The sequence below is a fragment of the Apus apus genome, chromosome 1, assembly GCF_020740795.1.
Source record: "Apus apus isolate bApuApu2 chromosome 1, bApuApu2.pri.cur, whole genome shotgun sequence".
Taxonomy (NCBI): Eukaryota; Metazoa; Chordata; class Aves; order Apodiformes; family Apodidae; genus Apus; species Apus apus.
This window is the reverse complement of record NC_067282.1, coordinates 20254887-20376782: the sequence shown is the minus strand read 5'-3', so window position 1 is coordinate 20376782 and position 121896 is coordinate 20254887. Positions and strand designations below refer to the sequence as shown.

Below are 121896 nucleotides of genomic sequence, written 5' to 3'. Positions count from 1 at the left end.
AAAACATAAAAATGAAACCCACCAAGCCATATACTAATAAAAGTGTTGAAACAGACTGTTGTCCTCTCCTGTTGTGAAGTGCTAGACACCTCAGCACATCTGCTCTGCCATGGCTGACCTTGCCTGCCCTGCCAACTTTCTGCTTCCAGCCCTACTCCTTCGCCCCTCCTGGACATCAGGAAGCTGTGGCGTTTGGCACATGCTCTGTACAGACTGACCAGGGCTGTTTTTCCCAGACTGTTCTCTCATATTTATTTGAGCTGTAAACATGTAAAGCTGACAAGGCCCAATTTCCTACCCGTGCCCTTTCTGCCCTGTTCCAGCCTTCCACCCACTTGGCTTTGCAGAGCAGCATCACCAGCACTGGAGGGCACAAACAATAGGGAAGCCAAGTGGCCTCGGCCCAGACTGAGTTATGCCCCCTGGCACAACAGGGGGTCATTTTTTTGTCTTACTTAGGGAGACAAGTGAGAGGCACGTCCCTGTGCAGAGGGAAGTGGGAACAGCACAGTCACTTACTCGGAGTTAAGTGCTCAAAATGCTTAGTTGGTAACCCCGAATTGCACTGAATCCAAAATCCTCTGAAAATAATGCATCGGCTGCAGAGTATTTGGCATCATTTGGGAAGGGGGAGCTTGATGGGGCCATAGCTTCTGCCTATCCTGCTGCTGCTCCCCAACCATCCCTGCAGCTGCTGAGAGGTGAGGGATCCCCAACTCACCTGGTAGCTGCCCTCTCCCTGCTCCCCCTCCCTCTAAACAAAACCCATTCAGACATGCCCCAAGGGGGCACAGTGTCAGCCATTTAAGTTGTTGTTTCTACTGTTATTCTTTAAAAACATGGCCAAAAATCCTAACTTTGCTTTTTGCCAGGGCCTGGAGAGCTCAGCTGGTCAGATGTGCTCTTGTAGACAGTGGACAGTAAAGCAGTCACTGAAGAAAAAAAATATGTAACAAAGCAAAAAAAAAGTCACACCATAAAGTATTTATTAAGAAACAAAGGGGCCTTTTTTCTTCATTTGTAAGAAACACTTTAAAGCAGGTGCCCTTTTGGGGATTCAAAAGCTATATCAAATGGTAACATTGGTTTTACATTATTGTACATGACATTAAAAAAACCAAACACATGACATCTCACAAGCTTCCTTTTATTACAACTCAGGTTTCTCTGCCTTCAGTTGTAAATTATTTTCTACAGACTTAAATTTAACTTACTCATTTTTATTATTTTTTTTAAACAAGTAAACAATATACAAAGAGATTCACCTGAATTTCATAGGTCAGAGGAGGTGTCCTTGCCAGGGCACACGCAAGGCAGGCAGCGCGCACTGGCAGAGCATGAGAGCTGACTTGGTTCACAGCTGGGAAAGATGACGAGCACATGGATAGACTTGTCTGGTCGCACAACAGGCCAGGTCTTACTGGGGGTCAAACACCTTCAGCTCCTGCCAAAGCCACCAGCAGCTGAAGGCATCTGAGCCCCTGTGCCTGATGCCAACTCAGCTTTGGAAGGCTAGTGTGACCAAGCTGAAACGTGAGCAGGTAGAGAACTAAATCTCCATGCTACCCAAGCACACGTTGGGTCCTCCAAAAGCCTGGCAGCACCCAGCTCTGGTGCACATGCTGCCTTTGAAGGTGCCCCGAGCTGTGTGAGCAGAGCAGACTTGTCACCCGCTGCCTCCAGCAGCTGGCTGCTGCCATCCCAAAGCCACCCAGCCTGGCTGGAGAGGAAGCTGGGTCTCCTAAGCCAATCTTTCTGTCCAGGTCCTACAGGCTGAAAGGGCAATCACAGCCAGGAACAGCAGCCCTGGGATAAATCACCTATTCATTTCACCATGTCAGTGGTCCAACAACTTCTGCCCGCTGCAGACTGCCTGTGTGTGGCATGTTGATGAGTAAACCATAGGATTTGGCAATGCTTCCACACATACACGTAGTTTAAAAACAGACATACAAAAAATAGTAGTATCACAGTTATTGCTACATACTGATACAGTATCAGACAATAAGAAAGGGTTCATCAGCTCTGGTCTGGTCACAGTAATTGCCTGATTTTGGTATGTGCCCTCAGTCCTCTGTTGGGGTGTTTTGGCTGAAGAACAAATGGATGGAAATGCAGACTATGTCTTTTAAGTGCCCAAACCAGCCTTAAATGGTTTGTTTCATCCAGGGTCATGTATTACAATTAGCACAGTCTGATTATTCCCAGTACGCTGTTGCCTCTTCAACCTGGAGAGGTATTTTTCCCCAGATGCAGCAAAGCCAGAAGGAGCCAGCAGCTCCAGTGCACAGTGTGCCCCCTACATTCCACCTCCTCCCTGAGCCCCCAGCATCACAGGGAGCCACAACCACCTCCATCCTTTGGTTGGGCCCTGATGTTTTTTAATATAGCTGTGCCTTCCTAGTCCTCTGCCTCACAAGTAAAGAAGGGGATGGGTTTCAAACCCCCGCCAGCCCCTCCACATCCATGTTGGGGCAGCTTTATGTAACACATGCCCCCTCAGTGGGGCAGGATCAGGGACTCAGGGTGGGCTGGTGGGGGGACAAAGCCCATTCTCCTACAGCCAGACTGAATCACAAGCAGGGCTTGGGGCTGACAACTTGGTGTGTGTTCACACGGGTTTCCTGTTTCATGGGAAGTGAGGTTAAATCAGGCATGTTTGGAGTCACAGTACGACCCTTCTCTGCAAAGGCAGCTTCAGCTCAGACACTGCTAGCTGTGCTGAAAGCTTTGCTGAGCACCAGGAACAGCAAGCACCTTGTACCCTGTTTTTGGTTAAAAAGTTCACAAAGTCTGCACAAACCACTACTGGGTCCTGATCTTGAGGCAAAACCAAATCAAGAAGGGTTTCAAACGCACTGGAAGAGCCAAGTAATTCACACACTTCTAACTCCTACATAAATACCAAGGAGAAGGAAAATTAATCTTTGAAAGCCTAAGCCTTTTGTGGCATTTCACCCCAAACCCGGGGTACATGGGAAGCCATGAGGGCCGGTACCAGCACCTGGCCCGCAGGGACTGCCCGGCTCGGAGGTTCAGCTCTTGCTTGTGATTGTCTGTGAAGCAACAGGAAGCGTCATTAAGGAGCTGGGCGAGGAGAAAGGAGGTTTCTTAAGTACTGCGGTCTTGTACAGTGTAACAAAACTCTTTCTACGAATTAATTAGGCAAATACTTCCGACCATGTCATACCTGAAGGGCACTTAATGGCTCCAGGATTTATCTCACGAGCACAGGGATCTGAAATCCACATGCATCCTCAGCGTAATCCTTTGACGCTGTAAATCATGTGCTGGAATGGGAGCGTATCTGGCAACGTTCGCTCAGAGATATCATCCTACAGTTTCTGGCAACGGACCCCGATGAAAATAAATGGTTTATAAACACTGTCTGACATGCATGAGTCTTTCAAAATTATTTACAAGTGATGTTCTGGGAGCTGCTTTCCGAGGAAGTATTTCTCCTTCATTCAGTTTAGATGCTAAAAATCTGTTGGGCGGGGAGGGTGAGAAGGCGCCAGCACTACACAGTCACAGCTGGATACATCTTCTGCTCGCTGTTGGTGTGCGGGTAGGGAGACTGGATCTGCCTGTAGCCACTCTGCAGTCCGTCGAGGAAGGGGGGCACTGGGGTCAGCGGCATCGAGTCGTGCTGCACAGTGTAGCCCACGTACTGGGGGTGCAGGTACTGCCCCTGGTGAGGCACAATCTGTGTCGCCTGCTGGCAGTTCAGCACCGAGAAGTTCGTGGGCATGTTGACGTAGACGTTGTTCATGGTCCCTTCTGGCAAACAGCAGTTGGTCTGGGACCTGGTTGGGGGGGCTCTGGCCCCCGAGTTGGCACTGGAGCTGGAGCTGGCAGCGGTGCTCGACTGGCGGGAGGAGGAGCCCCGGGAGGTGCTGGCACTTGGGATCATGGGGATTGTCTCCATCAGGCGGGTGCCCCCAGGGGCTCGGCTCTGCTGGGGTTCCTGCTTGGGCCGCAGGCACCTGCAGCAGCAGGCTGCCACCAGAGACCCCAAGATGATGAAGGCGACAAATACAGACCCAACAATGAGGAACGGCACGTAGATGGGCACTGCAACAACAAGGAAAACATCGTCACTGGGGGACAAGGACAAACCTCAGCAGCTCCGGCAGAAGGTTCCTCCCACCCAAGCCGAGTCCACCTCCCCCCAGCACAGGTCAATGCAGGGTGAGCACTAAAAGCCGCATGCGCAGCAGAGCGTTTCACCCAGGGATGATGAAAAGGGCTGCTAAAAACAATGGCTGGACTTTCCAAAATCATCTTTAAACTTCTTACTAAGGAGCACAAGCCACAGCTCACACTTTGAGGGAGGACATCTCACTCCTGCTGCAGGCGGCCTAGTACACACCAACCACCACTTCGCATCTCACCAGGTCTTGTCTCTGCTCCATCCCTGCCACCCTACAGCCACAGGGACAAGGGTCCAGAGGATCTCGACTTCAGCCCCGAGTTTGGGGAGAAACCTCAGGGTGGGTGGTGAGGTGATAGCAACATGCTCCAAAGTTTCCCTACCAGCTTCCCTTATTGTGAGGCTTAAAGAACGGACATCAGGGCAGGAGGAGTGAGGGTGGGTGAGCAGTGGGAGCAGGAAGTACAGGCGATGCCTCAGCAGTGGAGTCAGAAGCCCAGCAAGGCAGATGCTGAACACCATCCTTGGAAGGACATGGGCTCCAGCTTCTCTGCACTGGCTGTTTCCTCTGCCTCAGTGAGAAAACTGCACGGATTAACAGCGAGTAACGAGGGGAAGGTGCCTCCCTTCAGTGGCTGTAAACGCTCCCAACAACATGCCTGGGCTCTCCATAATTTCCACTAAAACTTGGCAGCCTGAGACCCAGGCAGGGCTGTAGACCCCTGCCTGACCCAGGCTACTGCAGCTGCTGCCAACGACCTGCCCTGGACACAGGGGAAACAACTGCCCCCTCTGCAAGTTGACCAGCGCCAGCGATGGCAGGGGATGGCTCCCAAAGCTGCCAAATACTCATCAGTGCTAAATACTCATTGTTAAGAAAAATGCCTCGTTCTCAGAACGGCAGCAGGGGCTACCTGCCTGCTGAAATCGAGCACATCCTCGAGTGGCTGATCATGAGGACAGAGGAGTTAACCAAAAGGCCACATTTATCCCATTTCTCCTATAATTTTTGCACTTTCAAAACAAATGGATTGCAACAAATTGTCTCTACTTCTATGCTTGGCACTACTGTAGCTCTTGAGTAGGTGCACACACTTGCTACAGACAGCAGCACGTAGTTCTTCCAAGTAAATCTCTCCTAATTATAACATCACTTCAGGCTACTTCTGGTGTGTTCAGCACGCAGGGATGGCAGCAAGGGTGCTGGGAACCCACCGAGGCGTTTTTTAAACAGCAGCAGAAAGGCTTCAGTTTATCCTTGTAATTCAATCTTGCAGAAAACATTCCTAAGAAGGAGTATCTGAGCTACAAGAACATATATTACTAGAACAGGGAACAGCCAGAAGTCATTTTGAAATGTCATGTTATTTTTGTTGTTGATACGCGTTTGGGTTTTTTTCTTCCCTTTTTAATTGCAAGCACAGACGTGGCTGAGGAGCCAACTGAGAGCGGTGGCAGAGCCGCACACGACAAACAGCGTGTCCAAGGCTGTCGGAGAGCGGTGTCACCGGCTTTTAAAGAAGACAGAGCTGGACTTTCATATCATAGGGAGGGAAAAAGAAGTATCTAAGCGCGGACAGTCTCCCATGCTTAACAGAAGCAGAAGCTCTCGGCCGGCCCCACCTCCGTTCATTTCACTCCACGACTCGTCGGTGGAGGCTGGAGCCATGGGGACAAGGGGAAGGAGCGAGCGAGAAGTTCGCCGCAAACCCGCGCCGGCTCCCCCGGAGCCCCCAAGCCGCGGGGACCCCCGGGGCCGTGCGGGGGTCGCCTCACCTGCCGCGCCGTCAGGGCCGTCCTTGCCGGGGCGGCCGGGCTCGCCGCCGCCCTGCCGCCGGTCGTTGTCGCAGACGCCCTGGTCGAGGCGCGCCTCGGCGCTGGAGCAGCAGTAGCGGAGGGCGCAGCTGCCGCAGCAGATGGTGGCGTCGCCGCCGTCGAAGCGCTCGGGGCACTGGAAGCCGTCCCGCCAGCCGCCCTGCCCGTCCAGCCAGCCGTGACAGTACTCGCCGCTGGCCGCGGCCCCCGCCGGCAGCAGCCAGCCCAGCGCCGCCAGCAGCAGCCAGCACCGCCCGCCGCGCATGGCGAGGGGCCGAGGGGCCGGCGGGCGGGCCGTCAGAGCCCCCCCGCGCCGGGGCAGCGCTGCCCGGCGCCCCGGGACATGCAGCCGCCGCGCTGCGGGGAGTCTCGCCGCCGATCCTGCCGCCGCCGCATGCCCGGGGCTGGCCCGCGGGATGCGGAGCCGCCGCCGGGAAGGACCGCCCGAGCGCAGCGGAGCGGCACGGCCGCCGCTACTCGCTACTCGCCCCCCCGCCGCCGCCGCCGCGGCCCGACCCGCGGCCAGCGCCGCGCCCATGGGCGAAGGCGGGCGGAGCGAGCCCCGGGGCGCTGCTGCCCCCGCTCCGCCGTGCGCCCCGTCCGGCCGCGCCGCGGGGCTGGGGGGCCCGCCCCGCCCTTATAGGCAGCGGGGCTCCGAGTGCGCATGCGCCTGCCCCGCCCCCGCCCGACGGGGCGGCCCCGCGCCCCCCGCGGGGAAGGGGAAGACCGGGGGCTGCGGCGCTCCCGGAGCCCTGGTGGGACCGCGTCCTCCCTGTTGGGCGGGGCGACCGAAGCCAGCCCCCTCCCCCCGTCTACCCCCCAAAAAAAAGCAGCCGTCCGACCCCCGCGACCTGCGGGTCCGCCCCACCGCGGGGGCAACCGGTGCCGCCCCGAATACACGCCGTGGTTTTTCCCTGCCCAATTTAGCAGCAGCTCAAGGAAAGGGGCAGGGATGCTCCTTCAAACCCGTCCGAGCTACTGAAGTGTCAATGAAGTTTGACTTTCGTAGGGAGAGAAAAACAAGTCGCACGTTGCCAGCCAGAGCTTTTGATCACAAGGCATTAGATCGAGTACCAAATACTTCCAATACTGCCAAATACTTCCAATACTACCAAAAAGGCAGAGAATGGGGTAGCTCTGATAACTGTTGCTGTTTTTAAATCCTGCTGCTAAGACATTTCACTGCAAGGAAGATGACTGCAAAATTAAGCTTATTTGTCTCGTTCTTTCAAGCTTTTCTTCTTCAATAAAATTACTGCCTTTCACTAATAACATACCAGTCCTTCCCCCTCAATTTTCATCTCTTTTGCTCGTGCTCCTCTCAGCCTCTCCCAGCCCACTGCAGGCTTTCACAGAGGTATTAGTGGGGACCAGCAGATTCTGGTCAAATTACAGCCCAGGTAATTGCATTTGGGCCTCTCGGCTTCACTGCTCTGCCCAGGGAGTTATTTCCCAGCTCAGCCCACAGCCAGAGCCAGGCTGCTGCAAGGGCAGGGTGCAGAGGTGATTCACACACACCTTGTGCCTTATCCTGGAGAGGATTAGTAACCTGGAGGAGCCAACCTTTGGAAAAGCTTGTAGTTATCAAGATGGAAAGTGGGATTGCAGCAGGACAGGTTCTGCATTGCCTGTATCAACCCAGCTGGACGAACAAGAAACTTGCAGGGATTTGAATGATGGAGTTTGAGATGATCCATCTCAAAACCCGATTAGCAGCTATCCAGAGCATCAGCTCCAGCACGATGGGTTTGGGGTGAGCAGCACACCATGGATGGTTGTGAGAGATGAAGGATGTCACATGATGGGCTCACATGGCCCAGAGAACCCAGTGTCCAGGACACCCCCGTGCTGTGGGTCCATGTTGAGGCACGGCATGGGAAGAGGAGCGTCTGGGGAAGGAGCTGAAAACTACAGAGCTCCTGTCAGGGACCTGTTGGGGCATCTGACAGCTCCCAGTGACAGCATAGCAGCTGTTAAATGCCTTCATTCACAGAGGTCTCCCTACAATATTTTATTTAAACAGGGTTGGACTGACGTTGTCATAATAGGAAAAAGCAGCTTCTTCATTCTTTGATTTGTAGCAAGCAAAATACTTTCCCAGACCCAGCCTTAGAGTCAATGGTTCCACTGATACTCAGTAAGGTGGATCTCTCCCAATAGCAGTAACAGCCTGTAGGAAGATAGTCTGCTTTTTACCTACCTAGCCCATAGGTATTCCCAGCTGAGAGCCTTTCTCACACCAGCACCAGATCCCTTGCAGAGATTATCTGTTAACAGGTGCTTTATATATCTAAGCTCAGAATTTGTCTCAACTTGTCTGGGTAAAACCAGAGATAATAGTGCACCTCATTATGCTTGTGTAAAATTAAAACATTTGGCACTTTGCAAAGTGCTGTAGAATTGTATTTAGCAACAGACTAGTTGAGAAAGATATATTTTTTCTAGCTGTCTTTACAAGCTGACCAGGTAATATTTGTGTGGTTTGAAGTACACAAAAACACACCAACCCCAAAATACATTAAACTACATAAGTAGAGCAACAGTCTTTTCTACTTGGCAACGTTTTCACTCACTTCCCTGTGTCTAGCAATTTCATGACATTAGTGCAATTTCATTAATTCCGTTACTAAGGCCCCAGGTCCTGTAGGACACCAAACACACTGGGTCCCATCAAACTGGGCATCTTGCAGCTTTTACATATAATTGAAACGTCACATATATGTTAGAGTGGACAAAGATTATTAAAGCCTAGAGATACTCAACATTGGTCACATAGGCTATAGACTTCAAGTTTATTTGTTTTTGAAAGTCTGAATGTTTGCTACTAATACCAGCTGCAGTTTTCTAAGGCCTCTGGCTCAGTAGAAACGGTCTTTGCCCTTCTCAAGTCAAAAGCATGATGGTGGGAAAGCAAATACAATGTTTTATTTCAGTCATTTGAAAGAACTCAAAAGCTGTTCTGATATTCCTAAAAAATCTTCTCACTTAGAGCAGAGAAAATAAGAGTTAAAAGGACTTTTGTTAGTTGTCTGAAACTGATAAAGTGCATTTTTTGTGTATCTTTTTCGACACCCTGGCCTGCAAACCACCTGTACAGCAGCACAGAGGATAAGTACATTTAAAGCACGTTACAGCTTTTACAGGAGCCAGTGCCCAGCCGCCTTGCTGGCCGCACAGGAGCCATACCCAGGTACCAGGGATGCAGCTCTCTGCACCCATGCTGGCCTGGGATGCTGATCCTTGCAGGCAAAGCTGCTGTGGAATAATCACCACCACATGCTTAAGTGACTGTGAAAGACCAGTATCTTCTTACCTTGTAAATTCATTCAGACACTGCATTGACAGAGTGTGCCCTTATTATAAAAAAGGCCTGTTTTTCTGTTTTACTACCACAGTCCCTCTACAGATGGGAACTTTTCAAAAGTATTTTTCTGCTTCCAGAGCACAGGCCTCATTTGGTAAAGCTCCCTGCAAATACAACTGCTTCCATGTTAAATTAACAAAAAAGAAGACACAGAAACAGGAAAGGAATGAAAAGAGGGATAATACAAAAGCCTGTTTTTTGTTCTTAACAGCTCCCACTTCAACAGGGGGAAAAACGAAGACACCCCACCTGGAGTCTGAGCTGCTGCACAGTCACAGTGAGGTACTGCAAATGTTTGTTAGGGCTGGCTGTGCCCTTGTGCATTGGACAGGAAGGAAAGAAGAGAAAGGACAAATTCGAGAAAGCTGTAATAATAAGTAGTAAGAAACAGCAGTCTCCCTCCCTTGGATGTCCATCTTACAAATTCTCCAAGATAAAGCAGGAACACAGACCTGTCACCTTATTCTGTATCTCTATTTTGGTTGGAACCTCTTTAGAGCTCGGAAAAGGAAAACCCTGCAACACAACTCTCCAAGCTGCCTTGAGCTTCTGTGGGTGTGTGTCTCCTGCAGTTAGGGATGTTTTGCTTCCCCTATTGTATTTCCAACCCATGGGCTGCAACTTGCCACATTCCCGCAGTGGTAAAAGAGACACAAAACTGGCAGCAACTCCTATCCCCTGTTCAGCCCCCCACAGGAGATAAATTTTAAATCGTGGATGGGTGCTCTCTTCTCTTTCTTTTTGGGATGTTTGGGTTGATTTTAGTAGCCTAATAAAATAAATTGATTTTATCCACTTGGGTACGAGTTAGATTACCTTCTTTTCATTGTCCAGCCCTGGCACCCCAGCAGGCATTTTTGTGGCTTTCTCATTGTATTTAGCTACCTTATCTACCTTTACTTAGCTTGTCTACCTTATTTAGCTTATCTACCTCCTCTAGCTTATCTGCATCATTACTTTTAAACAATTTTGCAACCTCATCAGAAACCTTGAAAAGCTGGATTCAGGAGTTACTTCAGCTCTACAGTTGTGTCCACAAAGTCGCAAATCAGGATTGCAAGTTAAAACTCATAACCTGAAGTCTTCTCCCTCCTTCTCAGAGAAAAGCTAGAATTCATCATCACGGTACTACCATTTAGATCACTCGGCATGTAAAAGCCTGGCCACGCATACCTTGGTTTTATTGCAGTTTGAACACTTACATATTGCAGCTTGACACTTAATCTGGAGAGATTTCTCTTCCTGGTAATATAAAAAGATGGAGTCAGTTGCCATCTGAAAGCCAAGGATGTAGGGGTTTAGTCACTTAAAAAAAAAAAAAAAAAAAAAAAAAGTTTGTTTCGTAGTTTTTTTTTTTGTTGTTGTTTTTTTTTTTTAAACATACAAACAAATCACCCTGGAGTCAGAAATCCTGGCAAAGCCGCTCCTCGGGTAAAGCCAGGTTTCCCTGTGGTCCCCGCTGCCTTGCTGCCCCCGTGTGAAGGGAGTGGGAAGGGCAGCGCTGCTGAAGCCGCGGGATTTGCGGGGAGAGCCGTTGTCATCAAGAGCGCAGTCCTTACCGGTGGGTTATACTAATGTCATTCCCAGGTTAGGACAGTTAGCAGAATATGGGACCTTAACTTAGTAGGGTTTCCTTCTCTTCCTGCCCTGGTTATTAGCTACCTTTACAGTGCTGTAGCTATACCTGTGCTGAGCATTATTGAAACGCCACCAGGATATTTAAAGGCTACTCTGATTGTGGAATTACTTGCATAACCTGGACTGGTTTTATTTCTACTTAGGGAACATATTTAATATCTACATTTTAAAATACACGTGTAGTCATAACAGAAAGGATTTGTTTTATTGGCCCTCATTTCCTGGAGAATAATTAGAACAAGATGACCCAAGGCAAAAAAAACCCAACAAAACCAAAACCAAACCAACCAAAACTCACCAAAAAAGCCAGAGGTCTGTGAAAATAACGTTGAATGAAATGACAGGCAGCTCGCACGCTCCTCAAGGGCTGGGCTGTGACTCCGCAGCGGCGGCAGCAGCACCGAGCACAGCAGCACACAAGGCTCGGCGGCTGCTGCCGGGCCCGGGGCCGGGGCCCGCAGCAGGGCCCGGCGGCACCGGCGCTGGCACCGCCTGCTCACAGCCCGCGGACGCCTCGGTACCGACCGCTGGCTCCGCAGCGGGGCTGCGGGAGGCAAGGGAGGTGAGCGGGTAGCAGCCTCTGTGGGCGCTGGGGGACATCTCCCTCCGAATTCATGGTGGCGAGATTGCAACAAGGAAAGGAGTCACAGTCATCAGGGTTGGAAGGGACCTCGAAAGATCATCTAGTGCAACCCACCTGCTACAGCAGATCAGTACAGAAGATCACGCAGGAACGTGTCCAAACGGGTTTTGAGTGTCTCCAAAGAGACTCCACAACCTCCCTGGGCAGCCTGTTCCAGTGCTCTCTTACCCTCACGGTAAAGCTTTTCCGTATGTTTCCCTTGAAGCTCCTATGCTGCAGCTCGTGCCCATTGCCCCTTTTCCTGTCACTAGGGACTGCGGAAAAGAGAGTGGACCTGTTCTCCTGACACCCACCCTTATTTATAAGCACTGATAAGATACCCCTCAGGCAGGAGGAGGATGTTTCTCAGAAAACATCCCCCACTTTCAAACAGATCACACCGGGGCTTTTGGGATTTGTTGATGTTGCCCAACTACCCAGGCATGATCAATGTGACTGCCATGTTCTTCTGCTGGGAGTCTCAGTACACTGGTTTTTGGAGCTCCCACTTACTGCAGACACAATGGATTGCTCTTATAATATATTTAAGCCTGGACACAAAGCTGATGTGCACATCTTCACACTGAAAGGGGTGCTGTTTCCTTAGGAAATTATTTCCACCCTAACCAACCGCTACCAAAAGGAAATAATTTTAGCTTTCTTTTTCCCCTCATGGGACAAAAATAAAGGAATAATTACTTCCTGTGGACTAAACCCATCTTCCCACAGCCTCCCCTCCCAGTAAGACTAGCCAATTTGACAAGGCACCATTATTATAAAGTTATGCCTATTAAAAAACAAACAACCCAAAGTACAGATTCCACATTCACACTCCAGTTTATGCCACACAGAGCATAAAGCGTGAGCTTTTTATCAAATGCAGGAAGAGAGAACTAATCCCCTTTGCCCCAGTTTTTCTCAGCAGCTCTGGCAAGGCCCGTTGCCAACACAGTGTGAGCATCACCATGACAGAGGAACAACTAACAACTGTACTGGCTGCTGTGGCACTGGGAATAAAACACAGGGAGAGCTGATGAGGAAGGTGACACTTCTCAAGCATAAAATGACAAATTACTCAGAGAAGCATTTCTTGCTAAATATTGTTACTAATCAAGTATACATTTAAGATAGCAGGCATTTGTATTAAACCTTCACTAGATCTAGAGGATGTAGAGAAGTGCCATGAAGGTCATGAATGGACTAGAAAGTCTGCTCTGCAAGGAAGAGGCTACAAAGAATATGGAGACTCCCATTTTGCAAGAAGTCATGTGGAATAGAGTACAGGTAATGGATGCAAATTACTCCTGGGCAGATTCTGATTGCACACAAGTGGAAAATTTTTCATGAGGCAATCTGCCATTGGAATAATCTCCCCAGGGAAGTGGTGGATTCCCCACCATTGGACACTTTTTAAGGTTCAGCTAGACAGGGTGCTAAGCCATCTTGTCTAGACTGTACTTTTGCCAGAAGTTGGACCAGATGATTCCTGATGTTACTTGCACTCTTCTATTCTGTGATTCTATGATTCTACACCTTTAGCATAGCGATTCTTGCTCTGCACAGGGCGACCTGGACAAACTGTCTCAGCCTCCCTGCGGCCCATTCACTTCTGCACATCTCTGCTACCAGCAGGATGTTGCCATTGGCACTGAGAGAGCATTACTGTGCCCAATGCCAACATAAACAATGTTAAAAGCTTTCCCTCTTTACTCTCAGAGCAGTGCTCAGCAGCAACTTCACTTTGCTACCTGGGGGATTGTTTGACCCTGCAGCCTGTACTGCACAAGCTTAGCCGAAAGCCACATCAGGTCTTGCCCTCTCCAGGGACAAGGTTTGCTTCTGGTCTGGCTGCTGGAGGTATGCAAACACCTCCCTGATCACTGAAAGCCATTCTTATAGAGTAAGCATGATACTGCTACCGTGGAGGTAAGCAGTAGTGATGTTAGCTGCAGGGAGCTCCTTCAAACAGCCACTAGTTTCCTTAGTAAGCAGCCAAAATAAAAGGTAGAAGGAAAGAGGGTGGAGCTTCACTCCTATGAAGACAGGCTGAGAGAGCTGGGGTTCAGCCTGGAGAAGAGAAGGCTCTGGGGAGGTGTTATGGTGGCCTTCTAGTACCCAAAGGGGGCCTACAGAAAAGCTGCAGACAGACTTTTTGCAAGGGCTTGTAGAGGTAGGATGAGTGGAACAGTTTCAAACTGAAAGAGGGCAGACTTAGATTTTATACTACGAAGAAATTCTTTGAGGGTGGTGAGACTCTCCTGGGTGTTGGCCTCTTCTCCCAGTAATGGCAGGACTAGAGGAAATGGCCTTAAGTTGTGGCAGGGAAGGTTCAGATTAGATATTAAGAAGAATTTCTATACTGAAAGAGTATATTTCTATACTGAAAAGGTAAATTTCTATACTGAAAAGTCAGGCACTGGAACAGCCTGCCCAGGGAGGTGGTAAGAGTAACCATCTTTGGAGGTATTCAATAAATGTGTAGGTGTGGCACTTCAGGGTTTGCTCTAGTAGTTGAGGTTGCAGGGATTTTTGCAGGTGTTTTTTGGTGGAGTGTGTGAAATTGTGTTTGGGATTTTTTTTTGTGTTGATGGTTGGACTCTGATCTCAGAGGTCCTTTCCAATCATGACAATTCTGTGAGACACTGGAACAGCTTGCCCTGGGAAGTTGTGGAGGCTCCCTTCCTGGAAGCATTCAAGGCCAGGTTGGATGGGACTTTCAGCAACCTGGTCTAGTGTGAGGTGTCCCTGTCCATGGCAGGGGGTTGGAACTAGATGAGCTTTAAGGTCCTTTCCAACCCAACCCATCCTTTGATTCTATGGGGAGGGGAAGATAGTTCCTATTTGAAACTGATACAACATGCATTGCCAAGACTCATTTCATAGAAATACTGAATGATCTGGTTTGGAAGTGACCTTAAAGATCATTTAGATCCAACCTCCCTGCATTGGTAGGGAGACCTCCCACTAGATGATGCTGCTCAGAGCCCCATCCAACCTGGCTTGAACACTTTCACAGCCTCCCTGGGCAACCTGCTCAAGTGTCTCACCACCTCCATAGTGAAGAATTACCTCCCAATGTCCTGTCAGTTGATTTTTCCCAGCCTGATACTACATGAACCTGGGCTAAATTAGAACCATCCTAGCTGCCTTCAGCATTGCTGTTAAGGGTACAGCAGACAACAGACTGGGGAGCTGCACTGAGCACAGCTACACAACACAATGAAGGCTGGTATGATACACCATGACTTCAACACCCACCTCCAGCAGAGGAGATGAGGCCCACACTGCTGGCAGAACTGCTCACTGTCAGTTGGACCAATCCATTCCAAGCCTTTTTTTGAAAAATGGACTTTCCCCTCCCAGAAAGGACCCCTGTACTTTACCTTATCCTGGACAGAACAACAGCAAAAGCGTTTATGCCCAAAGATTTAATTCCTTTACACGTTTGTTGATAAATAAAGGTGGTACAAACAGCCACGAAATGGTAACTGTTTTCAGGACTAAAGATTTTTTATGCTTTTCAATGTAGAGTAGCTTCTACTTAGGTACCTAATAATGGATTAGTTTTAGCTCCCCAACTGTATGTTGTGCTGTTTGTTTCTCCCAGGTTTTACTCAACTGAAAGTCTACTCAAGCTGCCTGTCACAATTTCCCCCCCCCCATGAGAACTCATCCACTTTTTTCTTCTTAAGAGTACCTGATATTTTTCAAAATGTCAAGTTTAATATCATGAAGTTTGATTTTAAATACTTGATTTTGAATATTTGTCAAGTCTGTGTTTCTTTCCCTTTTTTCTACACCACAGTGTCTGATCAAAACCTCACCATCCTAGTTTGCCTTTGTGACTGGGATCACCCTCTGCAGCACTGTTACCACAATATGCTGTATGAAATACACAGAGTCAGCAAGGAATTTATTGCCTGGGAGGTATAAACCAGCCTCTAATCAGAATCGGAATTTGGAAGCAATTATGTAACTTTTTTCTAGAAAGCTGCTGTTCTGCTCCTGCCCAAGCACGTGCCGCACAGTGACATCTGCATTGAAGGGAAACAAAACAGAACAGGAAAATCCCATGAGTTTGTGAGACATTAGCTGAACAAAGAAGTATCTCTCACCTGCTTGGCTATGGATCTGTTTAGGACAGGAGTACAGAATTCTAAGTTTTCCATGCAAGTGTTACTGACCAGATATCCCGGTAGGGGTAGATCTATACCCAAACACAAAATCTACCCAGAAGCTTTTCTAGAAGTTTGCAGAAGTTTCTAAACATAATGATAACCTGTTTTCATAGTAAGCTAGAATTGTCTTCTAAAAGGTGAGAAAACAAGGAGCAACCCATTATTTGGAAGTTATTAAAGCTAAAGTGAACACATAACATACTCACCTCCTCACTGTGGTGCTTCAACTGCAGTGACGGGCCATAAAGATTAAATTCCTGAGGCTGAGTAAAAAAGCATTAAGTAGCAAACCTCATAACAGAAGTCTAGTGGATCAGAAGGATCATTAAAATATTGAAGTTTAGCAAAATCCTGATACCTTTAAAAGTGTAAGAAAATGGAAATGACCTGGAAACAAAAGGTGACATACAGTGTGACAACTATGCCTGCAAGGGCTTTGTAGTGGCAGTATATAACTGGCAGACTCCTGCCACCTGGTGAAAGCAACATTCTCCAACAGAGCTATTGGAAGGAATCATGATAGGAATTCCTTGACTTCGTTGTTGTTGTTTTTTAATTCCACTTGCTCTGGAATTACTTTATAATGTTTTTCCCATGAGTAAAAAATGTCACTACGTAAAAAATGAAACTGCTACAATAATCTACTTCTACCTATTAAACACATTATCATTGTTGTCAAAGAAGAGGAAAAAAGGCCACTAAACCTGTAAATCCTGAACTTTGTTTTCATTTTTAAAATTATGCTCTAATAGCTACAGAGGTTCAAAGTGCAGTTATGTTATACATATGTAGACAGAGCAGTATAGCTGGAATTGGATTTCCTGTGGTGAGGAAGATGCATAAATTCTGTCCAACTCTACCTTATTTCAACCTTCTCCCTCCAAACCTCCAAGAAAGCAGTAAGCAAGTGTAGTAGTGTCTAGCTAGCCAACTTGTCAGGAAGAGAGACAACTGTGAGCATAAAGAAACTTCTGAGATGCTGGACCAGGAAAAGGAAGCAAGCAATCTAAGGCATAACACTGTCTCATCACCTGTTACATTCATTGTAGGGAGAACAGCAAGGAAATAACAAGTTACCTCTAGCAAAAGAAGGGGGCACAAAAGTTTACATCACAGTTGTACAAGATGCAAACTAATAGAGAAACACACTCTACATATGACTTCAACCTTCCTCCAGTATGTATTTTTCTTTCTCTACAGAACAAATAATCCAGACTTGATTTCATTTCATGGTGTTTAAGTACAGGTCAGCTTCCTAACCTGCCTTGTAGAACACCGAGCCACACCTTCAATGTGGCACTCTATTTTGCACTCTGTTACATGTCATTAGTTTGAAACAGTGTACACAGGGCTGATCCCAGAAAATCACGTCTAAATTCAACCACCCAAGTGATCTTCTGGGAATAGAATTACTTCAAATCCCATTTTATCTTTAGCTTGTACTCCAGCATGTGCTTATTCTATTACATAATCACTTTTCACTTAGGCTAAATTAACTGTTGCCTTAACATGGAAAGAAACAGAACACAGGTACCCGGGAGGTTCAGACTGCTTTCAGATTTACAAAGCTATGCCCAGCACTGTGCTGCCTTACAGCACAATCCAGGTTTCTACAGAACACTGTGAGGAGGCTCTAGACAAACCCATCATACAGCATCTCCCTTCACCCCCACTTTCAATCTAGAGATCAAGGCCCTAACTTCAGCGAGAACAATTTTGCACTACATAAATTCCAAGGAAAACAATTCTACATATTAGGTGATGACATTTTAGTGTCTCCTATAACATAGGAGAACAACAGGAAATTGTATTTCAAATAGGTAAATATGTATTACAAGGATCACAGCATTATTGTTTTATTGTTTGAACAATGGTAAGTTGCACATATGGACAAACAGTACACATTTAGAATTATTTTCACAAATTAATACATTACAAGAGAGTCCAGTGGTTTAACATATTAACTATTAAAAAAAGCAGTAACAAAGGAATATGAACATTACGGTTTTGACTGCAGCCCAAGAAAAGTTTAAAAAAAGGTTGAAATAAAAATAAACCGTAAGCTTTATTTTTCCGAGACATAAAAAAACACATTATATCCCTTCATAAGAGACTGCTCACAAAGATGCAATAACATACAAGTACAAAAGTGAAGAATTCTGTGCTCAGTTTCCCTTAAGTTTATCAGATCAAGTGACAAACTGAACATTTGTCAAAGAGCAATCGCTGCTGAATGCAGGTATCACTTCTGAACATATAAAATGGTAATAAGACTTGAACAATAGAAAGCAAATGACCTGGTACTAGAAAAATCTTATGCACTGTAACTTGTACAAAAAAAGGTGCTTTTGTGAAAATGATTGTGAGTATTCACTTGATGCATGTTATATACAAAACATCTACATAAAAAGCAACTAAGCTCCAAAGTTCTACGTTCACACTTCAACCTGTATCTTATTTGCAAAGACTCAATTAATCTATTATTTCCACCTTAAGATGTCTTCCCAGCTATTTCCTGTGCACACCAAACTGGAGATGCAGCACAAGCTATGATGTTGTACGATATACATGATTCATACACTACTGTTCCATCCTTTAGCAGCAACATATTGTACTATACCTCATATTGAAAGCAGATAAGCAACTGCTTTTAAGTCAGTGCTAGTAGTGCTGATGAGAAGCTAGTGAATCAATTCCATTTTGTAACAGCTAACTTGGGTTTTCCTTAGTATAGCATATCCTGCCTCCTCCAATTGCAGGGAAAAGCTCATCCAGCCTGACAACTCTCTGCCTGCACACAGACCTTGTGGTGCTTTAAGCTAAAACCCTGCAATGCCCTACTGTTCAGCTTGGGAGAAAAAACAAAACAGAGCAGTATGGGAACATTACCTATGAAACGCCTATGTCAAATCCTTCTTTTGAGTTGGCTGCTAAATGGGTCGAGAAAAGGATTGAAAAAAACCCAACCACTTAGATTAAAAACTAACTACTATTTACCAAACTTTATGCAATAGTAAACATTGTATTTCAGCTGGTCTTAAAGGACAAAACACAAGAAGCAATGATGACAGAGCCTGGGACCCACTATTTGAAACTCCTAGGAACATCAAAATTCGGAACCACAGGGCAACATGGAGAAGCACAGACAAAGAAAAGGAGACCTGTCTATGGGGCAAGGTTTGCACATCTGTATTTTATACATATATATACACATACATACACACAGATGTGTGCACTGTACTGTATATATTTACATCCATATACACAGAAACACCCTGAAGTAGATTTAAAGGCCATATCCAGGAACAGAAGATATGAACTCTAGTATTTGTACTAGAATATATTTTATCTGTACAAAAACCAAATATGCATATATTCATATGGTATAAAGCTTATTAACAAAAAATATTCTGCTACTAACATCATAGATGGTTTTACAAGATTCTTTAATAATAATGCAGTATAGAACAGTTCTAAAACCAGGGCCAAAAATAAAAATACATAAACGCATTTCTATTCACAAGAAAATAGCTGTTCAATATGATTTCATTTTGTATTTCAGACTAGGGAAAAGTAGCAAAATTTTTATAAATCTCCTGGGATGCAATTTAATTAATGCATCAATCTAGAAAAATAGACTTCTCAGATGAACAAAGTTGATTCACTTCCCCTTCCCTAAAAGGGGTGCCTATCTCTTCCCTCGCTTGTTTCCAGCTGGAGGTTTCTTCAGCTGAAGAAGTTGCCCTCCTGTCCCAAAGCCTGCAGATGCAGGATTAGACACCCCGAACGTCAGGCCAGCTGATGCTGTGATGCCAGGATTGCTGAAGTTAAACCCAGATGTAGTCGAGCTGCCAAAGCCTTATGAAGGAGGGAAAAATTTTTTAAAAGGTAAGTTATAAAAGAATTGCAAGTTTGTTCTCCTTGGAATTATGAGCACCAGCCACTTTGTTACCAACACTTGTAATACTTTATACTAACATGGATCTAAACAGTATGCGGCATTGCCAACATGCTTGGACTTGCTAGGACAAAGTGGGTACAACAGCACTAATACAATTTACTTCAGTGATTGTAAACAATTATATCGTAGATTGCAAGTCTATTATACAATATCCATACAACAGCAGAGCCCAAAACCACCACAGAAATGGTAAAATTAAAGAACCGTAAGTCAAATTCTCAGTCTAAACACAATGTGTACGTAAGGTAGGAGGGAAAACAGAAGTTCACGTGGACCTTGGCCTGCTGACTTCACTCACAGCAGGTAAATGGCAAAGCTGGAGTTCCCAGCCTTGTGCCCATCTATAAGGTAAATAAATTGAACTTTTGCTTCAGCTACAGAATAACCTCAGATGAAGAAAATCTGCCTACAGGTTTTTTTCAGAAATTAGTTAATAAAAAACAGAACTTAACAACTCTGCTTTTTGTTCTCTCAGGAGACAGAAAAAGGTAACCAATCATACAAAAATAAAATATTAACTTGCTCAAGTGATACTTGTTAAATAGTTTAATACAAATTGCACATGGTAACCTGCAAAAGTCCCACATAAGAAAAAGTGGAACTGGTTCACAATAAAAAAACAAGAGTATATTCTCAATACACACCACTTAAGACAGGTCATTATCACTCAAACAGCTACAGCAAGCCTTTGGTCACATCAGTACCTTCAGCTCAATATCTGAATATTTTTAAAGCACAGAAATAAAAACGCAACTGGCTGTTTAACCAGCATCCCGAAGCAGCTCTCACAAGCCTGAAGTCTTCTATTCTTTTACCTGTTACTGATACTTTGGATCACAAACTACTTCAAAACATCCAACTCTTCCTCCTGCAACATCTGGACCTGGGTTATACACATGGTCTTGTCAAGAAAACCCCCATTCTCTACATTCCAGCTACTGCAATCCTTCAGCCTGCAGGTGCCTGTGCAGAACTCATTGTCAATGCAACAAGTGTGCAGATCTGGAACATGACTAAAGATACTGTTCATTCATGTCTTGTCTAAATTTTGTGGACTAACTTTTCTCTTCCTAGGGCAGATGCAACTATTCCTCTATTTCCCTGCTAATTCTGAATCCCAAGTAAGATTGTTAGAAAGATAGATCTGTTCTACTTCAGGGAGTCACATGAATGAACAAAATCTTCAATAACCAAACCTTATTCTTGGTAAGTTAACTTTTTACTTCAAGTATGTATCTGAGATAAGAGGTAAGCATTGCTTCCTACAGAAAACATTGCAAATAACAAATGAATATAATAAATATTAATAAAGTTGTATGTAATCTGTAGTGTCAGGAGTTCAGCAGATCAGGGTAAAGTGTTCATTAAATACCTCCACCTAGCTGCTTCTAGATGCAGGGATTATTTTGAAGCATGCAGGGAAGGCAGTCTAACATTTGAGCAATGTTAGAATAAGAAAGAGATTAATAAACTTTGTGATAGAAGACTGAGAACATGCTTGCTTAGACATAGCCTGGAAAGTAGTAGCTATTATGTTAGAAGGGCCATTTAGGGCAGGAACAAGTGTCCCAAGGCAGAAAGGAAATCCACCTAAATGGCCTTGTCCTGTCATGGCAGCATAACAAGGTCATGGTATGAAGTTCTTTTGTAAAAGTAAACCAAAATTAAAGCCGAAGACTCAAATGAAAAATCTTCAGGAAAAGTCTTTGAATGAGGTATATGTTCAGTCTTATTTCTGTTGCAAGGAAAGGGAATCAGTCATGGAATTGCTCAGTTCTAGAGGGAAGAGTCACAGTCTTGAACCACAGTGTGATCAACTATTTCTTTGTGGAGATGAATATTCCTTTTGTGTAAACAATTCAGAAAGTAAACAACTTGGCCTTTGAGGACAAAGGCTTAAGCATGTCCCTGAAGGACCTTAGAGTACACCTTATCCATTGGGCTTTTGCATCTCTGCTTCAGTCAGCACTTCAGATGTGTAACCAAACATGAGATACACACCTCCCCATAACGGTATTTTTTCATATTAACCCTACAGAGATAAACAGCAGTTCAGCAGATCTCAAAGGCAAACTATTCCCTCCCCCAAGCCCCTCGCCACAATAGGTGCTCTGAATCAGAGGTATTCCGGCACAGCTTTGATGATTTACTATAGCCTCTGTATCTAAAAGCCACCCATCATTACACAAGGACCTTGTTCAGGATGAGTATGTCCAGCCATGATCCCACTTGACTATCTCAGTTAAAAAAAAAAAAAAAAGTGTGTTACACCCCCCAGCCCTGTCTCTATAAATTCAATTATTTTTTTCCTTTTCCCATCACTTCGGGAGTCATAAGGCTCTTTACAACATCTGACTCAAAACAGCCTATTTGGCTGACAACAAATGAGTAACAGGAAGTGGGACTTCATTTGGGGATCTATAATTTTCACTCTAAACTAAGAACAAACTGATGGAAAATGTGGAAGAGACCTGAGATAACTGAAAACAATTTTATTGGGGCCAACGCCCATGCTGCTAAAGAGAGTCTGGGGGCACTGCCACTACGACAAAGCCTGAATTGAGCACTACAGTGAAATGACACCTACACTGTCTGCACACCACCAACACAGCTAAGACAGACTTCCTATGTACTTTGGTTTGATACCTCATTAGCGGTGGTGGCCAACCAATCCAGTTGTCCAACTCGATACAACTAGTTTTTTACTTATATTTTAAAATATACTAAAAACTAAATGATGTGCTTCGTCGTTTAGCAGCCTGAAATGCTGCAATACTTCTATAAATTTTAATAATAGGTAATGTAATAATTCAGGCTCAGGAAAAATAAGCTACAAGATAAAAACATACACAGCCTAAGTTCCCCATTTGTTTCTGATTAAAACTAATTAAGCAAAAGAAGGCTGATGCTTAGACACTGCATATTGCAAAATTAGAGATATTCTATCAAGAATTTACTAGGGTGTTACACATTCAGGATTGTTACACAGCCAGTTTAGTGAGCTATTTCCACCTTGTAATTCAAAGCTTAACGTACTTTACTGGCCTAATTTGACAGTGTAACTCATCACTAAACAAGGGAAAAACAAAACTACAAGTATGGCAACTAACAAGACACTGGTCCAGGCTAATGTATTGGGCACTTACTAATAAATAACAGCCTCTTGTATGTTTGTATTGACAGCAGTTTAAAAAAAAAAAATCAAGACAAAGCAACAACCCAAAAAAACATTTTAAAAAAGAATCATGCTACCAAAAGCCAGTCCCAAGAGACATGATACTCCTTCACTCTGACCTTGAAGAAAGACTCCAGGACAGACTATAGTAAGCCATTTGCCTCACAAACTCCTAAACAGAGATGCAAGCTTAGAAGTGGCTAAGATTTCAGACATCTGAGTTGACAGGCAACAGCATCCAGATTTTCATTTTCTCATCACCAACAAAATTAAATAAAAAAACATGAAATGACTTCAGAGTAGTTAAATTGCCACAGAAATGTTTTCAAACTAGTTAATACAATGAATTATGGACACATTCAGAGATACAATACCTGTAACTTACTAAACAAATAGAAAGGATAAGCAAGTAAACAGTTTTAAGGAAACCTTCTGGGCTCCTAAAAAGAATTTTAACACTACTTGTAACTACAGGAAGCCAAATTACTGGTATGTGTGTTGCAAATTCTTACACTAATTTAACTAGCTCAGTAACTGTATAGTCTATACATCCCAGTAATAACTGCATTTCTCTCTGCCTCAGACTGCATCTGATCCCTTCTGATGTATCTAATCTCCTGCTTCCACTCTTAAGTAGACAGATACTATCAAATGAAAAAACATTAATGCTGACTCAATACTGTCTACCTAGGAGACTTTTAATTGAACCTAAAAATTGCTCTGAAATGTGTATTTAGCAAGCAGTTACTTTAATGGTTATATACACATGCAACTTTAAGTACATTTGTTTCAGTAATTTTCTTGGACTGAGTGACACAGTTTAATTATAACACTTGCTGCAAGACAAACTTGAAGTCAAGAGAAACAAACCAACCTGCACTTAGACTTCCAGATGGTTTAGTTGTAGCTCCAAACCCAAATGATGATGCTCCTGTGGCACTACTTCCAAAGGCAGAGCTTCCAAATCCTAATAGAATAACAGTAAAGACATATAACAAAAAAATTACAGACACAGCAATTAAAGACATACAAGTTTTTGGTCTTATTCCTAAGATTATTGCATCGTGAGTATTTTCTTCTCAACACAGCACTGTATTAAGAGAACAGTGCAAACAAGGAAGCACTGGAGAAAAATACTTCCTTCAAAATACAAAACTGAGTAAAGGAAAAGCTTTATACAAGGTCAAGTAAACTACCAGACTTGATGAAATTGCTATTGAATTGCTGTTAAATTGACAAGAAAATGGTAAACAAATGGGCCAAAAATCAGAAGACTCAGACACAAGTGATATTGCTTCTATCACAGAAAGCTGCAATCTTCATCCAAAGTTTAACAGAAAAATTCGCTATGCTTAAAACAGAGGAAACATTTTCTAAAGTTTATATTTGGCTTATTTTAGAGTTCTCTCCCCACCAGGTTAGTTGGGACCAGCTTTATCTAGGAGACCACAAAACAGGTTAAAAAACAGAACAGAATTTCATTAATATTTAATTGGAAAAATAAACACAAAGGTTAGCCATAAACATATAGCAGTAATAAAATTACATTCTGTTAACTTTGTAATTGACATTTAAAATATTTATATTATGACATTTTAAGACTTCAAAATCTGCGGTTAATGTAAGATTATGTCAAAGGTAAAGCTGATATTGGCAATTTGAGATAGAGGCCAGACAAAAGGAACCAAAAGAGAAACATATTCTGTGACTTTGGCTGTCTTGAGAGGCTTTCAAGAAGAACAGTATTTGTATTTGAGGAAATTATGTCCCGATCTTAAGTTTCAAGAGTCAGGGAAAATACTTGTGCTTTACTTCAAATTGAGCCTTTACCATTCCTGTAGAGAAATAATTTTTAGATTTTAAAACTAGTAATGATTGAACACACACACAATGAAGCAGTGCTCTCTAGTCTTCTGTAATTTTTAAACTGAGTAAGTTTTAAGAGCATATAATGGCAAATATAATTCAAATGTACAGTAGTTTAAGTAATAGAATATTTTGTCCTGTCTAGTTTGAAATAAATTACCAGTGGTCAGGCAAGGTGTCTGCAAATATTTAATGAAGCATAGGATCTATATGCTACTTATCTTAAACAAATGCAAAAGTCTCTATGTTTATCACAGATAAAATTCACAGAATATTTATCATAGAAAGAGCACAAATTTCCCTGATTAAAATGGTTTTTCAAGAGTACAACATTTAAGTTATCCTGTAAAAAAAATAAATAAAAAAAATCGTCAGTATTAATTTTGCTAATTTGTTTCCAAGGGCACACCTGCAGGATATTTTGCACGTGTTCCTTTATTATTCTACACTTGCTTCTCTCCAGGAGTCTCCTTGAGTTGTTGAAAGACAAAAAAATTTCCAATTAATGCAGAATAGATTAAATGTAAGCAAATGCCTTCTTAAGCAGAGAACTAGCAAAAAAAGAATACACGCTGGTCCTCTATGACAAACCTAGAAGCAAGTGTCCATCAGTTTGAAAGAATAATGTTCTTCAATTTCCATTACCAAGATTGGTGAACATATACAAATCATCTTTGTAAGTCTACAACCTCTTTGGTTGAAAAGGGAGAATTTAATTGGATTATTTAGGGTATTCAAAACATTGTGGGAATAACCTGGAAATTCAGAAGTACTTTCCATCTTGTCCATTATTCTGTTATTTTTTCCTGCTTAGGTGTACAGACTTTTATCTGAAAACACTTAAAATCAGATGAGAAAGGACACTGGTAGATTTAAAGACAATTTCAAGGCGATCATTTCAGGTAAAAGTGATGCAGCGTTCAAGTACATCTTTCCAATACCGAGTGATGTTTAATTAGTTTCAATACATTGCAACACTGACTCACAGGCTCAGCTCAGAGGCAAAACGTAGTGGTGAGGACTGAGGCTGCAGAGAGGATGTAACAAGAAAAACCACAACATAAGCTTGTGCTTAGCAGATGTAAAAATTTTTTTTGCAGATCTCATACAAAAGCTTCAGAAGACACTAGCGTCTTTTGACTTCCACTGTAGGAACCCCTGACCTATACAGCTAGGAAATTTACATGCAGATTAGGTCCTACTGATCACTTAGATTCTACTTGTAGCTCAACTACTGAAAATTAATTATATTTACATGAAAATATCATATTTTTTTTACTGCCACCTACTCTTTCACAGTTGATGTGTCCTCTTGGAATATATTCCCCACCAGCACTATTAACATTTTTATAAATATTTTTTCCTCACTTTCAAATGTTGCTTTTTCAGCTCAAGGCAGGGGTTTTCCTTCTACCTCAGCACTGAGGGACAGAATGACAGCTAAAGCAAGTATTTTTCAGCAGTCAGGATCCCAGAACTGTAGTAATTTTTTAGCATTTATTCTTGTCTTAATCCAAGCAGAAATTAGTCCCTATAGTTAGCAGTTGTACATACGAGTGAAAGACTTCTATGTATTAGCTACAGCATGATCCAATGTCTCAGATGCCTAACTTTCATATATGTAAAATTAAGTCAAGTTGTAGTTCTAAAAGGATGCACTTGATGCACTTCCCTAGCTTTAAGAACAGAACTTCTGTGTGATTACTTCATCCTGAGTTTTTACTACAATAGCTTATTCGCCTTCGTATCAGCCTTAGCAATTCCTTCTGCAAGGCACGAAGGAGTCTGGAAAATGCAGATTGCCAAATTATCAGGTCCTTCCCTGAAAGAGATAATCCTCTTACCGGAGTTAAAGGTTTTCAAGAGATTCAGATGTGCTGTATAATAATTCAATGAAAGGTTAGAAAAGTTAAAGTGTACCTCCAAGGCTTGAAGAACCTAAGCCACTTGATTGCAAGCCAGTGCCAATACCTGAGCCGAATGGCGTTCCAAAACTAACTCCCAGAGATGGCTGTGGCCCTGGTATAAAAAAAATGAGAACAAACTTGCCTTACTCTTTCATAGTAAAGAGGTATTTTATTTATTTATTTATTAAAGTATTTGATAATGTGAACATTATTGCTTTCAACAAATCCCATTAAGATCCCAAACTTTACCTCACCAAAATTTCTCACTTTACTGTCTGCCTCTAAGTCTACCTGGTAAAAATCTAAGAAAATACTAACTGTAATAAGGTGAAACTAGTCAACATTAACAACGTGACTACAATATAGTTTAGCATTTTTAAAAGTTAACCAGTCTCACCTTAAAATTTAAAATATTAATCAAAACCCTGACAGAATTCATAGGTAACAACATTTTGCCACCTGTATTAATGGAATCAGTATTAGGGAAAACCTTCAAATAAAAAAACATAAGAACTGACACTACTGTAACTAAAACTATATTAAGAAAAGTTCATTTATTTAATAGAAAGGAGTAATCAAAACTACTCAAGTATTCCATCCAAATTTAAACAGAACACTAAGATAAAAAAACAAGACAATGACTTTATTTTATTAAATTTATTGTTCATTTTTAAGCAAGTCAATTACACAGTAACATGACAATTCAATTCTTTTCCACACAAGTGATAACTGAGTTCTGTTAATCTCTGCTACATAACACCATTCAATAATGTAAACTACTCAAGCCACCTGTTTAAACATTTACAAAAGGCACAGTTCCATGTACCTTAATTAATTAGATACATTCAAAATTTCAGAGTTTGTCCCATAATTTAAAAAGTTGACAGCGCTTTCCCTGCGTATTCACACTAAGACGCAGGACTGTCAAAAAAACACTTTCAGTCTGCTAAGATGAAATTTACAGCCTCAGTTCCTTTTTTTTCAACCTTGGGGAATAAAGTATCAACTTGCTAGCCCATTACTAACACATTTTAAAATAATTAATTTTGATAAATAATTAATATTTCAACATTTTTCACAGTACATTCTTATATTCCTGTCTTTTTCAAACAGTTTTCAGTGCACTAGTTTAAAATTTTAACCATTGAAGATAAAATACAGTGCCAAACTCTTAATCCACAGACATTCACACCTTTCCTCAAGATAGCCTTCTCCATCTTTGAACATACTTTATGTAATGTATCTGTGAAAGTGATGATTTATTTAAAGATTACTATAAAGCTTAGATTACTTCAGTCTTTTTTTCTAAAGCATTATCACATTTGGGCTTGTTTTCAATCAAAACTTCTTCCTTCATACTACAAATTTCCTTCTCGGTAACATTTATCTAGAGTTTTAAATGTAAAATGATTTTAAAAGCTTGAAATATTAAGTGTTTGAACATCTAAATGAGAAATCATTTTGAATCAAGTGAAAGGCACTGTATATTTAAAAGTAATATTTTTGCTAGGAACACAAAATTCTTATGTGATCCAAGCTGAACTACATCTGTATACTCAAAAGTAGTGTTAAACTAAATTTTAAGGGCAACTAAAGTTGTTAGCTTTCATTCTCTGCTTAGCAGGGAATAGTTGGGAAACTCAAGCTATTTCTTCAGCTAAAAGAAAGTATACCAGATGTTGTAATTACAAATTTTCACATACATTTCAAATTAAACTTGTTTACATCCAGTTTAAATACTGACACATCTACCTAGCAGCTCTTTAAAAATAAGAAAATTGTTATCAATAAAAACAAAAAAGCTACACAAGTTAGTCACCTAATAAACTAAAAGAAGAACCCAAAAACATATATCCAGTTCCTTCTCAAGTGCACAGGTTTCTGTATCAGTAGGAGGCACTGTTAGTGGAAGACATTAAAACAAAACACTACAGTCCTCCAGGGCAAGCTCTTTAACAAATGCAACATGCTTTTTAGAGCCAGCAAAAAACATTATTCTAAACCACCTTAGACTATACAAAACAAGAATTTATGCCTTAGGCTAACAAGCTTTTAATTGAGCAACAGCATATGATATTTGTTGATTTTGTACCATAATGTTGTGAAGGCATCACTGCTATTTAGACTTCTTCTAAGTAAAAAAATTTTCAATAGCAAGAAAACTAGAAACGAAGATTCTTCAATGCCAAAAGTACTAGGAAAAAATTGGCACTTCTGGCTAGTATAGGTATGAGACAAATTCTTTCTAACAACTATTTCAACATTTTAAAACTTTGTGCTCAGTAGAGCATTTCAGTTTAATGAGTAGGGCCCACTAAGGAGAAGCCCAGACAGGTCAGCCAGATTCCTGAAGCAGCCTTCTGCATATTTTTAAATCTTAGCTGGTTGCAACAGTGAGCAAATTTAGAGTCACAACTTAAATCTGATTCTGACAAAGTAACACACTGACTAACTTTAACCAACGTTACTATCAAATTACACAATAAAAACCTGTAAGTGCTGTAAATATTTCAGTATCCTTTCCTATCAGCAGTTCAATCTCATACAAAGTCAAGTCAAAACATAACCAAGTGCTGATAGCTTGATAATAATTCAACTAACTCTGCACTTTAACAGTTAAGGAGAGAGTAACTAAGTTGTTGGGGATTTACTTCGTTTATTTATTTTCATAGGAGGTTGAAGAAAAGCATTTATTTTTAAGACAACTTAGTCTTACCAGAAAAACACCAGTTTCAGCCTCTTTCATTTACAGCCCTTAGTTCACTAGGCTTTAATTTCCTCTAAAAAAATGTTTTACTTTAGCCTCATCAATAAAACCAGGTAGAATAGGAACCACCATTTTAACTTCCACTCTGTTCCAGATTGCTCAGGGAAGGTGCACGTGAGGCACTGGTTAAAACTCTAGCTGCTACTGCACAAAAGCATGCCCAGCCTCCCTGGTACCAGTAAAGCTGTGCTCAGAGCAGAAGTGCTAAACTAGGGAGAAAGGCCATGTGCAGACAAGACTTAAGCATCATTTTAATAACTCTAGCTTCAAAAAACTGCACAAAAATTGTGCTTCAGTGTGCACACCACAGTCCTGGTGTCCAGATTATCCATCCCAGGAGACCAGTGGAGTGCATCTTTGCTCCCTTTTTTCCACATGGCCAGGATCCACTAGATTTATTTATTTACATCAAAGCCAGACACATCTTGGCATACAGAGAGAACATAAACAGGGTGCATATCTACACCCAGGAACTGGAGAAACATTCCCTGATCCCACAGCATAATTGTAGCTACTAAACCTTTGACTTTTGAACACAAATTTAATTATTTTTTTTGTCCAAAGAAAGAACAGTAACTAACTCTGAATTAATATTATGAAATAAACATAACCATGTAAACTTCATTTTAAAAAAAGAGACTAACCATCCTGATCCCTCAATACTAGAGTACCGTATATTAGATTTCAGTAAAAAACTTTAAAGCCCAGATTAATTTTCTTATTTTATTCTCATCTTCAGCAACAGCAGGTCAGGTATTACACAGACACCCCACCCCCCCCTCCTTTTATATACACCTCATTTCATGATCTTTTTTTTCTCATAACCTTCTACTATCCCGCATCTAACCCACTCTTCAGGATCTGTACCTTGCAAAGAAATACGCATGATTTTAACTTCTAGCAGAGAGTGCACCAAATTCTTAGAACACAATGCTAAAACATGCAAGCAATTTGCAGTTTTACTGCAGCAAATGGCCATCAGAAAACTGAAACAAGGAAAAGGAAATTATGAGGAGACAACCTTTAAATATTTAAAGATTCCTACAAAATCAAGAGTAGATTCTTCTCCTTTTCCACTAAGAGTAAGACAAAAAGTGGCAACCTTAATCTGAAGCTAAGTTGTTTCAGGTAATTTGTTGGGAAAACATGTAACACCGAAATCAGTAACTTAGGAAAGCTCTGAAATTTTCCTTTCTGGCAAGCCTTTAAGACTTAAAATCTCTCTGGAACGGTTCAGGCCTGAATAATCCTGGTTTTTGAGCTAGGGGAAGAGAAAAGAGGACTTCAAGTTCCATCTAACCCTGCTTTTTAAGAGTTTTAAGTAGTCTTTAAGTGCCACTCAAAACATCAATCTACCTCTGTTTCTCCAGGTCCTCAAGTGAGTTGTATGCAAGGTAACAATACTCCAACTAAGTAGTAAACAAACTCGTTTACTTTTGTTGGCATGTTTGACTTAAGTTAATGGCTTTGTTCTGTCTGCAACATTTTTGTAGTTGGCACATTTTTGGCATTTGAAACACTTTGTCAAAGCAACCAAACAAAAAACCCCCACCCAAAACCAACCTACACACAATCCCATTTGCTCCTTTCACTACGAAATACCTCAAGGTACAAAGTCACCTTACCTCAGGCATGTTGGTACAGGTATATTACCCCTTTTTCCCCCTGTCTCCATCCCCCCTCTTCACTCTTACCCCTAAGAGAGTATTCACTAAATCATGCCACAAGTGGCATCAACTTACTGAAGGTATTAGCAGTTCTCTTTAATCTGGACTAGGAAGAGAAAATTCCCTCATCCCAATTCATGAAAATGCAGGTAAAGTTTTAAATGTGACATCCCACATGTATGACTTTCATACCCAGCTAATTCTTGAATGACCCTAGGGAGTTTTCTTCAAAAAAAACAACAACATGAGACAAGGAGAAAGATGGAACTACTTTGGTAACATGTTAGGCTGCGCAAGCCACACTTCTGTATGTATTAAAACCTTGAAGTGTGACATAACGTTATCTTATGTTTTCTGCTTAAAACCAGACTTTTGCAGATGTCACTTCAACAGTATTTCCACAGATTAATTTAGTAGCAACAGAAGACTATGGTCTATTATGGAAATTTAGAAGAGAAACACTTATAAATGCTTCGTTTTTTATTGTGCTCTTTTAACCCATCTCCTTTGACAGAGAAGGGAAGGACACCCTAATAATTTGTCAAACTTAGGGTGGCTGCTGCATATGCCTCAAGTTAAAACCATTCAAAGTATGACTGCTGTTGTAAGACGAAAGAAGGAAAAGGTGCTAATATGACTTCCAGTACATCTATTATAAACAGTATTTTAGAAAATAAATGGTAGAATGAAGTTAGCTATGGTTTTCGTAATTTGCTGATATAGATACGTATCCCCACTCAATTAAAATGAAATGAAGTTTCTTATTTCTGTTAAACAATTAAATATAAATTAAATTACCTACACTCAGGGAACCCTCTCTGAGAAGTGCTGGTTAGTATAAGGACATCAGTTATGGTGACTTGTTAATTTCTTTGCCGTATGTATCCATTCTTCCTTAGCAGTGGGTCATGCATTTCCTCTACTTTGGTCTTCCTCTTACATACACGCACAACCACTGATCCACTCTACTTTCTCTAATATCTATTTGTAACAGCAGGATGGCCAGCAAAAACTGTTCCAACATCACTCTGACAAAGAAGCTGCCTATAAAAAATAGGCCAGGCATTCACCTTCCTATTCTACAGCTGTTTGCTCCACTATCCTTCCTGTTCTACAGCATTTTTCATTTTACAGTTCCAAAGTGCTATATAAAAATGCATTATTAATTTTACGTAAGAAGGTCATATGCATGTAGATATTCTCTCCTCACAAACTTGAAATAATTTACTATAACTATACAATTCTGGAAAGAGGCTATACTACGTGTATTCAGAGATGTTACTTAAGAGTGAAGACTCACATTCCAAAGGGTAAGTTAGAACAATACAGTAAATACCACTAATACAAGTAAATTCACAAGATTAAGTATTTGTTGTATGATTATTGCTAAGTCTACCCTGCATTTTTCTATTGGCTATGTATCAGTAACTTTGCTCATCACAATGTTTAGATTTTTAGTCTAACACAAAGGAAGACTTCATAGAAAATTTTACACAAATTTACTATTGTCGTAACACTAATAATCTATAACTTGAATGCACTCAGACCTGTAGCAGGCTGTTGCTGCTGAGTAAGTGTTGCAGCCATGGCAACGGCTGCTGCATTTGGTATGTTGCTGAAAGGAGTCGGTCCCGTGGTAACACGTGGCGCGCTCTGCCACTTCTTAGCTTCTGCTCGTCTGGCCTCAAACACATCCATGGCATCTCCCAGAAAGGTTTTCCTGTAGCCAAGGTATTGGTCTTTAAGCATCTGAAGGGGGTGGGAGGAAACCATTTTATTTCAGTGTATTTGACATAAAACCTTAAGAAAGGATCATCGAGTTATAAATAACATTTCCTTAAAACAAAACAAAAAACCCCCCAAACAAAAAAACCCAAACAACCCCCAAACCCTACCAAACAACCCCCCCACCCAAAAAAAAAAAAAAAAAAAGCCCCTCACAACCTGAAACGATCTAGTGAGGCTATTAGCTGACAGAATCCTTCAATCAGCTAGAATAGGCTCCTTAAAATTCTGCAAAGCAGCCAAGTGTAACACACCAATATAGTGAATGGTCCCAAAAACTTGCAAGGCTGGTGTACATCGGCATAACTCCATTTCTATCACTGTACTAGCTAAGAGGCAAAATACAGCCACATTACTAACTTAGTAAATAAAATAACACACACTTCCTTCAGTGCTACCCTTTGGAGTATGCTTTCGCTTCCCTATCACCTTATTTCTTTCCTTTCTTTCACTCTTGCATGTCTTCCTTAGCATAAAGCTAAAGACCAGAATTTTAAAATTCCCTGTTATTTCTGATACATTTCATCAATGATGTAATGCAGTGCAAATGCAATAAATCATTCTGCTTTGGACTAAAAGGTAGCCGAAATAATCTTGTATCATGTCCCTCTCCCCCTCAAAACCCCACTGTGGTCACACCTCGCATGGCCTGTTTGTCATAAGTAATTTCTATCTGTCACAAATGAGGGAACTATGGGTATCTTCAGCAACATAAGAATGGCTTCATTAAAAAACTGATAGAAGATGGAAATAATTCTAACAGATAATCTTCAAACCTAATAGATTTATTAAAACCAAAGAACAGAGAGTTCAATTGAATTTCACAGAAGAGATACTATGTCCTGTGTTCCTCGCCATGGATATGTTTGTTTCCAAGAAGAATAGCTTAAATCCCAAAAATTTTGACTCAGAACTTAAACAGCTGTAACCCTAAGTCTATTAGCAACAGCAGGATAGACCCAGAAAGAATGATCTCATCATCACATCAGGAATTCTGTTTTTTAAAGCAAAAAAGACATCCTCAGAACTCTGATGAGATTTAATATAAGGCCATACTGACTGCCACAGGAGCTGGCATAAATGCCACTAGACACCACAGAGCAGTTCTTAATGCTAATCTCTGCACGATGATTTAATTATGTTCTCTACCCAAATTGTGCCCAAGCACATTTTACTCTTCACTGCTCTTGGACACAGAATATATCTGTATGTTCATTTATGATATAAATACATTTAACAACTAGCCCTGTGCAGAGATCTTTCAGGCCATATTTTTCTGTAACTTCAGACCTTTGAATTAAAGCATATGTGTAAACCAGAAAGCCTGCTTCAGACAAGGGAATGAATTGTGATCACAGCTCTGCCTTCCCAAACCATACCACAACCATCAATTAAGGCACAGACCAGTTTCACAACTGCTGTCCTCTCCTAGGTTCTCCTAGCTGAGAAACTAAAACAGATGTCTGAATAACAGATCCACTCAAGCAGTACATTATTTTTTCTGATTTTTGAAGATTTAGTTATAATTGTGTCTTCCAAAATACCAGCCTTCATGTCCACTCAACTAGATTAAACAACAGAATTCCCCAAAAGGAACAAAAATCCTCAAAGTGACCCCTTAGTTTCAGGCAATAGAATGATACTTAAAAGTACTATTGGTTATGCTTGTATCCTAATCCAGATCTTCATATCGAAGAACAACAATGTGTCATCACAGAGACCACTGCATCAGTTGAGGCTACACTCAGAAGTGAAGAGCCCAAAACACAACTGGGATACTTTTTTGCATAATTCTGTACAAAATTATGGAGGAGCTGATACACATCTGGTACCAAAACAGAGTTAACTAAAAGCAGCAAAAATATCTGATGGCAAGTAGCTGTAAAACCAGTGAATGTTCATGCTGACAAAAGCAATGCAATGAAAGGAATCTAGCTCATACAAGATACTTCGTGTTCCTGAACTTTATTCAGGTAAAAAAAAGTTTCAGATCTTGAGAGAATTAGCAATACTGTGCAGAAGCAGCTTTGAGAAGGAAATAAGCAGAAAATTTACCAGAGCTATTCCCATTAAGGAAGTTAATTACTAGAAACAATCCCAAACACTTGTAATCTTCTCCAAGTTACTTTGTTTGGTTGGTTTTTTGGGTGTTTTTTTTTTTTGGAACCAGGAAGGGTTCTGATAGTCTCAAGAAAAATTATGGATCGTAGAACATTGACACTTTGTCAATATGCCCCAAAACTGTAAATAGGAAATTCAAGCCTGAGTCCATGATGTAAAAACGAGCCTAACTAGGACCTCTGATACCTTAGAATTTTTTCACAGCTGGTTGTTTAACCTGTCTAAACATATGACTTTCCATGAACATTCTTTGATATGTTGAGTAATCTTACATTTTTGTTACCTATATAAGTACGAGTGGATTTAGATCATCTTTGCTGAGATCAAAAAGTCATTGGACAAAACACGAAACATACAAGCATGAGCTCAAAGAGGCATTGCAAAAATTGCTGAACAATTGAAAAGGAAAAGGAGTTAGATGAAAAACATTTTGCAACCACAATGATTGTGGGACAGTTTGAGAAGTTTTAAAAGCAGCTAATTTAATAGAAAAAAGTACCTGAAAGTATACCTGAAAGTATATAATTTTCAAAATGTGAGTTTGTAGTTCTTCTACTAAATACACAGGGACACATCAAAACGACATACCTTTACGTTTTCATGTATTGATTGAAGTTGTGCAGCTAAAGCTACAAATGTTTGATAGATTTTCTGCATAGCCATAGACAAATCTGTAAGAGACAAAATATTGGTAAGTAACAAATCTTACTACCAGGAAAAAATACTTAGTGTTTATATCACAGCAAGAAGCCCACCCAAAACCCGTACAGAACAAAGCACAAAAAAACTGTATGAGGACAAATTAATGTCTGTAAGAAATACAGAATTTGAGAGCAATTAGGTGCCAGTCACCCAAGGACTACTTTCTGAAAGGGCTTCAAACTTTATTTTGAAAAGTACTCTTTTCTCAGATTTATTTTTGTATACATGGTAATTAGTTTCCTATAATTTAGCGAAGCTAAAAGACATTATTTAACTTTATCTGATTACACAGGAACATTTTACCTCATTGATTTTTATGTAAATATGGTTGTATCAGATTTTCTTGTGTTTGCATGCGAGTTCTACCCTCAAAAAATGTTTTTCTGAGAGAAGCACTGAAACAATGTATCAAAATGGAAGACAAATGTGCTGAAGTGGTCTTTTCACTGTGAAAATAATCAGTTTGTGCTTCCTCTGAAGGATGCCTACAACCTACAGAAATGCAAATAGTAGCTATGAAGTTCTTGAAGATGTGTAAGTCTAGCAATAATTCTTGAACTGAAAAAGTCTGCCTCTCCATTATAATTTAAATATATTTCTGCAAAAGAAAAGCTAGGGAGTAAGTCTTGTGCCAGCCTGCAGGGTTGCAGAAGCATTATCTTGGAAGACTGGCCACAAGTTTCCAAAGAGTCTGGAGGCAACTTATTGATACTGAATACTAGATACTTCAAATTTGAAGATACTCCAGGTCCTGTTTTCCTGTATGGTAAAAGAAGGTTTTTCTCTATGGTAAAACCCTACATATGCAATACAGTGTTGTCTAGGTAACTAGATCAGTTGCTGACAGCCTTAACATGATGGCACAGGAGATTAGGCCTTGCCTACACAAGCAAGGAACCTTCCAACAATAGCAGAAATTGCTGAAAAAACCCAAGGAAATATCTGTGAAGGCATCCCTCTCACATTCTGGACAGGCGAGAAGATCACATGGAAAGATAGAGGACTCTCAGGATTCAGCAGATCTTCCCATCTGGAAGCTAGGTCTAAACAGTTCTTTTGGTTTTGACATGTGAGGTCCAGAGTCTAGGTACCATCCTGTGATGGCAAGATGCTCAAGTCCCATTTGGCTCAAAGAAGACATTTGCTTGAAATGACTGCTTATTGCAGGACCTGTATCTAAAGTGGCCCAAAACATATAAGTGTCTGTGACCACAGGGACAGTAACCAACCAGAAGACTGTCTGGAGGTCAGCATTCTCTGATCAGAGAGATTGTCCCAAGATTGAATGATGCAGCAGCAAGTAAGACTACATTTTCTCAGTGGGTCAGAGCTGAAGGCAGTACCAACAGGCTCCAAACTAAGGAAAAGTTCCCATTCATATCTGGAGCTAGCAGAGATGACATCTGTATTTGTCTGATCAGACAGCTCAGTGCAAAACAGAAGGTGTCAAGACATCAGCTTTGTAATAGCGAAATGCTGAAGGTAAGGAGATGGATATAATGGATGGCAATGCTCTCACTTCCATATTTTGTCAGCATCATCCACCCAGCTCAGAGATTTATAGAAGAAATACTACAGAGCACCTTTCCCAGAAAATATCCCAGTGATCTTTGTCCCCATGCCTCCTTTTTTGACAAGATAGCCTTCTGAAAGGACCTTCACATGCCAAACAACTGCATCATTTCTGAGTGTTTACAGAGGGAGGGGGAAAAGATAATCCATAATCTACAACTGTGAAGACATTCCAGTATCTTCCATAGGTAATTACCTCTGTTGTATAAAGACCTCATCTTAAAATAGCAGGTGGACAGAAAAGGCCATATTAGTGGAATGGGATAGAGGAAGACAGAAAGCAAAGTGAAAAGAAAAATTTCCTCAGTGCTAGGTTAACCACAAGAATAATAGACAAAGGCAAAAGAAATAAAAACTGTTTGGAAGCACAGCAGCATCAATAGACCAAGCAATATTGAGGTGAGTAGAAATCCTCCCTTGACGTTTATGAGCTCACTAGGAATTGTAAAGAAGCAAAATACAGATGGATCAACATTGTCAGAAAAGGTAGCACAAAACTAGAATCCACCTGAATGTAAAAACATCTCAGACGTGCCCTGGGCCCACTAAGAGACCCAAGCATCCATTTCCAGCTCCTATGCAAGTGTCCTAGCTAAATCTAGAGAAAACTCAAAGTTCTTTTATAAGAATGGTGCCTGCGTCAGACATAAGAGTGTAAAACATACCATGCTGTTTTATTTCCCATTTTTCACAAGTTGTGATTTCTGCTCCTACAAACCTAGGTATCCAGATTTCTATGCGCAACAAACCAGGCTTACAAATTGCACCTAAAAAACTGGTTCCATCTTAAAAAGCACAAGAACCTTTATGAAGTTAACCTTTAATTCCACACCTTTACATTGAACAACTGCTGAATCTATCTGAACACTTACTTCAGTATATTAAATACAAAAAGTCAACAACAAAAGGAGATTAGTTACTAAGTTTCTCATAGGTACAAGATTATTTACTTTTTATGTATGAAACTTCAAAATTGCAACATTTACCTTGGGGAGTTATATGAGAATTATTTGCTTGAGTAGCAAGATGATTTTCCAGTTCTTCTATTTGTTGCCTGTATTGCTGCAGTTGTACTTCAAACTGCTCGACCAAGATTCTGAAGTAGCTGGATGAGTAGAACAATGAAATAGTGATTACACTTCACTACTTTGCCACTGTTTTTTAAATCTGACCTATATTTACTGCCAATTTTCATTTAATCCATTGCAACAGTTATGTTCTATGACATTCATGACATCCCTCTACTAGTGGAAAGAGTAAAGACTATTTCTCATGTCTACAAGATAAATTAACTGTAGAAATGAAATACTGATTTGTGAAGCATTCAGTACAAGTGTTACAAGAAGCAGAAAAAAAATCCTATTATGAAGTTCAAAGAATCATAAAGTGTGCTGGGTTGGAAGAGACCTTTTAAAGGTCAACTAGTCTAGCCTCCCTGAACTGAGCAGGGACATCTTTAATTAGACTGGGTTGCTCAGAGCCCCATCGAACCCATCTTTAATGTTTCCAGGGCTGGGGCATCTAATACCTCTATGGGCAATCTATTCTGGTGTTTCACCTTCATAATAAACAACTTCTTCCTTTTATCTAGTCTAAATCCACCCTCTTTTAGTTTAAAATCGTTATCCCTTGTCCTATCACTACAGGCCCTGATAAAAAAAAAGTTTGTCCCCATCTTTCTTATAAGCACCTTTTAAGTATCAAAAGGCTGCTATAGGGTATCCCCAGAGCCTTTTCTTCTCCCAGTTATATTATTGACTATTTCTTACAAATAACAGTAACTCACTCTGCTGGGGCTGTATTTTCATGCTGGAGACCAGGAGGAGTCTTCTGTGTTCGCAATGCTATTTCTGCATTCTTTAGTTCCTAAAAAGGGAAAATTCATAAAATATAAAGGTTCTGTATGATGTGTTCAAATAGAAAAATAGCTAAAACTCATTCATATAAAATATTTTCTTCATGTATTCAAGTTAATACCATGATAGAATCTGACTGGAAATTCTTCAAGGAACAGACTGCCAGAAAGTCAAAGAACTGCAAATACCAACAGAAATTTGGGAAAGGAACAAGTAACAGCACCTGCTGGAAGCACATTGTGCATTCAGAAGTTGAGAAAATACTGTACAAAACTGTCAGAGATAACATTTAGTTTCTGGTTTACTTCAGAAATCTTGTTACAATTATTGAGGACAAGTGGAAAAAACAACAACAACAAAAAAGTCATGTGCAAGAAATGACATGTAAAAGAGAAGAAACAGAACAAAAAGGATTATTTTATAAAAAAGATGAGTTAGTTAAATGCCTCTTTTTCTATGGAAACAATCTTCTAATGCATGATAATTGCAGCATACACTTTTGTTTAATACTTTCTAATAACTACCATTAAGAATTTCTTAGTGCCTGGTTCACTGATCACTCTCAACTGCATCACTTACAGAAATATGAGAATTTTGTTTCCACAGAAAACTGTTGGCAAAGCACAGCTATAAAGTATTTTCTTTTGGTATCACAAGATACAGAAAAATCATCAACATTTACAATTTAGAAGAAAATAATGTTCTTATATAGCCAGCATTCTTGACATGCCAGATGAAAAGAAAAAGTGGTAGAGAACTTATCTTCAAAAGGACTTGCATCAAAACTTGAGCTCAAACTGGATGCATAATTAAGATGCAGACTCGTGGACAGATTTGACTCATGTTCACTAAATGAATACTAGTACTAGTTAAGATATTTTGGTCCTTGAAATTTTATGCTGTGGTTTTTGTTTGGTTGTTTTTTTAAAAAGGCATCAGAAGAAAACATACTTGCATTTCTGCTGCTCCAGAATCTAGCATGTTATTACAAATGTGTCTTCACTAGCAGCTGAATACATAGGTGAAAATGAGCTAAAGTAGGCACACATTCCCTTCTGTTGCCTTTGCTATACAGGAGTGCCTTCCTGAATAAAAGGAACTTTACTGTTCTTGTATTTATCTGAAAAAATGGATGTAACAGATTTCAGTCTCTCCCAGAACTCCAAACAGATTAGATACAATTCAGTTTTTCACTTTTACTACTCTTTCAACTTGGACAGGTGTTAACTTGACTGATGACGATGGCTAGTTATCCTATATGAAATAACCAACATACAAACTCTACATATCAAAACTTATATTCAATTATACCTGTGCAGTTTCCACTTTCAGCTTGTCAATATTAAGAGTGTTCCTTTGTAATCCACTGGCAACTACAGACAGAAGCTGTTTCAAAGCTTTAATGTCTTCTTGTACTTTAAGCATTGCTTTAGAGGACATTCTACTAATTTCTTCCTGAACTTGTTTTTGTTCTTTCACAAATTTCCTGCAAAAGGGAAAAAGATGGGGGTGGGAAGGAAAGAAACAAATTATTGAACTTGAAGCACTCACGTGTTTACCTTTCAGTCACATTATTTAAATATCCATTAAATTAATTTTTCCAAAGTTAAGTACTGAAGAGTAAAATTACCATAGAACATAATGTTATCTTAACACCTAGCATGCTTTTACTGTAAAAAAAAAGGCAATTGTTTAAACATATTATGCTGAACCCTGACAAGCTAAGATATATGTAAATGATTTTTAATATGTATTACAATACACATACACATATGTAGAAGTGATGACTACTTTGAATTAATTAATACAGTGACATACAGCCTCTTTGATTAGTCTACAACTTGTCTCCTTCCTGTCTGAGGAGAGGCTCTTTTGCTCTTCTCTCTATCCTGTATGAGATCCACAATGCATGTGCAACACAGACATACATTTCAATATTTACTATGTATGTGGCACAGGCTTAATACTCCCAGGGAGAGACAGATCAGATTCTAAGAGTATGTGTGTATATTTGTTAGGCATACCCATTTTTTTCATGCATGGAAAAGAGAGGCTGAAAAATCAAAAACAATCTAAGATTTCAGCCACTAGAACTAGTTGCCTATTCTGTTCCCAAGGTTAACCTGCCAAAAGGCCACGGGCTACTAGGTTACTCTGCATGCAGCCTGCAGTAGGGTCTTTTTTCACAGAGCATCAGACTGCATATAATACTTTAGCTATTCCACTATCATAAATAAGAACCACTACTTACTGTAGATTTTCTACATCTTGACAGATTACTGGAGGTAGATTTTCATCCTTTAGGGCTTTGCTATCCCTACAAGAGACAATGCATGTTTAGATGGTGCTTTCGTACTGCCAATAATTTTTGCACAACTACTAAATATAAAACTAGGAATTATTTGGATTAATGCACACAGATACTATGTCAGGGTCCAAGCTCATGGTGTGAGCATTGTACATATTTGCAGAAACCATTTTTCAGACATGATCAGCCTGTAGCAGATGCCAGATAAAAGTTGGTATTGCATTTGATGGAAAAATGGCAACGTTTAAAATTACAAACCACCATTGTCCGTAATGCACAAGTTGTTTATTCACATTTGTTCCTTTTTCAAAACCAAAGGCAGGAGAAAAGCAAATTTCTTTTTGTGTATGGATGGTTGGACTCGGTGATCTTAGAGGTCCTTTCCAACCATAATGATTCTGTGATTCTGTGTTCAGTTCAGCTGTTTTCTAACAATATTGGAATGCAAAGAATATCTGAACACTTACTCTGGTCTTGCTCCAGTTTTGTCACCTAGAAAATAAAAACTGTAGGTCAGAAATAAAACTCTGGAGAACAAACAGAACAACCTTAATAAGATTTTACTAGTTACTACAATCTGCTTGACTTCTCCTGATAAGCAAAATAGACTAGGCTAGCCATAAAAAAACCACAGGTTTTAATTTGACCCCCCTTCACAGATAAAAATAATTTCAAGAACAATGGTTCAACAGTCGAGCTGCTAATTTCTTTGCACATAGTAACACAAAACATCTTGTGTCACTAGAAATGCATAAACAACTGCAGTTGCATAACAAATCTATGCCTGCTTTTGCAGCCACAACTCAGACCTACACCCACAAAATACTCAGTATTTAAGTCAGCAGTAGCTGTTTCCTCTCAAATACAAAGGTAGCTAAGGTTTGTCCACTTGACTTCACTAAGCATTCTGCTATTGCATTAAATTCGGTAATGAATCTGTTTTTACAGAACTGAAGATGTTACTCTTTACCTACTACCTACCCACTCCCAACTATGCATCTGTGGATCAAGATGCTAAATACCCCTGAGTAATCAAGGGCATATCCATCAACCACATCCCATACCATAGCATTCTGCTAGGAGAAACATGCACTCGGAAAGCCCAAGAAGTGAGCTTCATAATCTTCATCTGGACACAATTCACATCCTCACTTTCCTCTCAGTGCCAACAAGGCAAAAAACAGCTAAACAGCTAATTATGTAGCTAATGCCACAAACATTTTAGGCTGCACAAATCAGTGCTCCTGCCAGTAGAAGCTACTTCATTTAGAAGCAACATCTAATTAAATGGTCTGCAGGATCTGCCACCCAGGACAATTACAGAACCTGGAATCTCAAACCATTCCCTATGCCTTTTGTAAAGGCAAAAAAATTTCTACACATAACTGGGGAAGTGGCAAAAAAAAAAGTATAAACCCCAGAATTTAGGACTCCTGCCTCATCAGGCAGAAAACTAACTATACTTTGCGTTCTCTCCAGCCACTTTTTTTCCTATACACTAGAACAAAACAGTAGAAAATACAGATGGAAATCAGATTTAGCTGCTTTCTGGGCAAGTGAGTGCTCCAGTTTTTAATTTTTTTGTATTTTTTTTAGCTATACATGACAAAAATACGCATAAGAACAGCTTCTTTTCCTGCAGCTGCGTTTAAAGAAATAGTAGACAGTCAGTCTTCAGTCTCCAGGAAAAGTTTTTTATAAGCAATTCCAGAACTGAGAACAAAGGTGGTAGTGCCTATCTGTCCTGGGATTCCTAGGACACTTGTTTTTGGCAGCTGCATCTCCTCCCTTTTCTTCATGAAGGAAAAAAAGTAAAAACCCAAAACCATAAAACCACCACCCTCTAGCCTTTACACAGTTCCTCATACAGCAGTACAAACAATTGTATTGACAGAACTGAGTAGCAGCACCCAGGTAGGGATATTTGTCAGAACCATCTGCTACAGGAAACACTCCTAAACTAAAACCTAAATTTAAAATTAAAAGAAAACTCAAGAACCAGTCTCCTTTGACATTTTCCACTGCTTGGCTAAAGGATCTCTGCTTATCATCCTGACAGCAATGGCCCGATGCACCGAGTTCCAATTCAGATACTCATGCAAGTTTCTACCCTAAGAGCTGGGAGATGTTAGACTGAAGTAGATTGTGTGGTTCTCTGGTCCTCATTTTAAGATACTTGTATATTATGGAAGTGTTGTGACCTTCTAATTAACTATAGTAATTGCAATCCCAGAAGAACCCAGGAATCTGAGCTTTTTCATTGCTCCCAGTATCAATAATAATCCCCAAAACAACATCATGCAGAGCACTCCAATTTGGACAGTCAATATGCCACGTCTTGTACAAGTATGAAAAACTAAGTCTCCACAACATATGTTACTTTGCAAAGATGGTTTCATGGAGTTTCTACATTCCCTTCTCTTCTAGCTACGGTATACCTAATCTAAAATTTGGGTCCTGAATGGAATCAAGAGATTAAGTTAACAATACTGATTCCCCAAAGAAAATACACATTTCAGAATAAGCTTTAGTTAAACTTACTCTGAAAGTATAGAAGCAAGACAAATTAGTAAGTGTCAATATGTCAATACCCAATATTCCCTTAATACTCTAAAGCTACCACAGAGGTAGTTTTTAAAAACGGGTTTTAACAGCCTGATAGAATGCATCAGAACTATGCACCACCACAAATACAGCTTTGAAGAGTAACAGCTAAAAATAGGACTTTTATTGTGTAGACTCTGAAATTAAAAAAGCAAACAAGTTTAAGACCTGTTACAGGTAGGGAAAGCTGGTTTCAAACAAGTACTTAATGTATTTGCAATGCTTTACTTAAACATAGCTTTGCTTCCCCCTCTAGTGGCTACTTGATATATAGCTGTACAGAAGAAATCTGCCATAGCTCTTCAGCAAACGGCCCCATGAGTTTTCACTCCCAGAAAGCTTAAGAGTTTAGAACCTAGTTTGCAAGTATGATATTGGCTTATACTTAGCTCTAAATAAATTTACTTTACATTCTTCTATACAAACACAATATCTACGAATGAAATTAACTGAAATGCCTTGTGGGAGCAGGGTTGGGAGACGTTAAAAGTTACCAGCTTCAATTCCACACTCGTAACACAATTGAAATAGTGTCTTTGCTGTGGTGCTGATAATTTTCTTAGCTAAAAAAACTGAGTGTTTTAAAACTTACTCTTTTTGTCTGAAGAACTACTAAAATCAATGCCACCAAGACCTTCACTAGCAGTAGTTGAAGCAGTCGTAGTTGTCCCCAGAGTCAAACTCAGAGCATTCTGCCCAAGTCCTGCAAGAAAGCCAAACAGAATTTATTTAAAATGCTAATAATTAAAACTTGTTTTAAACTAAAAGCACATACAATCATATTTGCAGCTTCAGTGCCCATTTACTATATTTGGATTTAAAAATATGCACAATAAACAGGGAGGAAAACAGATTGCATGAAGTCTCATGCAACTGTATGCAAACCTTTGTAATTTCTTCACATTACAAGGCAGCTAACTAGATAGCTAACTTATCAGCATCTTAAGTACCTTTCTGTTTCATTTAGAGTTTAAGGGCAGTGTTAGCAAGACTACAACATAGAGCAAGAAGTTTCTCCTCTAGAGCTGAAAAAGACAGGAAAATAATGAAGTGACAATACTAACAGATTTTATTCAGACCAAAAGCCATTTAAACAAGAAGCTTTCAACTTCTCTGCAGTTAGAGACACCTGTATGTCATGGCCCTCTTCCATTTATGATCAACTTGCTTAAGTTGATCATGGCAATGACAAAAATTTTCCTTTTTTCATTTTTTAAAGAAGTGCTAAGTACACGTGAATTCAAGAACAAGAAGGAAGGCAATTATTTCAGATTTCATTATTATTGCCCAGTGCTCTACACTGTTCTTACATGTAACACTTAAAAATTAGTGTTTTCCACACTTTCACAGTGTTATGATATTATATAAACCAGATGTTACATTATGAATTTATACAGTCACACATTAAATGTCAATGCTTTGAGACAGAATGAGGACAAAACTAAAGTAACTTTCACCTGTTGCTGCTGTGCTTGTATTCTGGAAGAGTGAACCTCCTAAACCTGCTAATGCTCCTCCTAAGGAAAGGCCTGTGGAGGCAGTTGTAGTTGGAGCAGTTGTGCCACCCAAATTTAAAGTAAAGCCAGTAGTTCCTGCAGAGAAAGCAAATCAACTTCATGCAGACAGTGCATTCACGTATGTCCATAGACAACCTGGAATAACAGAAAGGTCTGAACAGCATCTTTATTATGATTGGATAATAATAATTGTTTTTATTTTCTGCAGATTTTCCAAAGTCATAGAGCCTTTATAATGATGCGATTTTGCTCTACAAAATTAATTTAACACACGATGGATCTAACAAGAGCTATTGAATTTTTGTATTAAAATGCTGAAACGCTAATGCTTTATGTGAAACATTAAAATATTTTACACAAGACTGATTATACAAGGTGATTTCCTTGGTAATTTGAGCCTTCCTCTGGAATTAAGCAACCCAGCTCCGGACAGGATAGGGAAGAATTACGTAGAGAAAGACCACAGGGATAAAGGGACAGAGGGCACAGGTAGCTGAGCTCAAATACAGACTCCTGAAGTTAAGAAAATTTAACTCCAATCTTAATTATCATTATGCCCAGTGCAGTTTAGCTGAGTTAAATATGATAGGCATGGGCCAGCACGAGAACTACACTGCAAAAATCCTTGTTTCTACTAGATGGCTTGAAACGGTTAACTAGTTAACTAAAAATAGGTGGACACTTTCCAGACTTCTCTGCTGCACAAATAGAAAGCTTTCAACCTTTCAGTGGGGTTAACAGTAACAAAATTGATGATTTTATAGGACAAATCAGCTCTTGCTACACTTCCAATTATTTTATTACAAGCTGCCTGTATCACATAGTATACTGTCCTCTACATAACCATAAATCTATCTGCATTAGGGTACTCAAATTTAGAACTAGTGAAGTCCAATAAACCTTATTTAATGTCCTGGTTTGAGCCAGGATGAAGCCAATTTTCCTTTTACTGATGTAAGCTTTCTTTTAACTAGCACTAGAGTGTTTCAACTAAAACTGGTAACAGTGGAATGTTTTTCTAACTGCTGGGTCTTCAAGGTCACACCTTTGCTCTGCCAGCTCAGACACTATCTATGACCCCCCCCCGAGGAGGCTGAGTTAGACAGACAGCAAAACTGGCCAGAGATATTCCATTCTATCTATCTACGTAAGCTCAGAGGAAGGTCAGAGATCACAGAAGACAACTTCCTTCCTCCTTGTTCTTCCCTTCTCTTCCATCCATGGCTGGAGTCTGGGGAGGATTCCATCCATCCATCACCACCAACCCCCAGGCTGGAGCTCTCCTGACCCTCATCACTCTGTGCTCTTTCCAGCAGCTCCAGGATTTCTCAGGACTGTTCGCAGCTCAGGAGATACTGTTGGAGCTGCTGGGGGCGGGGGAGGCGAGAGGCTTGTGCACATATCTGAACATATTTGTATATATTTTCTTTTATCCTTGGTGTTTAATTAAAGCTGTGTAGTTTAGTTTTCAACCCAGCAAAGTCTCTCTCTTTTCCTCTCTCCTTCCCTACCTGGGTGGCAGGGGGAGGGGATCGAGAGCATTCCAGAGCATTATTGTCGAACCTGAGTCAAAGTGTGACATTTAAGTACCACAAAGTTATGTAAACACTAGATAAACAGTGTGCAGAACTGCTTTACGGTAAAGTTCTGTTGTTAAAAACCCAAACAAAAATACACCAGAAAAAAAAACCCAAAATGCCTAAACACTTCCCTACCTGCTGCAGGAGTCGATGTAAGCGCAGATGATAGTGACAGGCCACTCGCTGAGGTAGAAGCAGCAGGTAAAGCAAATGGCGTGGCTGAACCTGCAGGTTTGTTGAAACCTAAACTAAAGCCTGTGGTAGCTGCTGATGTGGTGGCAGGTGTACCTAAAAGAAATCAAAAACCAATGATCACTCTTAGAACATTGTTTGAGAACGAGTGCTCAGCCTCTTTTCTGATTTATTCCCATTTAACCATTATGAGCATGACACCGTACAAGATCACTTGAATCAAGTAAAATAGCTCCATAGCACCTTCAGATAAATTTCAAAGGTTTACATAAATTGCACATGCATTTTTGTCCAGGATTCCTAGTGACTAATGATTGTATCTAGTGGTAATAAAAAAAATAAATATAAAAAGAAGATATCCCACCAAGAGCATCTAATAGAAGCAGCAAAATATTGGTAGACGGAACTAAATGCCCAAAATACAGACTAAAAATTCTCAATTGGACATGCACACCAAAATGAGTACACCTGCATAGTACCCAACTGCCACATATGATTATGCATCACACAATCTTCCCTGGGTTAGCTGCTGCTCCTCCCTTCTACCCATTTCATTTGCTTCTTTATCCATCACCATTTTCTTCTATTTATTCACAGCACAGCTTCCTAAGTTCTAGGACTGCTGTCTGTATTACAGTACCACTCCAACATTTGACTCTCAAGCTCAATTTCTCCTCAGATCTCAGTTGCTGGCGTTTAACAATAAAACAAAACCCAAAACTACCCACATATTTCTGTATTTCTAATGACAGCTGAAAAATACTCTGAAGATGATCAGAGAAACAGGAGTAAAATATTCCAAAGACCCCTTCGCAGTTTGACCCTCTTTATTCTTCCACAAGAGGTGATTGTCAAACAGACCTGTTCACACAGACTTCCTAAGAGCAAGAAATTCTGTAAGAAGAATTATTTTAGAACGTATTCTACCTCTGCTGAAGGTTGAAACTCATTAGGGTGATATAAATACAAAGCGTAACTCTACTATGACCACTGTCACTGTTGTACGGGAATGGAAAAACCCTTTAACAACAAGTAACTGCCCCGAACTACAGGGTTCCACTCCGGTTTGCAGCCTTAACATCTGGGCTGCAAAGCAGACTGCAATTATTATGGGGAAAAAGCTGACATATGACTACTAACTTTCTACATTACAAGAAAGATTTATCTCTTTTTTTTTTCCTGTATAACACCAAAATCTAAATTAGGTCCTTACCTAGTGTCAGTCCTGTAGCAATAGTTGTTGCTGTTCCTGCTTTAAGAATAAAACCAAACAGAATAACAATAGTAGTTGAAGACCAGAAAGCAGTTAAAAAACATGAAACAAAACAGTGAAATAACATATTATGAGAGAATATGCAGAAGTCGTTTCTGTAGCATGTTGAAAGCAAATCACAAACACAAAACAGTATTTGTAAGCATCAGCAGCACAAATCAAAATGTAACTGACTTGAAAAAATGTTATTTTTCTTTTTAAGAATCTGCTAACAGTGAAGCTGATGTTAACACAGCATACAGCAAATTGTTTGAAATTTTAAGTAAATGAAGGTAAATACTAATATGGAAACTAGTAATCTTAGCAAGTATTTTTTCAGCCATATGGCAGTATGTAACATTAGCATGTAAAACTGTAGATTTATGGTATAATAAAGAGGATTATAGAGTCCAAAGTCTTTGTAAAAACCCAAGTCTTGCTTTACAATTTCTGCTCCACTGGTAATTTAAAGAGATTATTTTGAACATGGTGCTTCGCTGTTTCATATTTAAAAGCCTTCTTTAGAAGAGGTTAGAAGAGCAGAAGAATCACTGGGGTAATTTTCTTTTAGCTCTCAATGTAGCCAAACACAGTAATATAGGCTTTGAGTTTACTCTGAAATTTATTTCTAACAGATTGGTTCTTAGAACTTCCCCTATCTACTCATACAAACACACAGGAAAAAAAAAAAAAAAAGACCATTTTGTTATGAGAGCCAAAATAAAATTCATTAAGCTATGTCTTCAGGATGGCTAAAAAAAACCACCAAACCCCTCCTGTCAAATAAGTTTTATTCTTTTGTACTTCAATACTCCTGTAAGAATCTATACGTTCATAGCTGGAATTAGATACCGAAGAAGACAATAGATTACATTGCTAACATTAAAAAAACCCTCAAACAATAGAACCAGAAACATTTATACCTGCAGGCTTACAAGTATCATATTTCAAATACTAACAACTTCAGTGTTTTATAACATTTTTCAGATCAAAATATACATCATTCTTAAATCGGAATTTTGAGCATCCTGGATGAAGAGTCAGATTTCTAGAAAATAACACAATTCAAATTACGGAACAATCTACACACAGGTCCAGGCACAGATTTCTTTAAGTCTCAATGAATGACCTTTTAATGTGTTCAATGAAGCCTTTTTACAAAACTAGGTAAGCAATAGTCTGAGCTACAGAACTATGGTAAAAAAACGCAATCACATGATGATGACCCAGTTTTTGTGAACAGATAATAAATTTCTTTACTGTTTATTCAAATTTATGCTGGACAAGAATTTTTTCTACCTGTACTGGTGCCTCCTAGTGTAAAGCCAGTGGTTGGTTTTGATCCAAAAAGTCCACTCCCAAAGCCCACTGAAGGAGCTGATGTAGTTGCTGTAGCAGTGGAAGAGCCCAGAGTTCCAAAATTAAGTCCTCCTGTTGAGCTATTACAAAATAAGACTATTAGCAATAATTTTTTCCCCAACATCCCCCCTGTTATTTCAGCTTCTTTCCCACACCATCATTCATTTTCCCAAACCACAATGCAGCTGGACAAGACAGAGTCCAAGTTTGCTGCCACCAAGGAGAAAGAAGCCTATCTCACCCTTTCCTCCTACAGCTCTGTAACTCGCACAGCTTCCCTGACAGCAGCTCCCAGATTTGTTGAGCTCCTTGCTGAGCTGATACATCTTGCTAGATCAGCAGGAAATTTGAACTTCTCTCCATTAAATCATCTCATTAGTTCTGCCTAATTATTGTCCCTGAACTACTGAAATGAGAGAACAGATGCTAGAAGGCACCACGAAGATGACAACAAACCTGCTAGAACATCTTTTCAAAGCAGGTTGCAAGTACAGTTAGACACCTCTGACCAGAAACCTCAAGCAATGTTATTTTATTTAATTCTAAAGTAATAAGCACAGACACCCAACCATCTGCATCAGCAGTGCAACTTTGCCCTTCCTTACCACCAAAACACACTGATGCATAAATTCACTTTCTACCCAAAAGGCCATCCTTCCCTACAGGTGCAAACCAGAGCAGTCCCATGCCTATCATACTTTCTTTTCTGACTGTGTACATGTCAGAACATTACAAAAATAAGCTTCCAGAGCTATTTTCATAGATGAAGGGGAAGAGAGAGGAAGGAGCAAATCACAGATGAGTCATCACCAAGAAAATTAAGCCTTTCTTACTTATTTTGGGTAACTAAACATTCTAGAAGTGTCATGGCAAATATAGAAAAAACTTTACATTTAGCAGAAAATGCATTACGGTATTGTACAAAACATAGGGGAATACAAGAAACATTATTAACAAAAAAAATTACAGGTACTGGGAGCCAGACTTTAAAAGTTTTTATCTTAAATTGACAAAAGATCAAGTGAATAATTTATTTGTAGTAAAATCCTGGTTTAATTTGTAACACTTTTCTAGAAACTAGGTCAATTTTCTCTAACTTAGACATTTTGCATACATACAACAGTAGCACTGACACAAAACGCAATTTAGATTTCAGGGTAACAGCTGTCAAGAAGTATTTTATGCTCCAGGTTCTCACTATTACATTGTTCCCTCATCTTTTTGCATGAAGGGAAGCTCCTAGACACAACAAACACAAAAGTAATTTTCTAATGAAACGTTTTGTTTTAAAAAGCTATATTTATCTTCTACATTAGGAGTTTTCAAAATATCTACAAAAGTGATCTTGGCAAGCCCAGCAGAAGTTGGTTTAAGTTCAAAAGCTAGGTGCGAGTTATTCTTAAAAGAAGCAATTGAGGAAACAGAGCAGCCAGGAAGTTTAGAAGGACACAGACCCATTAATCGTCCCACTGCACAGGAACTAAACCATTTCAGTTTTCTTCATTCCCGAAATTTCAACATACCAACAGCACCCTGACCTAACTGCTTGGAAACTTCAATATATAACATGGTGCTTCTCTCACTAATCAAGAGCTTATGTTTTCTCATCCTTTTCCAGTACCAAAATGATTTTTCAGGTAAAATTCTTCGTTTCAGAATTCCAGTAGAAGAAAGCTGAGGTACAAAACAAGCAATTCAGCACCATAAGAGCAAGTCTCCAGACAAAATGAAGCAGCATTTTTGTTTGGTTTAAGGTACAAAGAAACCAAAACGTACAAATACAGCTATGGCAGTGTTCTCACCAGTAGGAAAAAGCATGTGCCAGAAGGACTATCTACTCCTCCCACAGGCGAAAGGAAGAGGAGCCCACGTCTTCAACTCTTAACTTTAAAACTACAACAAAGCACTGCACCTGGCTAAAGCATGCTAGACAGAACACTGATTAACAAAAAGAGAAAACACAAGTACCTGAACTGCTACGGGTAGAATGCAGGAATTAAGTAGGCTGGCATACCACGTAGGCTCTGGGCCACTAGAATATCATCTTTGACTGGTCACGCTGATCAACAATCCTTATGCTTGGACTACACGAATACAGCCCCTTTTCTCCCAACAACTGGCAATGTCCTAGACCCACCTCAGAAGAACAACAGCTACTTTTTAAGTCTCAAACACGTTCCCAAGAAACCCATCCCACAGGGATGCTAAAGATTCGTTCACCAATCATCAGCAGTGAAAAGGCCTCCCTCTGTGATACTCCTTGACCAAAAGCCCTGAAGACTTGTCCTGCTTATAAGAATAAATACCTGAGTAAACATGCAGAGTACCATACTGCTATTGATTAGCACCCATTGAACTTTTTTTTTTTGAACTTTTAAAGGTGGCTAGAATAGCAAAAAATAAAACCATAAAAATATTTAAAATCAACAGGTAGCTTTTAGTAAGTGCAGATCAACAAGAAAACAACTTTCTTGCTTCAGGCAGTACATTTAGAAGAATGTTTTTGAATAAATAAGTATTATTTAAACTTGCTCATTTTAATCACTGGAAGCCTACATTAAACAGGCATGAAGCAAAGGAACTTAAATTCTATACTAACTCTATATACACTTCAGCAGCAGGAATGGGGGACACCACAGAACAAAAAACTAATTAAGAACAGGTAATAAAAATGGCATCTGTCTGCTATGACCACAAAATTAAGCATATTAGAAGAAACTGAGAAAACGTGGCCCTTCTACTATGGGCTGCCAAAAAGCAACCCTGCCATTTAATCCAGAGATAGTCTCCCAGATAGAGATGTTCTGTTCCATTCCCCTCACACTGCTAATTCCTGATAATTCTCTCAGGTAACTGTTTTCATTTATATCTGATTCAGATGAAATTCACTTAAGTAGCCCACCCTGCCCATTTAGTTTAAGTTACAGTGATCAATTGTGCCTGATCAGGTTTGGGAAAAACTCAGTTAGAAAGCTCTGCTACAACAGCCCTTATCTTCAACTGAGGCATAATAGCAAGCAGGTCAGAAAAAACAATCTCTGCTAGTACAGTTGTGTGCAAAGAAGAAAAAAAAAAGAGGGGAAAATCCAGCAAGAACAAAAACTGCTATTATTCTGAAAAACCTAAATACTAATAATGCCTTTATTACAGAGCCTACATCACCTTGCTACATCACATCCATATGAAAGTGCACCAGAGTTCTGTTAAACCAAAGCACTGCACAGCAAATGCAACGTTAGCTGTGTCAGAAAGTATAAGGTCGCACCCAACTTCAGGGGGAAAAAAAAAAAAAAGAAGGCAATTTCATATTTGAACATTAAAAGCGTGGGCTTCGACATCGACGAGCTCCACCCCGCCCGGTCAAGCTCAGGCTGACACCTCGAGTCACACGATTCACGTTCTGCGCTCAGAACGAGGTAACGACAAAGCCAAAGCAAAGCAGACCTAGAAGAGCATCTCCCTTTCCTATCCGCTGCTGAGTCCACTGACCCCTGCGTCTACGTTCACGACGCCGCCCCGAAGCGGAGGAGGCGGGAAGGCCCCGCGCCCCGCACGGCGAGGCCGGCTCACCCGCGCACCAACGGCCGCCGGGGCAGGACGGGGCCCGCAGGCCCTCCCGGGGCAGCAGGAGGCCCCGACACACGGGGCGCGGGGGCCCCCGCTTCCTCCCGCCGCCCCCAGCGCTCCCTCACGCCCACACACACGCGTGCCGCCCGCGCCGGCCCCGCTGCGGGCCCGGGGCCCAGGCCGCGCCGCGGGGCTCGGCGGCCCCGGGAGCGTGCGGCAGGGCCGAGCCACGCGGGAGTGCGGGACGCCGCGTTACCTCGACGTGCCGGCTCCGAAGGAGAAACCCCCGCCTCCTCCTCCTCCCGCCCCGGCGGCGGCGGCGGCCGCGGAGCCCAGGGTCCCCGCGCCGAAGGAGAAGCCCGCAGACATGGCGGCAGCGGCGGGAGCAGCCGGAGAGCGGGGCCGGGAGAAGGCGGGCGGCGGGCGCGGGCGGCGGGCCCGGGGCGGGCGGCGGGGCCCTCAGTCCCGCCCTCAGTCCCGCATCGCGCGCGGCGCCAACTTCCAACCCGCGAGCGGCGGCGGGGAGCGCGCGCCAGCCCCGCTGCCCGCGCGCGCGCCGCAGTGCACCACGGGAGGGCAGCGCCGCCCGGCGGCCCGTCCGGCGGCAGGAAGGGGCGGGGGCGGGGCGGGCGGCGGGGGCGGGGCGGGCGGCGGGGGCGGGGCGGGCGGCGGGGGGGGGGCGGGGGGCGGGGGGGGGGGGGGGGGCGGGGGGGGGGGGGGCGGCGGGGGCGGGGCGGGCGGCGGGGGCGGGGCGGGCGGCGGGGGCGGGGCGGGGGGCGGGGGCGGGGCGGGCGGCGGGGGCGGGGGGGGGGGGGGGGGCGGGGCGGGCGGCGGGGGCGGGCGGGCTCCGCCCCGCAGGGCCCCGGCTCCCGGCCCGGCCCTTGCTTCCCTGCGGCAGCCCTCGAGGGGTCCCCGCAGGCTGCGGTACCTCAGAGGTGGCCGGCCAGGAAGCGGGAAACCAGCTGAAGACCCAGCCAAACCCCATGAAAAACTCGAAATCCGCTGAACTTCAGGCTGGGCCGGGGCTCGCAGCCCGCACAACGGCGCGTGGCTCTCGCCCGCCTTCCCAGGACCTGTCGCTTTTTAACGCTGTTGCTCCAGCTGCAGCGCCCGAGTGTCACAAACTGAATTACTAATTACGCCCACAATTACTGCACTAATTACTGCTCATGGTTCCCCGCCAGGTTCTGCTCCACACTCGGCGTGCACCGGGCACTGCGGGAAGCGGTGTGCATGGCTCCATCCCTGCCCCGTCTGGCCACTGCATCCCAGCACGTCTCCCTTGAAAAGCTGGGAAGCTGGAAGAAGCCCCCGCTGAAGTGCCGGGAGCTGCTCGGACTGCCCTCCGGAAAAGGCAACACGAGACTCTTAACTCCACCCGATAGTCTAGATGAATCGCCATGATTCATCAGGAATTCAGGAAGGTTTTCTGTGGCACCTCTGGAGTTTCTCAGAGCATCCCAATGCGAAACCCTCTCTGCTGTGCTGTGGCTGCTGGAGACTATGGATGGCTGACAGAGATTATTTACTGAAAAGATCTTTGAGATGATCTGTGGTGGCCCCTATTGCTGTCCTTTACACAAGGCAGAGCTTCAGTCACACAGTCAAATGCCATTTGTGAAGTTTAGTCCGTGTTTACTTATATATTGGGTACACTGCTATCTTTGAACATCTTAGAAGCATGAAAGCCCCCAAACCGAAATGTTAAGTGGCATTTATTGAGTAATTTTCATAGTCAATTGTCAAGAAATTTTTCTGATCTGGCAGGCCATAAAGCGATAAGATACACTGGCATAATAGGAAAATGGGAGCTGTCAAGGAAAAATTGATGCTTTTGTAGTAGGATTTTAGTAACTCGTGACAGTCTTATGAATGTCACCACTCAAAAACTTGAAGTTCAAGATCGTGAAGTCTGTAGGTTAGCAAAAGAGGTTACTTCTGTAAAACGAAGTCCTACTGGAATTGTGTCTAATTGAGATAATAACAATGAAAATAGCCCATTCTGCAGCCTTTAAGCTAAGTTTGGTCACGTCTCTTAACTCCTGCACAGCACACGCAAGATTTTTGTGCACAGGCACCTATACGACTACCACATGCTTGAGTCACTGCCCCGTGCAGCTTGTTACAGCACACCTCAAGTTTGGCACAGCACACCTCTAGCACACTTGCTGGTGACACCAAACTGGAAGGACTGGCTGACATGCCATGGGATTGTGCTGCCATCCAGAGGGACCCTGACAGAAATGGGCTGAAAGGAACCCCATAAAGTTCAACAAGGAAAAGGGCAGTCTTGCACCTGTGGAAAAACAACTTCAGGTTGCACCCAGCAAGAAAGCTTCTTGTCCAGAAAGGACCTGGGGGTCCTGGCGGACACGGAGTTGAACATGAGCCAGGAGTGGGCCCTTACCACCAGGAAGGCAAATGGCATCCTGGGCTGCATTAGGCCAAGTTGTGCCAGCAGGCAGAGGCAGGTGATCCTTCCCCTCTGCTCAGCACTGGTGAGGCCACAGCTCTGCATACTTTGCAAACACCTCTCCAATGAAGAAGGGTTGGGAGAGCTGGGACTGTTGAGCCTGGAGAAGAGAAGGCTCAGGGGATCTTATTAATATATATAAATACCTGAAAGCAGGGCACAAAATAGGATGGAGCCAGAGTATTCCAGCAGTGCCCAGTGACAGGACCAGAGCAAATGGGCACAAACACAGGTTACATTTCAGCATTGGGAAATGCTTTTTTCCTGTGAGTGACCGAGCACTGGCACAGGGTGCCCAGGGAGGTGGTGGAGTCTCCACTGGCCACCTTCAAAAGCTACCCAGACTCGGAACTGCACAACTGGCTCTGGGCAGCTCTGCTGAAGAGGTCCCTTCCCACCTCAACCCCTCTGTGATTGTGTGATCCTACAACAAAAAGGACCATCTTCCAGGAACTTCCCCATTTGCTTGACCCCAGAACTCTGAAACTCTCCATGCCACGAGCAGAGGCCTAGGTAACCAGGGAACGGCTCTTGTTCTCCCCACACCTTCTGGCCACCCCACGGCTGGGCCCAGGAACGCTTCTCTCCTCGGGGCCGGCCGCCAGGCCAGGTTTCACGCCGAGCTCCGTGGCTGCCAAACGCTGTTCCTTCCTCCCCTCCACATCTCACAGAGAATCCCTGGGGCACTGCGGGACACAGCGTGGCCCGGAGCCTCCCTCGCCCCAGCGGCCCCACGGCCCTTGTGCCCCCCGCGGCAGAGCCCCAGGCAGAGCCCCAGGCCGGGCCCAGGCCGGGCCCCGCGGGCGCCGCATCCCCCTGCAGCCGCCAGAGGGCGCCAGGAGGCGGTGAGCCCCGCCCCGGAAGTGTTTCTAGGTGACGGCGGGCCCGGCCGGGCCGGCAGCAGCAGCGGCCGCCATGGAGCACATCCGCACCACCAAGGTACCCCGCCCGGCTCCCCCTGCCCGGCCGGACGGGGCCGGGACGGGGGGCGGCTGGCGGGCAGGCGGGCAGGCAGACGGGCGAGCGGCGTTGCCGGTGCTGCGCCGATGGCTGTGGGGCGGGGAGGGCCTGTTTCTGCCCCGCCGCTGCCAGCCGCGGGTGTTGTGCCCCCTCCTTCCATCCTGCAGCTGCTGCCCTCCCGCCAGGGGCTGCGGGGCGGCCCGTGCCGCTCGGGGTGTCCCGGTGGGGCAGCGGGGGTGCCTGGCTCAGGGCTTCCCCCGGCGCTGCCGCTCCCGGAGGCTTCCCGGCGGGAATCCCTCCGAGCCGAGGGGCTGGAAGGGGCACAGGCTCGGTGGGTGCTGCCCCGGTGGGTGCTGCCCCGGTGGGGCCCTGTTAGAGTGAACCCACCGCCTCGGTAACAAGGGGAAGTCGCTAAAACCGCTGCGGGTGCTGCAGGGGCTGTGATGCGGGGTAGGGATCAGCCGGAGCAGCTGGGAGAGAAGCGCAGTTTGTTGTTGCACTCGGGGTGCGGTTCCACGCAGCTTTTTTCTGGCTTTGGAGGCAAATCAGTTGTGAAAACAACGCGCTTTTTTGGCCTTTTTTGTTTTGTTGTTTTAGGACTCTGGTGTGAGTTGCTGGGAACGCAAGCCACCCCTCTATGTGCCGCGTGTTAGGCTAGTAAAAGAAAAAATATCTAAGCTGTAGTTGACGTTTTTAGACTTTTCTGATTGTTTTTTTCTATTTCTAGTTTGTTTTTCCTCCACAATGAGGATGTAAAAAAAAAAAAAGTCTTTATTTTTGGAAAAAATAATTTTCCATAAGTTTTTCTGTCACAGCTTCTATAGAATTAAATTTCTAACAGGTTTTTGTTTTTTTTTTTTTCTCATTTTGCTTATCAGCCCCGACTGCAAGGGCTGGTGAAGACTGCCCCTCTTTGGAATTGTCAAGTGTTTAGTTCTCTAATCTGGCAGTTTGACTTTAAACTATATTTAAAGATGTGTGGAGAAAACGGGGGGTCTTATTTCATTTCCAAATAGTAGGTTTATAATCAATGATTATACAAAGGAACAGGCTTTTAATTTTTTGAGTAGTAGCTTATAAAAATTTAATATAAAATGTGTATAGCAAGTTTTATTTTTCATGTATATTTGCGTGTGTATTTATGAAGTGGCAGGAAGGTCTCTAATGAAGCTGTTAGTGATGCTTTAGTTTGCTGCTGGATGGAACAATCTTGCACCAAGCTGACAGGTTAGAGATAAGGTTTCTTTATCAGCCTATTTACTTATAAACCTGAAACTCCTTCTTTGGGAATTTAATATTCTATTTAATATCGTATTGTTACAGTCAGTAGCTATTCTCAAAATATAAACTAGACTAAAACTAAAAGTCTCTTGATGATCTGAGTAGCTGTTCAAGTTTCTAACCTGAAACTGAGACTAGAAAGGCTACAGGTCAGGAACTTCTTTACATCTGTGATTGGGTTTCAGCATGGTTTAGGATACCTGCTGGGGAAAATATACTTCACGTAGCAGTATAACTGAAGAGGGAAATGAGCTCCAAACACAACTGACAAGATACAAGACTTGCTACTTGAAGCTGTTCATAGAATTAATAATAATAATTTAAAAATTATCCATTCTAAAAATATCAATTTCCTGGTTAGAAATAGCGTTAGTTTTTGTTTATAACTGTGATGCTTGCTTAGCTTTTTGTAAGCAGTTGGTTCATTAATATTGAATATTCAGGTGGGTTAAAATTAATATATGCTAGATGGTGATAATGACAAGTATTACAGTTGCAGATACCAAGAATACTTAAGCATAGCCTGCACTGTGGAGCTTAAAAGTTCAGTGCATGAGTAGGTTCAAATTGCATCTCATTCCAGCTGCTCTGAGACCCATCTACTTTTTCTAATTTGATAGCACTTCACAAATTTTTCAGTTTGTTTTATTAAAGTAATAGTGAAATAAGCTTGAAATAGCAGTACAGTGTTGCAGAAATTAACTCCTGTGCAGGGAAAGTGTCATCCCTTGGAGAAGGTGATGAAATAGGTTTTATTTCTCCTCAGACTTCAGTTTGCTGGAAATACAGAAGTTAAAATTGCCTTAGAACTGTCAGCAACTGTCTCAATTTTCTGGGGAGGTGCAGTGCTGGGTACTTGAGCAATTGCTGCTGCAGAACTGCCCAAAATTAATTCTGCATTTTGGCTGTGCTACAGTGACTTGTGCTGTTCTGTGTCTGAGCAGTGAGGTACTGGTGCATGTAGCTTCCAATTTTTTTGCTTTCTCAACTGAAATCTAGGATCATAGTAGCACTGACTTCTAGTACCTCCATTCTGTTTTGTATATGCATTAAATTGCTCTTCTAACTTCAAACACTAAAATTAGGCCTTGCTAGATTGTAAGAAATACCTGAATTGAAAGGACATTTTTTTCATGCTTTATATGTGCTTTTAGCAGATAATTAAGTTTGTACCAACAGCTTGACATCAGTACAGTAGATATGGGCTCTCCTAGTCATCTCATCTGAATGCTGTTCCTGGTAGTGTGGAAGTTTTTGGAGTTCTGCCATGCATTTGATGGCAGCAGCAAGCCTCAAGTATAAGAGCTTTGACTTGGCGCTAATGAGGCAGTGCTGCCAAGAAAGAGGAATGTGGGGAGATAAGCCCCTTGCCATGCTCCTTTCCTGTTGCACACAAAGAATCATGTAATGTTTGCTTCAAATAAAGCAAACTGTGGAGCCTTTAAAGTTATGAGCAGTAGATAAAAGGTGGGCTATCTAGAAATCACTTGCTTTGAAATGTTTTTCCATAGGATTGTGATGACAGTGTTAATGTTATCCAACAGGAGAAATGTGCCCTTGCTGGACTCCAGCTTGAAATATCTGCTTTGAATGTCAGCCAAGTCCTTGAAATTCTAGGACATTGTTATAATTATTAGTATAATGCTTGCATTTCATTGGATTTTATTTTGAATATGAGGCAAGGTTATGATGATTGAGATTTTGAAAGTCAAGGATGATACAAAAGACAGTAGGGACTTAAATGCGAAGTCAGGAGGACATAATCTTTATGGCTTTGAGTCTGCAGGCAGCCAACAAAGCACATTGCTGAGATCAGCTGTTCATTCAGAGCTGGCATCTCACTAACAGGAAATTGTTAGTGTGTGTTTGCTTGTTTGCTCTACTTTGGGGAAGCAGTTTAAAAACTTACTAATTCATCGTTCTGAATTATTAAAAAAACCCTGACAACTCGATACCCTGGTCTCTCTTACTAGTAAATAACCGTATGTGGAGTAAGTATTCTGATGAGCCTAGCCTTGTGCCTTCATTATGCACTTTTGTACTGAAACAGAATATTTTCACTAGTCAGTCTTCTCAAAGCTTGTGTGACCACTAGTGCATTTTTAGTAGTTTGGCCTGAATGGCCTTATGTGTGCTGTGCTTTCTGCCATTTTCAAAATTGTTGCACAATCTGACAAAGCTTTTGTGCAGTTTGCATTCTGCATTCTGCAAAAAAAACAAAAAAAAAATTGTTCTCTTTTTTTCTTACAGGTAGAACAAGTGAAATTACTAGATAGGTTCAGCACAAGCAATAAGTCACTGACGGGAACTCTGTACCTTACAGCAACTCATCTGTTATTCATAGATTCAAGCCAGAGAGAAACATGGGTAAGGATAATGAATATTTGCAGCTCAAAAGCGTCAGTTCTTCAGATGCATTTATTCTTCCTGATCTGAGGTTGAATTTGTTTACTTAAATGTTCATCTAAGGCATAAATTATTCCCACATCTTCCTCGTTCATCTTATCATAATAAGTTAATGATTTGCAGGTTGAATTCTTGCATGACGCTTCTGCAGTTTAATCAGGTAACGCTGAGAATGTTCACTTCTCTTCAAGCTGCTGTAATTTCTTCTATAACCTTCACTTGTATTACTGGGTGAATGTGTGGGAGTTTTCTTTAAGCAACTGACTGGCACTGCAGTTCAGAGGCAGGGAGACTGCTACATAGTTTAAGCATCATGTTTAAAATTTCTGCATTAGCTTACCTTGTATTTAGATCCTTCCTAGATTAAATGAGGCACCAAAATCCAAATATCTCGGCTTTGGTGAAATACTGAAGATCCCATGCCTGCTTTTAGAGTGGTAGGCAGCTGTTGCTTTACAAGCATTCATCTCTGGAATTAAATAACTTAGAAGGGGCTGTAGCTTCTTGGTGACCACTACCAACATTGTATAATCAAAGTTAGCTAGCACAGAAACTCCCAATATTTTTTCTGCTCAGTGCCTTGGTGGCACATGTGGTCATCAAGTTCTAGCTTCCACTGTAGCCCAGCTGCTGCCTGACTGAGTTCAGTGCCTGAAGTCTGTTATTTTCCAGGATGAAATCCCATTTCCTTGTGTGTGGTTACCTTTTTTTGTAGGTTATTACCTGTGTATTTTTTTAGATTACCCTTAATCCTGTATCCTGGTTGTCTGACTGGATGCCTCAACAGTGCTTTCAATAAGTTACTTTTTGATTATTTGTTCTTTGATACAATATATAATTTTGAAAACAAAACTGTTATCCTTTAAAATAAAATGCGTTACTGGGGAAAATATGCTTCACATGCATTACTTTCATCTCCCTGTGCACTATGTTAAAAGGTTTCATTTTGGGGAAACTGAGCCTATACTCTGAATATTACATTTCTGTGATGATAAAGCAAGTATTAAATAGAATGATAATGTCTCCAAGATACAGTCTCTTGTAAATGCATATTTGGCAGCATAGTTTTCCTATGCCTGATTCTGATAAATTTTTAAGAGGAGATGATTGCTTCAGTGAGGTAATTGAAATACTATCAAGAACATCTTGCTCAGTTGAGGTAATGTATCTGTGGCTTTCTTCCCATGCTTGAATAGCTGTTACTTTCTCATGTATTTTCCTGAATTTTTTTCAGATTTGCCACACAGATACATCTATGAAGGGCTTTTGTATATTATTTACTGTGAAAATCTTCTGGTAAAGTTGTTGAGAGGCATTTAGCTGAAAGACTGTCATGTCTACATAACAATGGGTAATACAGGAGATTTTTTTTCTTACCTCCTGTTCATTCTGTAGACATGAAACACTGGAATTCTAAGATCTTCAACATCTTCTGTATCTTTCAGATTTTGAGTCATTTTCCCAAACTTGCTTATTTTGCCTGAAAATTCGGATGTTCCTGTAGATCCTAAAAAAAAACACCACAAAAACCCCCCAAAAACCTAACCAACCCCCCAAAAAAAAAACAAACCACAAAAAACCCCCTAACCACCCATATTTGGACCCTACCTATTTACCTGTGTGCTTGTCAGTTAGCAAAGTTACAGAAGAGGTCTGAACAACTGCAATGGAGTTTTACTTCTCACTTTTGCATTTAGGATATTTACTGTTACAAACATTAGATAATGTTTCAAAATATGAGGGAGAATGCATAAATTTAGACAAATTACAGTATCATGACCAAAACGCCATCTTGGATTTCTTCTTCTAATTTTCTTTCTTCTTAAACCTAAATTATTTACAAAATCCATATTTATCATTGCTTAATGTCTTATGCCTGCTCTTGCAAATAGGATGCTGTTCCCATTTTTCATTGGTGTGTTTACACTGAGTTCTTGTGTGCCACAGATACTACATCATCACATTGCTGCAGTGGAAAAACTTCCCTTGACCACCTCTGGCTGCCCCCTCGTCATCCAGTGCAAGAACTTCAGGATAGTTCACTTCGTTGTTCCCAGAGAAAGAGATTGTCATGACATATATAACTCTTTGCTTCAGCTGTCAAGAACAGGTAATACTTATAGCTGTAAAAGACTTTGCAGTGTATGCCTGTATTACAGGTTTGTGGTGGGGGACTGAAATCCATGGCTTTTATATTTTTTTTATAAATGTGCATTATATAGAAGTCTTTTAAATGGATTTGGTATGTGAAAGATCTGTAACGATGAAGTATTAATCTGCATACTAATTCAGAAGGCTTTGTAGGTCAGTGATTCACTAACAGAATATGGGATTCTGTCCTTCTTTGCATTTTTGGTGTTACCCTTGAAGTGGTGACTATAAATGTGTAGTTTATCTTAATTGGATTATCACAGATAGAATGCTACTAAGCAAATACTAACTTGTTACTGATTTCATGCAGTTTCAAAAATAAGGCTAAGTTCTGGTGCTAAAATAGCACTACCAATTCAGTTTTACAGCAGACTTCTGTCACCTGGTCTGGTCTTTTGCATTTTCTGCTTTGTTTAGAACAATGTAAAATGTTGTCATCTGTGATAAGTGAACAGTGTAATAGGAAAAACATTAAAATATTTTTGAAAGCTTTTTTGCTTTAAATGAAACTTTAAAATATTGCTTATAGAGCAAAAATTCTGTTCTTGCCTCTGATGATTTTGTTCTTTTAGCTTTTTTGAAGTCCTCTAACTCTGCCTTTTGTTTAATTTTGTCCTTCATTTTGTGACTTCAGTTTTGTCTTTGTGGCTTTAGAAATGTCCATGCTGAATTAGGTCAAGCACACACAAAGTTCTCATAACCAACCTTAATTAAATATCTACAATATTGTGCATTAACTGTATGATAGTTGCGAAATAAATATGTCAAGTGTGTCAAGTATCTGTGTAGCTTTGCTTATGAGAATCCTAAAGCCTGAAACTTCCTCTACAATTTGGGCAATTTCAAGACTTGTCTACTCTGCCACCTTTTTCCACTCAGACATTTTTGAGGACAAGTCGTTACATAGTCTCTTTCTTTGCCTTTTAGCAAAATATGAAGACCTGTATGCCTTTTCCTACAATCCAAAACAAAATGAATCTGAGCAAGTCAAAGGTTGGCAGCTTATTGATCTAGCAGAGGAATATAAGAGAATGGGAGTGCCAAATACTAACTGGCAGTTGTCTGATGCGAATCGTGATTATAAGGTAACTGTTGTAATGGAAATGTGGTTTGCTCTGCATCTGTTTCTGCTTTATCCTCTGGCTCCAGTCCTATAGAAAAGAGTGTAATACTGTGAAATCACTTGCTTTGCAGCATAAGTAAAAACTAACATGTGGAGAGAGCTAAGGCCTTAATCAATGTGCAACCTCACAGTTTTCTGACTGAAGTTTATTCAAAGGCCTTATGGAGAACACATGGATGCATGTGTTCTTTGGGATTGTTTCAAGAGTATACTTACCTGTTTGAAGCCCAGCCCCAACAATCCTGCTGTTCTGCAGCTTCGTTACCTCTCAACTGAGAAGGACTCTACATTAGCATTTGCAGTGTTGTATGTAGGAGACAGTGGCTGTGGTGGTGCAGCTGATTGCCAGGCTGAACTTAATCTTTCTTTGTAGTCTCCAAATATAAAAAACGAGGGAAATAATTTAAATATTTTATTTGAAGCATATTCTTAGCATTTCTACTGACGAGTTGAATTCTTGAGAGGTGAATGCTAGTATAGTAGTGATTTTCACCAGTGCTTGGTTGTATGTCATTGGGAGAAGTCAGCATGGATTCACCCAATGGAAATCATGCTTGACCAACCTGATTGCCTTCTGTGACATCATTACTGGCTGACTAGATGAGGATGTTACCTGCCTTGACTTCAGCAAGGCTTTTGATACTGTCTTCCTCATTAGGAAATTCAGGAAGAGTGGACTTGATGCATGGACAGTGAGGTGGATTGAGAGCTGGCTATGTGACAGTATCTCAGAGGGTGGTGATCAACAGATCAGGGTTGAGTTGGAGGCCAGTAACCAGTGGTGTCCCCCAGGGATCAATACTTGGCCTCGTCATGTTCATTGTGTTCATCAATGATCTGGATGAGGGGACAGAGGGTATCCTCAGCAAGTTTGCTGATGATACAAAACTGGGGGGGGGGTGACTGACACTCCAGAGGCCTGTGCTGCTATTCAGTGTGACCTGGACAGGCTGGAAAGTTGGGCAGAGAAGAAAACCCATAGATTTGATAAGAACCCCAAGCACCAATATAGGTTAGGTGTGGGTCTGCTGGAAAGTAGTTTGGAGGAGAAGGATCTTGGGAGTCCTGATAGACAGTAAATTATCCATGAGTCAGCAGTGTGCCCTTGCTGCCAAGAAGGTAAATGGAATCCTAGGTTGCATAAAGAAGAGTGTGGCCAGTGGGTGGAGGGAGATCATTCTTCCCCTCTACTCTGCCCTGGTGAGGCCACATCTGGAATACTGCATCCAGTTCTGGGCTCCCCAGTTCAAGAGAGACAGGGAACTACTAGAGAGAGTCCATCAGTGGGCAACAAAGATGACTGGGGGATTGGAGCATCTCCCTTATGAGGAAGGCTGAGGGAGCTGGGACTCTTTAGCCTGGAGGAGAGAAGGCTGAGAGGAGACCTTATCAATGAATACAATTATCTAAAGGGTGGGTGCAAGGAAGATGGAGACAGGTTCTTCTCAGTAGTTCCCAGTGTCAGAACAAGAGGCAATGGGTACAAGTTAGAACACAGAAAGTTCAATTTAAATATGAGGAAAAGCTTCTTTATGGTGAGGGTGACAGAGCACTGGAACAGGCTGCCCAGGGAGGTTGTGGAGTCTCCATCTCTGGAGATATTCAAGACCAGCCTGGATGCAGTCCTGAGTAATGTGCTCTAGGTTATCCTACTTCAGTGCAGGAGTTGGACTAGATGATCTCTAGAGGTCCTTTCCAACTGCAGCAATTCTGTGATTCTGTGTAACTTGGATATCAGTTTGTACTGCTTTTGTTCTTGGCTTGTCTCTTACTCTGAGCTATTTACATGTATGTAGAAAAACACATTAGCTGTATCCTTTCTATAATTTCACCTAATATCTCTCAAATTGGATTTGATAAAACTAGGATAGGCTTTTTTCCTTGTACATAAAATTATTTTTGTGTATCTGTGCCTTTCAGATTTGTGAAACCTATCCCAGAGAACTTTATGTTCCCAGAACTGCAAGCAAACCCATAATTGTTGGCAGCTCCAAGTTCAGAAGCAAAGGAAGATTCCCAGTGTTGTCGTATTATCATAAAAATAAAGAGGTATAGTGTGTCTTCCTCTTAATGCAAGTGTACTGAAAAGTATGTCTCAACACTTGGCAGAAGTTCAGGGTAGGGAAGGAGATGATACAGTGGCTTGAATGAGAATGGTGTAACTCATTATAACCTTAAATACAGCTGATGCTACTGGTGTCTAACAGGATGCTGAGTTAAGCTAAGCCAGTTTAAAAGACATCCTTCATTAATTGGTTGAATCTCTTAAAGCTTTCACAAACTGGTCTTAAGATAACTGAGGATAGCCTTTTGTCAAATGATCTTCCTTGGTATTACAATAATAAAATCTGTTAGGTCAAAATGAGCATTAAAAAAAAAAAAAGCCAGCAAAAGAATAGAAGTAGTTCTTTGAGGAGGATGAGAAATAAGGTTTTTCAGGGTTTGATAGAGAATAGTGTGAAGCAGCATTTGCCTGTCTCAGCTAGGGGGTATCCTTGGGAAGGGAGTAAAGGATTGTCACTTTGCTGAGCTGTATTTGTGAAGGATGAGTGTTAAGCTGCTAGATGCATTTGAAGAGAATTACTATTTAGAAGATGCACCTGGTACCTTCTGAAGTGCATAACTGAAAATTATATGATAAAAATTACATCAGATAATCATGTTGTAATTGAATTAATAAAATTACACTTGCAGTAGTAAAAACAACCATAATTTATTTCATACTAGGAAAGTAACTTGCTTTCCGAAAGTGTATTTTTTCCAGCCTATACTTTTTTTGGAATTTTTATACTTGGCCAAAGTCCATTATGTAAATTGGTACCTTGCCCATGTAGAAAAGCCTGAAAAAAACATTTTTATAAACCTTTAGATTTAAGTTTTAGGTACTGTCTTTGCAAGTCTGCAAGTGATTTGCTTAGAAAATTGGAAGACCAACTTTTTTTCAGCTTAGTGTTGTTATCTTCCGAACGAAACAATTTGTTTCAGCATCTTTTTAGAATTACGCAAAGCTTTTCAACTATAGAGATCACACAGGTGCTAACTTGTTGTTTTCTGTGGCAGGCTGCAATTTGCAGATGCAGTCAACCTCTCTCAGGATTCAGTGCGCGGTGCCTGGAAGACGAACACATGTTGCAAGCCATCAGTAAAGCAAATCCTTCAAATCGCTACATGTATGTCATGGACACCAGGCCAAAGGTCTGTACTTCAGGTTCTGCAGACTGGCCTCTCTTCCTGAGGGGACTTTTTGCAAGGGCTTGTAGTGAATGGACAAGGGGTAATAGATTAAAACTGGAAGAGGGGAGATTTAGGTTAGACATTAGGAAGAAATTCTTTAGTGTGAGTGTTGGGAGGCTCTGGAACAGGTTGCCCAGGGAATTTGTGGATGACCTCATCCCTGGAAGTGTTCAGGAAGAGGTTGTATTGGACTGTGAGCAACCTGGTCTAGTGGGAGGTGTCCCTGCCTATGCAGGGGTGTTGGAACTAGGTAATCCTTAAGATCTCTTCCAGCCCAAACCATTCTGTGATTAATGATGAAAAATTTTGAGTTAAATGTTAATCAAGGGCAAAAATGTTCTTTAAAGGTAAAGTTAAGCTTCTCAATTCAGGTATTTAAGTACTTGCTTTCTTAAGGTTGAACGCCTCTCAGGACTGAACTAGAATTTGCTAAGTATGCTAGTGAACTTCTGGGGAGATGCATTTAAAAATATACTTGAAACGTAGTTAATAAGTGAATAGTTGAGTGTGATCTAACTCATTGTAACTGTTTGAAATTAAATTCATTAAATGATGAGCTGTGTTGGGGTTTATTTTAGAATGGGAGGGAGAACAGTGTTCTTTGAAAATGTTCAGTGAGGACAGCTCCTGCTGTGTGTCTTAGCCTTAGCAGAAGGTTCATACAAGGCTGCTTCACACTATCACATCTCTCACACCTAAACACCTTGGAGAAAAAACCTCCAGGGGTAAAACAAACCTGAGACAAGGCAAAGCTAATTTCCTTATTTGGAGGACTCAAGGGGTCTCCAAGACAGCTCTCCTGCCCTGATTTTGACCGTAGGTTCCCAAGAGTCCCACCATCCCTGCTCCCTCAAGTTTTCCCTGCATGCTTGCCTACTCTCCAAGAAGTTTGAGCTCTGAGCAACGTGTGTAACCCCCATGTGCTCTTAAAGTAGTTCACTGATTGGACTTCAAGCAACCTGGTCTAGTGGGAGGTGTCCCTGCCCATGCAGGGGGGTTGGATCTAGATGACCTTTAAGGGCCCTTCCAACCCAAACCATCTTATGATTAGCCAGGGAGAGGTGGGCAATACTCCTTACACCATCCACATTTAAATTGGTATTCATTTCACTCAAATCTCTGAGCACAGGAACTGCAAAACAAAGATGTAAATTGAAAATCCTGTGCTGTACGATCTGCACTTTGAGCAGGGTTCAGCAGTAGGTCTGTCTGACAGACTGAAACTGAGCCAGCTGTGGGGTTTTTATTGTTGTAATTTTTACAACTGCAGCAATTTATTAGCTTCTTACCACCCAAATTGACATTTTTAGTATGCCTGGAAAGTGCAAGTATGGTTAAGTCTGGGTCTTTTTTCTTTTTTGGGTTAATTGCTTTGTGGTGTCTTTGCTCAGAAATGTTTGGAAATAAGTTAAAAATTGTTGGTGGGAATATGGAGAATAAGAAATTACTAAATTTAAATGCAACACTCAGATATGTCAGCTCTAAATACAGCTTTTTATGTACAGTTGTTGCTTTTTTCTTAGAGTTGAATGCTTTAAAGTTGATTTGCCACAAACTCTTAATTTATTAGAATCAGTTTATAGTATGTGCTCTTGTGTGGTGTTTGTTTTTTTTTTCCCCACTGTATTTCATTGAAATAGCATGTCTTTTGGTTTTTAATTTGAGATTTTTTTTTTCAACTACTGGTTTTCAGTATTTTTATTTTGCCTTTTTTTTAAGCTTAATGCCATGGCAAACAGAGCTGCTGGGAAGGGCTACGAGAATGAAGACAACTACTCTAACATTAGGTTCCAGTTTGTTGGCATTGAAAATATTCATGTAATGAGATCCAGCTTACAAAAACTTCTGGAAGGTATGTTCCAGCTTTACTATAATAGTGTATAGGAAAATAGAATAAATATCTTTCTGATGCCTTTAATAATAGCATACACAAACTGTATTGATATTTATGTATTTTGTTCTAGCTCTGTGTTTAGTACCACTTTGCTGTGCTCTGCTGTAATGAATTACCTTAAACCTTTACCTTTAAACTGTACACCTGGTGAACAAAGTTATTTTGAAGAAAATTAACTAAGAGTCACATTTGTCTTGGGTGAACCTTGATTACTGTGTCACTGGTTTGTGGGAAAATCTTCTGTGTTTTCCAAGTATACCTGCATGTATACACTCGTGTGTAATATAAATGCACAAAATAGTGTCTGTACCGTATGTACACTTTGATATACAGAACACTGATTCTTCAAGGAGCACTTAGTTCCACAAAATTCACAATAAGCTTATGGTTGGTACCAGACTTGAGCTCCTTGGCCTGGCAAGCCACTTCTGTGCTTGCAGGTACATCTTACAGTGTAGGGAGGGGGGCAGGGGAAAAGTTAACCGCTTCACCATATTGCTGCCTGCCACATGGTGATGAAAGTGGAGAGTGCAGAGAACTATTAAATAGTTCTGTTAATATTTTATTTACGTAAACAGCTGAATACAAGTTTGAGACGCTTTGTGGAGTATTAATACTGAAATTAGAGTACTGTAGTAGCAGTCAGGCTTCCACACCTGACAAATAATCCATATGTAAGTGTTTGCCTTGTAGAATTAGGCAAACATTTCCTGTCATGGAAGAGGCTTACACTTGTATGGAAGCCTATTTTGATGAAGACATTCTGGCTACACGGGTCAAAAAATCTTGCAGACTAGTGGTGTGGTTTTATTTTACTGTCACTGAGCCTGTATCTGCTGCTAGCCTATTCTTCAGGCACTCGTGGAATATCACTGAGCTTTGTTAACGTATGTTTTTCTGGCTATTCCTGTACATACTTTATTAAAAGGAAAGATGAGTAGAGTGAGCCTGAAATTTAGTTCTTAAGGTTGCGATAATCCCTCTTTATTTTGCTAATATCATCTTTTCTAGAACACTAGCTAATCAATCCTGACTTATTTTTTTAAGAGGCCTGCTACTGTGTGGTAATGTCTGATGCAGAATGTCTGTGTGCATCAAACAGTTAAACTTCACAGACATCATATTCCTTCTTTTTGACTTACTATCCTACCAACTCTACTTACCCAATATCTTTCTGTAGCTTTCATTGAAGATGGAATATGTTCTAGTTTTTCCTTGTGTGGATGATTGACTTACTTAAGCTTGATTGAAAGCAAATAATGAGTAATGTCTATAGTTGCTCTCCAGGTATGATTTTGGGGTAACTGAGCACAGTTGTTCTACCTCTGCTCAGTCTGGATGATTCACTAGAATTTTGCTGAATACCAGTCTAGAAGTAGAAGCATCATTAGGGGTTGGAAGGTCCTTTAAAACTTAAGGTATGCAGCAACTTGCTCTTCAGACCCCTATAGAAGTGTGCCATCAGTGGGGTGATCAGGAAGGAAATGCTATGAAAATGATTTCTAGCTTAAAGTGAGGAAAATGCCATTTAACTTCTGTGTACCAGCTTCCCCTAGACCTGTTGAGCTAAATGTTCTCAAATCAGGAATGTGATGCTGATATCCTTTTCTTTCAGAAGCCATTGTAACTGGGACTGTCCTCAGTTTATTTATAAAAAACAACTATTACTCATTCTTCAGCATGTGTCCTGCTCATTGACTCTCTGTCTTACCTTCCTGATTTTCTTCAGCATCTAATGATTCCATTTGCAAGCAGAATGTAAGACATAATCTTTCCCAGTCGTGTTTTTCTAATGGGACCACACCCCGTGAAGGGATTCATAGTCTATTCTTCATCTTGGATTCAGTTTTTTTAAAATGTCTTGCATGCAAAGAAACAAAACTTTTCAAAAACAGGGTTTTTTTGTGTGTACATGATGACTCTGCTCCCATGGTGGGCAGAGTGCCCATCTGTACAACACTTGTGAAAGAATCTCCCATAGAGTGGCTGGATATTAAAGTCCAGATTTTTTATATTAAAAAACATAGTATTACATGTCAGAGAAGACTGATTAGCAAAAAGGCTTTGTGTATGTCAAGAAACAGCATTTCTGCATGAAATATTTGAGGAAAAAGCTCAGTAATAGCCACTCTGCTGCACATATTTTGATGATGGAAGACTTAACAAATGGGTTTGTTTGTAGATAGGTTATGTGGAATGTGTGTATGGGGATGGGGTTTATTGTTCTTTTTAGTTGTTAAAAATAATCTCTGCCCCCAATCCACTGTGCTTCAGTCTGCTGGTTCTAGTCACCTCCTGAATTGCACCCAGAGGCATTGCTAGTAGTGTGTATTACGGACAATCAGGCAATGGAACATTGAGGTTTTGGGGCTCACATGCATCTATTTGATAGAATCCATATAGCCAAAACTATCTTGAATGATAGTTACTGTGAAGTAGCTAAACATTGGTGGTACCATAAATCATCCTTGACACTTTTAGGCACCATAAAGGACTGGAAATTTTCTTTTTATAGCATGTAAATGTCAAAAAAGTGCCAATGCAATTTCTTGATTTCATCACTAAGTAGTATGTCTTTTTAGAATTTACAGAAATAGAAAATAATTATTTGGGCTCAACATATGTGTTCTTATCTCTGTCTTGGTTTATAAAAATATAGAAATCTAGCTAGAAGGGGGAGATACCAGTGCTGAAATACTTCTACTAAGCTGAAAATTCTGATCAAAAAGCAGACTTTAACAGCACTACATGGGTGAAAACAAACTGAGGGCTGAAAGCCTGTTTATTTTGTAGCTGAAAGTTTGTACTTGCAGCATAGCACACTAAGGACAACATAAATTTTTTTTTCTTTCTCCATTGCAGGGTATAGATAGCTGCAGCAGCTTATGGATTTCTAACTCTTGGTTTCTTTCAGTCAGTGGCATGAAGGGTTTGTCTGTCAATGACTTTTTGTCTGGTTTGGAGAATTCAGGATGGTTGCGTCATATCAAAGCTGTGTTGGATGCCGCTGTCTTCCTAGTCAAGGTAACTGGTATGCTGCTGCTTTGGTTGATGGCAAGTTGACTTGCTATGGGGCAAAATTATACTTAATAATATGATGTGTAAAATTCTGCAGTTCACCTTTTGCAGAGTAGAGGCTGAGTGTACCCTGGTTCATCTGATACACTGTTTTAAGTATTACATGTTTCTTTGACTGGAAATCTTAAATATGCCAGCTAATGCTTTGGGATTTTTTTGTTGTTGTTTGCTTGCCTTCCTGGGAGATGAAGGGGTTCTTATGCCTCTTGGTTCTTTTAGGGGTTTACAAAAGGTGTGACTGGTTTGGAGGTGCATGGAGTAAACTGCTATTCAGTGTCCCCTGAAAAACAGAATTCCTGCAGCACTAATTGCAGAGAAGCCAAATTGTCTATGCTAACTTCATCTGGCAAGGGAATGGGACACTTTTATGAAGAATTCCAAGGAACAAGTGCCTTTGCCAGGCACCTGTGAGGACAAGGGCCTGACCTGTGGGGGGCTGGGTGAAGAAAATAACTAGTTTGTTGGTTTTTGTACTAGGTGAAATAAGGAGTTAACTTTAGGTAAAAATGAATTATTCCCCTCAAAAACATTTGCAATAACAGGAGTTGAATTTTTAGCTGAAGCTAATAAGCATTTCCTAGTCCTTAACTGTTGTATAGTATGATATTGAACAAGTAGGTATCTTTAATGGTCTGTTTGTGTTTATTTTTTAACCTGTTCGGTCTGTGATGTGTAATCTGCTTCTTTCTTCGTATGCATCACAAGGGACTTTTACAAGCTTGCCTTTATAAGGCATAGAAGAATAACTGGGAACCACTGTAGATGTTCTAGTTACCTTGTGCAAAGGTGGTAGTGTAGTTTCTTAAATTTATGAGCAAACTTTTATACTGCCATGGAGAGAAATTCCTAGCTTTCTGAAGGTTTCAAATCCTTTTGTCATAATAAACATTTTTCTGGCTTTTTTAAATAAAATGGTCTATGCTGTGAATTTGGGATAAATGTATTGTACTTATTTACTCATTTTTTATTTCAGTGTAGAATAGAACATTGACTACAAAGCAACTTTGTTTTGCAGGCAATAGCAGTTGAGAGCGCAAGCGTATTAGTGCACTGCTCAGATGGCTGGGATAGGACTTCCCAAGTTTGTTCTCTTGGAGCTCTCTTACTGGATTCCTATTACAGGACAATCAAAGGATTCATGGTAAGCTGGCTGTTGCGTTGCTGTATTATTCTTTACTAAACAAAGGATGTAAATTGTGAAAGTGAGCAGTGTTAATATACTAAGGTTTAATTTTTGGAGTTACAAATGTAAGATTTGCATTCTACTGATATCTTTCTTATAGAACTACTTTTCTGCTGGGAAGAGCCATTTATTTAAAATATAAAAACTGAAATACCAATAATAAGGCTGCTTTAGGCACCCTATAGAAATGTTGCAATGATTGTCTTTGCATCCAAAAAAGCCCCTTGCCTATGAAATACAAAGATTCCAAAGTGCTTCTGTGAGATGGTAGGTGTACAAAATTAGAGCATCTCTGTGCTTTTATCACTTGTCCCAATGTCAACATTATTAAAATTTAAAAATTATGACTCCCTCAGTGATGCAGACCTGAAGGTATTCAGGCAATCTGAGTCTCTTCATCTTCCTGTAGAGAGCAAGAGGAATTTTGATATGATTATTCCAAATTTTAGGGGAGGAAAATCAACAGTGTTCTACAGTGGTGATACAGGGTGTTATGGGACCTCCTGAAAGACAGTACATAAAACTAGTTCCATGTATTGGTTAGAACTAACTGCCACAAATATTACAAGCAACAAAAGTGAAGTTGAGAAGGATTTAGAAGACAATGCATTTCTTATGAGTAGTGAAAATGTGTGTAATCTTTAGGGAAGTGATAAAACAAGCCAGTGATAACACTAACAAGCTTGTTTCTTATAAAATGTTACAAAGATTACATCATGTGGTTTCTATGTAAGCTATGATAGCAGGAATGCAATAGTGAAGTTTTCCCTGCACTTTGCAATTCTTTGCAAGTTGGTAGGTTATCCTGCTGTGATGTCATAAAAGATTAGTATGCTTAAAAGCAGGCCTGGCTTGACAGCAGTTACCTGATTTTAAACCTGAAAAATTTTTTACTGGTTTTGGAATTGTACTTTGAAAATATCTTGTGAAAGACTTTAAAGAAAATTAACTAAAATGTGACAAATAGTTGCTCCTACTATAGTTTCTTATACTCAAAATTAAAATGCAATATTTAGTTAATACTATTGAGAGAAGATTAAGTAACATTATACATGAGATTTGTTTTTTTTTTTACTCTCTAGGTCTTGATAGAGAAAGACTGGATCTCTTTTGGGCACAAATTCTCTGACAGGTAGTTCACTCTTCCAGTACAGTAAAATGTATATAGTGAACTGAACTGAACTGAACTGAAATGTATATAGTGAACTGAAGTATTCCTAAAACCAAAAGTGGATGTTAAACTACTGCAATGTTGCTAGAAATATTGCAATGCATAAGCTATTTTCAGTAGATGGTGCACTTTGTGTATTGCTATTTATTCAAATACCTATTGGATAGTTTATATTATAAAACTAAATTTCTAGTGCTGCTGGTTCCTCATTCTTAGATGTCAGTGATTTCAGCTAGGTCTGCATGTATGCATGGGTGGTGCAGAACCCATCTAAAGCTACGTCCCAACTATCTAGGCAATATGAAGCACTTAGTTTTGATATCCTTAAAAATGAGTTTCTATTTGTTTACTTTTCATGATGAAGTCATGCCTACCTTTAGAAGTCCTGTATTGTAGGAGTTCTGTTTTTTGCTTTGTTCTGCCTGCCATCAGCTATGCCAATAGTCTTGCCTGCTATTTCCTGCTTATTCGTGATCTTTTAGCTAGTATAGTCCAAATGTTGACCATGGAGGTAACAGACACAAAGGAACCTAATTGTCTTATATTGCTTTTCAATACTGAATACAGATGTATGATTACTTACAAGTCAGAAAAACAGGTTAAATATAGACTTATTTCTATTCAAAACTTACCCTAGTTCTCAAAGTCAGGTGCTTAATCTCCAGACAACAGCTAGTGTCAAATTAATGTGCTGTAATTTAAAAGCAAGTGCAACTAAGACTTTTTTGATTTTTAACTTAAACCAATTTCCGTCTGTTTCTGGAATCTTTTTCAGGTGTGGCCAGTTGGATGGTGATCCTAAAGAGATCTCACCAGTGTTCACGCAGTTTTTAGAAAGTGTATGGAATCTGACTGAGCAGTTTCCACAAGCCTTTGAGTACAATGAAGCTTTCCTCCTTCAGATTCATGAACATGTCCATTCATGCCAGTTTGGTAACTTCCTTGGAAACTGCCAAAAAGAGAGAGAAGAGCTGAAGTAAGCAAACGTATTGTAATGTGTATTTTGTTTATTGTGGCAGTCTAAGAACTCCTGTGAATTTTCTTAATTTTAGGCTCTGAATAGAAATAGAGACAGAATTGGTAGTACTGAAAATGATGTTGAACTGCATAAGGGAGCAGCACTGCTTGTCATGCTTCTGCACACTGAAGAAAGTCTTTCTAATTCTGGGAGAAAATCCCATGCTAATTTTTAATAGGGAAAGTTAAGGCTTCTTTCTCCTCTCTTTTTTCTGACAATAGGTAAGCTTAAGTTTGGAATTACCACTTCATCCCCCTCAGACTGTTCTTGAGTAACCTTAAAACTCTTTCCTGCTCAAGACCAATTACTGTCAGTTAAAAATATTAATAGGGTATCTCCTAATGCTTTCGGTTGGAAAACTTTACAAAAGTTTTCATCAGTTCTTCTTTGTCTCAAACTGTATTTTAAAAGTGTTTATTACAATTAGGCAAAATCTGCACAGCATAAGCAGTAGTACTTCCAAAACTGACAGTTCTATCCAACATTAGCATGCTTTTAATTAAAGATTTGTAAGTGTTTCTGGTAACTTTTTAAAACTTAAGATCAACTTATTATGTTGAGTTGAACAGCTTCTGTTTCTCACTTGCAGTCAGTGTCTTGACCTTGATCTCTTCTTGCTTTAAGATTAAAAGAGAAGACGTATTCCTTGTGGTCATTCCTTCTGGATGAACAAAAGAAATATCAGAATCCTCTGTATAATCCAGACTTTTCTCCGGAACTAACTCTTTTGGAGCCTAATACAGTGTCATTCAATTTTAAGTAAGTTTAAATTATATACACTAGCTCTTATTCAATTTTGTCTTTGTCCTACATAGGATTTTGTCTTTATCCTACATCTGCTTCATGCAGGTTTTGGAGAAATATGTACCATCAGTTTGATCGAAGTATGCATCCCAGGCAGTCTGTGCTCAATCTCATCATGAACATGAGTGAACAAAATAAACAACTGGAGGAAGACATTAGAGAACTGGAAGCTGTAAGTGTTACAAGATAGATGTGTGTAATGTCTGTAATGATGCTGCTAGCTTTCACCTGAGTGTCACTACTGTATGGCCTTGCACTTTATGTAATGTTGACTTTGACTTTCACTGTATGCTTCTGTGCTGAATGCTGGACTATGCAGCCAATGTTTTGCTCTTATGCATGATTTATTTTACTCTACTGATGAATTGTATCATATAAAAGTGCTTCTACAGTCAAAGCATTATTGAAGATGGTTTAATGTAGGTTAAATTTATGTGACATACCTTACATAGCAAGGTACTCATCAGAGCTACACCTATGTTGCTAAATCAAGGAGTCTGAAAATATTTTATTTCCATTATAGCTACTAGAATGGAAGCAGTAAGTATTTTCCTTCTTTTAACTTTGTATGCAGGTGCATACTGTTGTAATTTACCATAATTATGGAGCATATACATTGTAATCCTTATGTGAAAACAGGGCCAAATCCAGAGACCAGTTTTCTATAAATGAGCTTTACTAGGTGCTACAGGAAACAGCCAGAAAGACTGAACAGGGTATCTCACTTTATTATAGTGTGGCTTGATCAGTGGCTTTTTGTTGGTGCTTCTTTATAGTTGCTTGAGGTGATGAAACTTAAGAATAATGTATTTTAAGAAATGCAAAAGTTTTCCAGTTACCGGTTTTACTTCTATATGTGGCTAGAAATGGTTAAGACAAGTCCTGTATGTTCTGTTAGGGAGGAAGGGGGGGGAGGCACAGGTTTTCTAGAAGGAAATACTTACTAAACTGATTCTACTATCATGTGATGAATACGGGTCACTTAATCTTAAACTGTTTCAAGTCTCAATTGTATATTACAAATTTTATACAACTGAAGCAGTAAGGTGAAAAATCAAGTTGAAGCAAGCTGAAGAATAAGCAAGATGTAAAGTGAAGTCTCAGTTTTTAGTTTTCTGGAACTTTGTTCTGAGGTGTTAAATTCACCTGAGCCCGTTAACACCCGAGCACTTGAGTGATGGAGAGATGTAGTGGCTTGTAATTTTGATGTAGACTTTCATATTGCTGTTTCCATCTTCAAAAAAGTTGGTGTCAGAAGACACCAAAGTCTCCTGGCCTCTGTCTCCAGCACAAATACATTAACAAAAAAAATATAATCAGTCCTGTTAACTAGTTCAAGCTCTCAGTTACTGGGTGAGATTGTTTGAATTTTAACAAAACAAACACTTAATCCAAATCTTCCCTCTTCTCTTGCTCAGTGCTTGCAGGATAAGTTCTTTCTATTAGTCTTTCTTTCCAGTTGACATATTTTAGCATATTCTTCCTGCATTTGAACAAACTGTATTGATGTTTTTCAGATATAAAGGAAAAGTCTTTTAGAAGGTTTTTAGGAAGGACATAAGGGCTTAGGTATAAAACTGCTTTTTAAGAGACTTGTGGTCTCCTGCAAGCTCCCTGTTTGCTAATAGTACTGAAGTCTGTCTCCCTCTGCCCATACTCTAGAAAGTATTCCCATGATGGTTGCAACCAAACAAGGGGCAAGCCTGGAAGAACCTCTCTTGTACAGCCATTGACAGGCAACTCTTCTGCTCAGCTGCAGATTTTAAGCATGTAGTGCTCGTAACATCTGCTGTAAACTGGGGGTGTGTGTGAGAATATTGTCTTATCCAGTGGCCTAAATACCCTAGGTTAAGTATGTAACAGTTTTATTGTTTGTAATAGAAGATTCTGCAGATGTTGAGGTGGCCAGTGGAAGAGCAGGATTCACTTCCTTTCAAAGCAGAATATTACCAGTAAACCAATGATGCTTACTGTTAGTAACTGTTGTGTATTTCAGAAAATAAAGCAGAGAAACGGGCAGTCAGATGCAGTGCTTGTGAAGGAACATCAGCAGTCTGCACATCCTGCTCCCACGGCACTGAAGACCCCTCCTTGCTTCAAGAAGGAGCAGCCACTGCTCCCTGTGAGTGATGCTGTGAGAACTATAGAGGGCAGCAACACAGCGGACAATCGCTACAGTGAATTCGTGGAAGAGTTCTCGAAAGCTGAGCCTGCTGTTGTCAGCTTGGAGTTTGGAGTGGCCAGGATGACCTGCTAAATTTCGGCGCTGTGGTCCTCTTCTAGACTGATTAAATCAAGTGATGGGTTATTTTGAGGATGGGTCTGTGCTGCATGACCAAAATATGATTTGTATATCAGCAAGTTTTGTTAACATACACTAGGACAGCATGCTAGTTGTCAGGTGTTTGCTGTTTTTCTAAGGAAAACAAAAGTGTTAGTTGTCTTTTAAAAGAAACAGGGGCATTTGGTAAGTAGTGACTAAAAATCAAGGAATGGTATGTCTTTGGACTGAGGTCAGTTTGCACTAAATTGATTAAAATAGTAATATTACTTTATTCAGTATAGGAAAACACAAGTGGTCTTTCATGAATTGATTTTATTTGGGAAAGAAAACTTGAACTATTTTAGGAACTCAAGCTACATGTATATATTATATGAATATGTATACCCTTGTTTAATGTCTCACACTACTAACTTTCAGTGTATTAAGTGCCATGGAAAAGTGCGATATAGTTAAAATCATAATAGTTGGCCTTAAACCTGTCAGATCAATGATATTGTTGTTCTTCACTCCTGCAGTCTGCCTGGCTCTGTTTACATTGCTTTTGCTCAAATTCTTATTTCCTTAAGACAGGACTGAATATAAGGAATGAATCATGCCTAAGCTGGCAGACTTTCTGCAAATAGCTATATGAATGTTAACTTATCCCTGAAGCCTGTTCTTCCATTTTTCCTCTGTTGTTTAAAAAAAAGGCCTGATTTTCCTTTATGGCAGCTCAGTAGACTGAGGATTATTGAAGCTACAGGTTGTCTGACCTTAAATATTTTGATTTGTGGCAAGCTATTGAAGTCTAGAGTAAGAAGAGTAAAAACCATGTCATGTAAGGAAACAAAACTTAGCCAGTAACTGAATAGTGAGGTTCCTTCAGATTTGTTTATGTGCTCAATAGTTGTTCCAGTTGCAAGAATGGAAGCAGAAATTTTGCAAGTGTAGTCTACTGACACTGTTGCTATGGTAAAAAAGAAAAGTCATTCATGTGTCTGAAGCTCATGAGAAGCTGAGTGCCTCCTAAATCTTGCATTAGAAGAAAATTGTAGTCACTAGTGGGATCCCCTTCTCATTTTGTAAAAGCTTGTCCAGCCTGTGTGTATTTTACGTATGGAGATTTTTATGTAATTGGAGGGAGGGCAAAAACTTCTAGCAAGATGCAGTAGACATCATGGGACATAAGGAAAAAAAAAGAGGAAAGTTAAGTTAGCCTAATTGTCTATCTGTAACCTTGTAGTAAGGGAAAAGGTTTTTGCTGAAGATTGTCTCAATGGATTTTCTGAGCAGGTAACATAATAGGGAAGAAAAGTGCTGGTGCCCAGTTCTTAGAAGTATTAGTATCTTTAGTTATGAGCTTAGATTAATGCTACTGACTTTTTATCTCTGGATATAAATATTTTTTGGTTACAAGTGAAAATGAGTTTACTCTTATTCTAATCCCTTTTGTTAAAGTTACTGGTGTGCCACACACAATTTGACATAATTGGCAGCATTTCCCTGTGCACCATATCGGATCCAGGACTCTTACAAGGCCAGTACAGGTCATGATCATGTTGCACTTGTGAAGCTGTCTGGTAGAAATTAACTATGGCTCCTGTGTTTGAGTAATAATTCACCCATTTCACTAATTTGTTTCTTAAAAGCCTATAGCTGTAAATAAAGCTTTGTAAGTATTTTTATTCCTGAAGATAAAATCAGTGTCATCTTTAAAGTACATTATCCAGTCATTTAAACACGTTCAGAATTTCTCCAGTACAATAGTTTCACATTTGCACAGTGGTGCCTTACAGGGTTGCAGCAAGAGAGGTTTTTTGTGCCTTGTTATTTATTGTCTACCTTTTCCCCTCACCATCTGTATCAACTTGGTTCTGTGGTTTTCCTTTGCAAAAACATCTTGTATATTAAGATTGTATTGTATCACAGTAGTGAAACAAATTTATTGCTGATAATATTGGTAAGTTATCCATTTGTATTTGTTTGTTTTAATATTTAGCTGCTCTGGTGTGCCATGTACACTCTTCTTATTTATTGTTTAGAGTTTATAGACTCAAAATATTATATTAAGCTTTTCTGCAAATATTGTTGTATGTTGTTTTTACTTTAACAACCTTCTGAGTGCCCCTGCATACAAGGCTTTTGAAGAGAAGATCTGTTCCCTTTCAGTACTGTTAAAATGAGTTTATTTCACTCTCAGGCCCTTTTTGCTGGTAGAGTTAATTCCTTAGTGGAAGGAATGTGGGATGCCTTTTTATGTTAGATCAAGGTAGGTGTGTTAGTTCTACTTCTAAAATGCCAGATCTGAAGTAAATATTTTACTCCAGCTAATATGTGAATAGAGTTTTATAAGACTGTTTTGTAGCGCAGCCGTCTTACAAAGTCCAGATAACTCTGCCAACTCAGCCCCCAGGGTCACCAGTGAGGAAAGTTCCTGCAGAGAGGCAGCTGTCTCTTCTCATTTGCTGTTCAGGCTTAAGTCAAAACTACCTGAAGCACATGGGTCCTGTGGTGAAGTAAATAGATGGTAGCAAAGTGAGCTCCTACAGAAAGCTTGGCAAGATGGTCAGGACTTGGCACAGTGGGGCTGTTCTGTGCCCTTCAAAAAGCGTTTTAAAAACATCGAGCAAGTTCACTAAAAATCTGTGGCAGAGGCCTTCTGGGAGCAGAAAGAGGTTTAATTCTTATTTCAGTGGATGAGCTTTTCTTCATCATGAAGAAAGAAAAGATGCTGCTCCAAGAGCAGTTAAAATACTGAAGGGTGTCCAGAATGGCTGGAAATAGTGTGCAGAGCTTTCTCTGTCGCACGGTGGCATTACTGGGTGGTTGGTGCATTCACCAGTTGCTTGTCCCGGATAGAAAGTTGATTCTGATCCATCAGTTGCAAGACTTTGGCACCTGTCAATTCTGTGCTTCATCTTGAGGTCTTGGATTTCTATGTTTTGTGCTGCACTTGATCTTTTTCCAATCTGAATGCTATAAAAGAGAATTCCTTTTAATTAACCAAGCTGATAGTCTCACTTGAGCCACTACAACTGGTTTCATTTTTGTGTACTCCAGGCAATTTAAAATATTTATTTTGCTAGTACTGAAAGAGTTTGGCTTATTTTTGGGATGCTTGCTATTGTCATAATGTATTCTGCAATACATGTTTAAATATCCAACTGTTCTGTTTCATAGGATGACTGCCAAATCAACATACTAAGAAATTAATTAAGCAACACTGAACTGAGCCTCTGCATTTTCCACACATGTCCAATTACTAGTGACCTAAATCTAGGGCAAAAGCCTGAAGTCTGGGGAGTCCGTTTAGAGAACTGGAACAGCAATCCTTCTATAAAACTGCACATTCCTGTGTGGAAAAAAATGCCCTAATATAATGTTCTAGAGGGAAAGCTATTGCACATCAAACTGACAGTTTGATGTGTCTCTTCCTCAGTATAAGTACACTGATAAGCCTGGCTGGGAAAGGTGATGTGTTCTTCCTCTGAAGATGCTGTTTTCCTAAGACCTTTTGATAAAGTAATACATCAGCAACTAATTGAGGACTTGCTACTCCCATTCTGGTAAACTAAGCACATAAATGGATGCACAGTTGAGCTGAAGTGGTGCTGGAGTAGCTTGGCTTAACTGCTATCCTCATAAGGAAGTGACATACATAAAATGAAGAAATGTGATGTTAAAATAACATGCGGCACATGCTATTAACATCTGCTCTTTAGAGTCCTGCCCTGCTCTTAAGCAAGTGTGGCTAGCATGAAGGCCTCACATGAGCATGATGATTTCTTTCTAGTTAAAGATAATCTGATTTCAAAATAGATAATCTCTCCACAATGGTAATTTATAGACCTTTAGGTCAGAACCTGAAGGTTGTTCTTGTTTAGTTGCTTATAATTCTAAACCTATAGCTGATCATAGGCTGAGTGTACTGCTTGTGAAACCTGTATTATTAAGCTTTAGGATTAGATCTTTAGACTGAAACCTACTTTGACTTGCTTTCACTGTGTGTGCCACAAGCTCCTCTAAGTGTTGCTTATTGTGGTTCTTGATATCTGTCAGGTGTAACAGGCTTCTTAAAGCTTTGGATGTTTCAGAAACCTGGAAATACTGGAACTTTCTTCCACTCTTCTGAAGGCTGGGATCAGCCTTAGTGAACAGTATGGGTGAGCTCATCTTTGATCTACTTGGCTTGACCTGCCTACATGTTAAATAGCATTGAAAATTAGCACAGTATCTTTATTCAGTGGTGTAACTTTGTATGCACGGTAGGCTTAAGGAAAAGGATGTATGTCAGGGACCCTTGTCACAGTGCAAAGCGAAGAACAGATCCCTGCTGGGGTATGAGTTGTCACAAATGCAGAAGCAGCAGACCTGTTTCAATGTTCAGAAGTAGCTCAGGGATTTGAGGGGGCAGGTCAGAGGCATGCTGCTTCTGAGATCAGTTTCCAGGTCGCAGAGAATTCAATGACACAGTCTACTAACGTGTAGCTGAGCAACTCAGCACTGGCATCAAGCAACAGAAATATATATGAATTGATTTTTCTTAATCTGCTGGCTTAGAGTAATAAATGACCTGGTGGTGACTTTGAAATTGGGTTTGCAAGATTTTGTTTGTTCTTGTTTATGGTTAAAGTCTTGAGGTCAGTAGTATAATGCTTATAATTAAGTGGCATTATAGTTTTTGGTACATACTATTTAAGTGTTTCCCATCTTAATGACAAGGTTAGCACGTACATATCATGCTTTGTATCTGCATGTATTTCTGCTGAACACTTTTCTTGCAAGTGGCAGCCTTGGTGAAGTCCCCTGCTGCCCCATGAAGGCATTCCTCATTACCTGGCATCACAGATTGGTTTCCTTGCTCTGTCTTACTGTTCAGTCTTACAGTTTATGGCAATCTGTCAGCGATGTCCCTTGAAAAACATCTTCCCATCAAGGAAAATGTTTGGTTTGTTTGTTTTTCTGTCTCTCAGGGATTTTTACCCCTGAACTAGTGAACTTGTAAAATACTGCTTATTCTCCTTTTTAGGGCTTCTGAGTGCCTGTTGACTTCCACAGTCAGTTTACTTACACAGTTTAACATCAGACCTGGCTGCTATTAAAAAAGAAAATAAAATCAAATATTGAACGTGGCAAAGGGAAAGAAAACTGGTTTCATTGTAATGTATCTGGAAAGATGGGCTGTTTCAGTAGCTTTTACTGCTCTGTGTTAACACTCCCCATAGAAGTCATTTATCTGTGTAAATGCTTAAATGCATTTGTCTGGGAACATGATTGATGTATATTCCTGAAGCAACTTTAGCAAATGGAATTTTGTAAAAAGTATTTTATTTGTATGTGTTTTGAAAATCCATAAAACTTAAAATAAAATTATCTTAATATTGCCAATCTAACTGGACTTTAAATAGTCTGTTTATAATAGCATTATATGAACTTCAAACTTCTAATAAAATTTTCATTTTATGGATGAACTGTATCTAATACAGACTATAGAGTACAGGAATGGCTTGGCCTATTTCATAGAACCACAGAATGGTTTGGGTTGGAAAGGACCTTAAAGATCATGTAGTTGCAACCCCCCTGCATGGGCAGGGACACCTCCCACTAGACCAAGTTGCTCAAAGCCCCATCCAATCTCTCCTGAAACACTTCCAGGGAAGGGGCATCCACAGCTTCTCTGGGAAACCTGTGCCAGCATCTCACGACCCTCATAGTGAAGAACTTCTACTGTCTAATCTAAATCTCCCCTCTTCCAGTTTTAAGCTATTTATTAGTTTCATGAACAGTTTTGTAACTTTCAGAGTCTGGCTCAGTGTCATGTTTTTTACTATGGGCTTCTGGTCTATTACAAACACTATTTGGTGCTTAATTTAGGAGTTAAGTGTCTGGAGAAGAGAGCCCTGTGTTTACCATGACTCCATACTTGGGCAACAAAGCTGGCAAAGGGCCTTGAGAAGTCTTATGAGGAGCAGCTTAGGAAACTGGGACTGTTCAGTCTGAAGAAAAGGAGGCTGAGGGGAGACCTCATTGCCCTCTAGAACTACCTGAAAGGATGTAAAGAGGTAGGTGCTGGTCTCTTCTCACAAGTAACTGGTGATAGAACAAGAGGGAATGGCCTCAAGCTGCTCCAGGGGCAGTTTAGACTAGACAGTAGGAAGAACTTTTTTCACTGAAAGGGTTGTCAGACATTGGAACATGCTGCCCAGGGAGGTGGTTGAGTCACCATCCCTGGATGTGTTTAAAAGTCATCTAGATGTGGTGCTTGGGAACGTGGCTTAGTGCTGGACTTGGTAGAGTAGGGGTTAGTAGTTGAAATTTATGATCTTAAAGGTTTTTTCCAACCTAAGTGATTCTATGATTCTATAAAATCTGGATTTTAATCCAGACTAGTGTTTTCAACAGCTTCTAAACAGCTTCCTAAACAAATCTGTTTAGGAAGTTGGAATAACTTTTTGAAAACTTGGTGCCTTTTCCATTAAGAATGGTTTTCTTGAATTATTAGTTGTGGGGCTTCTTAGGACTATACAGCAGTATTCTTCATTTAGTAAAGATAGCAACTGTTTTTTTGTCATGGTAATACAGCTCTCCCTAACTAGTACTTGCTACACAACACTCAAGCTTCTTCCAGCAGCATTTATCTTGTATTTACTTCACCCACATCCAGCTCCATCTTGATCTACACTGAGAATATGGTTTCTGTTTGCAGTAGAGATGGAAACTAATGTACTGGAACATTGAACTGTGCAATGTGTAGTCCATGTTGTGATCTTTATTACAGAATGGGACCCTCCTGCTATAGGTAGATGCAACTCTTCACTTTGGAGGTTTTTATTCAAGTGGCTTCCTTTCAGGTGGGTAGGCTGTGTCCTGGGATACCCTGCAGGAGAATCTGGTTAGTAGCATTAGAGGAAAATGTCAAAACTCCTAAGCCATAGCAGTGTGGTTTAACCATGTGCCACAACAATCAGGACAGCTGTCATTTGGGTTCTCCATCCAGTGGCAGTAGCTGCTACATGAAGTGCATATATATGTTCATGCACATGCAGTTGTAGTGTGTGGATGCTACTGGGTGTCATGAAAGTGCAGTTTCATAAATACGTAAGTGGAAGGAAAAGCTAAGTTTAACTTCAGCTCTTAGTATAGCCTAGAGACTGGCTAATTTATTTTACTGACTTAGTTCAGGGAGCATTTATTGCTAACTGCAACCTGTCTAAGTTTTTAGGCATTACTTGGAGTGTGCATGTTTAAGCAAAGAATGGGCAGCATGTGTGAGAATTAACTGCACAGAATGGTTAGATAAGAAGCAAGTGGGACATAAAAACTCCATAAAGCAAAAATGGAGATGGATATGTCCTCCTTGACCTTTGTGGTGGCCACACTGGACTGTGGAAGGAAAGGCTGATACTGCCGTGGCTCGAGGGCTTTGAAGCTGGCAGAATTGGTTCCAGAATTTGACACAAAACTGAGTGATCCTAAAAATGTTGATGTTTGCTTTGTGTTTATTTTCCACCCTCTGAAGCTGCCCTGGATAGAACACTAAAGGTGGCTGTGATATTTATTGCAAGAATATGGCTTGGCAGAGAACAGGGCTGTGCCATGAATATTCAGGAGCATGGATGTTGGTCAGAGATGTTCCTCAGCTGTGATTTTAGCTGCTCTGGCCAAGTCCCTCTATGAAAGTATGAGTCTGTTGCAGTTTAATGCTCTGTTTGAGATTCATGCGAGAATGCTCTAGTGGGCAAAATGCTTTTGGCAATTGGATCTTTTCTTTTTCAATCCCACTTAAAGCTTTTAGTAAACTTGGTTTTAATAATATGCTGATGAAAGAAACAGTTCTTAATAAAGCAAATGCTTGCTTTTCTGCTCACTTGCTGGACTTCCCATGTGCACTGTCTTGCTAATGTTCTAGGTTATCTGGTGACATGCAATGTCCCAGTAGTCCACAATATATTCAAGAGGTTAAAAGTGTGACAACCGTGATAGGATAATAACTTTGATTACTTTTTTTTTTCTCTTGAATATGATAAGGACAGCACATGAGCAAGAAAAATGTTTCAATTACTATTATAGAATTTTTTAAAATGGCTTTTAAGTGCTCATTGTATGTGCAGGAAATGTCAAAGGAGACTTCTGACAGCTGTTATGAAGCATACTGAAAAGGAATGATTAGTGGAAGAAAAAGGATGAATGTTTATGCATATGCTAAATCTACATTTAAGGAGGGTTTCATTTTGTAACTCTGCTTCACAAGTGATTTAAATCCCAGTGTGAAAGCAGCTAGAATGACAGAGGTGTGTGCTTGGTAATGTCTCAAAAAGGAAAAGTAAGCACTTTTAGTGCTTGGGGCTTTATCAAGACAAAGCTTTGTAAATATTAAGCTAGTGGATCTTCTTAACAATTTATGGTGAGATGATGTTGGATGGTAAATGTGTTTTGGGGCAAGAAAATGTAAAGAGAGAACATGGAGCACAACTTCATGTAACCATCCCTACGAATTTTGTGAAATATGGAGCAAAGGGCACTTGAGGGTTTGATAGCTGAAAAAAAAGAAATGAGGGTGAATTGTGCTCTAATTCCTTTGCTGCTGCTTACATCCCATAGCACACAGGTTCATCCACAGTGCCAAAGCACAGCCTGGGAGAAGAGAGATAACTGTTATCTGGGTATTTGCTGATATGAACCAAGAGAAGGAGAGCTGCTTCCCAAACAGAGATTACGTGGAGGAGAAACACATACCAAGAGTGGGCCACAAGATTGTAAGAGAATGAATTCCCACTTTGACTGATGCAGGAGAAAGGCTGGTCAGCTAGAGTTCAGCAGTGGAGAAAGGTTTAGAGTTAGCAATGAGAACTACTTCAACTTATTGGTATTTGAGGTATTGTAATGTATGGAGAAACCAAGCTATTTATGTAACTCTACAACTGAGTTATATATAGCCCTAAAAATTCAAATTCCTGGTTCTCAATTTGACTTGTTCTATTTCAGGATGAGAATCTATAAGTAAAATTCTGCTTTGCCATCCTGAAGTCATGCCCAAAGTTCATTTAAAGAGCATAACTTGGCAGAGACTAATCTCTTATCTGCAGATTTGAGTCCTATATGCTCTGTTGCAGCTTGGACCCTCATAGTTATTCAGCTTCTGGTAATTTCTGTTATTTTCTTGCTTTTTCTCTCATGTGCCTATATACAGTCAGACTCCAAGGCAACTGATGCTGAGAAGAGCTGCTCATATGTAGCTGCAGAGATCAGCCAAGGGTCACTGCTTTACTACTGAGCTGCTTGTCTTGGTAACAACTATCCAAGTCAGCAAGGTAGAAAGCCACCATTTGGGATTTCTTCCAGCTGTACACCATGCTTGGTTGGAGCTGCAGGTCACACCAGTGCAGTACTTTGGAAGCTGGTGTTATGGCAGGTCTGCAGAAGAGCTAAAGACATGACCCCATTCTGAAAATGACTATTAGGCAAGTGCTGGAAGAGCAACACTTCTGATCAGCACTTGAGGATGTGAAGAGAGTGGTGACCTGTCATCACAAGGATTAGGGAGAGCTGCTCTGATTTACTGCAATTAAAAGGTGTTCTGAAACTGCTGCTCATGCTCAGTGTGTTGCTTTGTAGGCTTATTAGTGTGACAAATAAAAGGGAAGCCTTTAGTGTTAGTTAAACAGGCAGCAGGTGTACTAACATTTTTAGAAATCAGTAAACACAGCCGAGAAAGACCAATGGCATCTCAGCTCTTACAAGGTTGAGGGAATTTGGTTTTCCAGCAGCGTTTGGGCCATTAAACAGAACTACAGCTACATCACTCAGTGGATCTCCAGAGAGACTTTTGAGGTCATTATTAAACCATGTTTAACTTTTACGTAACTTTTCATGTTAACCTCCCCTCCCAGCTCTCTAGTAGAGGCTGGGCTAAACTGACCACTAACCACTTTGGTTAAACAATATTCTGTATTCAGCTCCAAATAATGGTAGGATTTATAGGAGGAAAAAAAAAATAATCCAAGATGTTCTTGTGTCTGTTGAATAGTCTTTGACTTAAATGTAACAATTTAAAACTGGTAGCACTTTGTATAAAACATCTTTTTAATCCATTTACTTGTAAGAAAGAAAGGGAAAAAACCCCAATAAAGACATCCTTTCACTTAATTCTGAAAATAACACTGGATATTTGGGTTAATTTTTTCTTTATAGTGAATTCATACTCTGAAGTGGGTAACTCATGCTTCTCTGAAGATGCTATAAAGAGCACTGTGACCTCAACATTTGCCACTTCATTAGGAACAGGCTAGTTTCCTGCAAGGACTGTTTCAAAACAATCTATTGTCTTGAAGATGTTCCTACCAGGATGCTCTGCAGAGGCATTGACTTGTTTTGAGTGAAGGAAGTTCACAATCTCTTCCTTTTTCCAATTATTTTTTCTTTGTTGTGAAATAGTTTTATTAATATCCATCAAATAATGTAATCTGTGATATTGGCATGTACTCCACAAGACTTTAATTGCACTTTCTGAAGTGTAAGTCTTCAATTATACTGAAGTTTAGGAGAGGGAGCTGTCAAGCCCTTATACTCTGGTTTATATTAACCAATTCAATAAAGCTTCATTTCACACTTAAACCTTCATTGAGGATAAAGGGCTCAGCATAGAAATGCACTAATTGCACACTCATCCAGCTGCTTACTCTTCTTTAGGGATCCTGGCTCTCTGGACATAAAACTAAACAGAATGGGGGTGGGTGGGGTAGAAGACAGCTTCTACAGAAAAACCCTATCAAAGCTAAGTATACCTTGTTCATAAAACATAAAATACCTGGAACTGATCTTTATAGTGACTTGAAAACTTGAAAGACTAGCAACTGTTAATCTGAGTTTGAGAGGCAGCTCTTAATGCTGTGTTTAATTCCTTATTTTTACTGCCATTCAAACACAGTGTAGTTCGAAGGCACATACTCATAGTTGTCCTTGTTGGCTGAGCTTTTATGTGCCATCTAGATTGAGTGAGAACTATGGATAGAGCCTGAGGCTACTTACATAATGTGATTATGCCGCTGTTACGTTAAAAATTTCAGCTGTAATGCTTAATGTCCCAATAAATAAAATTATTTTTTTCCTTTCTGTAGTTCAAAGATAAGAGTAATTGCCCTCTTACCTTCTTTCTGCCATTTTTGTAGACTTTAATATGTAGTTGATTGTTTTATCAGACTTTACTCAGTTGGATAAGTTCCTTTCTGGAAAAGAGATTTGATTTAAAGCTACAAATATGAGAGGGAAAGCCATCCATATAACTTATTTAAGAAGATGTTCACTGATTATATTTGTTTTTTTTCTTTGTGTTGTTTGTTTGTTTGTTTGTTTTGTGGGTGGGTGTTGGTTTTGTGTTTGTTTTTTTTTTTTGGGGGGGTGGGGTGGTTGTTGTTTTGTTTTTTTTAATCAAGTCCTGTAATACAACAAATAGGACTGGAAACCTTCAGAATAATGATGAGGTTACTGAACAGTTAATCCTGAAATTCTCAGTAATTTCTAGAATAACAGATTTGAACAGGTTAGAAGAAGTGTGTGGAATAAAAGTGAAGTTCATATGAGAATCTGAGCAAGGAAATGATGCCAGGTTGGTTGTGCAAACTACTTTAAAGTTGCCTCAAAAGATTCTAGCACTAATTTAATAAAACAGAGGGAGTGCAGAAATGCATGTCAAAGCTGTAAATCATAAAAAAGCAATGAGAAAGAGATTAAATTATTCCTCCCACTGGAGCCAGTATCCACAAATTACTAAAACCCTTTCCAGCACACTGGAAAAGCACACTTTCCAGCAAACCTGTGCAAGGAGCCTGGGGTGACCCACTCAGTCATGTGTGAAGTCAGGCACTGTGAGTCACGTGCCCCTGCTTTTAACAAGAATTTGGAGTAGCTCAAAAATATGCCTGGGAAAGTACAGGCTGGTGAAGGAGCAAGATGCCTAGATGTTCAACATTGCAGTGGTTATTTGATGGAGCACTTCATGGCAGTGGCCTCCAGAGCCTTGCAAGGCACCTGGACACGGGATGCTGCTCATGGAGAGTTGAGGGACAGACAGGACACTATTAATAGATACCAGAGGGTAATGTTTCATCCTACTGGTAGCAGAGCTTTGGCTGCAGCCCAGAGATGGGTTTGCCTGCCTAGCAAGGGAAACTGAAGAACAGGATTCAAAAACTGGTGTGCTGAGGAGAGAGCTGGTTAGGGACTGCCAGCAAGGTACGCATGCTTGGTAAAACATGCAAAGAGGTCAGGTGCCAAATCCTGCCTCTCCTCTGCTGCCTTTTAGCTCTTAATGTACTGGTTGAGTTGCATGTGAAAGGGAGCCCCCTGTTCATTTTCCTGAAGGACCTGGGTTGGTTCAGGCAGACACCTCTCTGGCTGGGCTGTCCTGGTGCTCAGGCTGCCATGCTGGGCTGAGCAGGGTTGCAGCAGAACAGAAGGCATGAGAGAGCAGCCTCTTCATCTTTGGTCTCTCCTTGGGCCTCTCTGTGATGACAGCAGCTTGCCATGGAGCTCCATGGCACTTTCCATCCCCAGAGAAGCAAAGCTGGTCTCAAAATAACTAATCAAAATACATGAAGCAAAGGGAAAGAAAGGGGCACTAAAAGGATACCTGGGCTAAGACAACCATAAAACCCCCTGGTCTTCAACTTCCTGGCCAAGTGTTCTGACCACCACCTGGGGCTCAGGGTTTGCGGCGAGACTGACTTGGATAAGAGAAAGCCTTTGAACCACAGTCCCTACCCCAAGTAGGGAGATTTGAACCTAACAGTCTAGAGACTAATGCAAATAAATGCATGAGTTAGCTGTGAACAGGGGAGTCTTTCTGAAGGGATCTGTGCTGTAATGTGGATATGTTGCTGAGAAATCCGGAACTGCTAGAACTGTAAAGCAGGTTTCTGCAGAGCTTTGTGATGCCAGAAGGAGATGAACTTTGTAGGCTTAACCTGTAATGTCCCCAGGAAATATAGCTCCCCACACACCTTTGTTTCCTGAAGACCTCAGTGATTCTGCTGTTGGACCCTCATTATTTCCAAGGCATGTTCCAGATGTGCCATGACACCATAGGTACACCAAGGTCAGAGGGCAAGAAGTGATGCCAAGAGTTGCATACGTTGAGCTAGGAGGTGGAGGAGCAGGGTCTGTAGTGCTGGCTACACTGAGTTTCTCAGCACTGGTGATAGAGTCGCTCGTGTTGTGCAGTTGTGAGGCTTTTATTCCCTTGGACACATGGGAAGTCCTCCTCTCCTTTCTATCTCAATATACAGAGTAGGAAACACAGTTATATACCACTATCTGTGGGATGGCCAGCAGCTGTGCTGCTGAAGGAATGAATACATTGAAGGAATTAACTTGTCACCAATGAGTTTTGGTCTCTGTGAACGAGATTCACTTCAAGGTAAGTGTGGAATAATGCAGCAACTGGTACAGAAGGCAACACTTCATTTTTATGTGGCAAATCTAACAAAATAGCTGTTGTGATTTACATGACTTGCTTTCAACAAAGCATCTCAACTAGTTTGCTAATGTTCCTGTATGCCAGACTCATTAGACAGGGCAAGCAAAAAAAACATTTTATCATACCCCACTTTTCTGGAAAAAAAATTGTTAAATTGCTAACAGATAAATTATTCAGAGAAAGATATTTCATTTCTTTTAGAGATGTTGCAATAATTTCCAGACTGTAGTAAACTGAGAGTTAATTCTCTTGCTTTTTACAGTTATCTCTTTTGATTGTATGAGAGTAGGAAGATAGCTTTGTATTTAAGTGTGGAACTTTGGGAGATGTGAGTGGGATAGCAGGGCCTGCTGCAGGCTCTGTCTGACCTCAGATAAGTCTTTTAATCTCTGCGTTACTCCTGTTTGCTTGTGGAAAACTGAGATAATATCCTTTTTTCATTAGTTCTCCCTTTGGGTTGCTTATATTGCAATCTATTCAGGTCAAAGAGGTTTACTCTTATTTTATATGGCATTTACATGGACCCAGTTTCATTGAGGGCCCCAAAGCCTGATCTACAGATAATTCTATTTTCTAGTAGTATTATCTGAAAAATTCCTACAATTAATCCATGAAGAGATGCTAAAATCAGAAGGAATAACAATTCCTCCAAAACTGCTTAAAATTTCAATCAAATTGCTATTATTGCAATATTATATCTAGACTATTAGAACAACAGCATATAACTGGCAGATGAAGGTCCCCAACGGTGGCACAGCCTGAATATTCTATGCTGAAGTGCTGTTTTTATTCTAAGATAGCTTGCATTTGTTATGTCTTAACATTGTGTCTTTAAAAGCTTGTAAAGAAGAAAAAGTAAGTTCTGTAAAAGCTAAACAGTAGCATTTCCACTTAGTACCATGTACAGCAGATCTATCAGGTAAGAAAAAATGCTAAAGGACCCATGAAAATCAAGATATTAAAACTCTCTCTTCCATTAGCTTGTGAGGCAAAACTGAGGAAGAATAAGAAGTTGACATAGAACAAAATTCTGAGGTGAATGGAAGGTCAATACGTAGCTCTAACGCATTGGCTTTCCTTTGTAAGCAGAGGACTTGAAATTGTTATATCTGGAAACTCTGGAGAAACTGGAAAGCATAAAGTTAAAGCAGTAGTTAATAAGGATGGGAATAATAAAAGAAATTCCATGAAGCTGTTCAGAATCAGATAAATAACATCAAGGAACCTGATTTCTCTGCCTGTGGTAAAGCATGTACCAAAATTCTGAGTTCTGGTTCTCCTGCTGATGGGAGCTGCCAGCTCCTCCTGAGGGGCTGTGATGTTGAATGCCCTCAGGCCTGGCCCCTTCCACAGCACCTTCCTCGAGCTGGCCTGGCCCACCTGTGGCATGGCTTTAGTCATGTCTTCCCTGGGGCACAAGGTATCTGGGACAAGGGTGCAGTGTATGTATCTCAGTGCTCATGTCCAGATGTCAGGCAACAGCATTTGAAAGTCCTCTGGATTCTCCTGTGGACAATGGAGAGAAAGATGTTTCTAGGTAGCCATCCATGTAACCTATTTTAGAGCTCTACCTCACTTCAAGTTTCTCTTGACTGACTATGAAGGATAAATCATGTCTGAAATAACTTTTCTTCCCTTCTGTAGGATAAGTGGAGAACTAAGGTCTCCTAGGAGCTAAACCAGCTCCAGTGTCTTCTGTGGTGACACACAGGGCCAGCACAAAACCTGGGTCCAGGATATGTCTGGGGGTGGTGGCTGCCTTTACTGGCTCCCTCAGCAAACCCACGTGTGTGTTGTTCTGCCCTTGCTCCTCCTGCCTCTGAGAACATGGGGGCACCCCCCAACCCTGCCCCTACTGCCATGTCCTGGGGTTCCTTGTGTGGCTGGGGGAAGGGCAAGGGGAGGCTCAGCTTTGGGGAACTGGGCCTGAATCCTCACTCCTGTGTAGGTGAGCCCTGGATATTGTGAAAGCCCTGGTTTTGGTTTACATGGGAAGTAAGCCTGTATCTGTAGCAGGAGAATTCAGGCAGAAACACGGATGGGGATGCAGGCTGAGACTGCAGTGTCAGCTGCTCTCCAGGAGCTCTTCCTCAAATAGTGAAACAAAAAGGATTCAGAAGTGAAAAAACCCTGAAATAATAACTTAAGGATTAATCTTTCCAGCCTCTGTCCTCACTTCCTTTGAGGTGGTGTCTGTTTCCAAGACATTACACATTTTAATAATGTCTAATCTTAAAATCCTTGCTTTTTCCCTTTTTCAAGTGGAAAGGAGCATAGTGGTCTTGCAGCCTTCTGACTGCTTGCAAAAGCTTTGGTTGCTCTTTGACATGCTTGCTCAAGAGGGGTCTCAATGCACAAATGCTGGTGGGGTGCTTTCTGAACACCTTCACTGCTTTTAACAAATGCTGCTGCTTCCTTGCTTGGGTAAGGACAAGTTTGTGTGGACATACTCACAAGACAGGAGTCTAGGGAGAGAGAACTCCCAAGTTTGAAATTTTATACTTCACTTAAATGTATAATTCAGACTTGTTAGAATTATGTACAAATTCTTCTTGCATTGTATAATTTGTGCATATGTTTTCCTGTGGTTTCTCTGTGAATGAATGTTGTCTTTTTTCTTATTAAAAAATAATAATTAAAAAAAGGATTTTTCTCTGCTCATTTTCCTAGAATTTGCCAATTCTTTGTAACTGGATTTCTCTTAGATATAGTGTTCCCTGTTTCTTGCTGGATGGGACCTGCTTGAACAGGGAGAGTGAACAATTATCATCTCAGTGTGTGAAGATTTAATGGCAAACCATCTGAGTCCTTTGCATGCCACAGTGCTGCTTGTGCCTAATGGCTCTGGATTTGTAGCGCTGGTCCTACAGATGATGTCCTACTGCTCCCTGCACTAGCTTTGTCATCTTAAGTGCTGCTGGTTACCCACAGCTCTCAGCAACTTTAAGAGGCTTTGTAGGTGTGCAGTGCTTTAGAAACTGAGACCTCTTACGGAAAATATGCAAGGAGTCGATTAGCACTCTTCAACATATGTGACAGCTAATCTTTTTCTACTTTGTCTCCTGTTTTTTTTTCATGAGCCTGAAACCTTACATCTTTGCTTTAATAGCCTCTAATTAATGCATATTTTCTCTGTTGCTAGCACACTTGACATCTCTTCTTCATGTACTATTGAAATATCATCTCTGTTTTTCATGTCAGCAACTGAGTTTCTCATTCATGTTCACATATAAAACTGCAGGTTGGAGCTGCAGTGTTTTCATCAGCAGCTTACACTATGCTGTGCCCTTTCCTAATATCCTTAATCTCTGCTTCTGGCAAATAAAATAGTGACCTACTTTATTTCTCTGCTTTCAGAAAAAAACAAAGTGCACATGGTGGAGTGGCAGCTGCTGTTTCCTGACTGTGAGCAACGAGCTGTAGCGCCCCTGCTTTATTAAACCCAGTCCTGCTTGTACACCCCTCTTCCCACTCCATGCATGTGGGCACTCACTGCAGCCCTGTCTCTCTGGTGCTTGGTGCCATCACCCAGGTTTGGACGAAACACAGAAAGAATTGCCTGCCCATGAGGATGGGTTAATTACAGGAAAAGTGGAGTCAGGAGCTGCAGTCCTCTCTGTGAGTGCTCCCTGCTGCAGCAATGGCTCCTGCTCGCAAAGCTGGAAGCATGCCGATAACTCTGGACCATGTGCTGGAGATCATGTTCCTCCTCTTTGACCTCCCCTTCAGCTACCAGTTATTTGGAAAATGGGGACAGGGGGTGGGGGGAAGGGCAGGGACCAGCGCACTGCATTCACTTTGCAATAAGGGGGGCGAGGGTTTCTCATTCCCGTGGTTCACTCCCTCTCCGTTTCTGCGCTGGATGCTGGTGTCAGTGTTGACTCATCCACCTTCTTGTTCCATGGGCATCTTCCAATATCTCCAGGAGCTCCAGGGCTTTGCAAGACTGTCATACAGTGATGAGAGCGAGGCACCAAAATAGAAAATCAATAGTGTGCAAGTGGTATCCTCCCACATGTGCTTTTGAAAATCTCCCCCACAACCTTTTGCATCAATGCTAACCAGACTTCACCTACAAATCTGCTGCACTTAATCTCCCTGAGTACCTCTCCAGCATTTGTCTCTCATCCCTAACTTAAGCTCCCTTATTGACAGATGCAGGCACACAAACAACTTTTTCCCCCCTCTCAATCCTCCATTGTTCAAAAACAACATATGACGACAGCTCTGGCAGGGCTGTATCCACTCTTTTTGCTCTCAGAGTCATCAGTGGTTCAAAATGGGAGGATGAAGCTTTGCTCCTGCCTGGTTTTCACAGAAATCCTTCTAAGAGGCAGCCAGACAGCCCATGGTCCAGAATCTGGGGGCTTCTGTGGCCAGCTCCAGCTTCCCTGCAAAGCCATGACATGTATCTGCACAATTGCACAGTAGCGGCTGGATGTTCTGCTCTTGGCTGGCTTTAATGCTGTCTTCAAGTTATTGTTTCAAAGCTGCCTGATACAACATCAAAGCAGCAGTCCAGACAAAGCACATTCAGGATGGGAGCTGGGGTGGAAAGGGGGAAAATCTGCAGCAGAGCCATCAAGCAGGGTGTTTATTCTTTTGCTTCAATGAGAGTGAGGGGCATGCAGGAGACCTGCTGGTGGAAGAAATTTTATAGGTGTGAGCCTGACCAGAGAGAAAGTCCAGCCAATTTCAGAATGCCATTAGCTGCCTTTTTTTTTTATTGTGATTGCCAGACTTTTAGGAAATATTGATTGGAAGTATTTGAAAGGAATATTTGAACCAGGGCACCATCATGAAGAGTTAACAGTGTCTGAGGAGAAATGCATCAGCTTTTTAATGTAGTAAAAAGAGTAAGCTGAGTATTCTAACAAGAACTAATCTCCATTTCAGATCTTGTTTAAGAAATTAATTATGGAATATTGTAGACCTAATTAAACACATAACCAAGGGCAAATAGGCACAGCCTTACACCAACTAACAGAAATATAAAAAATGTTGTACTGGAACAAACTGTATTTCTGTGCTTGGAAAGCAAGAAACAGCCACAGCTTTTTACAGGTTTCACATAGATGAAACCAATCACAACTAGAAAAAAAGGTCTCAATACATTAGCCTAAAAATTCTATAGTAAAGAAAAAATAATGACATTCTACAGCCAGAGTTGCTGTGGGTTTTGTGGGTACCAGGAAGTCTCATACTAATTATTTTTCCACTTACACAGCACCATCAAGTTAAGGAACCTAAATTACCATAAAAACAATAATTGGCCTTATTACTAATCTGTTGAATAGCTGGAGAAACAGAAACCTAAGTCTTGAAATAATGTGCCTGTGTTCTCCCACAAAATCGGTGAAATAAACAGTAATATAAGTGGAGTGTCTTCACATTCAGCTGTTAAGTCAAAATTTAAGGATTTAAAGAAGTTACTTTGTAAACACAAAAAACACCTCGGGGGAAGTGAAATCACAAATTTAACTAATTGAGACAAATAATTCCAGGCTGCTCTTGTCAGCTGGCAGCTCTTGGATTTGAGGTTTTACTTTTCACTAAGCTCTTGTGAATTCCTTGTTGACCCTCCAAGTCTTTGTCACTTAAGAAAAACAGTAATTCTGTATTTTTTATTTTTTTGAATTAAATTGTCTGTCACAGACACATCGTTTTGGCTCTCTGAATTCTACAGTTACTCAAATCACATATTTCCACTGAATCAATCATATTCTCAAGCAAAAGCCATGCATGCATGTATGTGACAAACTGGCTATTTAATTCCAAAGTGTTTCTGATGCCCTTTTCAGCACCAGAGAGAAATGGTGTGGCTGCCTTTGCAGTGTGGGCATGGTGGTGACCACTTTTCCATTGGTGCACATGGTGGAGAAGCTCCTGGTTTTGGTTACAGATGTCCCTGATCCTCTCCTTTAGGTCACCCAAGGAACTGAAGGAACCATCTTGGAATGTAGCACAGCAGTGCAGCCATTTTTGCCTTTTACTTGGCTTTCCAGCCTCTTTCATGTCTGTGCCCAGCCATTAGTCAGACTCATGTTTCATACCAGGTTGTTCTCCCCTACCCTTTGCTTGTTAGTCCTCGTTTTTCTCTTGTTTGTTTGTTTATAGCAGGTCCATTTGGGGCACAGTACTTTACTCTCTGCTCCTCAAAAATCTTTGTCCTTTCCTACTTTTCTCTTTACTGTCTCAAACAAAAAAAACAAATCATGGTGTGTGCTACCTTCGAGGACAAAAATACTGAAGTGTCTGTGTTTGAAAGTAATGTTGAACACAATATCTCTCATCTGCATGTGTGGGCAGAACAGAAGTGAAAAACCATCTGTGTTACACTCAACCTTTGAAGAGTATCAGGGATAACTAATTCTACAAGGTATATTTTTCCCTCAATGAATTTTTAAAGGACACAGCTGACAAATCGTCACAAATAAGGAAGTGATCAGAAACTAAAGTCAGCTGAAGGAGTTTTACCTGGGACTTCTGGTGAAACTCAACCACTTCCAACTATGAGATTCCTCTCTTGACAGTGTTTCCTTTTAACGATAGAGGAAAGAGCTGGAAGGACCAGAAGACCAGTAACTGTTAAATTAACCAGCTCACATCGATGATGATGCTTCTCTGGTCAGACATGGCAATAAGGACTTTAGCTGGAATTTGGCTTGCGGCATACAAACCCTAGAGCCCTTGGGGTGTTAGAGAGCACTAAGATAACCTCTGTTTATGCAAAGACAGGTATTTTTCTCAAGGTTAATCCAGTTATAAATTACTATCCTGGCCAGATTGGTTTGCCCTTGTCTGGAAAAGACAAAAAAGAAAGGCATGAGTGGTTTGTTCCCTTGCCCTTGTCTTCATGCAACACTACCTTCAAGTTCAGGGATATTTCAGTGATTATTTTTGGCCTATTTTTCAACCACGTATGGAAGCTGGTGTGAAGTCAGGGTCCAGTCACTTCTTACCTGCCGGAGAGGCAGGGTGACCAGCACAAGGAGTGATACCCCAGCCCTGGACAGCAAAAATGGCCTTCCCATATGGGGCCTGTGTATGGGCCTCAGAGCCCCCTTGGACATGTCAGGGCTGCAGGACACCTTGGGACACCTCTGCTGTCAGGACTCCTTGGGAAGGTTTGCCCATACATTGCAGGGACAAAGTAGCATGAACATCATAGAAACATAGAATGGTTTGGTTTGGAAGGGACCTTAAAGCTCATCTAGTTCCAACCCTCCTGCATGGACAGGGACACCTCCCCCTAGACCAGGTTGCTCAAAGCCCCATCCAACCTGGCCTTGAACACTTCCAGGGGTGAGGCATCCACAGCTTCCCTGGGCACCTTCCAATGTCTCACCACCCTCACGCTAAAGAATTTCTTCCTAATGTCTAAACTAAATCTACCCTCTTCCAGTTTAAAGTCATTCTCCCTCATCCTATCACTACGTGCCCTCCAGCCACCTCCTGCTCCAGCCATAGCAACAAGGGGTCTCCTCTGCCCTGGAAAGCAGCAGAGGATGGGCAGTATTTTCAGCTCAGAGGTGCCTGAACATCTGAGAGGGTTGTCAGTACCACCTTGTCACATCTGTGTTAGTGCTAGTGAGACACTCCTGGAGCAGCTGACCTCCCATTGCAGCACCCATGGTTGTTGCTGCCAGTCTGTCTTGCTGGCACTCCAGCCATGTTTCCAGCTTTGCTTTGCAGTAGATTGCTTTTCAGTACAACTGATAAGCTGACACCATCACAAACCCACAGGCACTGGGGTTTGGGCAGGTTCTGCCCGGGCCTGTGATCTGGCCACCTGGGCATGGCTTGTGCAGGTATCAGTCAGCCTGTGTGTCACCTTGTGCTGCAGCAGCCCAGGGTATTTCCCAGCTGATTTGAAGTCTATTGTTATGTGTTAAGAGAGAAAAGATTTCCACATACTATATTTTCTGCATGGTGTGGCCTTATAATTTTTTCTCTCCTCATCCTTTGCTGCTTTTAAAAAAAAGTCTTTATTTTTTAGTCTACCTTTTCTCTGTTCTTCCATCTCAGTCTCCCAAAGAATTTCTTTGCCACCTCCAGCTTCTTTTCCAGCTTATCCCCAGTAGACTACAGAGCCACCGCCAGCCTGGTCCCACTATCCATTACACCAAAAATCAGTTACCTTCCAAACTAAATAGGTTTTATGCACTTTTTTTATTTCAATAGCAAAGTTTTGTGGAGTCAGGCACAAATGTTCCTTTGCAGTGATGCCAGTAAGAACTGGCATGAACCAGTGCCCTTCATGTGCATGTAGCCACTCCAAGATGACTAATGGCTGTTCTGCTGTTGAATGGGGAAGGCAGCTACTGTGGTTATCTTTCATGCTAAGATCTACAGCTTGGTGCAGGTTTCAAGGGGAATGTGGAGAAAATTGAAGAAGTATCATACTAAATATGAGAGATATCTGTGACAGTTGTTTTCCCCCAGAGCAGAATTGCCCAAGTGTTGTACCATTTTCTGCAAATAAAATTAGTGGCTAAAATTTGCAAAAATTAAGATGTTGATGGCCAGGTGGGCCCTGCAGATCCTCTGGAAGTGTGGAGCTGTATCCAGTCACGTGGGCCAACCCCAGCATTCACCAAGTCAGGAGATATTACTGTTTCTGCCTTGTTTTTGGTGTTTTAATTACCATGGTTTGTGATACTCTTTGTGTTCTAGAAGAGCAGCAGAAAGGTATTAAAAAATCTGCACTTCCCTGGTGCCAAAACTCCACAAATATGCTCAGAAGTAAGACTGTTGTACAAATACACGGGCCCCCATTTGTCCAGCTGAATGGCTGGGGACTGGGCCAGGGAAAAGGGGTTTTGCAAACTTTTTTTTAAATAGTGCTAAAAAAAAATGTTTTCTTAATAGGCCAGTAATCCACATGTGCTGTAACACTGGTTGCTAACTAAATAATTTTGAGACTTAGAAATGCAGATAAAGAAAGCAAGGATTAAACTGGTCTGGCAGTATTAGTCTCTTTAGGAAATTCCCAGTTGAGTTTTCACAGAAAACTGCTTAAGTGAGCACAAAGACAGGAAAAGTACCTTTTCAGCAATTGCTGTTTACTACATGGAGCCTGTATATCTCTAATAGTGATCTCTTAGCACACATTAAAGGAAAAGATTATGTGATACGTATGAGGCCAGTACTTTCTGTATTTCACTAATGTACAATTACTCCCCTTGAAGGGGGCTGAGGGGCTGGGATTAGAGGCCCTTGCTTCTCCTGCAGTCTTCATGAGACCTACAGGAAAGGGAAATCCTCTCCTGGCTCTGTGTGGCACCTCCAACCCTGCATTTCCCCAGCTCTGTGCAATAGCAATCTCCTTGGTGTTCCTCAGGGTTCTCCAGCCATGGGGAACGGGAGCAGTGGGGAAACCAGGACTTGGGAAACCATTTCCTGAGTCGACTTAGGGCTGACCACAGTGCACCCAGCTGCCCCCTCCAGCATCCCCACACCAAAATGTGTAGCCTTGCCGCTCAGCCCAGCCTTTGGATCAGGCTTTGGTGGTCCTGGCTGAGCTTTGAGTTAAGTCAGCTGGTATTTTTTAATTGCAACTTCCATATTTGGTGCTTTCATTTAGCTGTTTATTAAAATGTTTAAACACAAATGTAGATGCTCAAGTTATGGTTTAGACACCATCTAGATCTGTACTTCTCCCTTGACAATGTGTTGATGTAAATTACTGGAAAGTGCAGCCTTCTACATCTTTGATATTACTCTCTTACACAACCAGGTCCCTGGGGTTCTGCTTGAGCCTGCTGTTACAGATGTGGTATAAAATTTTAAAGCCCTGCCTTTGTAATTTAGTCCACTAGTGTGATTGTCCAGCTAAGGCTTATAGCGGGAACCTTCTGTAAAGAGAAACAGACTGAGCAGAGATTCACAGTGGCATGCTCTAGTCTTTTCTCTTTCAAACAAGGAGTATGAAAAACATGTTACCAGGGTGAAATAAAGGTGGATGGAAGTGTTCAATTACTGCTTCCTGCCATTTTGAAAGTATCCAGTGCCATTCTTGTTCTCCTTATTCTTATTACGTATAAAAGGAACAAGACAAACTACGAAAAACACAAGACTCTTAAAATTTTCAGAAATCTCTTGAGAATATTATACTCTCTTAACTTGTAGCAGATTCATGGATTTTCTTAGGGTAAATTACTTTTCACTTTCACAGAATCACAGCATCACAGAATCTTAGGGGTTGGAAGGGACCTCAAAAGATCATCTAGTCCAGCCCCCCTGCCAGAGGAGGGTCACCTAGAGCACATCACACAGGAACTTTTCCAAGCTGGTTTTGAAAGTCTCCAGAGAAGAAAACTCCACAGCCTCTCTGGGCAGCCTGTTCCAGTGCTCTGTCACTCTCACAGTAAAGAAGTTTCTTCTGATATAAAGAGAAAGTTCTCTGGAAATCTTTCTCCCTAGCTAGAAGTAAATACTTCACAATATTTTATTAAAATTGAACATACATAATGTTCAGTTCAGTGTAAAAAAACCAAACAATAACTCTTAAACGAAATGCTCTATTAGTACTATATATAATTATCAGGAAAGCATTTTCCCTTAAAACAATATTTACAGTGCAAAAGGCGTCACATGCTGGAGTGACACCAAATTTAGTGCTCTGTGATACTGCATTCTGCTCTATCTTATTTAATACCCATTCCTAGCACTGTCTAAGTGCTTTTCAATTGCTCAGTAGTGGAGCTAATTTATGTGATTTCGTCTTTTTCTTACCCTTTCCCTTTTATTTGTGCAATGGAGTACTTTGGTAGGGTTGACTTTCTTTAGGATACACAAAAGTATTTACATTGGAGGAAACAGGGAGAGAAGGCATACCTCTTCTTGGGACAGAGAGTTGTAAGGTGAATGTCTCTAGTCCCCGTGGGACTCTGTTCCCAAAGCAATTGGGCTCTCTGATTTTTAAGGACACTGAGTCGAGTCCTTTCCAAGAGCTCCCTTTGGGTCAGCAAATTTAGGTTTTCACATGCTTCTAACAATCAACCCACTCAAACCCTCCTGCCTCCATGAGATAGCACCCTACCTCTGCAGTTAAAATCTTCCTTAGAGAACTGAAAGAGCAGGGATTTAAGCTGATTCACAGCAGCTTTAATTAAAACTGAGTTAAACTGCTTCACATTTAAACATCTTGGAGTCACATGCATGATCCACAGTTAATTACTGCAGTGCAGCCTAATGCTCTCATCTGTGCGCACGGGTGGTGGGTTTGTGCTTGGGTGCCATGGGCTGCAGAGCTCTGCCAGGTTGCTCCAGCTCTCTGCTCCGTTCTTGCCTCCTCCACCACTGCCGAGCCCCCCCTGCCCGGTCCCCACCCTTGCTGAGGCTGGGTGGCCCCGGGCGAGCAGCTGCAGAGCGCAGGGAAGGCAGGCGGGGAGCCCAGAGCCACCCCAGCAGGGTCACTGTCCTGCTGCTGAGAAGCTGCTGCTTGTAGGGCCAGAGGGGCAGCCGGGGCTGGTGGTGCCCAGCACTGCCTGCAGCCATATGGCTGCTCCAGGGGCTCCCTGGCACAGCTCCCAGCAAATCCTCTTAGTTCAGCTTCACCCTCTTTCTTGCCTCTTTGATGTCAGTCTTGCCTTGGTGCCTGCTCCAGACTCAATTCCCACTGCAAGCTCTCACGGTCAGACGGTGGTTGTGCTCCTGGAGCTCTCCTGGCCTGCCCACGGCTCAAGAACGGGACACTGAGGTTATATCTGCTCTCTGCAGAGGGTCCTGCCTGGTGATGGGACAACAGGCACAAAACGGCCCGCGTTTGTGCCATTAAATCCTCTCACCCCCCAAACCAAGTGGCTGCATCCAGACTGCCTTGCCCATTGCTCTGATGTCCACCACAGGCACCTACCAAGATGAACTAGCCTAAGGAGAACAAAAAGGGCATTTTGTAACGAGGAGCACTGCCTGGTAGCAGAGACCAGGAATGAAGAACTTCAATCTGCTGCTAACATTGATTCTCTGGCACCTCGATAAGGTATCTGTCTCCATGTGTCACTGGCTGACAATAAACACAAGCCTGTTTCCTAATGCTGTTTCAAGGATTTATTTTTTTTTTCATTTAGATCGAGAAGCTGAAAAACAATAAATAAAATGTTCTTATGCAGAGTAGAAGTAGGTGCACAGCCTGATGTACCAGGAAGGGTGCGTTCTCACTTAAGAGAGCTTGTTGCAATTTATTCTGTTCCTCAAAATCCAAGTAAGAAAATAAAAATCTCTGCTGATCCCTTTTTCAATTTTGAAGCAGCATGATAAAAAAAACATCTGCTGAAGCTAATGACTGCATTTGCATAGATTACGTGTGACAATCCAGCACACAACAGGGTGTCCTGCCATGTAGACAACAAGCCACAAGGGTGATGCACTTCTTTGGCCTTTTTTACCAGAAGTCAGCTACACTTCTACAATAACAGCATCAGCTCATTTCCAGGAGGGCTTTTGGCGAATGCCAGAGAAAATTACTGATTCCCTCTTATTTTCCAAGCCAGAAGGTGGAAGGCTCTCTCCTACCAAGTATGGAGGAGGGAAAAACCTTTCATGCCGACACGCCACAAAACCCTTGGCCCCAGGGTGGCAGGGGGAAGGAGTCTGGTTCTGCTGGGCTCAGGCTGAGCCCTGTCCCCCCGGTGCTGCCCGCAGGCGGCACAGGGCTCTCCCGGCTCTCCACCGGGATGAGGGATTGCTGGCGCCTGTCATGGGGAGTCATGGCTGGGTGCCACGGTGAGCTGGAGGGGAAAAAAGGGTTCCTTTGTGTTTTCAGCACAGTGGTCGAGTTTTACGGCACCACTTTGTTATTCTTGCAGTGTTGGCTATGGACAAATACAAGATGACAATTTATATCCTAAGGCAAACTGGCTCTGATATGGTGCTACTCCTTTTTGATTTGCTTAATTGGGCTAACAGAAAAACACAACAGCTGCAGTGGTGGGAATGAAAAATGCCTTTGCTTGTCCTGGTTTTGACAGCAATCAGCCTGACAAGGGATTATCAATTGATCTGAGACAAGTGTTTGTGAGGGATGCAATTTGTTGTCCGTTTATCCCCTTTACTGTTTCATAGATCCAGTACTTCAAAAAAATAATATAGACAGTTATTTTGAGTGAAAGAGTAAACTTTCAGGCACGTGTAAATAAAACTAGAGAGTGAAAAGGAGAAGAATCTCTGAAAAAAAAGCTTTGGGACTCGTGTGTGTTTAGATACATATGTATGTGTGTGCATGTGTGTTATGAAGTGAGCAAGAAAAAGAGACTGGCCATAAGCACGTTTCTGGAAAAAAAAAAACAAACAACACAACAAAACAACAAACCAGGTCATTTTATCCAGCTTCTCTTTTCCAAGACTGCAGATCTGACAGTCATGGGATGCATCCTTCTGGCCTGGTAATCCATAATTTCAGGCAAAGCTCAGCAACCACCTGTCAGCCTATTTTTGTGAAGCTGCAGGGAGAAACTCCACAAAAAGAACTGGATGATCTTGACTCTCCCATTTGATACACATACATGACATCTTTTGAATTGGAGCAGGATTTTCCCTTTGGGTTTTGCTGGAAGCAGGGGATTATATACCTTGGCCAGGAGTCAAGTGAAATGGGCTTTCCCCAACCAGACAGTGACACCAGGCAAACCTGTGCTGCTGGTTTCCAGTTTGCTCATCCCTGGCCTTGGTCCAACACTATAGAGCTTGACAGAAGTTTTGCAGTTGTCCTTGGTAGATGCTGAATCCAGATATTGTGTGTGTAAACATCATGAGGAGAGCCTTTTGTCCCAAGGGGTTGGGGGATGCTTGCTCTGCATCCCAGGTACCCTACCAGCCAACTCAAAAGGCCTAATCCTGCATTTTTTACATACTTCTTGTGCAAATAGTGCTTCTCCAGAAACATGCTTTGTCCAAGCAAGAAGAGCATGAGTGGAAACCCCAGTGATTATTCCTCTTGGAACTAATCCAGTCTTAAACTGAACTGTACTTTCTGGATATTTTGGTAAAACTGTCATAAATCAACACCCACTGCTTCGTTTTTCTTAGTGATGAAAAAGAGGAAAAAGATAAAATTGAAAAGCTGTCCTTTCACTGACATTCAGATTGAATTGATTGAGCAATCTGCTGCCAGAGCAACAGCTCTTGTCAAAAAAAGCCCTCTGGAAAAAACCTCTGGTGTTTGTATTGCATGTACCACACAAAGCTCTTTAGTGAGAGCAGTGTCAGAGACAAATATTAAAGAGATTGATGAAAGTACCATGTGGGAAATTCTTGTAGCTTCTCTAGAAGCTACCAGCATCCCTATGACTATCTGCAACTAACAAGTTCACTGATGTGTATCAAGGCATCATTTTTAGAAAGAAAAAATGGGGTTAGATTTCTTTAGAAATTCTCACAGCTCTGAGGGACTGACAGAACCAAACTCCAGGCTCCACCAAGCCTTTCCCATGGTGTAACTTTGACCAGAGTCCCAGTCCTGCAAACTCCCAACCATCTTAGTAGCTCCCCTGGTGCAATAAATAGTCACCACCACATGCACAGACATGGAGCAATGCACATGCTTGCATTAGAGGTGATGGGAAATGTTTTATGTCTGTGTAACAATGTTTCCCCCAAATGGAAAAAATGAAAGCCAAAAAATATTGGCTGGTATTTCTGAGGAAGGAGGAAATAACTTAAAAGTCAATGAATGCTGAAACATTTGGAGGGGAGCTAATCTGAGCAAACATGGGATCTGTTCTATGAAAGTTTAAGTTGGACTCTGTTTCTAGTTAGAAAAACCAGAGTGTTTAGGACAGGATCCACCTCACCCATCCTTAAGCTAACATGTAAAACGTGGTAAATGAACTGCACTCTAAGAATACCTATCTTTTGCCACATTAAAGAAAGGGGATTTAAGCTAACTAGCTGAGATGTTGCTGCCTACCCTGCAGCTGGTTAAAGCATGGTGAAACGAAACCTACCTGTTAGGTTTGAAACCAATGGAAACTAGTTGTTCCTACTGGTTTGCAAGTTTTGTAGAGCACCTTATATGAAGTCCTTTTGGAAGCTACCAAGACATACCCTATTTCAAATACAAAAAACATACTGCCTATCTGCTTAAGAGCAGCTCATACTGGAGTAGCTGCAATTTTGGAGCTCCTGAAAAAACATCCATACAGTGAATTCTGTACTTAGTTTTGGAAATTTGTCACAATAAAATCCTCTCACACCATGTTCCAAGGCCCAGATTTAATTCCAAAGCTTTTCAGTCATACCCTTGCAGCCTGTGTTTCACACATGCTGAGGTTTCTTTTCCCACTTTCTCATTTGGCCTCTGAGTCCTTTCACCTGAGCCCAAAGACTTCCATGTGCTGCCACAGTTCTGGCACCCCATCGCTGTGACTGATGTTCTGCCCAGGGCCTGGTTGCTTTATACACAGTGAAAGGAGGGAAAAGAAAGAAAATAAGACAAAGAACTGAAATATAATTAGTAATGTACCTACCAGTAATTATAATAAAATGAGTTTGTTGGGGTTTTTTGTTTTTGTGATTCTCTTCTCTTCTCTTCTCTTCTCTTCTCTTCTCTTCTCTTCTCTTCTCTTCTCTTCTCTTCTCTTCTCTTCTCTTCTCTTCTCTTCTCTTCTCTTCTCTTCTCTTCTCTTCTCTCTTCTCTTCTCTTCTTTCTCTTCTCTTCTCTTCTCTTCTCTTCTCTTCTCTTCTCTTCTCTTCTCTTCTCTTCTCTTCTCTTTTTTTCTTTATTTTCCCCTGCAGCAGTTGAATCTAGCAATAACCTTGATGGTGAATTTGAGAACTATTTCTTCTTTTTAAAAAACACAAGTAATATGATCATATCTATCTAGGTATTCTATTTAGAGAGGCTGAGTCTTTAATTAAGGGCCCGATTCTGACTTTTGCCTCCACTAACACTAATCAGAAGTATTTCTGCTGAAGTCAATGGAAAGGTGCTAGATACTACAAGGCTGACAAAAAAACTCAGACATTCCCAACAGATGAAAATATTTTTGCTTACCTCTTACTCAAAAAATCCTCCAAAAGTAATTTTCATCTGCTTGAAAAGCATATTCTGACTCACTATTCTCCATTGTTCTCCAAATCTGCTTACACTCTTGTTTGGGCTTTTAATTACAGGTAGTGAGCAAGACCCATCCCTTCTGTGGTACTATTTCTGTCAGGACTGCTGGGCCTGCACAGCCACAGTTTTATTTTCATTTATTTTTGAAGTAGAAAATACTAACTAGCACAATTAGAAATAATAAAAAAAAATAATAAAATTATTATGTCTTGCAAACAACCAAAGAAGAAAGCAAATGGCTGTATATCCACATAAAAATCCCATTTTTATGGATTATTCTTAACATTTCTCTTTTCAGTTCAGTAAATGGAAGAAAATAAACTCTTTGCATTTCCAGTAATTACATTGCAAGGAAATCTGGGATTGGCCTGGGTTAATTCCTAGAGGTTCTAGATACAATGTTACAGCAGGATTAGTCTAGAGGGTTTGTTTTTGTGTTCATGCTTTTTTGTAGTGTTTTGTTTGTTTGTTTGTTTGCTGTTTGTTTTTTAACACAGAGAGCTAGGGTACTAAAATGTTATTAATTACAAGTAAATCAGTTCCTTGAGGAACTGCTTGCATTTTTAATTTGTATTTAGCTTTAAGAGAAATTATGGTTATTTTCCCCCTTTCAGTTTCTCAGTTGCACCCTTATTTCTCTGTAATCCTTTTGTTTTGCATTGGGAAGGACAGCTGGATGACCAGAGATCGTATGCAGACAAGTGATTTTTTCAATCTGTTGCCTGAACTGGAAAACATTCAATAATTGTCTTTTTTGATACAAACTCATATTTTGCTCCATTTTGGGAGGGTTCCTGTTCTTTTCCTATTTTGCTTTTTAAAACAGCAAAACATAAGCCGTTTCTACAGAAAAGTTGTTTCAACAACAACAAAACCCTATGAAAACCTTTAACAAAATACTGTAACTTCATTCCTTCTCAGCTCAGATTCTTTACTTGATTTCAGAAACCCTGTGATTGCTTTGTTCAACCTGAAATTCCATTTCTTGCTAAACATTTTTGTTCCCTATAAAATTGTACCTGGAAGAGATGCTGGAGCTGAGTGACAGTAATAAAAGAAAACTTCACAGTGGCCACAGGATTTCTTTCACTTGCAAAAGCATTGTTGACCTTTGCTGCAAGGGTATTATCAGTGAGAACAAGAAATATTCCTCCTCATGAAGTCTTCACTAGCAGGTCTCTGGTCTAATATACAGTCTTCCAGGTTCATGAAATGGGACTTTTCCCCATTTGGCTAGACTGGGGCAGCTTTTAAATATGTGAAAAGTCCATATTTATGCTGCAGATGGATATGATCATTTACCTGTTCAAGTATCTGCACCTCAGCTCTCATTTGGTGTGATTTCTTGGAGATTTAGGGGACATTTTGTTTGCTTAAATTGCACGGTACTGCACTGCTTCCGAATTCTGTAAGTTTGTGGGGTTCAGACATAATTTTTTGAAAACAGTCTAGGCCTCTATTTTGAGAAACAGGTCTTGTTCTGCTCAGCATATACTTTCCAGTACAGCAGCTCTTCTGACAAGAAAACAAAGTAATGACAGCTTCTACCTCCCAGGACACTGGAGATATACCATACTTGAGCATCTCCCAGTCATGATGATCTTTGCTATCCATACATTGCACTGATACCAGATTTTCCCAGAGACAGTTTTTCATGTGCTAATTAGGCAGTTTCAGGAGGAGATGAGCATGAAGCCTGTGTGGAGATGACAGTCAGATGGAGTGTAGAAAATTCACTTTATCCCTCATCTTCTACTTGCCACTCTTTGTTCTTCCTTTCATAAATCACATTTTTTAGATTCCTTTAGGAACCTTTTCCCTGAGACATCCTCCAGTTTGAGCTGCCTGAGAGTGAGGGTCAGCCAGGCTCTGGATAGGCTGGACTGCAGAGTTATCTCTTCTATTCCTCTGCAACCAGGGAGAGTTTGGTTTGCAGAAGAGGATATCTGAAGGGGAAAAAGGGAGGGTGGTGTAACAATGCAGAAGGCCCTGGGGAAGTCCCAGCTGCTGCCATATGGGCTGGAGAGGAAAGAAGGAAATCCGCAGTATTGGAGGATATGGGTCTGTTGGGAGGCAAATACAAACAAGTGGCAAATGTCGGAAGTCCAGACACTTTTCCCCTATACCTGCCTGAGCAAGTCATTCCCACTGACACATGTTACAGCAGCAAGAAGGTTTATATGGAATATAAGAGGGATTCTTTAATCCCCCTTTTATTTTTCTGATTTTTAAAAAAATTTTTTTTGCTGTTTATAGCTTTTCCCCTTTTTTAAGTCCCAGTGGCTCCCTAAGCAGATCTTAAGGTATCAGCAGAGATCTGACATTACTTATGTCTTCCTTAATGAGCCCACTGATTTTGTAATCCAGCAAACAGGATAATCTCTTCCATTTCCTGATCCTGTAATGTGTTGAAGAGTTTATCTGTGCAGTAGCACACCTAATAATGTAGGAAGAAACTGCAGTGTTTAAAGTAACTTTTCAAGTAGTGGGCCTGTTTCCCCTATGAACCTGTTATTGTTCTGGGCCTCCCTGTACTCACCCTTAAAATCTAGATATTGGCATGATAATTATCTGTGGCTTTTTAAAAGCCTGCTGACTTTCTCCCATCACCAGCCTGGGTATAGATGCAGGCACTATGCCAGGCAAAGTCTTGCAATCATTTTCTGCAATTTAGATTCACTTCTTATCATTAGGAAGACCTACTAGTTTTAAATTGATGTAGTGTCTTCAAGCCCGATAAATTATATATATACACTGTAGTATATGTGATGGTAGAAACACAGCTGTAGAGAATGCTAACCAAAAAAAAAAAAAAAGAAAGAAGGTAAAGCACTTCAGCAGAAAATGGGTAAACTCCGGCTTAAAACAGAGCACATCCTGGGTTCTATGTTGAGAGAGCTGCCCCTCACTCTCTGGGCTTGCTGAAACTACTTAGAAATGAACAATGAGATGAAAAATCCCTGCAGAGATTTTCAGACACCTCTGTCTTGTCATCCTGTGTTTGGTGCTCCCGTTCAGCATGTGAGGAAGCCTTGAAAAACCAAAAAACTCTGGGGCTTCTGTCAAAATGAGAGGCATGATGGAAACTGTCACTTCCATCACTAATTCATACTTGGTGAATCCTAGGATTTTTATTCAGTATTCATTCTGAGCCATATGCTGCAGTCTCCAGGAGAACTGAAAGGCTCTGCCTGCTGCTTTGTCATTGTTGCTGCTGCTGTTTCACCTGATGGCTCCAGCTGCAGTGGTGCCTTGGTGGCTCCAGCACTCTGTAGGGACAGGACTGTCGTGCCTGTGGGTCATTGGAGAAGGCACCCTCAGCTGAAATTAAGCAAAGCAGTGGCTTCCTGAGAATCACAGCACTCGTTAGTGGTGGAGTCAAGGCTGGATGCTGGACCAGCATTCAGTGGCAGTAACCCTCAGCAAGCAGCCCAAAAAAGCTGTAGAGTATGTCCAGTGCAGAGGCAGGGGATAGCTCTCATCTCAAAGTCCTTTCTTCATTTCTTGATTTCTACAAAAGATTGTATACCTATAGAATCATAGAACTATTCAGGTTGGAAAAGAATCTTGGGATCACCGAGTCCAACCAACATCCCTACTCTACAAAGTTCTCCCCTACACCATATCCACCAACACCACATCCAAATGACCCTTAAACACATCCAGGGATGGTGACTCAACCACCTCCCTGGGCAGCCTATCCCAGTGTCTAACCACTCTTTCTGTGAACTAAATGTTCCAAATGCCCAGTCTTAACCTCCCCTGTTGCAGCTTGAAGCTAATCCCCCTTGTTTTATCACTAATTACCTCTGAGAAGAGACCAGCACCAACCTCTCTACAATGACCTTTCAGGTAGTTGTAGAGACTGATGAGGTCTCCCCTCAGCCTCCTCTTCCTCAGACTAAACATTCCCAGCTCCTTCAAGTGTTCTTCATAAGATTGATTCTCTAGGCCCTTCACCAGCTTCGTTGCCCTCCTCTGTACTCGCTCCAGCATCTCGATATCTCTCTTGAATTGAGGTGCCCAAAACTGAACACAATACTCCAGGTGTGGCCTCAAATATGCAATAAATGCTGTATGTTTTAAAAATTACCCTTTATGAATAATCTACTTATACACTGCTCATTCTTTACTGTTTGGGTGGTGAGACGCTGCCCAGGGAGGTTGTGGATGCTCCCTCCCTGGAGGTGTTCAAGGCCAAGCTGGACACCGCTTTGTGCAACCTGGTCTAGTGGAAGGTGTCCCTGCCCTTGCAGAGGGGTTGGAACTAGATGATCTTTAGGATCCCTTCCAGCCTTAACCATTCTATGATTGTATGATTCTATGTTGCTATGATTCTATGATGCTATGGCTCTATGATTCTACGCTTCTTGTTTGTTTTTCTTCATATTAATTGTAAAGATGAAAAAAACCTACCTTCAGAAACTTTGCTTCCACAGACCCTTTTTAATGTCCCCTTCAGCTGGAATAAGCCCACCAGTGTGGCTGTGCTGTGCAGCCTGGGATGAGAACACTCCCTCCATGTCAGATGCTCCTCAGGCTCAGCCAGGTCGAGGAGATGCAGTAGAAAAGGCTCTTCCACCACAGCTGCTCAGCTGTTCCTTGTCTGCAGGTCATCTGGAGCTCCCAGTTGACTGTGGAGTCACTCTGTGCTTTTAGAGCTCCTAGTTTGTTTTTGCTTTGCAAAGTATCTGTCAGCCTTTCCTCTGCCTTGCCAGGAAGAAGGAGTTAAGACATTCTGGGCTGTCAGATGCAGACTTCCATTTCAATGACAAAGGGAAGCCAAAAAGAAATTCCTACCACACTTTGGAGGTCTAAGTTTCAAACCTCTGGGAAAAAACAGTAACAGGTACTGCTTACATAGGCCTTGCACAAGCTTCCTGGAATGAAAAATCAGGAAGAATAAAAAGGAACCACGTTGATGAAACTGTCTCTGGCTCCATTTTATCCAGCTCCTCACCATGCTTTTCCAGAAAACAGCCCTGCTCACCTTGGAAGGCCGTTCACACAGCTGATCCCATATCCCTTTACAGTTTTGCAACACTGACACTGTGCCATTTGTTTCCTGGGGAAGGAAATCCCAGCTGAAATCAGGGAGAACCAAAAGGGTGAGGGAATACCACTCAGCTCTCTGCGTGAAGTTCCTACTGCAAATGAGGACATGGGCACCACAGATGTGGCGGAGAACATTTTCTGTCAAAATCCTTGATCATACAGCACTCAGGTGTTCAAACATCCCTAGATGTAAGAGCTATTTTGCATTAATATAACCACCTTTCAGCATTATTCTTCTTCAATTAGAAGCTGGTGAATGTTTTGTCTAAAGCTTTCACTGTTGAGCCGTGTAAGGCCAGGTTGACCAAAGCATGTAATGAGTTAATGATGATTCCAGAGGTGTCTTCAGGTTAAAAAAAAAAAAAAAAAAATTAAAAATGTGAGTGTTTCAGTTGTCATGTTCAAAACTCAATGCTTTAGTATTTCATTTTAGGATAACTATCCATTTCCAGATGTAATTCAAGGTTATTTAAATAGTACTTAAATAAATTTAAACACAAAAAACCCCCAAGCAACCAAAAAAAGCACACCCCCCAAAAACAACCAACCAAACAAACCCCAACCTCAGCCACTAGAGCATGCCCTGAAGTGCCACATCTACACATTTCTTGAATACCTCCAAGGATAGTGACTCAACCACCTCCTTGGGCAAGCTGTTTCACTGCCTGACCACTCTTTCAGAAATTATTCCTAATATCCAATATAAACCTTCCCTGGTGCAACTTCAGATCATTTCCTCTGCTCCTGTCATTATTTACTTGGGAGAAGAGGCCAACATCCATCTCCCTACAACCTCCTCTCAGGTAGTTGTAGAGGGTGATGAAGTCTCCCCTCAGCCTCCTCTTCTCCAAAATAAACACCCCCATTTCCTTCAGCCACTTCTCATATGATTTGTTTTCTAGACCCACCACCACCTTCACTTGCTAGCTCTCCTCTAGACATGCTCCAGCACTTCAATGTCCTTCCTGTAGTGAGGGGCCCTGAACTGAACACAGTACTCGAGGTGTGGCCTCACCAGTGCCAAGAACAGGGGCACAATCACTTCCTTGTCATCTGTCCTCTGTCTTTTGTGCCCATCACCTTCCTTTGGACTCAGTGTTTGTAAGAAAAATTGGTGAAATATAAAGAATTGGTGAAATACAGCAAAGCACCAGTATGAAAGTTCAAAAATTGTTAAGTTCAGCCATGTGGCCAAGTCTTACTTACTACCATTTTCCCCCATTTTTTCCCCAATATAGATGACTAGATTGTGTTCTTCCAAATTTCCAAAGGATGTCTGGCTCTGTGTATTTATGTTTGTACAAGAGCATTTGATATTTTTATTTTTTATCAAGTTCCATTCATCGGTCTAAACAGCAGAAATATCAGGGGTTGGGGAAGCTCATGATGTGGCACAACTGATGGAGGCACAGTCAAGGTGAGCAGCTTAGGCCTATGGGTCAAGATTCTGCTCTGACTTCTTGACTCCATGGCTTCTGGGTCCTGGGCACATTCATAAAGTGCACTCTGTAAAATGTAACTCACTCCTCCTTCTTCAGCCAAAATCTTGGCCTGTCTTCTCTGTCCTTTCCTCTGTCTCTTGCAGAAGGCAGGAGAGACCTGTAAGTTGAATGATGTGCTCAGATTGCTCTTATTGAACGTTTGTAATTGTGAATGCAAATGGCATTTTTTATACATGAACAGAAAAAGGACTAAATTCATTGGATAAATTATTCACAACAGATAATTCAACCTGCTCTCATGGGAGATTGCAATGAATGTCTGATGACGTTAAAAAGAATCCCACAAGTAATTCTTCCAGCCAGTGAAGTCAATGGCAAAACCTTTTACTGACTTCAAAGGCAGCAGAACCTAGCCTCAAGCCAGAGGGCCCACATCCGACTTCTCTTTAGTCGTTCTCACTTGCATTTAGAGCTGAAACCCAGACAAGCATTTATGTTTTGAGGAGGCCAGACTAATGCTGTAGAGAGGAGACTACTGCTGCCAGGGCACACGCATTATTACAGCTCTGGTGAAAGCAGCTCTGCTCTGCAGCCGTGATGCAGAGCAGTGCCCCAAGCCAAAAGAACCTGACCTCAAGTGAGAGCCAAGGCAGAGGTGTAGTCTAGCAAGTTTGGAGCTCAGGACAGGTTAATTTGGCCAGGTTTGTCTAGCTTGGAGGAGGCTGAGGAGAGACCTCATTGCTCTCCACAGTGACAGGATGTGTGGGAATGTTTCAAAGCTGCACCGAGAGCTTTAGGCTGGGCATTAGGAAGCATTTCCTTACCAAGAGGGTGATCAAATAGTGGAACAGGCTTTCTAGTGAGGTGATCAATGCTCCAAGCCTGTTAGTGTTTAAGACACATTTGTAACTTAATAATATATGATAACTTTCATAATATGCAATGCCCTTAATAACACGTTGTAACTTCAGGTCAGCCCTGAAGTGAATTGGACTAGACAACCATTGTAGGTCCCTTCCAACTGCCTCTCCTCTCCCTCTCCTCCCTCTTCCTCTCCTAACTTACTTTGCACATAGGATAGATTTGCAGCCAGTGAGGAGGTTTGCGGACAGGGTGCCACCAGCCACCCCCATGAGGCCATCATTCATGGTGACGGAGTATCCTGGGCATGATTCGGGGGCCATGCCTGTGCACAGTGGTGGCAGGGGCTGGGAAAAGCCTTGCGTGGGGGCTGCAGCCGTGCTCCCCCTCCCTGGCAGGGGAGGTGAGCAGAGTGAGGGCTGGGCTGAGCCCCTGCTCGTGCCGCTGCTCCCCTCTGGTCACCAGCAGTGGGGGACATGTGGCCTTGGGCACTGGGGAAAACCAGGGCCGAGTCCTGGGGAGCATCAAGCACAGCACAGCCAGCCCGTCAAGGGAGGTGACTGTCCCACTTGACTCTGCACTGGTGCGGCCTTATCTTGAGCACTGTGTGTGGTTTTGGATGCCACAGGACAAAAAGGATATAAAGCTTCTGGAGTGTGTCCAGAGGAGGGCCATGAGCTTGGTGAAGGGTTTAGAGAGGAAGCCGTATGAGGAGAGGCTAAAGGCACTCGGTCTGTTCAGCCTGGAGGAGACTGAGGGGAGACCTCATTGCAGCTACTGCTTCCTCATTAGGGAAGGAGGAGGAGTAGGCATTGACCTCTTCTCTCTGGTGACCAACAATAGGAACTGAGGGAATGGTAGGAAGATGTGCAGGGGGAGGTTTAGGTTGGGCATTAGAAGAGATTCTTCACCCAGAGAATGGTGGAGCACTGGAACAGGCTCCCCAGGGAAGCAGTAATGGCACCGAGCCTGACAATATTCAAGAAGCATTTGGACAACGCCCTCAGGGACATGGTGTGAACTTTGGGATTGTCCTGTTCTGGGGCAGGAGTTGGTCTTGGTGATACAGGCTGTCTGAGGAGGTGGTTGAGCTGCCATTGCTGGAGACATCGAAAAAGACAGATGTGGTGCCAGGGGACGGGGTTTAGCGGTGGACGAGGCAGAGTTAGGGTAGTGGTTGGACTTGATGATCTTGAAGGTCTTTTCCAACCAGAGTGATACTGTGAGAAACAGGGACATGGGGGATGGCGTGAGTTGTCCTTGTGAGGTGAGAGAAGGGAAAGCAAGGAAAGGGGACGGATGTCGGCATTCTTCGCTTCTGCCCCGGGAGTATCTACCTCTCGGGTTCGGCCTGGGTGTCCCGTGTTTCCCCTCGGCCATCCCTGCCGTGTCCTTGTCACCCGCACTGTGCCCCCCCCGCCCGCCGCTTTCCCTCGGAGCTGCTGCTGCTTCGCTGCACCCCGCACCGCATGGCTCTAGTCACGCCATGCCCGTGCTCCAAAGCTCACCGTGGCTGCGCCGGGAGGACACAGAAGCGCTGCAAAACGCTCTGTAAACAAGAGATGAGCTCTGCCTGCCCGGGCGCCCGTGCAGGGGCCCGCAACACCCTCCCAGGGCAACCTGTGGGCCCGGTTTGTGTGGGAGAAGGGAGGAAGAGGCGGCGAGCAGCAGCAGGGGTGCCGGGGCCGGGCTGCAGGCCGGCCAAGAGCGGGGTCCCCCCGGCGCCGCCAGGGCCAGCCCCCCGCGGGGGGAGCAGGAGGCCGGGCGTCCGTGGGGACTGCCCGGGCCTCGCCCCCCGCTCCGGGGGAGCCTCCCCGCCGGCGCCATGCGGCGGGCAGCGCGGGGCGCGGGGGAGCGGCGGCGGGAGGAGAGGGGTTAAGTTATGTAAGGCCTTTTGGGGAGGGCGGGAGGCAGGGGCGCTGCCGGCAGCTGCGGCGGCTCCGCGGGTCGCGTCCGAGTGGGCGCCGGCGGCCTGGCGCGGGCCCGCGGCGGCGGAGAAGCGGCTGATCCCCTCCGCGTTGCCATGGAGACGGGCGGGCGGCGGGGCTGTCAGTGAGGGATCGCACCGGGCACCGGGGCGGCGGCGGGCGGAGGGGAGGGAGGGAGGGAGGGAGGCAGGGAGGGAGGCCGCGGCGGCGGCAGCGGAGGCGACGGCAGCGGCAGACATGGACTCGCACTGCGACTGTGCCGAGCCTCCGGCCGCCGAGCAGCCGTCGGGGAAGATTAACAAAACCGCCTTCAAACTGTTCAAGAGGAGGAAGTCCGGGGGCGCCATGCCGAGCATCTTCGGGGTGAGGAGCAAAGGCGGGGAGGGCAAGGGCGCCAGCAAAGCGGGGATGGTGCGGAGCCGGACGCACGACGGCTTGGCCGACGCCGTGCTGGAGAGCGGCAAGAAGGAGGAAGCGGGCGAGCCGCAGGGCGGGGAGGCGGGGGGCCGGCCGGGCGGCAGCCTCGGCGTCTCCCCCGGCAGCTCGGTGGCCAAGTCGCACAGCTTCTTCTCCCTGCTGAGGAAGAACGGCAGGCCCGAGAACGGCAAGGCGGAGGGCGCGGATCAGCGGGCTGGCGGCAGACAAAAGAAGGGGCTGAAAGGGATCTTCAGCAGCATGCGATGGCACAGAAAGGACAAAAACGGCAAGGAGGAGAGGGGAGAAAGCTCGGACATTCCGTCCGGCCTTATTCTGCCGGGGTCGTTGACTGCCAGCCTGGAGTGCATCAAAGAGGAGACGCCAAAACCTTTGTCTGAAAGTGCGAGGAGCGCGGGCGACGCGGGGCTGGAAGCGCCGGCGGAGCAGCGGAGCGGCGGGGCCGAGGAGCCCGCGGCGGCCGGTGCGGAGGCGCGGGAGGGCGGCCTCCCGCCCGGGGAGGACCCGGCCGCCGCTGCGGGGCCACCCGAGGAGCTCAGCCAAGAGCGATCGGAGCCGGCCGCCGGAGAGGTTGGGACTGCGAAGGATGCGGCCATAACAGGTGACATTCCAATAACGACTATCCCCCCTGTTGAACCTCACTGTGATAGCGGTCAAGAGCCGGCAGCCGCCCCTGACCCTTCCTCTGTTGATCCACCCTCAGAGCAATCGATTGATCGTATTTGTTTGATGTTTGCTGACGTGACTTCACTGAAAAGCTTTGACTCTCTTACAGGCTGCGGAGATATTATTGCGGACCATGAGGAGGAGGTGGGCGGCGGGAGTGGCGGCTGCGAGAAGAGCACCCCCGGGGCCGGCAAGCTGGGTGCCTCCAAAAAGCACCCCACCATGGTGGCCTACCAGGGAGGAGGAGAAGAGATGGCCAGCCCCGACCAGGTGGATGACACCTGCCTTCAGGAGTTCTGGGATATGCTGTCACAGACAGAGGAGACCCAGACAGAAGGAGGAGGAGGTGGAGGAGGGACAAAGATGCCTGAGGGTCTGAAGGAGAACCGAGGTACTGAGGGGACTCTGAACAAGGTGGCAGTGAAACGTGGTGGCCTCCACCAGATCCCCATTCACCTCAACCACAAAGAGGAGCAGAAGGGCAGGGAGAAGGAGCAGCACGAAGGAGTCCCGAACAGCGATGAGGGCTATTGGGATTCCACCACCCCTGGTCCTGAGGAAGACGGCTCCACGAGCATCCAGAAGGAGACCATTCCCAGGGACAGCTACAGTGGTGATGCTCTGTATGACCTCTATGCTGAGCCAGATGAGAACCCACCAGCAGGGCCTACAGATGAAGAGGTCACCTGTGTGCCACGCTCCAAACCTGTATCTCCAGTAGCAACCACGTGTTCCCTGAAAACACCGTCAAGCACACTGAAGGACTCCAAGATACCCATCAGCATTAAACACCTTTCATCGCATCCTGCCAGCCATGGAGCAGATGCCAGTAACAGCCATCACGTCGCACACCATCACCTGGCCAAAAGTGAGATGCACAGAACAAAAATCCCTGTCTCTAAAGTTCTGGTTCGCCGGGTCAGTAATAGGGGCTTAGCAGGGACAACAGTGAAAGCTGCCACGTACCAGGACAGTGCCAAAAAGTAGTTGAGTAAGAAGTGGAGACAAAGATGGACAGCAAGACTGGTGTCTGAAATTCTGCATAGGAGACCACAGATAATTAATTAATTAGTTTTGCATCACCTGAAGGAAGGCACCTGAACAGCTTACTTCACTGAACTGCATGGGCCTTCACTTCTGAGTCCCATCTTACTAGACTGGCTGAATAAAAAAGTCAACTTCTTTTCAAGCACTTTTTTTTACATTTGTATCTTTTTCTGCAGCACTGAACAGTGGGGAGGTTCATTTTTACATGCCTTTTTGGAAGCAGGACCTGGATTATGAACCTAAATGAGCATCCTTCCTCATGCAGAACAGTGCCATGAGTTCTTCAAGGGAACAGAGTTACGAAAGGAGCGACACTAGAGGTTCTCCAATACACTTACCTTTTAATCATTTCTGGGGGAGGAGTAGGAGGGTGGGCATCTGGCTCTGAAAATGGTGCTTGCTCTGCAAGATGTTGGAGAAAACGCCAACTGAAAAACAACCAACCTAACAGGTATTTTACCTGCTGTAGGAACGAGAGCTCTGCTCAACAGCAGACTTGATTGACTTGTGTGCAGTAGCTAACTAAGGAGTTAGGTGAACTTGTCCAACTGGAAAACATATTTTTGTCTGTCTCTCTGGTTGGTTTTGATCTGGTCTAATTGTAAATGGGTTACAGAGGCACCTGACGTAGGTTCAGATGTTTACATCAATACTTGTCCAATATTGCATACCATCGGTTCAGGGAAACGTTTTACTAAATGCCAATATATACACACTGTTCACATTTTTACAATAACTTGCTCGCCATGTGTAAATACATACGTATTTTAGCAGATTTACTCAATGCTACAAGTTTTTTATAAAAAAAAAAAATCACTTGTCTGTTATTATCTAGAGTTTAAGCAAGAGTTAGTTTTTATAGGTAGATGATTTTACAGTTCTAAAATGATAGGACTTTGTGTAAGTACCTTAAATTAGAGCAAAACTCTCTTTTGTATGGGCTCATACATCTCCAGATAAGTAAGTCTGAAGTGCTGATTTTATTCCAGTGGCACATTCCGTGTGTCAGGGCTGAGGATCTGACAGCACTGCCACTGTAAACCTCTATTTTCAGGGGTTTAGGCAAAGTTGCTCTGGGCTTAAACCTTACAGAGAAGGAACCCAGTAAAGAAACGTTTTTTAATTATTATTTTTCAAAATATATAAAATTAGTTTTTGACTATTTAAAGAAAGTTTAGGTTCTCGTTGCTTTTTATTTTCATTAATGACGTCAGAATAATTTTACTTTAACAGAGAAAAATAAATATTCTAAGCTAGTGGTGCATAAAATGTTCTGGTGAGCTTGGATCTTATGAGAAATGTATTAATGGCTAGGACATTTTTGAATAGTGGCTAGTGTACATGGGCATTGGCAACATTTCAAGGAAATTTAATAGGGTTTTAATGTGCCTGAGGACATATTTTTATGATACACTGAAAAAGCTCAAAAAATCACTGAAGTCTAAAGGTAAATGTGTATTTACAAAATATTTTGATAGAAGTATTTAATCATCAGACCACAGTTAATATAAAATATATTCTCCAGTGTATCTGAAAAATAATATACATTTAAAAAAAAATATACATGTCTATATTATGCAGAGAATTCTAAATTCACATTGCTGAAGCTAATGGGTCTGATCTTACATAGCAGTTGGTTTTATTGTCTCTTAAATTGAAAGAAAAAAAGGAAAATAAATATACAGAATACACATTTGAAGGATATTAAGGTTATAGGTAAACCATAAAATTCCAGGAGATAGAACAGTAAGAACTGTATATATGTATATGTGTATTTCACTGAGGAAATGACTACAGTCACAAGGGTGAAATTGGCATCTAGCTTTGAAGTAACTGCAGGATTTAATACCCAACTGCAACACCCCAGTGAACAGGGAGAAAGTGTTAGTTTTCCTGATCGGCCACTGTTTTCATGGTTTGAGGAAGAACCTTAATACACTTCAAAGAAGATTATTTTATATGTTCTCTTTCTAACGTGTGTGTGTGTGTGTGTGGTTTCCTACATGCCTACTCAGACAGACGTGTTGTACATATGCATGTGTAGTCAGGATGCACCTCCTGGGAGGGAGCAAGCACCTGGGGGAAGGCACACAGCCACAGGCTGAGGGGACATGGTGTAGGGATGTCTCCTAACACACTGGCCAGGATTTCCTTGGCCTGAGGAGGGGATTTGCATTTGGCTGAGGCTGGTTGTGCAGTTTAGAAAGTTCAAGATGAAATGCCCTCAAAAAGATGAATATACAGTACAGAACATGGAACATTGTCCTGGTCCTCAGCACTGAAGCTAATGTTCTTTTTCCTGTTAGTTTGGTTTTGCCTGACTGTAAGGGACACATGACAGCTCTGCAGAAAAAATCATAA

The 121896-nt window shown here is 41.8% G+C and overlaps 4 protein-coding genes across 11 annotated transcripts in view; 2 read left to right on the top strand and 2 right to left on the bottom strand.

Moving 5' to 3' along the window:
• Positions 1 to 969: 969 nt before the first annotated feature.
• Positions 970 to 6454, bottom strand: SHISA2 (shisa family member 2). Its single transcript, XM_051607917.1, has 2 exons — positions 5930 to 6454; positions 970 to 4074 (listed from the first exon to the last, which is right to left on the bottom strand). The coding sequence occupies exons 1-2, from the start codon at positions 6231 to 6233 to the stop codon at positions 3521 to 3523; spliced, it is 858 nt and encodes a 285-aa protein (XP_051463877.1). The 5' UTR covers positions 6234 to 6454; the 3' UTR covers positions 970 to 3520.
• Positions 6455 to 17610: 11156 nt separating this feature from the next.
• On the bottom strand, positions 17611 to 54087 carry NUP58 (nucleoporin 58). 7 transcript variants are annotated; one of them, XM_051616502.1, is made up of 16 exons: positions 53785 to 54087; positions 49902 to 50041; positions 48564 to 48602; positions 47294 to 47446; positions 45519 to 45653; positions 44654 to 44764; positions 41925 to 41949; positions 41401 to 41466; positions 40461 to 40635; positions 39080 to 39159; positions 38280 to 38398; positions 35608 to 35690; positions 32661 to 32862; positions 26693 to 26791; positions 23781 to 23873; positions 17611 to 19628 (listed from the first exon to the last, which is right to left on the bottom strand). In XM_051616502.1, exons 1-16 carry the CDS (start codon positions 53895 to 53897, stop codon positions 19459 to 19461), a joined length of 1803 nt encoding a protein of 600 aa, XP_051472462.1. In that variant the 5' UTR covers positions 53898 to 54087; the 3' UTR covers positions 17611 to 19458. The 7 variants fall into 7 exon arrangements, 6 of the variants coding, with proteins under 6 accessions (XP_051472462.1, XP_051472489.1, XP_051472469.1 ...); XM_051616529.1 differs by having other exon boundaries at positions 26744 to 26791; XM_051616509.1 differs by having other exon boundaries at positions 48564 to 48599.
• Positions 54088 to 56864: 2777 nt separating this feature from the next.
• MTMR6 (myotubularin related protein 6) lies at positions 56865 to 80650 on the top strand. Of its 2 annotated transcripts, none has more exons than XM_051628851.1 (14): positions 56865 to 56940; positions 60493 to 60609; positions 62596 to 62758; positions 63727 to 63884; positions 65843 to 65971; positions 66983 to 67117; positions 68876 to 69008; positions 71965 to 72074; positions 73144 to 73269; positions 74394 to 74443; positions 75258 to 75458; positions 76125 to 76259; positions 76350 to 76476; positions 78301 to 80650. In XM_051628851.1, exons 1-14 carry the CDS (start codon positions 56917 to 56919, stop codon positions 78559 to 78561), a joined length of 1869 nt encoding a protein of 622 aa, XP_051484811.1. In that variant the 5' UTR covers positions 56865 to 56916; the 3' UTR covers positions 78562 to 80650. The 2 variants fall into 2 exon arrangements, with proteins under 2 accessions (XP_051484811.1, XP_051484822.1); XM_051628862.1 differs by lacking the exon at positions 78301 to 80650 and adding an exon at positions 76828 to 78282.
• Positions 80651 to 117624: 36974 nt separating this feature from the next.
• The window catches only part of AMER2 (APC membrane recruitment protein 2), a 10348-nt gene continuing 6076 nt past the window's right edge, over positions 117625 to 121896 (top strand). Inside the window, exons 1-2 of the mRNA XM_051641943.1 lie at positions 117625 to 118423; positions 118598 to 121896. The exon at positions 118598 to 121896 is cut by the window's right edge and continues 6076 nt beyond it. Of these exons, the coding sequence (XP_051497903.1) occupies positions 117625 to 118423; positions 118598 to 119475 (1677 nt within the window). The 3' untranslated portion in view covers positions 119476 to 121896. The remainder of the gene's footprint in view (positions 118424 to 118597) is intronic.

Excerpts from the sequence above, each read along its gene's own strand:
- SHISA2 (XM_051607917.1), bottom strand. The coding sequence starts at position 6,233 with ATGCGCGGCGGGCGGTGCTGGCTGCTGCTGGCGGCGCTGGGCTGGCTG. Across the intron at positions 4,075-5,929 it reads CGGCCCTGACGGCGCGGCAG|TGCCCATCTACGTGCCGTTC; the intron begins GTGAGGCGACCC and ends TTGTTGTTGCAG.
- NUP58 (XM_051616502.1), bottom strand. The coding sequence starts at position 53,897 with ATGTCTGCGGGCTTCTCCTTCGGCGCGGGGACCCTGGGCTCCGCGGCC. Across the intron at positions 41,467-41,924 it reads AAAACTGGAGCAAGACCAGA|GGATAGCAAAGCCCTAAAGG; the intron begins GTAAGTGTTCAG and ends TGTCTCTTGTAG. Across the intron at positions 35,691-38,279 it reads TTCTCATATAACTCCCCAAG|ATTTGTCTATGGCTATGCAG; the intron begins GTAAATGTTGCA and ends TGTCTCTTACAG.
- MTMR6 (XM_051628851.1), top strand. The coding sequence starts at position 56,917 with ATGGAGCACATCCGCACCACCAAG. Across the intron at positions 73,270-74,393 it reads GGACAATCAAAGGATTCATG|GTCTTGATAGAGAAAGACTG; the intron begins GTAAGCTGGCTG and ends TTTACTCTCTAG. Across the intron at positions 76,477-78,300 it reads ACATTAGAGAACTGGAAGCT|AAAATAAAGCAGAGAAACGG; the intron begins GTAAGTGTTACA and ends TGTGTATTTCAG.